The sequence below is a fragment of the Calonectris borealis genome, chromosome 10 (assembly GCF_964195595.1).
Source record: "Calonectris borealis chromosome 10, bCalBor7.hap1.2, whole genome shotgun sequence".
In the NCBI taxonomy this organism is placed as follows: Eukaryota; Metazoa; Chordata; class Aves; order Procellariiformes; family Procellariidae; genus Calonectris; species Calonectris borealis.
Window position 1 is genome coordinate 6,255,584 of NC_134321.1, and position 109,187 is coordinate 6,364,770.

At 46.7% G+C, this 109,187-nt stretch overlaps 1 protein-coding gene across 1 annotated transcript; it reads left to right on the plus strand.

Moving 5' to 3' along the window:
- The first annotated feature begins 21,674 nt into the window (after positions 1 to 21,674).
- Positions 21,675 to 108,744, plus strand: FRMD4B (FERM domain containing 4B). The gene is made up of 23 exons (XM_075158647.1): positions 21,675 to 21,900; positions 43,023 to 43,088; positions 43,849 to 43,943; positions 47,561 to 47,653; positions 52,014 to 52,098; positions 64,074 to 64,130; positions 65,126 to 65,148; positions 79,151 to 79,234; positions 80,443 to 80,508; positions 81,576 to 81,633; positions 82,562 to 82,648; positions 92,193 to 92,269; positions 93,379 to 93,517; positions 94,022 to 94,163; positions 94,989 to 95,122; positions 95,212 to 95,331; positions 96,609 to 96,837; positions 100,192 to 100,248; positions 101,591 to 101,738; positions 102,922 to 103,047; positions 104,215 to 105,020; positions 105,610 to 105,742; positions 107,152 to 108,744. Exons 1-23 carry the CDS (start codon positions 21,739 to 21,741, stop codon positions 107,270 to 107,272), a joined length of 3,108 nt encoding a protein of 1,035 aa, XP_075014748.1. The 5' UTR covers positions 21,675 to 21,738; the 3' UTR covers positions 107,273 to 108,744.
- The last annotated feature ends 443 nt before the right edge of the window (positions 108,745 to 109,187 follow it).

A 109,187-nucleotide genomic window follows, 5' to 3' on the forward strand; every position in this document is an offset into this window, starting at 1 on the left:
GTCCATTTTCATTTTTGCTTGTCATCTTCTAGATCGTACTATATGGAATGGTTCATACTAAAAGAAAATAAACATCAATAGGTGCTGGGGGGAATAGATGCTTTTCCAGGCTGAGTTCAATTGCAGCTGTGTAGGACAACACTCTTGCAAAGCGTGGCTCAGAAATGTGATTAAGGGCGCAGAGATTGCTCAGACCAGTAATTACAGAAGCCATGTCCATTTATACCTCCTAGCTGCTGCTTAAACCCATAGCCCAAGCTGGTACATGGCCTTTCCCAAAGGAAAAGGGAAAAGAATAAGCTTGTGAGCTGTAGCTAAAGCAAACAGATAAGAGGCTTTGAAAACAGAAGGGACTGGTTTGAATCAAATCCTGGAAGGGGGAGTGAAAGGAATTGGGGGCTCGTATGCAAGGGGGATGACTCACTGCTGTTGTCATCAAGGTCTCCTCTTACAAGATTAGTGATTATTGCCCAAGAACATGATAATTTATCAGGATCCAAATTGAAGACAGAAGTTTCCAGCTGGAGATTCCTTAGCTAAGGCGCAGGGTGCTGGGTGGTGTCATCTCAGTTCTCCAGCAAGGTCCTTCTGCCACTTGAGCCAGGGCTCTGGCAGAGCGAGCCCTCAGCATGCTGTCAGGGTCCTGCAGGCTGTCAGGGGCTGAAGGCTTGCCAGCCCTGCTTGTCAGAAAATTATAAGCACCAGGAACCCCATGGGATTGCATTGGGATTAATTTGGCTGATGCAGAGATGGAGAAGAGAAACTGTTGCAGTCTTTTGGAGAGCAGAGCATCTCTGTTCCTAAAATTCCTGATGCTATGGGAAACTACATTTGGAGGGTGCTGCCAGCTGAACCTCTGCACTCCTGTGTCAAAGTCTTTTCCTTCCTTTTGCCCCAGTAATTGTGAGTTCGGGTGCCTGGTACCCTGCTACTGCAAACTGGCCCATCTATAGGGGGTGTATATGCATGTGTGTCGGAGAGGGACCCTACTGACATCTTTGCACAATCCCTAGTCCTGCAGCAGGCCCCTGCTTTCTCTGAAGTGCAGCATGGCTTTTAGGCACAGCTTGTCTTTGCTGAGTCCAAATCTTGGTTTTGTGGTGAGCTTTTTTTAACTGTAACAGAGCAGAGCAATGCTTTGTTTAGAAGGGGGCTTCTTGATAGAAAAATACGTGAAAGCGGGGGCAACGGGGAGACAGTGGCAAGTGAGAAGATCACTTGAAGTCACCTGAAATCACTCGAATCCAGTTTTCTTTCCTTGTCCGGAGCTGGGAGTGCTGCTGCAGCCTTCTGCTCTGTGTCTGCCGAGCCTGGGTCTGTTCCAGCACTCACCCAGATAACCTCGCAGCTTGCATGGAAAGTAACAGCTCATAAATACAAGGCTGCATCTCTGGGCAGGAGGTTTCCCAGGGCAGCCGTTCTGGCTCTCCACATTAAATCTTCCTGTGCTGGAAAGAGATAAGTGTTTGAAAATGCATGGCCGCAGGACCCTGAGCTGCTCCTGCCGAGCCGCTGTTTGCAGTGTGCAAGGCTGGGGTGTGCCTTTCCCTTGCCTTAATTTTTAGGACAGAGGTTGCTTTACATAATTTGTTCACTGCTGATGTGGCTGGTGTTAGCAGGACCTTTTGTGGCCCCTTCCTGGCTGGTGGGTGACAACTGATGGAGACTGAGGCTTCAGGCCCCTTGTTTCCTTCCTGCATGATGAGACAAGAAGAGCTCTGAGCAGCTTGAGCGCAGCAGCTGCCCTTGCGTGCCCACCCCTGATGTGGGATTTGTCATGGGGACATTGCCCCAAGGAGGGGTCTCTTCGAACCCTGCGCTTTCTGCTGGGTGCACGGAGGATGTTTCTCTTTCTCCATGTGATGTGGTCCCTTCTCAGAAATGGCACTGTCACCTGTGCCAGTTTTCTTGTCTGTTGTGAAATGAAAACCTCTCCTCTTACTGGGGTCCCAGCATGTCCCTGTGGGCTGTTTTGTGTAGCTGGGAGTGAGACCAGCTGAGGTCTCCCACCCTGGGATGAGCTGGGAGCAGCTGGGATGTGGCATCTTCCAAGGGTGTCGAGTGAGTCTGGACATGCGTGAGCTCTTGTCACTGTGCTGTAGATCCCCCTCTTCTCCCCAGCTGATGCAGGATGCTCATCCTGAGCAGATGTAACTTCAGTACTTCCCCCCCCCTTGTTTTTCTTAAAAAACAAAACCCAAACCAGCAAAAAACAACCCTAACTCTGGATGTTTCATGTAACACAAAAAGCAACCTCACCATTGTTGCACATATGTTCTGTGCCTAGTTAGAAAACATCATTTGGAGAATATAATGCTACATGACAAATACAGCAGAGTCACAGCTCTGCAGGAACATGGGTTTTTCCTCTCCTGAGGTAATGTGGCAAAGACTTCAAATTGTGCCATGTATCAAAACAGCCTCTTCAGAAATCGTGCTCAGCAACTTGAGCCAAGATCCTTGCTGCCTTGCAGGGCGCTGCAGATAAATGTTGTTGCAAGATTGGGCTCTTACTACAATCTCAACCCTTTAATTAAAATACCGTGGAACAAAAAGGGGGAATTAGTTAAAAATAACAACTCTCGGAAGCCCAGCTTGTGTTTTTATTAGACTTGTCCTCGCTTTCTCCGCTGCTCTTGATAAGAAGGGTATTCTCCCTCTGGGATGGAGTGAATAAACTGGGATGAAATTCATTTGTTTGGGCATTATGTGTTAATTAATTTCTAACACTAATCTCTTCCCCATACACTGTTTCTTTTTTCTTCTGTTTTTTAGATTGTAGAATACAGTCCTGTTCCAAGGAGGGGACGGGCAGGTTTTGCTGGGTAACAAAAGGGGGAAGGTTGTGTTGTCCTCGCGACCCCAGGGCTATGGAGGTTTTGCCTAGCCTTGTGCAGCAGTTCATTTCTGGGGAGTCAGGAGGCTTCCAGAAAGCCCATCCAGAACGTGTAAAACTTAAATTCACCTGAAACGTTGACTTGGCCCCCAACTGTTGTGTTGCAGCCTCTTGGTGGTGTGATTCCCCTGGCAGCAAGGAGAAGGGGTGCTCCCGTGTGGCACTGGCGCTGCTGGGAGGGACTTTGGCTCCCCAGTGGGCTGCAGGTGCTGGGGTCCTGCCCATGGTCCTGTACTGGGCATGAAAGCACTAGGGTCACTGCCATATAATGTTTTTAGTGGGGGAAAAAAAAACCCACATAGGCTTTCTATAAAACTCTCTTTTTAGAATAAACTGAAATAATCTTCAAGCCTCAGGACAATATGGGCTGGTTTTCCTTTTGCACCCAGGCTTTCCTAGACTTCCGATGGAATAAATTTTGGTTTTAAGTGGTCTCTTTAAACTGATGGGAAGTTTGCCATTCAAGCAGGGGAAGACATGGACTCTTTCTCTGATCTTTCAGTGATGTAATGGTTGTTTTTTTCTTTTCTTAGTCCTTTCTCTTGCTCAGCAGTTATTCTTGCCTGCTACTGCATCCTGCTTGCTTAGCTTTGTCCATTCTTTCAAAATCAATATGCGCTGCTGAATTACTGGAGTTGGAGAATAAAATTAAAAAAAAAACCCATCCAAGGCTTTGGCATGTGAGTATTGCTTATAAAATGATAAGATGGTCTTGAATTCAAACTGGCTTGCTTTTTCATTTCTAATCTATATGTAAGTGTCTATATGAGTGAAAATCCCCATTTAAGGAGATGTAAAATAATAAGAGGCAACCCTGGAAAAGGGCTAATTTTTCATTCTGTCCAAGTACCTAAGCTGGTGTCTCGAGCAGTGACTTCATGTGCTGCCCTGCAAACTCTTTCCCAAGGTGTGATTGCCCTGGGCTCACTTTCCAGTAACAGAGTAAAGCGTGACCTCTGTCCTGTCGTCTTGCTATGATTTCAGGTGAATTAAGGGACAGACTGGAAAAAGTGTATGCAACGAGTTCCAGCTTGCCAACATGCTTGTAAAATACCAAAGCAGGAAAACATCAATTACATAGTGGCTGTGGACTGTGGAAAGGGCTAATTTCTCACAGGGAATTTCTTGGATACGACGTTTCACTCCTTAAATGCGAAGAGACATTTGGGATCTGACTTAGGTCCAGGTGTAGAATTTGGACCATGGTGGCCTCGAAGAGCTGAGAGCAGCTTGTAAAATAAGGAGGAAAATCATTCTCTTCTTAAAAATCAATGTTCTTTTTTGTGGTGTATTTCAAATTATGTTCCTTTCTAGTCTGAGAGCAATTTTCTTCTATTAATATCAGTTTGTGAACACTTCAGCTATAATGGAACTGAACTTGCTCAGTTAAAACATGAAGCAGAACTGATTGAAGGGGTAGCACTGCCAAGAAGGGCTGGGGTTGTCCATGGAGCTGTGTTGGGTTCAAGCCCTTGCAAAACCATCTGTTGGCCTTGGAGGGACTGATCCAGTGTGGAAAGACTCCAAATGACTCCAGTAAGCTTTGGGTCAGGTTGCTGGTCCCTCACATAAATAACAAGCTATCAGAAAAGGATCCATTGGAAATATTTGATCTGATTAACTATTGATATAAGCAAATCAGTCCCACTGGAGGTTATTTAAAGCCTGGTGAGAACTTACACTATCTACCTTAAATCCCTAGTCCAATGGTATTTCCTAATAGGATAATACATTGTTGCCATACAAAGGCAATTACACCCTGGTAAGAATTTACCAAGAGAATAAATATTTAAAATACAGAGTAAATCTCCCAGCAATGGGGTTAGATCTCACTCTTTCTGGCTGGCATGAAGGAGCAGGTGAGGTCGTGTGTATTCCCATGCGAGAGGACGACTTTTCTGGGGAGAGGGAGATGTGGTTGTTGGTGCTGCTGGTTCATTGATATATGCCTGGCATAGGCTAGAAAACAAAACTATGGCCTGTTTTTTTTAAGTTTGGGTTTTTTTTCCTAAGAGTCCAAACCTGTGTCTGAGCCATACCATGTGCATAATATAGGGTTAATAAGTCTTTTTACTTGTCCCTTGCCACACCATCACTTGTGCAAATTCAGTTGTGCTGTTTATACGTTTATATCGGATATACGTTTATATTGGACCCTCCAAGGCTGTGCCAGGCGAGGCTCTCTGCTTGCGGAGGTTTGGGGTGGTGGAGCCGTGGGCCGGCTGCCCTCTAGTGAGCTGCTGCCCGCAATAAATCACCGCAGGAGCCGAGAGCGTGGCTCTCCCGCTGCAGCCTCTCAAAACTTGTGATCAGTGTAATCCTTTTAATCTCAAATCGATGATGCTCCATCTTGCTGGTAGGAATCTGATTGCTGACTAATTGCTGTGTGTTAAGCAGAGGGAGGGTTAAACTTTGCACATCTGAAGAGTATCACGGCTGCGGGAGGTGTGAAGGAGTGGTATCAAACCTCTGCATTTCCACTGACAGTGGGGCTGTTTCTGCCCCTGCCCTATGCTTTTTTGGTGAGAACAGCAACGTTGCTGGGGACCGATCCTTTGAAGGAACCGCTGGCTCAGGTGAACAGCGAATTTCTGCACCGGATTTCTGTCTGTATAGTAAAATCGTAGGGTGGCTTTTAACAGCTGCAGGAGTGAATCGATGGGCTCGGGCAGTGTGTGCCCTGTGTCCAGGCTGCTGTGCCCGGTGGTGAGAGCCCTCGCTGAGGCTGTGCCCTGTCCTCCCCCCAGCCACGCTGCCCTGCAGGACCGGCTGCCGACACCAAAGTGTGCTGACATCCCTCTGTGCCAACCACGGTGTTCGAGCACTGGGAAAGGTTTCGCTTTGTTTCCATAGAGGAAAGGTGGGCTTTTTTATCCTGTATTTCTCTGGCTGTTTGTATATTGTGGTGGTCTTGGTGGGTATGTGTGTGGGGAGGGCTGAAACTGGTGCAAGTCCTGTCTGACAGCTACCATCACCATCGTGATCACTAGGATTCAAAATACAATTATTAAGACGTAGTTGGCAACACTGAAATCCCTGGGGGGCTGCCCAGGCACTTGGAGAGTTCCTCCAGGCTTGGGGCTTACACATGAGGGTCACCAAAACTATAAGCAGTGTGTGCTGCAGCCTGCTGAGGAGAAAAGCCAGAGAGAGGAGACCTCAGCCGTGTTGGATGGTTTTGGTGCTAGATCTGCCCTCTCCGAAGAGTAGGTGTGTGGGTGCAGGAGGGGCATCGTAGCAAAATTCACCTGGGAGGTGAATTGGATGGATTCCCCGCATGAGAGCGGGCTTGAAACAGGCACCAGTGCCCTGGGCTGTTGAAAGACCGGTCCTGCAGCAGCAAAGTGCTGCTGCTTTGAGGAGCTGCTTGTCGGGGATACCCAGGGGGGTAGGATTGGGTAAGCGGGGTTAGAAGAGCTTAGTCAGGATGTGTTTGTTTAAAGGATCTGCTTCAGCCTGACTCCTGTAATTAGGTAACGTGTATATTTCTGTTCCTTGGAAACACTTCATTCATTAATCTAATGGAGGGAAGGATTATGCAGAGATGAACTTAAAAGATGTTAAGCAAGGTTGGGTTTGCATCTGGAATGAACCGAGGCATGCAGCAGTCATAGCTGGTAGAAAGGGGAGTGCCAGAAACATTATCAAGGAGCCACGCCGCAGTTCAATCTGTGCACCAGTGTCTTGGCAATATACCTGGTTTCATCTGTAGACCAAGCCTACTATTAGGCTTGGGCAGGGAGGTTGTTCTGTGTGACTGTGGGTAGAAATTTGGAAAAATGTAACAGTTTGGGATGCGTAAGACTTTTGTAAGGGAAAATAGATACTCTTTGCTGTAGCATCCCAGCAACGGAACTGGATAAAAGGAAGAGTGAAATGATGAAAAGGATGAAATGCATATGTGGCAAAGGCAGGAGATTGCACCAGAACTACAGGTATGAATTGATAGAGGCTTCTCTTAGCAAAGCAGTCCAATAGCATGCCAGAGGTGCACCTACACGGAGATGTTTCAGGATGTTTCAAATTCTGAATGTTGCATTCAAGCCGAGCGTTCTGGATGCTGTAGGGAAGCCAGTGGCTCCTTTGGGGGTGCTGATTTTACGTGCACCCTCCAGGGATGCACAGTGAAGTGGGTGAATCTCTCCCCGAATAGCAACAGTTCTCTACTAGAAGGCAGTGGTAGCTGAAATGCAGCAAAGCACCGACACTAGCAGGGTTGCAATGATGAAGAATGAGACATCTAATATCTCAATTTCGCTCTAGGAAGCCATTTTATCAGGGGAAATGAGGAAAAGTGACCTGAGGTCTGAGCTCCTTGAGCTGACCTGAAGAGCTGAAGCCTGAGCATGTTTTGGACAGCTGAGGGGGAGTCCTGCAGCCATGGACAGGCTGGCTCCTCCTGCGCTCCTGGTGCTGAACGCAGCCCGGTTAACTCAGCCCGGATCAGCCTTTCCCTTGGCACAGTGCTGGCTCAGAGCCGCGGCAGCCAGTTGCTGTGTGTTTTGGTGCATTTGCGTGGTGCATCCCATATGCAACAAAACAGCTACTGAAAACTGCAACCTGGGAATGGAGATATTTAAGGCATAAAAAAGGTATCACAGGCTGTATTTCTATATCAGATGAACCTTCCTTGAAACATTCATGGATCCTCTCCTTTCCTTCCGTGGGAAATTAAGACATGTGGGCTAGTCATTTGTGAAGTCATGCTGGTTGTCTTGATTCCTTATGGCCTGTGTGATAGATGAGGCAGGAGGGGAGAGAAATGAAACAAAGACTCTCCATTCCTGATTCTGAACAGTAAAACTAGGCTGTGGAAGAAGAGGTGCGCATATGTGAAACAAAATCTGGGTGAAGGAAGAGCTTGTTTTGTTACAACTTTGGCATTGAAGTTCTAACTCTTGTTTTGTTCTCTTTTCAGTTGTCAAATATCCCCTTTGAAAATGGTTAAGTGAAAGTCTTAAATCCTATGAAACCACTTTTTTTTTTTCTTTCCAAGCTGGGGCAGGAGCAAACACATGACTTAAACACCTCCTGTGCCGAGCTGGCCTTCAGCATAGGCAGCAACAGGCTGAACCAGTTTGCTCATTGCTTTCGTCTCCTGACAGGCGCTCTCTTGTCCCGGGCGCCCTGGGAGGTGCTTGGCCTCTTCTCCCCGCACTGCAGGAATTCCCCTGCCTCCAGCCACCAGCTCGGGTGCCGCGGTGTGTGGCCAGCAGCCTTCGACCGGTGGCAGCCCCACGGAGGAGGCTTTGCAGAAGACCCAAGCTGAGGTTGGGGGAGTGAGCGGCGCATCCGGATACAGAGTTAAGGAGAGGTTTTTATGGCGTGTGGCAGAGCATAAGGTGTGCAAGCAGCTTTCACCTCCAGAAGGTACCTGTCTCCTGAGTCTCAGGTGAGAAAAACTTGTTGTTTGAGTTGCTTGAGCCTGGAGACTGTTACTGCCTCTTGAGTTGGGGTTGTGTGTTCCTGCTGTTGGTGGAGGTGCTCCTGGGAGCTCTGATCAGAAGTGACTGAGCATGAAGGGTATTTGAAAGCTTCTCCTAAGCTTACTTTGTGTGGGTGTTGCCAGTGGCAGACCCGCTCCTGGTGCGGTTCCTGATGCCGGGCTGGCTGGTGGGTCAGGCATTCATTTGGACACAATGCCTACCATGGGTGTCGAGGGGACCAAGGCTTAACCACGCGGGGATGCTGCCCTGCCTTGGGCCGGGTGCTGGAGCCTGTACAGAGAACCTCACAGGCTGAAAGCGTTTGCTACCGCAGCAGGAGCCAGTGCTGTTCCAGGCTGTGTGGACTTTGCTGTCCTTGCTGAGCACAGAGCCTCCACAGCTGCTCTGCAGGCAGAAGAGCAGGAATTTGGGGCAACTCAAGGGGTGTGGGTTTTGCTCCGTTGCCTGCCAGGTCTGTCCTTTAGCAATAGCTCTGTACCCAGCCAAGGGAGCCACAGGATGGGGCAGCCCATCCTCTGCTGAGCCCTTGCAGGGCTCTGCATCCCACACACCCATCACTGGGCCTGCACACCCACCAAAAGCCCCTTGGGGACGGTCGCCTTCAGGATCTGCTCTATACTGAGCTCCCTGGTGCTTTGGCTACTATTTGAGGTCTGTTTGAAATAGATAGATGCAAGAAGTTGAAAGCTCTCAGATTAATGGCTGAGACTTTCATGTGTACTTGTGTACAAGTCCCTTAAATTTCATGTTGGCTGCTTTTCTCCTTCCACTTCATCTATCATAATGGAAAAACTTGCAGCAACCCTCGGAATATTTAGAAATGAAATTGCTGATATAAATGTACTCTGGCATAAGGCACAATCAGCTGGAAAATGTGCTTTCTCTCACAGTATTCTAAGGATGCGTAGCATCATCAAGAGCTATTCACTAGAGCTGGCACTGTGAGCATATCCCATATGTCAGAAAACAAATACCCCTTTTGGTAGGGTATATCCCAAATGTGCAATGGGCAGGTGACAAATCCCTTTTTCTGGTGCCAGACGTTCTGCCCATCAGCTCAGCCGTACCTCGAAAGGGATATGTGAGTAAATCCCTGCTATGGTAGCTGGCAGCAAGCATATTGAGAAACAGATGGTGCTGTGCTACAATTTTACCTGCTGTAAGACCAATGCATAATTTAGCAATACAGAAACATGAATTGTATTCCAGTGGTTGCTGCGTTCTTGTGGGGGTTTTTATTTGATTTAACGATCAGCAGGAGGAAGGATATTATATGTAACTTTTTTTTACTCCCAGAGGACTTGGAAATGTACCATCCACTAGATTTGTTTTTGAATCCCTGAATTTTTTTCCTTTGCCATTTCTGTGCGAATTCTAGGAATGAGTTGTGTGCTGTGATGTGTTGCTGAGGGAGCTTGCTGCCTCTCTGTGGAAGGGGCAGATGTCCCTGTGTCCTGCCAAGGCCAGTTAGTGATGGGGAGGGGTGGGAAGGACAGGGCTGCGTAGGGGAGGGACAGTCCCCTCTATCTGTGCCCCTAATGAGAGATGTTCTCTCTCTACAGGCAGTCTATGGTACACTGGAGCCCCTTTCAGCCTACAGCTGTGCTTTCTCTACCCCCCAAGACCCTAGTCCCGAAGTTTTTCCCACCCTAAAGCTACTGCCTGTCTCCTGACAGTTCCTCCAATCCTTTTTCCCCACGGTGGCCCAAATATCCTTGTTTGCTTCCCTGAAAGATGAAAAATACATTTAGGATGTAGGAGGCAAGAGGCATGCAGCGGCTTCAGCTTTGGTGGATGCTGAAGACGGGACAGGACCTGATATCCCATAGTGCGCAGTGTCCCGTACGGAGGGGGGCAGGTGCGTGTAAGGAGAAGGATGTTTGGCCCCTCTCTTCCTTGTGTGGCTTTTCAAGACTTGAGAAACAAGTATATCGGACAAGAGGTAATGAAACTGGGTGTAGTAGGGCCCAGTCAGCAGTAGCTGGAAGTCTTCCTTCTTCCTGATGTAGTACTGGAAGAAGAGAAGGACTGGGTGCTCTGGTTTCCCTGGGCTTGATGTCCCCCTTCCCTTTCCCTTCCAACCTCGTGCGCAGGATGGGAGCAGGGCTCCTGGGAAGCATCCTCCAGGAGCAGCCGGGCGGGATGGCGCGACCTGCTGAAGCAGGCAGGCAAAGGGCTTTTTGTGCTACAGTTTTGCCCATTAACCTGAATGAGAATAGCAGCTATTTTTTTTTCTAAATGTCAATTTGATCCTCTGACCTCAGAAAGGGCCTAATATGAGCACTCCAGCTCTGTTTCCAAGCATCCTCTTCCTGCTCCAGATGGCTTCCTTTCCCTGGCTAACCTCACACCGTGTCCTCTCCAAGGAGGATGGGAAAAATGCATTATAATTTTGCAGTCTTGGCAAATGAGGAATCACGCCCATGAAAACAAATACCTGTTAATTAGGACCATGAAAAGCTGATTGAATCACAGCTCTGATAATGGCAAGGGCAGTTTTCAAGCCTGCTTTATATCCCAAAGGAGGGGGGGGGAAGAAATGAGAATTTTTCTTTTAGAAAGCCATTTCAGCCACTCCTATTCATCTATTTAAAAGTCTCTGCCAACAGGTACTGCTCAGTTACTGCATTGTTTCCATTTGAAGTACAGGGGGAGACTGAAGTTATTGCCTAGGATAATTGTTAACAAATGCTGAATTCTCATTTGTGCCCATTATAGCAGGAATAACTTTTTTAAGCATATGAATGGTCTCGGATTGACCCCCATTGGGGAGTTTATGTTGTTGCAGGACGGCCAGAACAGAGATGAGGAAACTGTGGGGAGCCTGGCTGGGGCAAAGCCCTGCTCCCACTGTGTCTACTCGGCTTCCCTCTCTGCCAAGGTGACTAGGGAAAGTTTAAAGGGGTTAAACAGAACAAAACACTGGATCCAAACTGTATTTAAAAGCTTTTTTTTTTGCTGAAGATGAGTTTTTTAAGTCTGTGCTATCAACAGTCCTTTGGTAAAGTCCATTCCCCCTTTCTGCCATCACCTCTACCCTCTTATTCTCCCCAGTTAGTTACAAACCAAGTGGCTCTGCTTGGTTTAGTGGTGGGCTGGGGTAACCCACCCCCCTGCACCCATGTCATCACCCTCTGCATACACCGGGATAAGGGGTTGCACAGCTTTACCTGATGGATTCGGCCACAGCTGTGGTGGCAGATGTGCTGGCAAGCGGGGAGCTGGGACGGGTGAGACCGCTGGTGCTGTGCCACGCACGTGTCTGGTGGGGGACGGTAAGAAAGGGGGGAGATGTGGGGAAACCTCGCCTGGCAGCAGGGACAAGGCTCTGTGTCCAACACCTGCACCCTGCTTTCTGAAGGGGTGAGGTCCTGCTTTCCTCCTGCCTTCAACAGCCTGACTCAGCAGCTGGGGCCGCAGACACTGCGGCCATCCCACCATCTCCACCCCCTCGCCTTTCCCTCCCCGCTTCCTTTCTCATTGTTTGTGTTTCTGAGTTTCCTAATGTCGCTGCTCCCGCCCTAGGGGCATCTGATAAAGCCTCAGGCCTTTCTCTTGGTGCTTTTGTCAAAAAGGGAGGGAAAATTGGAGTGGCACTCCTTGCCTTTGTTCTTGGAGGGGCTCTGCTCAGCTTGAACATGCAAAATACGTGTTGTCTTAACTTGGCCTGTCTGTCTTGGCGAGAGGAACTTCGAATTTCTGAAGTATCAGTGCAGATTTCTTCTTCAAATACTGAAAGCTTCAGGGCAAATGCAAGGGTGGTAACTGGGGGAGGACTGACCTGTGTGGTGGCTCCAGAAGGCACATCGTGAAGTACAAGGCAGAGTTATGGTTAAGGCTTTCTATGCCAATATATCTTGTGGGCCTCAGCTATGTTGGTGATTGATTCCTGACCCGTCCGTGTTCCTGTATTCCTGAGGTTGGGTAGGGAAAAAACCTATTTCAAAAAAATTTTTTAAATTTTAATGACGTAAATAATTTTGCATGGCTTGAGTAGCTAATGATTGCAAAACGCCTGCTGAGGCCGAAGAGAGAACTGAGCAATGGCAGGAGGAGCGGTGGCAATGAAGAGTCACCATTGGGGGTCGGTACGTTGGTGGGGCAGCGTGTGGAGCTCTCGTGGCATGCCCGGCCTCGCTGCGAGCCTTTTGAGGGCAGTTGGAGTCTTTCCATTGATTTCAATGGGCTTTGGATCAAACCCATGGCATGCTGCTTGTTTATTTTGGAGGCCTTTTGAGGATAAAAGCACCCTTTCAGGGCTGCTCTTTTTCCTTCTCCTTTGGTTCGGTTGTTCCTTGTGCCCCGTGGCCTCATGCCGTTGGATGCGCTTTCTGAATGGCAGCAGCTTGTGTGCTTTGGAAAGCTTGCTTCAGTCCTGCTCGTAGCGACGTTTAGTGCCCTGTATAGGCGATGTGGTCCCCCCGTGGGGAAATGCCAATGCCTTGACTTGTTTCCTTTTCCATGGTCAAATACCCAGCACCAAGGCTCACCTTCAAGAAATGCTTACACCAGAGCTCATCTGCTCTAACAACAAAACATACTGATTTGCCTCCTTTCGAATTCTAGATGGTTATTCCCCATTTATTTGTCCAGAGCTGGCAAATGTGCTCTGTACAAGTACTTTGTTAGTAAAATGAGGCACTAATTGCTGTAGCAAGAGATGATACATTGTGAAATTATGGTTTTTTGCTTCCTAGCTTGAGAAGCACAGTTGTAGCAGGCCTGCGTTCTAGAAAACATCACTCCATAGCATCGAGAGTGCTGGCAATTTATTATATAGATTTACCGTACCAATTTCTTTTTGCCTCTTCTATTTACCGGTGCTGTCTCTTTCCACTGCGTTGTGATTCTCTCTCTGCAAAAATTGGCTGGGAAGATGCACTGCTCTGCCTCGAAAGGCTCTGAACTGAACTCACCCATGGCAGGTAGAATGAGACCTGTTGACTTCAGGCTGTGTTGGATCAAATTTGAAATAAAAATGGCATGAGGACTGTTCTCTTACTGGAGTATGCCAGAGCTGTGGGGCAGGATGCTGGTGGTCTGGCTGGGGGGGGACGAGGTGAGTACTGTGGTCCTGGGAGAGCATCAGCTGCCTGTGCCACGCTGCTGCCCTCATCCCTGCTCACCTCTGCCAGCCGGTGATGATGGGAATGGGGCTTGTTTACTTTAAATACAGATTTTGAAAAATTTGTATCGGTGCTTTGGTGTGCCAAACACTGAACGGACACAGAAATGAATCCTGCTCTGCTGGGTTTATGCTCTGAAACTGGGGCTAGGGAGGAGTAGCACAAAGGCGTCCAAGATGGTCTCTTTGTTCATGTTTAATAGGATGTAGTAATCTAAACTGTCATTTGAGCATGTGTGCAGGGAAGGACAAGTCCTTTCCTGGGTGTACACCTTTCCTGGGCTAGGCATGACCCATAAAGTCTAATCAAGGGCAGAGCATTGCTCTGAGTCATGATTTTTCTGGAGGCTACAGCATCCTGGGTTACTCATCCTGAGAGAATGAATGCACTGAGGATATAATTATAATAGTTAGACATCATTTATTCTCACTCTTTAAAAGATTCTTGTCAGGAGACTGATAGGTTTGGGTTGTTATTTCTGTCTTCGTGGCCATATATATCATGCAAAATGCTGAAACTTTACTATCTCATTTATGCTGCCTCTTACAGCGTTGTAGATCTCTGCCCAGTATTTAGGTTATTTAGTAATTCTACCCCATTTGCCATAGATTAACGAGGCTATAAAATAATCATAAAGCTGGGGCAGCCCTGGATTTTCACGCTCCTCACGTATTTATATCTACCATGAAATACTTCATCCAAAAGTAATTACCTGACTTCTTCAGGCTCCCTTTAATACTCCCTGCCAGCTCAAAACGCTGGAGACGCTGCCCTATTTTCGTCTGCAACAGTGGCAGGGCGATGCTGGCATCCATCGTGGACGGGTGCCCGAGGGAAGGCGACCAGGTTTGGTACCTGTTGGGGAGTGTGGTGCCCATCCGAATGACCGGTCGGCAGAGCTGGGGAAGAAACCCTCCTGCTGCTGCCGGGGCTGTGGGAGGCACAGGACAAACCGGTGGGGCTGGACGCATCGCCCTGCCTGGCAGTCCAGTCCCTTGGTCCTCCCGACTTTGAACCTGCTACTGCTCTGATAAGACCCTGAAGCATTTCGTGGCTCCGGTAAGGTAAGGGATGGAAAAAGTGATATCCATTACTAAAACACAAACCAGAGAGGTGTGTGGCGTTGCTCTGAGCTGCTGGGAAGCTGCTGAAGCAGGTCTAGGTGGGAGGTGGAGGGGACTGTGCTGTCCCACCTCAATATTTGGGCACGTGAGGTGGAAATTTTGTCAGAATGGTGTGTCAATGCACCAAAGCTATTATAATTTTGTCTTCAAAACTAGGATGCTAAAACTATTTTGTGCACTTTTTTACTCCCCTGCCAGTTTGGAGGAAGTAGAGGTATGAGATCGCCGAGGCTGTAGGCATAGAGGGGAAAAGTGATTTTGTCCCTTCCTATCATTTATTTTGGTGGCATGTGACAGCTGTCTGTCCCTTTGCTCCGCAGGGTCTCAACCCCTCTTCTGCAGAGGCTCCTTGTTTCTTTTCAGGCTCGGGGACCATCTCCATGGGCTGGTTATTGGGAGAGGAGGCATGTGCAGTCTGCATGTGAGCGAGAGCGACCTGCTACAGGGCTAGATATTAGGAAGGCAAAATCAGCAGCTTGGAGACAAATCACTCCTGCCACAATTTCCAAAGGCAGCCGCGACCTCTCCTCTCTCCCATCACTGCCCACGGGTGCCTCCCTCGCAGTGTGAATCATTTCCTCCAGCAGCACTACCACCGCCCTGGTCATGGTGCAGCTCTGGGCGAAGCCCTCTCTGGGAAAGGCAGGGGTGGTATCACTTTCTCTGCAGCCCCACAGCCCTAAGGATGCCCCAGGTTTCCACCCTGTGCTCGTTTGCTCTCTCGTTTCCTCCAGATGTGACTTGTGAGTAGCACTGAGTGCAGGGTGATTTCCTGTGTCACCAGAGGTGACTCTCCTCTCCTGATGAAGCTTTCCTTGAGAAGGAAGCCCTTCCCACAAATAACAGAAGAGGAGGATGGATCTCCAGGTTCTTGCCTCATCCTGGAGCATTGTCACATTAATCCCATGGCCCTGCCAACCCACTGTACTGTGTCCCTGGGCAGGTCTCCCCCGGAGAGCTGCAGGCAGCAGTGCTGGTGAGTGGGTAGATGACAGCCTTCCTGCGGGTCCCCAGCCTGCTCGGCTTGCCATCACCTGCATCGCTGAGCAAGGGCAGTTTGTCCGAAAGCATTCGCAGAACTCCATATGTGTGATGGAAACAAATCGTCTTTCAGATGGAAATCAAATTTCTTCTCATGTTTTTTTCATTCTTCTTTCCCCAGAAGTCTGGGGTGGTGTTTCCCCTTATTACATATCTTCTCTGTGCAAACTGACTTTACGGGGCTATAGGCTTCTACCGACTTAGAAATGTGTGTGTATAAAAATTGAAATACAGTTTGTATATAGGTATGTGTTAAATAGTGACATGCATTAGAAGTTGTGCTCACTGCTACCAAATTGCATGCAGACTTCTTGAACTACATCCTCACCTGATTATGTGTGTATGGATGTGTGAGGTTTCACTGAAGTCAGTGGAGTTGAGCCAAATTATACCCCTGATGCACTGGCCATAAAGTACTGGTGGAGCTAGATTTGTGTTATAAAAACTGGGTGACATGTTCTGATGGCGATAGCGTGGTAGCAAAAGATGATAAACCCTGACTTGTGAAACTGGAGCATGTGCTACTTGTTTTGAACCTGACCTGATTTTGTAGTTCTAGGTATAGCGGGTATGAAAGTTTGGTGTTCAAGGAATCAGACTGCAAGCTGTTTAATAATTTATAAAGTTAAAAGGCAGTGGCACTTCATTTCTGATGTGAAGTGCTAATTAGTTTACCATGGGATACAGACTGCAGGAAATTCGTGTTTCTGGCACAGAGGCTGTTCATCTTTAAAAATATGTTTATTTGTCAAGGCATTATGTTTATATCATTAGTGTAGAGCTATATATGTACAGCCCGAGCTCTGAGAGGAGGGAAAAAGGCAGCACCTCATTTAGAAGTATGTAAGGCTGCTGTTAAATGAGCTTAGTAGAGGCTGTGCCTCATCCAGAGAGGAGAGTGCTAAGGTGCCAAAGCCTGCCTCCGCAGCTATGGGTCATTTTGGGTGTAGTTGTGGCTTTCAGCTACATCAGCCACTTGATTTGGGGCAGTTCAGTGGGCAAAAGCTGGGAATTGAAATTCCTGGGGCTGGGGGGGTGTGTGTGTCAAAATATCTACACTGGATGCTGTTATTAGCCTTAAAGGAGAGTGGTATGGCCCTTTCATGCAGATCTCATTTGCTTTCTAAATTAAGGTTTGGTAAAATGAATGGTGGTAGATAAATCTTTGTGGAACTGTAGACTTATTTCTGAGAGGTCCTCAAAATTCATGCTAATATAAAGGTTTAAAGTAGGTTAGTTAGGAATATTTTGTGGTTTTTTTTTCCTAATAGACTCAAAGAACCAAATTGGTTTGCAAACACCTTTTACCAGAAGTTGAATCTTGCTTCAAAAGCTCTTGACCAGGGCAAGTTGGATTACAGACTTATCCTATGCACTGGTGCTGCTTTTTAAGCATCATATGTACTGAGAGGTTGCAACATCAAAGAGAACCCTCTCTTTGGGTTCCAATGACTGTATTTCACTTTATCTTTATTAAGTTGGTAATTAAGGGCCAGAGAATAGCAAAAATGATTTTTGAAAAGTCACTTCATCTTTATTTGGGGTTAATTGTATTAATGCTCACAGCTTGACAGGCTTGTTTCATGACACGAATTTAAAAAAAAAAAGTGCTAGGGATATGCAGCTTCAGCATTGTTTGAGAAAATCCTAATTCCCAAGTAATCCTGTTGTTCATGCTCATGAAAACTCCTATAAATCAGCACCTTTGGGCATTTTTAAAATGTATTCTTAAAAGCAGTATAATCATGTGCTGTTGGCTTGTAACTGGAGCAAAATGGGAAAATTTTGATGAAAATCTGCACACAGATTTGTGCAGAAAAGAGAAACATGCCTGAGTGTAGCAGGATGAGGTGGGATTGCAGCTGGTTTCTGGTGGGAATTCAGTGGACAATGTGGTACCACAGCCCTTTGGGCCCTGGCATGGACCTCGGTGATGCTTATCATTGCCCTGGGACCAGCCCAGGGTAACAGGGCTTGAGGGTTTGAACCCCTGGAGTTAAGGTAACAGCAGATTTCAAAATAGTGATGTGTGCTGTGAAACAAACTGTTTCTTATAACCTTGTGAGGGCTGTCTTGGTGGGGGTTTTTGTCTTCGCTGAACTTTACTGCTTGCTCTAGAGAATATTATGAATATTGGTTGCAATCATGTGTAGTCAATATATGAGGACACATAATGGATTAAAGTGTGTTTTAAAGCACCGGTTAGGACAGACATCTGCTAGCCCATATATTAGGCATTTTGTGCATCTCCACAATAACTCATTCTTTACTGTTTAAGGTTCAGAGACCAAAAAAGACCAAAGCTTTAATTTCATTACCTGCCACTAGGGACTTTGTGTGTGTCCTTTTTCCTATATGTCTAATCAAAAGTCATAGGTAGGGGCAATACTGCTTTGTAGATATAAGGGAAGATTGATGCTCTTGTCCCGTGGTCTCACAGGTAGATGAATTTTCTATTCATGTGAACTTCATATCAGCTACTTTGAAAAGAAAAGCAGCAATTCAGCTAAGCCTTGTTCCATTCATTTTGGCACAGAAGATAACATGCAAGGAAGCCTGAGAAACCACTTGGGATCATCTTTTCCTATTATGTTGGTAGCAAACCTTTGTTCTCTTTTAATACTCATTATTCTGGAACTACGATCAATAACGCAAGGAAAACCATGAATCTGCCATGCATCAAGTTTTCTGTCTTCTTTTTAAGTGATGTTCTCCTTAGATTCCTGTTGTGTAAGCTATTCCTTACAAGAAATGAATGCCTTGTTCACATAACTGTACATCAAATAGATTTGCAGTAGCTGTTTCTTGTGTTCCCTTGAAAGTGGTACATATATCTACAAAGACCTGTCCTGAGATTTCTATCTTCCCAACCTTTCTCATAGGATAGAGATCTGGATACTACAGCCTTTGGAAACCACCTGGGTATCCTACTGGCTTTCCCTTGCTGAATTTTCTGTGATCTCTGTTCTGAATCTAAGGAGCCTGGATATTACTTAGGTACTTCAAATTAACCCACTTGCAATCAGGTTCTGAAAGTGGAAGTCAACAAAAGACTAAGATTGATTTGAATGGGTAATTCAACAGCTGCATATTAAAACACCAAAATTATTCTAAATTGCATTTAGCTCTTTGCATCATAAACTTTCTTTGCTCTTTTTTGTTCTGTGGGTATTCAACGCTATGCCCCAGGTTCAAGGGACAGTGCACCATGGTGTGATTACTGCCTCATGTACTTGAGTCAACTGGGAAGGTGAAGTACAGATGGCACTTGCTTCATGCTTCATATTTCTTTTATCAGCTGCTTTGTCTGCAGAAGGGATGATGAGATGCGTGTGAAGCTTTTATTCATGAGACTGGAGTTAAAGTCCATGTACCCTAAGTAAGGGTGGGGAAAAGGTTTCTTGCCTTGCTCTAGCCTACACGTGGAGGTATAACATTATAAAAGCATAAAGCCTGCACAAGGTAATGGAAATATTGATGGGTAAAGTGGTTGGGAGCATTGATGTAGGTGGGCCTGAGTACATATGGCTTTGCCTTCTGAAATGGAGCCATCCGAGGCCATCACTCAAGCACACAGCAATTTGTGAAGCATAAAGAGTAACTGTGCAAAACATGTAAGTTCAATTTAAAGATACCATGGACCATAGACCAACTTAAAAAAAAAAAATCGCTTGTGCTATGTTAAAGGAGAAAATCCTCATCCTTAATTTTTCTGTCTAGATGATAGGGAAAACAAAAAGGCACTGAAGACAGCAGGCAGAGAGCAGAAGCATTTAAACTTTTCATAGTAGGCTGGTTGATTTTCCTGGCTCAGGGACAGGGCTGTTCCCTGCACTGTTTCTTTAACTACAAAGCTCCTTTTCTTTTCTTTTAGAAGTGGAACTTGAAAATTGGATTTTCTTTTTTTAATCTCTGTGTTTAAATTCGGATATGACTTGACCATAATGCACAAACGCCGGTGGAGATTTTCCTGGCTGGTTCCTCTCCGAAACAGTGTTATCTGAGGGAATGGCAATTACCCACTGCCGAGCCTGGCACTGGCTTAGGTTATTGGAATAACTCTCTGTAGATATTTGTCACTGCTCCCTCCTGGTGGAAAACAAACTTTTTCCATTTTGTACATTCGTGTTGATGTTAGTCCTCTAAACACAGAACAGTGATGATGGGCAACATTGGAGGAGGAGGTGGAGGAAGAAGTTCTTGTGGCCACGGGCTCTAAGACAGCATTCAAAGGAGTGATAACTCTTGGGGTGGGTATATGGATGCTGGATTTCAATTGTAAAGCCCGAGTCTTTACTTGTCTCTTGTTACAAGAAGCTGTTATATCTCTCTGCACTGGCTCAGTTTGTAATAGCTTCTAATGTTTGAAATACAGTTGGTGTTTTCCCCATGTGAAAGCAAGGCTCGGAGAGATTTAAACTCCCTGGCAGCAGCATAGCCAATAGATAGCAGCACCAAGAGGAGCAGAGTCACTCTTGCTTCATCGTGTGTCAGAGGAAAAAGTGTGATGCTTGGAGACACGCAGGTCCAAAGCCTGTCTAAAACAGGCAGTCGTCTGTCCACAGAATTACATCACCCACAACCACGACACGGGAGCTGACTGCGTGAGCGTAGGCTCTTGCAATATGAAGAAGGTTGATTAATATGGAATTAAATAAGTTTGAACACTTGCACTGTGGTATGAGCATGCAGGGTGTCTTCCTCCTGTGAAGAGCATTTGGGACAGGTCTGCTGCAACTCTGGTGTAGAGGCTGTTTGCAGACAGTGCCCTTGGGGAAGCAGGACCAGCAACACTGTGGGATTTAGCTCTCCCGTGCAGCCTTTATGCAAGCTGTTCCTGCCCCCTGCTCATTCGTTTCATTGCAGAGATTACTTTTACAGAGAGGTTGCTCTTGCTGATTGTTTTAGCCAAAAATCTGCTGTTTGAGGAGTTTTTTAGCAAGGTGTGGAGGGTGGCATGTGAGGCCCCCTGCAGCTTTTGTCCCAAAAAGGTTGGGAAATGCCAAATCCTCTGAGGGGTCTTAAAAAGATTAATTGCCCTTTGACTTCCACCCTCCCTTAGCTTTTAATAGGAAAGAGTTCACAAATGAAATGTGCAGCTTGCTGGCATTAACAGTTTAATCCCCAGAAGGGCAGGGTGCTGCTTAATTTTATACTAACTATTGAGGCAAGGCTGGATTCTCTTGTGGGCTATTATTTCAGTGTTGATTTGCTGTGGGCTGTTTGTGAAGAGCTCAGCTAGCAGGAGCAGCTTTGTTTTTCTCATGCAGCAAGTGCTGCATTAATGGAGTTACCTTAGTTTAAGAGTAGAGCAAAATTGTCTCTTTAGCAGATGTTGAGTGTTTAATCAGTACGATGCAACAAGCAAGTGGGAGGTGTGGAGCAGAGAGATGGCTCTGTGCTGTGGGCATCTGCTGTGATCCGAGCTGGAAGAGAAGTTAGTGCATCTATTTCTGCAGGAGCTATTCTGATCTTTTTTCTTCCACTTGCTGGCTCCCAACGGTGCTTTTTTCAAATAAGATTTCTAGTGTATAATTTGAGCACGGGATCACCCGGGAAAAAACGATGACAGCTTTGTTCCCTGTATGGCAGATAATGAGGTGTCGGAGGCAGATAGCGCTGGGTGTTAGGCGGGAGCTGTGTGTGAAGCTCCTGCCCAGCTTTCTGACGTGCGGCGGCGATGAACGCTGCCGAGCGGTTTCCTTCTTTTCCTGCAGCGTCTAAATGGGGTTGTTGTCAGGGCATATGGCAAAAGGGTTAAAATTTAATTAGAAAACATCGTGGTAGCTACTGGAGCTTAACAGAGATTTATATAAGCTGCTAAGAAGGACAAGGCTGCTGTGTGAGCTGCTGGTCGGGCTGAGCTACTGCAGCCGCTGGCTCGGCTTCAGGCGCCGGCGGCCGCGGCATGCCTGGGAATCTGCCCAGGAAGCGCCGTGAAAGAGGAGTTTGTTTTAAGGCTTGACCCTGGCTCTGTGCAACACCCCTGCCCTCCGCCCGCCGTATAAAGGCGGGCTGCCGGCATGCCAGGCGTCTGAACGAGGGAGCGAGAGCCAGCGGGAGCCAGCCGGGACGGGGAGTTTGTTTTGCCGGCGGAGCAGCTCATGGCTTCGGTGTTCATGTGCGGGGTGGAGGATCTGCTGTTCAGCGGGAGCCGCTTCGTCTGGACGGTGACGGTGGCAGCGCTGAGGAGGTGGTATGCCGCCCGGCTGCGGGCTTGCCGGCAAGCCCTGCGAGCGTGGTGTGGCCTCCGGGATGTCTACCAGGTAAAAACCCCCTAGTAATCATTCCAGGTTTTCTTAAAAAGCATCGTGCCACCTGATGGACATGTGCTCGCTCGCCTGTCTGATTCCTCAGTGCGCACACCCCGGGTGAGGCGGCTGGGATGGGATGAGGTGAAGAGCATCGTCTCGCAGCCCCGGTGTGAAGATACCCGGCAGGTTTATAATCTGAGAGTCTGCGCTGATGTCCAGTAGTGCTTTCCAACAGCCAGCGCTGCGTGTCTGCCTTAAATTCAGGGTTTGGGGGAGATATTTGCTATGTTAAATGTGTTTTGTCAGCCAGTTTACCTGAAACTGTTTCGGCAGCCGACTGCCCGCTGTATCGCAGCCCCTCGGGAGCCCCTTATGCTGCTGTCACCATCCCCGCACTCGCGATCCGGGAGACGTGGCTCAGCTCTCAGCCTGCACTGCCATCGGGCACTCAGAGCACGATGCTGCCATGGAAGAGACTGGCTGTAGTTTTTCCTGCTGTTTGTTTGTGTCTGTGTTGCTGAATAGTGGCAGATGGTAATGTGATACACTTTGCATTGCAAAGGGATTGCTATTTGGGGGGGCTGCAATCAGTCCTGAAACAACTATTGGGAGGCTCCCCTTCCTGTAGGCAAAAAATACAGCGCTGTACTTGCAGTTACTCTGGTATCCACTTGCAGTTAGGGTGGTGTCAGTCTTTTTGGAGTCTGTTTTTGCTGGTGGTTATTTATTTTTGTGTGTCTATTTATTTTTGTCTCGTGTAAACTTGCGATGTGTGCCTGGTCACAGTGTCAGTGTGTGTGTTTGCTAGATTATGTTGAATATTTCAAAGCTGCTTCCCCCCTCTCCCTGGTGTGTTGCAATACAGAGAGCAACACATAGCAAACAGCTCTCCAGAACCATCAGGATGTAACTTCCATGGGAAAGTCATGCTAAAAGGACTATTTAATCCCAAAGGGATCTGTTGTTATTTAGCTTTAAGGTATGCCCAGGAGTGGGAGAAGAGCTTTATGGTGATAGATGTGCTTCCAAGTGCTCGAATGCATCTTGGCATCTTGTACAGATGATGGATGTAAACACTTCGTGATATATGCAACATGTGTGTCACTTGAGGAATACGGATTCTGTAGTTAGGGAATGCAGGAGTATAGGCATCATTGCTCCCCATCTGCCAACCTTTACTGACCTGAAGAAATGTGGGATGCAGCCCTGGCACCCTTCTTTCTCCATAAATAAAATCCAGCTACACCCGTAGCGTGTGGGTGTTATTTTTGGAGTCTGTTCACGTAAAGAGTGTGGAGCTCGGACGGCCTTCGCTCCCTGCTGCGTCCCCATGGAGGCAAACACCATCCCTCCAGGGCTGGAATAATGGCTCAGTAAGGACCAGCTCTGACAACAGCTGTATTCAGCCTGTTCAGCTGTGATTCTCCGATGGTTGGCTTGAAGTGAAAAGAGATTTTTTTTTTTTTTTTTCCAAAAAATAAAAGTGTGACTGTACCTCTGTCGAAACTTACTGTGTCCTAGTGGCTGCTGGTGGATTAATCTGTTGTCTTTATGAAAAGCATCAGACTTGTGCCTGTGTCCTGAAGTGGGGATGTGAAAATGGGTAAACCGAGGAGGGGGTCCTTGTGTCATCCTTCCAGGCAGCCCATGAGCTGGGGGGTGGCCGGGGGGTGCCCCTTCCCCGCTCCCCTCTGCCTGCAGCTTGTCACAGCACGAGGAGAGCACAGCCAGACTGCTGGGGACGTGCAGTGACCTGTGCCCTGTGTTCACGGCACCGAGGGTCGGACTGTGCTTTATCATCCCTGCGAGATGAAACTGGGCAGAAACAAGACGACTCACGTTTTAGTGTCAGGAATTTCCTAGTGGTAATTTGGGGTGTATTAGAGAGATGGCTGAAAGAGTGCCCTGCGGCTCTTCCTTGGGTTGTGTAACACATTGCTTTTTGTGCTGAGGGCTTGGCTCTTTGCTGTTAAAACCACTGGCAGCATCCCGGCTGAGTCCAGTGGGTACAGGACTGAGCACACCGCATTGAATGTCACTGGTCTGTTTGGATGTCAGAGCCCTGAAAGAGGTTGAATCAAATATTATTTTTCTTTTCCTTCCTACCAGGGATGCTACTTGTCTTAACTTTTTGCTAGAATAAATCCTGTAGTTAGTGCAGCCGCATGAAAGCACGCTTTTGCCTTGTGTTCTTACTCATATTGGCACGTGTACAGGTGCTTAACAAAGTCCTTTCCCACCTTGGCTTCATCAAGAATGTTCGTATTTCTGCAACTCCTTCACATTCAGATTCCAGGTGTGAAAAATACCACGGGTTATATATGAAGGCTCTTTTGACTAAACTTACGCTTTTGCCCTCTCTAAGGGCTCCCTGGGCTGTGCATGGTGTAACAGATCAGGAAACAAGTCAGAACTTTTTCACTGAGCTATGTGCAAGGGACGTGCAGGGAAGGGTGAGGTGCCAGGCACTTGTGCTGCTGGTCAGCCCTGGAGGCTTTGGTTTGTTTTGATCCATATTTGGGGTTTACGTTTTGTGGGTTAGTAGCTATTTTCAGGTGAGTTGGACACTGCTAGCAGGTCTCTTTTTATAATTATCAGTACATTATTGTGGTGAAAGGAAAGCCAGAAGGATTTCTTTTCCCTGGGCTGGTAACTTTTGGGGATTTTTTTTTTTGTTTGTTTGTTTTTTTTAATAAAATGCTTGCTAGCCTCAGGGGAGACCTGAGCTTGACTCCCAACATAGAGAAGCCACGAATACCTTCATGCTCCTACACCAGGCTCTCACCTGTGCCTTCTGAAGTTGGCAGGTGCCGAGGTTGTCACGCGGGCAGAGCCGTCTGGCCAGGGGGGGCTGAAATCCTCTCTGCCAGCATAAAGCCTTTACCTGCCTTAGCAGCTTTAAGTAGGGAAAAAAAACCAAAACCCAAGAACAAACCAGCCTTTGTCAGTCACCTTCTCCTTAGCCTTCTTGTTTCTAGCATGTGTGTGTGGGAAGCACTTTCCAAGGTCTTACCGGCTGTTGTTTCGCCTGGTCACCGGTGCAGGGACTTCAGCCCCAGCCCAGCAAGTCAAGCTCAGGCGCTTCCCCAAGCTGGCTTCTGCTCCAGGGTGGTTGCCATCATCTGTCTCATCTGCCAAAGGAGAAGGGATGTCCTGTTTGCCCAGGCCTATTCATCTGGAGGAGTTTGTGAGCCAGTGCTGACGGGGTGTCCTGTTTTGCTCTGAAATAACCTCTGAACCCATGCGCGGGGAGGAGGGTTGTACAGTATGTGAATTTATCCTCTCTGTGAGCGCTTGGGTTGTATGCCAGGGAACATTGTCTTGGCTGTGGCAGAGAGCATCTGAAAGCCTGTCCTAGAAAAACCAGAGACTTGCAGAGACAGCTGATGGAAGAGCTGGCACAAATCTTCCTAACTGCAGCAAGGCAATACGACCCTAATAGGGGGGCTATTAGGGCTTGGAAAAAATCCTGGGTGAGAATTCGGCATAGAAGCCTTCATCTGAGGGTACCTATTTCCTATGAGAGTAAGGAGTGAGGGCTGTATTTTGTTGTGGAGGTCTGGTGCGTAGTACTCTGGCCTGCCGGCGGGGCTTTGGGGGTCTTCCCAGAGCCCCCCTGATGCCTGCAACGGGACAGTGTGGCACTTCTGGGTGTCCTGATACTACTTCCAAAATAAAGCTTTTGGCAGGGCTCTCCACATGCTGGTTTTATAGACCACCTGCCTTAGATTTAATTATAGAGCAGTAAAACAGAAAGTGAAATTTTTATATAAATGAGGTTAATAAGCAGCAGCAAAGCCAAAAACTTTCAGGATCAGTGTCTATCCTGTGTTTAGTTACTTTTGTTACCACTGGCCTGACTTTCACTGGGATGTCAACACTATCATATTCTGGTGCGCATCTTCCCCTGAGGTATAAATACCAATTTTTTCCTATAAATCCCATGGCACAGTCATTCCTCATTGGCCCCGATGCTTTAAGCATGAAAGAAACATTGCATCAAAGCCTATTTAATAATGCAACTTATTTTATAAATTAAAAACTGGTCAAGTGAATGCTTTAGTGTCAGGGTTAAAATGTATGTCAGTCAGTCTGCTTGATGCAAAGTGGAAAAGAGAAACCAGGCAAACTGTCCCCAAACTCCCTGCAGAATACAATGACGCATTGTGATTAGTATCTGCTGGACATGAAACTGGGTATGGGAGCATCTCTGCAATTAAGCTGTTCAGTTACATCGGTAATTTGGCTAACAATCTCTGGTGTAGAAGTAAATTGAATTCATGTGACATTTTGGACAAAGTGCTTTTTAACCTCTGAAAGGTCACTTCCTTTGTGTGAAGTGAAAAAAAAATTTGCTGATGAAGCACAATAAATAAGCTTTGTACATGTGTCCGTCCCATACGTACCTGGGGTGGAGGAGTGAGAGAGGAAGCAGTTGGCTTCTGTTTCCTATGGTGCTAACGTAGTTGGTTTGGATAGTGAGGACCACATTTCCTCTGCTACCACACCTTAGCTTTTCATTATAAAAAATGCTGACAACAAATTGGGCATCCTTTTTTTTCCTTCTCTTTTTCACAGTGATGAAAAGTGGTGCTGGAGCAGTGAGGGTGAGCATGAAAGGGGAACGCTGTGGGGTCAGGACAGAGCTTTCCTTCCTCTGCACCAGACAGACCCCAGGAGCGATGCTCAGAGGATGCATCTCAGGCATCCTTATGGGTCAGGGCTTTCCAAAGGGAGCTTGAAGATCTTTTTAGAGGATGCTGAATTTGTGCCCCTTCAAAGATTTAAACTTGGGCACTGGGAATTACCGGTTGCTCTGGAAAAGCTTTGCTCTGACTGCTTTCATCCAGCTGTTTTTGTTCTTGAAGGGATCTGATGTAATGCTGTGACACTGCTCGTACATCACCTGCAGAGCTCTGGCTCTGCTTGAAACCCCTGCTACGTCCGAACATGGCACGGGGAGGCTTCCCTGCGGCTGGGGCTTCATGGGAGCCTCTTGCAGAGCTGAGAACAGGACCGGCTCCGGGCACTGCCTCCTGACAGCTTAGAGTTAAACTTGGCTTTACACACTTCCAACAGCAGCTTTCCAAAGCTCTCTGCCAGACATATTTCCATTTGAGCTCATGATATAGCGTTTTCTGTTTGAGAGAGTTTATTCAAACAAAAATATGATTTTTGTACTACTCCTCCCTCTTCCCTAGCAGACAAACTTCACAACCAGACTGTGAACTTCATCTCATTTCCTTCAGGGTGTCACAGTGCCAGTTTCAAACAGTGCCTTCTATTCACTACCCGCTTTGGCCTGTATAAATATTTTTTTTCAATCTGACGCAGTTCACAAAATATGTTAGATTTCAAATGTCGCTGGCGCCACTCTTCACAACCAGGCTCCTGCACAAAGGTATCGCTGCGTGAACTTCCCTGGATAAATCTCCGTTTCGGTCTTGTGCGGAGAGGCTGGCCAGCTTGCTCTGACTGGACAAGAGGCTTATGAAAAGGCAAATTAAGTGTTTCAGGCACATGCTGGTTTTTCCATACTTCATTTTTTTGTCCTTCTGAGTGGTTAGCTTTCTGTCACTCCTTTTGCTAGCGCTGTCACTGCAGTTCTTGGCAATCTTGGATGGACTGTCCATGTGCTTAAAATAACACTGCGCTATCTTTGTCTCCTCATTTTCTAAAAATCAGGCTGCCCTTGTACAGTCTGCATTGCTCTTAAAACCTGAGTCATAATTAGTGATTAGTAATTCTACTAATCTTCTGTACAGATGGAGACCAGTTCATTCTCAGAGACTGCAAAGAGGATAAAGCTATCAGTGCTGGAATATATTAGCTTAAATACCCTCCCCCACACAAATACACATGTACACTTTCCTCGCTAATTGGTCTGTCATTCATTTAAACATGCATCAACTCTGTGTGTTGGGGAAGGAGAGGTGGGGAGAATAAGGGTCATCAAAATGCTGAGAATAGCCTGAATGTGCTGCTCTTTAGCCATTAAAAGCCATCACTGACTATCCAAGCAACATTAGATTTAAGACTGTGATGTTTCCGTGGTTGGTTTTCCAGCTAATGTAGAATAGGTGCTGTCCCAGTGATGGGTGTCCCGGTGTTCATCTTCCTGCTCACCATCGGGTGCAAATGTGTGGTGCCAGCAGAGCTGGGAGTGGTGATGGAGAAGTTACTGCATACAGCACTTATATCGCATGGCCACTGCTAATTATGTGTTATTTTCTGAGCACCCTGGTTTCACCTTTCGTTGGGTCAGTGGTTTCTAGGTAGGGTGATGTGGGCTGGGCAGAGGGCGTGTGGTGTGGAGAAGGACATGCTTGGTGGAATCTCATGCAGGCAGATTGCTGGTTTGTGTATGGGAGAGGAAGGCAAAGGACTGGAGGATGAGAGTGGAAGAGCAGGAGAGGGCAGCGCAAGAATTACATAGCATGAAAAGTACAGGTGCTGCAAGGAAGGAAAGAGGGGAGAGACCAGGGAATAAAAAAAAGGTCATTCTGACCCCATTCAGGTGTATGGCAAAACCCCCAATACTCCAAACTGAGTGCAAACTTTCAAGAAAGTGTGAGAAAACAAACAGGTAGGGAAAAAAAAAAGCAGCAGGAGTGCAATCAGAGAGGAAAACTGAGGTTGTAGATAGACAGGAAAAAAAATCGGAGGGGAGTAATCTCCCCAGAAAGGTGGCTGCCCTGGGCAAAGAGGTCTCATGCTGAGTATAGAGTTGTTTGGCTGACGCTGGACTGGACACGTCTGGTTGCCACAGTTGTTTTGGGAGAGCAAGTATGTTGGTGTGGATGAAGCCCTTCGGGAATCTGGTTGGGCAGGTGCACTTAGCAGGCGTGCAAGTTGGTGTTTGCTAAGCCGTAGCGAAAGTGGGAGTAATTCCTCTCTAATATCAAGCGCGTTGCATCTGCTCACCTCCTTCAGAGAGGCTGGGGTGTGCTGCACTGTAGGGTTACGTACCCTTTGGCGTGGAGTTGCAGTGCTGCCATCCCCAAACCCCAGCTCGGAGCTCTTCTGGTGGCCTCTGAATTGCAGAGACTTTCCCCTTGCTCGACTCTTGCCGCTCTAACAGCTTCCCACTGCTGGAACCTCTTACAGGTATGCTGTATTTCTTTTAAACTCTAATTTTTCTTCTTGTTTAGAAAAAATGATCTGTGGCCCAGAGTAGAGCTGAAGTACACAGCCCAGATCTGTATTTGTTTGGAAGCCCCGGATCCTCCGAGGAGCTGTGCTCTTCCCCTCCTCCAGCTATTCCTCTCCCTGTGGTTATCCCAGCAGGGCAGGAGTTGGCACCACCCAGGTAACCTTCACGTCATTTCTCTAAGGAAAAATGACTCACTGTCTATTTTCCATCTTATTTTGGGGCTTCGGATTCTGTGTTTTGGAGACAGACAAACTTTGTTACTCTGAAATACTCTCCCCAAACTGTCTCAGCTGCCACCCCTTAGGTCGCTGGTGCAGTCTGGACCAGCTGGCTGGACCTGACCTGGCATCCTCCTGCCTGATGTGGGGCCAGCTCATGTTTTTTTCATGAAATCTGTGATACTGAGCATTGTGTGGAGAGCTTTTGTAGTCTGATGACTATATGAATATTAGCTTTTACAAAGTAACTTTGGGGGGGGGGGGGGAATATCTCTTTGTCTGCAGTTATTTAAAAGGTGGATATTTGATCAAAGCTAGTTCCTCTGCATTAAACAAGGAGGGTGAGACACCTCTGGCACCTCACTGCATCCCAGGTGTCTGGGGTAGCCGGGGTGAGTTGCCCTCTGGAGGTGTCTGGATCGCTGGTGATTTACGGAGGCAGCCCCAGTGCCTGGCCCAGGCGAGCGGAGCGGGGCTGCCTCGTGCTGTTTGATGGTGTGGACCAGGCAGCCCTGCTTCTCTTCCCAGCAGCGTCAGTAAGGCTCTGGGTTTACGCTGCGCTCTGCAGCTTAAAGGAGCCTGTTGTTGGCCTCAGACGCTTGGTACACGGAGCCTCCCGTTTGGGGGAGTTTAGCAGGACCAAGAGGGCTCAGTACCTCTAAGAAGTGGGAGCTGCGTGTCTCTGATCGGGTGTTGCTTTCAAAAGTTTGACCCTGAGGTTCTTCCTTCCCATTCTGATAAAAGCAAGCTAGTTTGTTCCAGGTGTTGAACTTAATTTTTCTATTAAAATAGAGATCCCTGGATTATAAAAAATGGGGTGGAAAAGTCTTTGTAGTTTGTCCTCTCCGTGCATAGTCACTGCTCAGTTGTGGGGAGCATAAATAACCGAAGGAGAGCATCCAGCTGAAGGGAAGACGTTGTTCTTGCTCCCAGGTGAGGTTGCCTTGGTGTGTGTCCAGAGCTCCTACCTGCTCTGGTAGCATTTTGTGGTGTTCCTCCTGGCCTGTATCTTCCAGCCCGTGTTGGATGCTGTGGTCCTGGGCTGTGTTGTTCCCTTGCCATCAGTCTTCCTACCATAATTTATGCGACCAGAGGATGTGAGTCAGTGGTGTGATTTAAAAGCTTGGGTACCCGTACTCATGTCACATAAAAGGAAACTAATAATGCTGAGCTGCGTTTGTGAAGGAGGAACAGGCTTGTGTGTTAGATTTTGAAGTAACTGTGTGTGTAAATTTGAGATCTTGTGCCTCTTGTGTACCTGCCTGGAGGTCAGGTTGGAGCTCTGGAAGTTACAGCTTCCTGGATTTGGGTGCACAGTTCTTTGGTTTTCTGTTCTGTTTTTCTGTTTTCAGTGAAAGCAGTGTTATGTAGTCATCTGACATTTCTTTTGGAGGAGAACTCAGGTTTTGTGCCTTTGTGTGATACCTGTGCTCTCCCTGACACAGTTAGCGTTGCTCTGTCAAAGCCCAGAGGTGTGTGAAGCCTTGTAGGTTGATGCGCCAAAAAGGAAGAAATCAGGGAGATTAAGTATAACTTGGCGTTTTGCACACAGAAAACAGTCCTGCAAAGGGAGCAGTGGAACAGCAGGTAGGTGATTCACTCCTGCACCTCTACCAGCAGCAAACTGCACTCCTGGAGACCAGCCCTGACCTCAGAACAAATTCAGATTGACAGCTAAGGGTATAAACTGTCTGCGCTCCCAGTTCCCTCGCCGATGTGCAGTAGCCCACATCAGGGGCAGCGAACCAACACGTGCTTTGGAAAGGAGCTGGGGAAATCCCGTGAAACACTGTACCTGGGGGTACCTGTCACAGCAAGGGACTATGGAGACGTGAGTGTATGAACGAGGGCAGGCATGCCGAGAAGACAAGCTCTGGTTATCTTTGTTTGCCCCTATACCTTCCGATGGGTAGATGAGCCTCCCTGCTGCCCAGGGGTCGAAAGCGGAGGCGGCTTGAAGTTTTAGCGCTGTGCCAAGTTCTAGCATAAAGGTCCCTTCTGTCTCCTGGGTGGGGATGTGCAGGAGGAAGAGCCGGAGGGGCGATGGCAGCTCCCAACAAGCACGGAGCTGTTGGCGTGGGGGTCCTCGGCCGGCTGCCGCGGCGCAGGGGGGCCGGCAGGGACCCGTGTTCCCACAGCAAAGTGTCTCGCTGCCCCGGGGCTGGCACCCTGTGCTATGCCTTCGGTCAGTAACTGCTGGTTTTTTACTTGGTTTCAGTTCATAATAAAGGGGTTAATATTACAAAGGAAACAAAAATAATTGTAATGCTTTCCCAGCTCGCCTCCATTTTTAACAATCACGTTTCAACCTCTTGTGTCCCCTGACTCACGCTGGAAGGGCTTTTGTTTCTGAATCTGTAATCAAAGCAGCAAATGCGAAGGTCACTTCCTTGAGACTATATGGCAACGGAAGAAGTCTGGGATCGTGTCTCCCTTCTTCCCCCAGCTTGAATGTACCGAAAACATGAAGGCTTAATACATGCACGCCGTTGAGTGCTTCTTGGGTTTCTTCAGTCCTTTTAAACCAGCAGGGCGTGTGGCTTGGAGGTAAGAGGCTGTATTTTAATTTCTGATGCTTAGCAGCAACAGATAAGGTTGTTTAGTGCTGTTACATTGTGCCCCAACTTAAACATCATGCAGACCTCGGAGCTGTGAGTGCAGGAGAGCAGGCAGCCAGAAAGCAGCAAAGTGACTTTGCTTTGGGGTACTTCAGTCGTGCAGGCTGAAACCTTTTGGCTTCCTCTTTTCTTTGCCCTGAAAGATCAGTCCGTAAAAATTTCTTTGCATCTTTTGCACTCTGTTGTTGAGATAAGGGGCTGTTTGTTTACTCCCAGTGTTTACAGCTGCTTTTTCCTGCCTTTGTTGTAAGTGCTGCCTTGGCTGCATTAGGAAAGTGCTAAATCCAAGCTTGATTCTAGTAACTTTGCTGCAGCTGGAGAGCAGGTCTGTAATTTCTGATTATAGAGAAAACCCATTTTCAGAGATTACCCTTATAGGCTGCTCTGAGATACGATTTAAACCAAACAAAGCACAGATTCATAAGTCCCGAGAAAAGGCGGTCACTGCCTGGTACAGTAGCTCCTTTCAGCATGTAACTATTAAATGTCTCATCAGTAAGGTCCCCACCCCTCTCCTGCCCCCCAAAAAAAACCTCATGGAGAGGTTGGCACTAGAGATGCAGCCCTGCACATGGAGCTCGTTAACGGCTGTTGAGAAAGAGCCTTTGATCCAAAGAGCTTGTTTTGCTTTAAAAGTGGAGTGTGGAGCAGTCCAAATCCGTCAAACCCTCCGAGTGCCTGGCAAGGTGCTGGCGGCTGGGCAGGCTGGCTCCTCGCCGCAGAAACGCTGCTCAGCACCCGGTGCAGCCAATACCCACTATTTTGACTTCTTCCAAAGAGCTTAAGATTTAAGGCTTTGCTTGTTTTATTTGCTTGCTCTTTGCATTTTTTTCAAGAGTTACAGAAGTTAAAGGCAATTCAGATGGACTTGTGATATAGCCCTTTTTTTTTTAATTATTTTTCATGTATGTCTGTTCAAGGCTGGCATCTGCATTTCCCGAGGGGGCTGCTGCCGAGCATGAGAGTGGCTGGAAAAGTCTAGGGGGAGCATGGGGAAAGGATGGGGGATGAGCCAGGGGCAAGGACTCTGATGGGGTAGGGGTGGGGAAGAGATGCAAGACGCCCTTGGAGGATGTGGTGCTGCCTGGAGAGGATGGCAGATAGTTGGTCAAGGCTTGCTCTGCCTATGTCTCCTGCCTCAGGTGCCTCAAAAACCCAATGCAGGGGTGAGCAGGGAGGTGGTGGAGAAGAAAGAAGTGCGGTGGAGGGGACGGAGGAGCAGCCTGTGAGAAGCATCAAAGAGACGGGGAGAGCTTCAGGGCTGGGGAGAGGCAAAGAGGCATCAAGGGCAGGGTGCGGGTCTCTGGGGATGGAAAACTCCTTGCTAAGGGGATTTTTTTTAGTCTTCTGTAACTGTTCCTGCAACAGGGAAAGCTGAGTTTCTGTTTCAAGTGGGACAGGGGATGGCTTCTAGGGTGGTGTAAAACACAGGAAAAGTTACCAGAAGCTCTGCACAGAATATCTCCTGAGATTGGTGTTGTAGAGAATTAAGCAAAGAAGCAGGAGCTTAACTGATCTCCAACCTTCTGGTTGAGGAGCGAAGGCCAGAACAGGTTGCAGGAGGGCAGGCGTCTGGTCCTGCCCCATGGTGGGTACCGCTCGCTCAAGGGCAGAGGATGCTGTGCCTCCACGCAGTGCCCTTTCTGGGGCCGACACCGCATTGGCTCCGTTGGGTAGGGTCAGAAAAGCTCTCTGGTCCCACAGGATCTTTTTTTCCCCTGAGTTCCCAGGAGATTGTACTGGAACAAAACATCACCGCGGGCTCATGCGTGGTAATGACCCGACTGCAGTGCCTCAGTGCTGTTGGTGATAAGCATGTTTCCACCAGACGCTAATTTATTAGCTGTGTTCTGCCAAGGAAAGCAGATGTTGGATTAAGTATTTTGTTGACTTGATATTTGTGGCAGATTTGCACTGATTGTTTCCTATTAATTTTCCTGATTTTTAGGATTAGCTGTAGAGTTGCCTGTCTGTTCTTTTCTTGCTGTTATTTTAAATACATTGCAAAGTGATAGGAATGGTAACATCAGCACCTGTGGAATGACGTGACCTGTTTGAGAAACATTTCAGTTTTGACTGAGATACCCTTAATATAAGGAGAATACTGATGCAACAAGGGGGCTGTTTCTTCAAGAAGATGGCTAACCTCTCCCCCTCTGTCAGGGGGACTCAGCATCTACTGATAACACCGCCGGCAAGATCCTTCGGCAGTGTCAGGAGAGGTGAGATGCTGTCTGGATGCCACTCGTCAGCTGAAAAGTGTGGGGCCAGCGGAGCCAGCAAAGGCTCTTCTGCAGCAGTACATCCCTCTGCCTCGCGCTTGTAGCACGCTTGTCCACGCTCTGGTGCGCAGGTTGTGGATGGGTGAACACCCCCTGCACCCACACGTGGTAGGGAGCAGCAGCGAGTGCGTGAAACCACCATCGGTAGCATCAGGAAAGGCAGCCACACTGCAAAATTTCCTTGTGGGGAGGAGTTAGTTTTTTACATTGCATGCTCCTGGTAGAGACCAAAAAGCAGCAACTCTCCTCTTTATATTTTGCTCTTGGCAATGGGCTTTATCTCCTGGCTGGGATACTGTATTTATCATTTTGAGGAAGACTGAATTCATTTGTTCCCTGGGTTTTCATTTATCACAGTTCTTTGGTTTTGTGGGTTTTTTTTATTTTTATTGCAGTGTGCTCATCATTATTTCTGAGCATTGTATTTGAGCATTTAGGGAGAGGAGGATGAGATTTAGAGCCCCACGACCTGCTCCAGTGAGTGGGATCTTTCTAATGACCACAAGAGGCTGTGCCTGTTGTCCTGTACAAATCAGCAAACCATCAATAAGCCAGTTAGTCCCTTAGATTTGCCATCCCCTGCAATGAGAAATAGTAGAATAAATGGGAAAAAGGAGAATCGTATGGAAAGTGTGTTGGCACTTGGCCCTGAAAAGCCACAGTGCCTGCAGTGAAGGAGAGCACTTGGGCTGTTGCTTTGCCAGATTTTTTTTACTGGCTCAGCTGGTGGGGCTTACATGAAAGTCAGTTGATGCTCTGCAGGAGCCAGTTTTTTCATCGTATCTTCAGTTCATGTGGCTATTTTAGGAAGGTGCTATGCAACCCAGAGAGCCTCTCAGCCCCCAGTTCCAGGCAGTGTGTTTCATCTCTAACTCTGCCAAACTTCAGCAGAGCCAACATTTCCATGGAAAGCATCATCAAAGGGGCATTTGTACCAGCTTGCGCTTAAATAAGTTTTCTCCAGCCTGTTTCATCTTAAAACATTATTTCTATGCATGTCGTATTCAGTCTGGTCTTCAAGCGGGAGAAGAAGCAAGGGAAGTCCCTTGCTGGCTGCTCCTGAGACAAGAAGCACAGGGACACCCTGAGGTCGGGAATGGCTCTCTACAGTCCCTGCGATTGCTGTGGGTAAATACCCCATGAGTGTTGGGACGGGAGCGTGCAGAGCCAGGGTGGGCTCTGCAGCCCTTGGGCAGGATGGGGGTGGCACTTGGAGTCACCCTGGTGAGGTGAGATAGGTCCAACAAGGCGGCTTGCCACAGCACGAAGGGTGAGAGACGTAGCCTGCCGCTTCAGTGCATCGCTGGCTATTTAACATTAAGCAGATACTGGCTTCTGTTAAGGTTAATAGCAAGATAACAAATGATTTTAAGGCAAAATCCTGGCCCTATTAAAGTTAACAGCAAAATTCATTGACTACATTGGAGCCAGGACTTCAGCTAAAGGTTTCTTTTTGACTTGAAGGTTAGGAAGGAGAGGCAGTAGGTCTGGAGACGTGGTCTGCTGCCTGAAAAGCTGGTGGAAGCTTTGCTGTCGCCTTTGAAGGGATCACATCAAGTTTATCGTGTCTGTGTGAGCCAGGCTGCGGTGCCGCAGCAGGGAACCCACCGGCTGCCCAGGCTGGCGTGTGCAGAGATCGGGGGGAAGCGTGAGTTTTCAGACCCAGAGCCAACCTTTGTTTAGCAGGAGGTATTGGTGAGTCCAGGAGACTTCATCGAGGGGAGGGCGACCAGGCAGAGGAGGCATCACCTGCGGGCTCTTGCACTGCACCCCTTGCTGGCAAAGGAGGTGATGGAGAGGCGCACAGTGGGATGGGGTGCGGCAGTGGGATGGGGGTGCATTGCCCTTCCCCAGATCTACACCCCTGTGAGGGTGGAGTGCTTCCAACCCTCCATCCATCCCTGTGCCCCTCGAGTGCCTCCCACCACAGGCACCTACGCTGGGTCAGGGAGGACCCGCAGGCTGCAAACCGGCTGACAAGAAGCGTGCATCAAGGCGTTTTTGGAGACCTATGCGGATCCTTTAAAAAGTTTCCATAGAAATGCTGGTATAAAACCAAACTCCTGTTTGTTATTTTTCTGCTTATTCCTTAAAGCTTTGAGCGACTCTGAGTGTTGGAACATGATGAGGCTTTGCTCTCCCAACAGACACACCAGGAAACTCTGAGGTCATTTCAAGCATTATAACTTTTTCCCTTTTCCCCCCAGCTGCATGCAGGCCCCTTCCTTCCAGAAGGACTGGCAAAGGCTTTTATTTTCCTGAGATGTGCCTAGTTAGGGCAGCTCCGTATTGCAATACGTTCTTGCATCTTATTTCATATTTTTATCAAGCCGTGCACGTTTACGGGCCAGACGTAAGCTGGCCAGTTGTATCAAAGTCAGTGAAGCAATGCTGATCTAAGGCAGCTGAGGATCTGATCCTAAATGCCTTCAGGACTGAAGGAAAAAAAAAACAAAACACTTAAATGCCGCAGAAAATCTGAGGTCAGTGTAGGGGCTTCAATATTAAGCTTTGAAATCTCTTACAGGCTTATGAGTTACAGAAGAGGGGTTGAGAAAAAAACATTACAGGAAATTACTGGTGATGCTTTATAGCTGGTTAACTGCAGCTCAGGTAGGGATTTTGAGATGAAATTCTCTTTTAAGTGCAAGGCTGGTTCTCTGGGCTCCTACACCTGCAAAGCAGCGCTGCTGCCTCTGAGTCACCGGTCACAGGACGGCAGGATTTTGCCCCCCCCCCCCCATGCCACAGGCTTTGTGGAGGCCGGGCCGGTGTGGCAAAGGGACAGCATTTCCTAACTGACCATGTGCATCTTGTACACGAGTGGGAATATTGCTCTTTTGCTTTTTGTTATCCATGTGATTTTCTTCAGTGCTCTGACTGCTTGAGCCACTGTGATGTGCCTGTTTCAGGAATAAATGATCCCGTTTTTACAATCCATGTTCTAATGACGCACCGCAGCCCAATTTCTTGCTTTTAAAACTGCAGGTTTAAGGCTTTGTGTGCTGGTCATTTATTTAGCAAAAATGGTTCCCCTTTCTCTCTCATCACTAGATGCATCAGTGCAGTTTTTTTCTTCCTGTAAAATACCTCCCGGAGCTTACTCACCTGCCAGTGAAGTTTGATTTCACATGGTTACCCTGCAAGGAGCTTATGGAAATAACATGCACAGCTCTGTGCAGCTGGGACTGAATCCCTGGTGTCACACTCGGGTGTTTTCCAGGCAGAGCCCCTGCGGGTGCTCAGTAACACCCGTGCCTGAGCAAAAGGGTTTATCTTGAGAGGAAGGGAAGAGGGTTGCTATTTCCAAAAGATTTCTTGTGGCTCGTGGAGTTTGGGGTGTTAAAGATGCAAAGCCTCGCTGGGTGGGGGGTGGTTTTAAAGCTTAGGGCAATGTGTATTTACGTGGATGCAGGACCCTGGCGCAGCCATCCTGTCACAGGTACCCATCGCTGCAACGCGGTCCTGCCAGAAGTGCGTGCATGTGGGCTGCTGAAGCCCAAATCACGGCACATCCCAAATGAGAGCAGCTGGGATACATGCACAGACCTCTGAGCATTTTGATGGTAGAAACAGTTCCCAATTTTGTCTCAATTATGTGGAGCTTATGTATAATCCTCTCTTCTTCGGCCACAGAGTTGTTAGGATTTGGGGTTTTTTTTTGGCTTTCCCTAGTAGTGAAGACTCCAGACCTTCTTAAAACAAAAAAGGCTTAAAAATAGAAGTCAGCTATGCCAAGCGATGTCTCTGTAACTTGCCCAGTTCTGGGAGGTGAAATCTGGTCTGGAGGGAGTGCAATACATTCGGGTTTGCTTCTGGCCCGAACCCTTCATGATTTCCCATTCCTAAGCTACGCTTCAGGAGATATGTTATTCTGTCAGCTTTTTTTGGCTTAAGTTTTTTTTTGAGGTTTCCTGTTTACACCCTGTCTAATTACTTTTTTCTTTTTCTTTTTTTTTCCTAACTGGATGACACACATGGATATCTAAAAATATTGCATGTAACAACCAGCTTCGAATAGGGAGGATGTTTCTGCTAAAAAGAAATAGCATAAATATCCTGCATATGTATTTTTTCCCGAATAAACATTCAGGCTCAGGATATCACAGGGAATTGGTTTAAGTAGCTAAGAAGTAGTTTTTTTTCTCTCTGCCTTGTTGTTTTTTTCTTTTTAAAGGACTGATGTTTAGGAAAATCTGCCTCCATTATTTTAGGTGAAGAATTTGTCTTAATTTTTGTGTCGCAAGCAAGAGGGAGGAAAAAATTGGGGCGGGGGGTTCCAGCTATATGAAACCTTTCTGAACATGTTAACCTGCTATATAGAATCACAGTCTCATCCTATGCTTTAATTTCCACATATGGAGATTCTAAGAATTGTGTGTTTCTTCTCCTTCATCTGCCTTTTTTACTGAAGATCTGGGTAAATCACGTTCTTGCTGAAAGCCCGCCGCCAGTACCTGCCTGTAAGTTAGGAGGGCTGCAATATTTTGATATTACTGCACTTCTGCATCGGACAGTGTTTGTCTCCTTTACATTCCTCTCCATTTTTGAGTTTTTATTGCTTACTTCTGTGTAGAGCATATGAGTGACTTTGGGAAACAATAAGAATCCAACATCCCAGTATATCTTAGTATGGTTTTGCCAAAAATGGGGCTGTGCATTACATTGCTCTGCTAATTTCCTGTTGGGAATGAGATGAGGAACAGGGATACTTCATGAATGTTATGCTGCTCCTTCTTTTACTGGATAATAGCTTAAATATTAGCAGGCTTTTAAAAATAACTGCTAAAAAGACCAACTTGGGGGCATGTTGCAAAAATATAAGAAAATTGTTCATTTGTACAGACAATGCAAAATCAATGAGAATAAGCTGAAAACATAGATGTGTGTATATATATCTCAAGACTGCTCACGCCACCTCTTAACTGAGCCAGACATCTGTGCTCATCTCGTGATGTATTGGTCCAACTACACAGAAAATCAATTATATTGTTCAGATTAGCAAGACGAACTGAATTAAAGATGAAAATGTATTCTCTGACGAGGAGCCCAGCACCTCGAGAGCTGGGGAGTCAAACACAGGTCCCTTCCCAGAGCCCAAGGAAACAGGCCTGCCAGCGGATGTGCTGCGGGGAAATAAATCACGCCGGTGTCATTGGGGGAGTTAAAAACGAGTCCTTTGCTGCTTTGTCTTCAAGAGCTCAGGGTGTCCGGTCGCTGAGCTGGAGGCACTCTTCCACAGCCAAAATCCTTTATATATTATATGATACTATGGTGGTGAAGTCCTCTTTTTGAAGCTCCCCAGCTTTTCTTCAGGCAAGAGGAGAGGACCAGACCATTGATACCTGGTGACCGTGCTGGAGCATGTGGCATTGCTGTGCCGCAGTCGTGTTGCACCTCTGCGTCACTGTGCTGGGACGATATGGGGCTGGTGGAAGGTGACTGATGCTCCAAAGCTTGTGAGGTGGTCTTGTGGCTGCAATAGCCTCTGAAGCTTTCGGTTCTGCACCCTGTACAAACGAGGCTTGCAAAATGTGAGTACCGTCTTGTATACAGGAGCCCTGTCTGCAGAGGGGGGCAGCTCCATGTGAGGAGAGAGTTGTCTCCTGGAGATGACCTCTCTGGTGGGCGACATTCCTGACACAGGATGGGCTAGTAATTGGGAGTGATTTGCCTCTGATTGTGTTTGTAAGTATGGAGTAAGCCAAGTGAAGTGCTCTCTGCCCCATCAGGAATGGGGTGGGGATACTTGGAGTGAGCTCCTGCACAGCTGCAGAAACCAGGGTGCTGGTTGCTGAAGCCTTGGGTCTGCAAGAGGGAGGGTAAGGGCTGATGTTTGGACTGTCCTAGTTATCACCGCTTTGTTTAGGGATTGGAGCCTGCAAATGCAAAGCTGGTAGTCACCCTGGCAGACTTGTGTTCCTCGACTGGGCTGTGGTGCCACGCAGTGAGTATCCATGTTGTGCCTCCCAGCCCAAGTGGAGAAGGCATCTTTGGAGGGATGTGGCCCTCAGGTGTGCGTGCATGGGCTGGGGGGGCAGAGGGGTGCAAGCAGCAAATGGAAGGGGCTCCAGAGCCCTCTTCTTCCTTGAGCTACAACCAGCAGCAGGCATTTCATGGTCCTGTCATGTCCCACCATGCGACAGAGCGTTCCTGGGGTGACACAAGCCCATCGCCACATAGAGATCTGCGGATACAGGCGGGAGCCGACAGGTTTGTCACAGTAATGGCATTTTGTGGTGCTTTATCGCCGAGCACCCTGGCATCTTCTGCAACTTCTTGATTGAGCTTTCGCGTACTCTGGGAAGCAGCTGTATGATTTCTTCTGAGATGAGATTCTTTGGAGACTCGGGTACTAAATGTTATCTGTATTTATATCTGTAAATCAGACTTTTAAGCTGTGTCCTTACGTCTTCTCATCAATAAAATCAGGGATATTTATATCTTGCCTATCTTCAGGGGTGTTATGAGGTTTAATTACTTCACTTTCAAGGTGCTTTGCAATTACCTTAGATAGCTGAATAGAAGCACAGATTATGGTTGGTATTTCTTTCATGTTTTAATCTTCCTGGCAACCTTCCTTTCTCCTCAGTACAAAGCTTTGTGGATGTGTTTGCTATAATAGAAACCTTTTTTACTTAACAATGGACAACCAAGGCAATTAAAACAGTCAGAAGTGATTAATGTGATTTCACTGGGTGAAAGCTAAAGCAGCTAGCAATTAAATAATGGCAACCCTTGTGCTATCTCAGAGCAACAGATGGGGAATGATTTAAAAACACTATTGGATCAGACACTTCGCAACAGGGGCAGATTGGTAACAGTATGTCAGAGCCAGAAATATTCACCACCTTGAAGGGTGTGCTGATGAAATGATTAATTGATGGTAACATGTGACTTATTTATGAGCGCGCGATGGCAGACCTTCAGCTCTCAGGAACAAATGGACCCATGATCAGATCGTAATGGATTTAAGGCTCCAGGCGGCATGCTCGGTGAGCGGATAAATCGCAGGAAGCGTGCTGGAAGCTGGAATCGGGACGCTGGAGCTTTGCTTCCAAAACCTTGAAGGATAAAGCGCTGGAAGTGGTACCCTGCTGGGAGCATGGGCCTGGGGCTAGTGCAGCTCTGGGCTGATGCCTCCTTGGGGTGCAGTTCCGTGGGGTGAGCCCGTGGTTTGCACAGGGGGCATCGCTGCCGTCTCTGTGACGGTGCAGTCTCCACTCTGCACCCCTGCGTGCATAGCAAGTCACTCTTCATCTGGCGCTTCTCTACAGATTCACGTTCACAGCAGTAGGAGAAATGAAAAGGAATGGGTTTCTTCCAGCTAGACTCACTCTGCAAATGGTCCTTTTACCAGTATTGGTGTTTTGATGAGCGATGTGATGATACATGTTTAGTTTGTGCCGTAAGTTGCCAGCGCTGGTGCCACAGATGCCGTAGCCCTGTTTTCCTGGACAGAGTTGTGCCCGCAGGTGCTCATCTCTGACCTGTTTGCAGAGCTCCTCAGGAGGGGGCTCTGTCCTGGGTTTTGGTCAAAATGAGCTCAATTAGTTGAAACAATAAAGCTTTGTTAATTTGGCTTCTTACGGCTGACTGGTCACAGAAGAGGCTATGTCTCGGCAGCCCTCGCTGTGCGAACAGTCGCGTGTTGAAACGGGGGGAGGCGGGAGAGCTCTTCATTTATACTGCAATCAGGTATAAATTGTATTTATTTTTAAGTCTGCTAGGTTTGGATGTGTGGCAGCCCAGGGCGGGAGGTGATGTGGGGATGCTGGTGGCAGTAGAGCTCAGCCCTGTCCTTGGCCCCATCCCTGCGGAGCCAGAGGGATGTGAAAGAAGAAACCGTTGTGTGTTGCTGTTTAATCCCTCCGGGAGCCCCTAGCTAAGCAAACCACCCTCGGCCTCTGCTCAGAGCTCAGAATTTATAGTCTGCGAGAAGCTTGTGCTGTCAGGAAAATGAGTTACTCTGAGGCTGGGAGAATAAATATAAAAGCTAGGTTTCCTTCACCAACTCTCGCCCAGAGAGCGCTGTGAAGCTGGTCCTCGCCGAAGCCATCGAGGGGCCCAGAATTAGAATGGATTTTAAATAATGTAAAAGCTTTCGTGGAAATGTATTAGATTTCAAAGGGCAGATATTAAAAGGGCCTAATGTGCAGCTATTTCTGAATTGCTGTCCTCTTAAAAAGAGAAAGACATATTGTTTGCAAGAGAGAAATGCGACACGAAATAAGTGGTCCAGATATAACGTCAGAGGTTGCAAAGCATCTTCTTAATCATTCACTTCAAGCACTTGTCTTGGTGTGTGCAACCACCTATGTAAGAATCCTATGGAGGCAATGACTTATAATGCTTGTGAAAAGTTATCCAAGGGAGAGCATTAATGTGCTGGTAGAGACTTCCATCTTAGAGACCAGGTCCTCTGTCAAGGGACCAAATTTAGGCTGACCCATCTGCAGGGAGGGTTGGATAGATGGGGATTTCATGGGTCCCTGGTCAGCTCTGCTTCTCACCGGAGCAAAAGGCCATTGCTGCTGCTTGTGGCTGTGGTTACTAGCCACGCTGGTTCATCCTCAGATTAAATTCTTGCAACATTTATGTTGTCTTTATCTGATCCTGAGTGCTGCTAAGCACCCTTAATTTCAGCTTGAAGTTGATGGGAGCTGAGAGTGCTGAGGTAGCTCCCCAGACCAAGTCCTTGGAGAAGGACGCTCAGCTCCGGTACGGAGTCGATTCCCTTATCGGTGCAGATTAAAGGCTTGCTATGTGCTGTCCTTGCCCCCAAGCCGCACATGGGCCTGAGCAAGCCAGGGAAGCCGCGGATCCTGCCCTTCTTCACGGTGCTGTGTTGCTGTCTTTGCAGATGACAGAGGGCCGGCACTGCCAGGTGCATCTCCTCGATGACAGGAACTTGGAGCTGCTGGTTCAGGTACAGACTCCTCTCTTCTGGGCACCAGTAGCACGGTGCCAGATTTCCCCGCTTGTTTTCTTTAGTGGAGCTATTGGGGACTGATGGATAAGTGATGTTTGAAGAAAAGTTGTATCTCTTACTAGAGCAATTTGTAGAAGTGGAAGTAACGGGCGTGCTTTCGGGCACGCACGCCCCTCCTCAGACCTGAATTAGCAGGAGGGTTTCCCTTGGATGTTGGTGCACAGTGGGCGAAATATCTGCTATCAGTTCTGCATTCAGTTTTTCATCTGCTTTCATCAAAATTCATAAAGTATATTAAACGCACCCCTCGTGGTGGTGTTTTTTTGTAATACAGAAGGGAAGAAAAAGCTGTATTTTTGGGGATGTGTTTTATTCCCATAATAGAACCCAAAGCACGAGATCCTCCAGTACACAATATTTTCTTAATTGAAAAATCCCTCCTGCTGTAAGTGCAGGAAAGCCTGAGCTGCTGCCTTTCTCCCCCAGAAAGAGGAAAGCAGCGGTCGGTCTGCGCACTTGAGCTTGATGTCGTGGGTTAAGTACATAATTGCCTCTCCGTGCTCCCCATGTCCCGCGGCTCCACGGAGACACTGTATCCGACTGGCCCGAGTCTGATGGAGCCACTTCTGTGTTGAGTTTTATAACAGGGTTTTAACTTAGCTATGTGTACTTAAATGTCAGTATTTGCAGAGAAAAATTTTATTATATATGTAAAGCCTGACTGAAATGAATTAAATTATTTTTATTCTTTCAATAGCCCAAACTTTTGTCTCGGGAGTTACTGGATCTGGTGGCCTCACACTTCAACCTGAAAGAAAAGGAGTATTTTGGGATAACGTTTATAGATGATACGTAAGTATGGTCATTTATTTTAAACAGCTGCGTGATTATTGCAAGTGAAACCTATCTCTGACACCGTGGCCGCTCAGTGTGATGGAAAAATGACTTTTTGTTTTGAAGAAGAAAGATTTTCCTACCTTGTGTTTGTGCTGCTTGGCTGAAGAAAAAGGGAAGGCATAAAACAGAAAATATTTGGAAAATATCTTCTGGGCACAAACCGGAGAATACTTGTAAAATACCTTCCTGACACTTTCACTTTTCATGTTTGTCTCACAAGGTGAAAAAATTGATTCAGCAATAATCTCTCATGTGAACACCCTCAGCTTTCCTACTCTGCCCTTTTAGTAACAACAAAAAGGTTTTGCATTTATTTGCAAAATGAATTGTTCCTGTTGCTTTGCACTTTAATCTCAAATGTATTATTGAGTCTTTTAAACCCAAACTTCCCTAGCAGCAGTGAAATATGAGCTTAGTCCTTCCCATAAACAACTTTCCTCTAGCTTCCCTATTACTTTTAGGTATCCAAGCTATTCTGCAGACTACCTAAAAGAGCTGCAAAGGCAGAACATGCTCAAAAAGCACAACCCTGCCTCCCCGGCAGCTGGACTACTGCAAGCGCGTGGCAATGTTGGGTGTAGTTCATCATCGCTGCTGATGCGAGTGGGGCAGCTCAGGCAGCCGCTGCCCATCCCCTGCCACCCTCTGCCGGCGGCTGCCGCCGGGCTGGGTGAGATGCTATGGCCAGGCTCCGGAGCGCCGCGGGAGATCTGCTTCTGTGGCGTTAAGCCAGAGTCAGCTGGGTTAACTGGAATCTCAGCTGGTGTTTAGACTCATCTGTCAGCATTGCACTGAAATGCTTCCCCATGTCTGCTGGGTGCAGGACCGATACCCGCAGGCAGGTCTCTGCTCCCCAGGGCCAGCGTCTCCAGAAGAGTTACCTTCAACTCCCCAAAAAAGCTGGAGCAGAGCTCCTTAGGGCAGTGGGGGAATGGAGTTGTGCACTAATACAGCCCCTAAATAAACCTCTTCTTGTCTAATGGGAATAATATTAGTCCCAGCTGCTCTCCGTTGCTGCTTCTTAGGGTGTCCTGGATGGAAGCCTTCACCTACAAATCACGTCGGAGACGTGTTTGGGGCCACCCTGCCAAGGCAGTTCCCATCTGCAGGTGCAGGACTGGCCCTGGGGAAAGGGCTGGTGTTTATGGAGCTCGTAGGAGCAGCTTGCTCTGGGCCCTGACCGCAGTAGTGTGTTATTTTTACCAGCCACTCTCATCTTGGGCTCTCCCTGAAATATATTTGCCACATACTTATCCTTTCAAGTGTTGGAGAATACTTTCTTCCAGCTCTTCTGTAAATCCCTTGAGAATGCTGTTTGCACTTATTTTTTCCCCCAGAAAAGCTGCCATGAAATTATGGAAGCAGAATCATAGACCTTAAAGATCATCTAGTTCCAACCTCCCTGCCATGGGTAGGGACACCTTCCACTAGACCAGGTTGCTCAAAGCCCCATCCAACCTGGCCTTGAACTTCCAGGGACGGGGCATCCACAATTTCTCTGGGCGACCTGTTCCACGGCCTCACCACCCCCATAGTGAAGAATTTCTTCCTTATATCTAATCTAAATCTACCCTCTTTCAGTTTAAAGCCATTGCCCCTTGTCCTATCACTACAGGTCCTTGCAAAAAGTCCCTCTCCATCTTTCTTGTAGTCCCCCTTCAGGTACTGGAAGGCTGCTATAAGGCCTCCCCAGAGCCTTTATATGTGAAGAGCCTTGATATGCAGCTTAACAGCTTCATCTGCCAGTTCCCTGAGGTCCCACAGATGCATCTTGTCAGGGCCCATGGACTTGTGCACTTTCAGGTTCCTTAGATGGTCTCAAACCTGATCTTCTCCCCTCCTTGTTTGTGAGAACGAGGTCCAGCATTAGCACCTGTCCTCGTTGGCTCCTCTATCACTTGGAGAAGGAAGTTATCATCAATGCATTTCAGGAACCTCCCAGACTGCTTATGCCCTACTGTGTTGTCCCTCCAACAGATATCAGGGTGGTTGAAGTCCCCCATAAGGACCAGGGCTTGTGAACGTGAGGCTGCTCCTATCTGTCTATAGAGGGCCTCATCTGCTCGGTCTTCCTGGTTGGGTGGCCTGTAGCACACCCCCACTATAATGTCACCTGTCCCTGCCCTCCCTTTAGTCCTGACCCATAAGCTCTTGGTTGGCTCTTCATCCATCCCCACGCGGAGCTCCATGCACTCCAGCTGGTCATTGACGTACAGGGCGACACCCCCTCCTCGTCCTCCCTGCCTGTCCTTCCTAAAGAGCCTGTGTCCTTCCATCCCACCACATCTTTGTGATGCCAATAAGATCATAGCCCTGCAGGCGTGCACACGTCTCTAACTCCTCTTGTTTATGCCCTATGCTATGTGCGTTTGCATAGAGGCATTTAAGTTGGGCCCCCAATGAAGCTATCTTACTGGCTGAAGTGGCTGGAGTTCCTTTGTGCTGGTCTTCAGGTGTTCTCCTGCTGACCTGTGATCCTCCTCCAGGCTCTGGGCATCTCTTGCTGGCCCTGGCATCAAAGTGGTAGGAGTGGGATGGATTGAGGTTCCCCTCTCCCGGCAACTTTAGTTTAAAGCCTTCTTCACCAGCTTGGCAAGCCTATGACAGAAGATGCTCTTCCCCTTCTCTGACAGATGGATCCCCTCAGCTCCTAGCAGACCAGGTTTCTCAAAGCCAGTCCCATAGTCTAAGTAGTTGAACCCCTGGCTGGAGGTTCTTCTGGAGGTTTTTGGTTGCTGGTGCTCCCTCATCGTGAGCTTTAAAGTGCTGCCAGGGGAATACCTAAAAGCTGTTGGCTTCCCCAGAAACACCAGTGGGACTCCAGAGGCTGCCTTGGGTGTACAGTGCTGGGCTGGGTGCTTGGAGGGAGCCTGTGGCCTCTGGAGGGCACCCATGCCCCAGCCTTTTGGGGCAGCCACAGGTTTCTGTGCTCCCCCTTGGCCCCAGGGTCCTCAGGGAGGTTATTAGCGTTTTGGTGGTGTTTTTGGTTTCTTTCTGGCTTCCTTCCAATTTCAATCCGGGCAGCCACTGCAGAGAGGACTGTGTTTTATACAGCTGCCTCATTAAATGAGCGTGCCTGCGGTAAACGCCTCTGCTCCGAAATGGGGTTTTATGTCACACTGGGACTGGGGATGGTGCAGAACAGAAGTAGCAGAGCTGTGCGGTCCCCATGCAGCAGGAGGGATCAGACCCACTTCTGCTGTAGGCAAACGTCCAGTCTCTGCTACAGATCAGATCCCCCCACCAGCTATGAGAAGTCAAAGGAAGCGTCTCTGTCTATAGCAAAGGAGGGTATTTCAATAATATTTAGTTTTTCTGGGTGCCACACTATGACTTTTGTGCTGCAGCTGAAAATACAACTGCAAAGAGCGTTCTCTAACATCCAAAACTGAATTACATCAAAACCTGAAAGTGAGGAAAAAAGGAAAGAATTGGATTAAATGTTTGCCTGCCTCAGAGCTGAATCTCGCACTTTTTAAAGTAACACTTGGAGTAAGCATGAGCACTGAAAAGACCCTGTTTCTGTATTTCCCATCCCAGTTTTTAACCGCCTCCCCAACCTGTTTCCGCAGAGGTCAGAGTGTCTGGCTGCAGCTGGATCACCGAGTCCTGGACCATGACTTGCCCAAGAAACCAGGCCCGGCAACTTTGTACTTTGCTGTTAGGTGAGTAATTGTTTCCACAAAGAAAACATTACCACTTGGGTTTATTTATCACCAGGGGTTTTTGTTTAAAAGAACTGATTACTGATTTGTAAAGGAAATAAATGTCAAAGCGATATATTATTTTTAGAAGGAGATTAGGTCCTGGATAAGTGCTGCTCTCTTTTGTATTTAACTATGGAATAAAGTGGGTTGGAACCTGCTACTTTTTAAACTGTTACTAGGACATTGTTCCTAGGTTTTTTGTTTAAAACCCCGTATTTTAAATATCTGCTTTGCTTGACTTGTCTCTATCTCTAATGGCGCTAAATTTTAATACGCTTTTGTTTAAACGATTGTATTTACTTTTTCTTTTCTTATGTTTGCTTAAGGGTTGCCTGTACTTGAAAGGCATTGCTGATGGCTTCTTTGCTCACACAGCTTAAGCCAGTCCCCAGGAGAGAATAAAATCCCTGGCAAAGTGATGATTTTGGCCAATGTAATTGCATTACTTTAGGGCTTTTGCTGGCAAAGCTCTGCTGGTTAAGCGCCTGAAAAAAACCACGTCCTACGAGACAGAGCTGTGCTGGCAGAAAAGACCAAGCATCATATTCTTAATATTGTTGGAGTTTTTGTTTTCCTTACAGTCTATGAGGAAAATGAGAGCAGACTGACCTCACTCGCTTTTCATATCTCAGTAAATTTATGCCTTGTGTGCTTAATTATTTGAGGCACTTCCAAGGCAGAACCTCTTGTGTAGTCGGGTCGGTTGGCACCGTCGCCTCGCCACGTCCTCCGCACCCTGGTCATTGAGGGAACAGTTCAAACAAGCGGCACTTTGTTTTTGCTGAATATGTGCTTATTTGTGATGGAGTTCAGAGCTTCTCTTCCCTTTCCCGCTTTTAACACAAAGAAAAAAAAATCCATTTTAAAAGGGATGATGGGCTCTTCAATATATTCACTGTGTTTGAGAATCTGGGAGGCTAAAATCTATGACTGCCCAAGGAAGGTGTGAAGGCAATCGTATGACCTGAGCGTTTCTTTGGTTAGGATTAATGCTGTGGGCTCGTGATGTTCATTTTGGCCCTCTGTGTTGCAAGATGGTCCTCTACAAGCCAGGGTGTGCAGAGACCGGGGCAAGAGTTTGTGTGAGGAGTGGGCTTGGAAAGATCAACTTCTACAAACTAATTTTAAGCCTGACTACTCCAGGGTCATGAGATCCAAAACAAGCAATTAAGAGCCAAGGAGGTGGGCAGTAAGTGAGAAGCAGAGCAGAAATAATTAGCAATATAGAAACTGTCTTATCTGTAGAAAATAGATATTCCAGCAGAAAAGCCACTTCAAAACCTGCAGCTCTCTACTTTGTTACAACTTTTTGGATAAGTAAGCGACTCCAGGCCTTTGCTCCATGGCATCTGCCTTGGGTGGTTAGTTCAGACACTTATCTCGTGTGAACACATTTGCCTTGTCAGAGCCTATTCCTTAATTAAACTCCCATGAGGGCAGCCGAAATACGCAGTTGCAGCTGTGCGCGCCTGTGGCTTGAAGGGAAAAGCGTAGTCGGGCGTGGGGCAAGCGGCGTGGAGGGGATGGGCAGAGAGCCCCCGTGCCTGGCCCTCCTTCCCCGGGGCTGGACGGTCTCCAGCTGCGCATGGCGTGACAGCGGTGGGTGCTGCTGCAGGGGCAGGGTGTCCCGTGGGCTGGGCGAGCCCTCCTGCGCGGGCCATGCCTTCTGCGTGTTTGAAATAAGTTCAACCACAAATAGAATAAATACTGCTTCAGTGTCGCTTTCGTTTGAGGTGCAAGTGTAACGAGGCGGGGCACTGAGCTGCTGTTTTCATAACAAGGGGCAAATGTGCAACAGCATCCGTTCTCAGTATCTTTCAGCACTGCACTGGACACTTTCCAGTAGCAATACTGGAATTGGGGGGATCCCAATTATGACCCTCCTTTTGTTCATAACTCCTTGGCCCTGAGCTTTTGCTGTTCAGTAATGAAACACATGATAATCGTTTCAGATTTTAATTCTTCAGCTGGCATAAACTCAGTCCAGTCACGTAAGTTTTCGTATGGTACATGCAGCTGGTGAAAGGCTCTATAATGCAGATTTAGGACTTATAAAAGTGTCATTCTAGTTTCAAGGATGCTGAGAGCATTGGAAATAAAAGCAGAACATAGACTTTATGGTGTTCCCAAACATGCCTGTCATCCCCCGAACATCCTTATCTCTGTGGTCTAGTGTACCCCATCTGTATTGTGGTGATAAGAGTGTACAGCTTGTACCACGGAAGAAATAAAGCACGCAGACCTGGCTGGGGCAGGGGGCAACGCCTCCCTGGTGCCCTCTTCCTAAATCCATGGATCCCACAGTCTCCTGCTCTGTACCAGCAGCTACTGGGAGCTACCTCTCTTCAGAGCCAGGGGTACTATCCTGCTTGTGAGGATAAGTCAGCCATGTGTGACTCTTCGTTGAAAAAAACTGCAAGTGCAAATGAGGAAAATCACCTTTTTGGTGCAGCGGAGGGAGGAAGGCTTTAGCAGGCTGGGGAAGGTCCATGCCGTGAAGGGCCGGTCTGGCAGCAGGTTGGGAAAGGACAAAGAGTGAGGCTCCTGCCCTCTGATGCTCTGCGTTTCTGGAGAGAAACACTGAAGTGTATTTAAAGTGAAGTTTAGCAAAGCTGTTGAAAAAAATTATATCGGGTGCGATCAAGAAAAGGTGGAAATACCTGTGGCTCCTATAGTTCTCGGTGAAAGGTGAGTCATAGAAATGTAAAATAGACTTTCAAATGTCTGGGGCAGGCTGCTGGGCTTGGGTCTGCCCCTTGGACAGGCTGCATGCCTGTAAAATGGGTAAATTATTTCCTTATCCTGCAGAGGCGTTCTGGGGAGTGCTTTAATTTGATGGAACATGCTGTAGGAATGCGAAATATTAAAACAATTACTATTTAATGTATTCCTTGTCTCAAGTCACAGCATAAATACTGCATACGTTCCTAACAAGTGCAGCAGGTGCTAGCTTTGCTGCTTCCTACCACGTGCTCTGTGCTGCTGCTGTGGACTTCTTCCAATGTTTTGTAAATCATCTACACCAAGAGATCAATGGCTGGAGCTTGGGGCTGTGAGGAGCCTTAGGAGCGCCGTGGGACTGCGGGAGGGATTGGCCTGGTTCTGATAAACACAGTGGGCTACGTGCCCTGTGTTGGCCATCCAACCCTCCTGCTATCAAAGGCGAGACATTGAGAAGCCCTGGCGTGGTCTGCACTGCTGGGGCAGAGGTGGTGGTGGCCCAAGTCTTTGCTTGAAAAGTCTTGGCTGGAAAAAAAAGTGTACCTTCTGTCTAGCATCGGGTGGGAGAGTCTGGACCCAACGCATTCATCCTCCCCAAGGAGCTGAAGCACAGGTATCCTGCATTCAGATCCAGCTAAAGGAGGATTGACAGGACCACGTTCACACAAATTTGTCTCTCTTTAAACTGACTTTGCAGTTCCGTGCTCCTCAAATTATAAATGTGTTTTCTCCGGACCGTTTGATGCATCTCAGAGCTGTTTGGTTTGATGCCCCGAGTGAGTCAGAGAAGCGCACAGACGGGTTGTGTGCGATTTTTGCAGAGTGCCAGTGGCATACGTGGTGTTTGGTGCAGCTCTATAACAAACTGGCACCTATCTGCTAACCTTGGCTGGGCCAGAGTAACCAGTAATGGGATTGCTTTTGTTGGTGCGTGCCTCAGTGATGCACCCATGGCCCTGGGAAGAGGAAGCCAGGGACAGACGGGGAGGAAGGCAGCGAGCACTGTGCAGAGTGGTGCCTGTAAGGCTGAGCCAGCTGCAGCCCTTCCATGTAAACCCCTGGTTTTGGGGCTCCCATTGTCATTAGGATGGATGTGCCCGATGGGACGGAGCTGACCCCAAAGCATTCCTCATGTGGTTTTTTGCTTGTCCCTGTTTGCTTGGAGCAAAGTTAATGGTTCTCAGCCCGTAGCTGCGCTCTCCTCCCGGAGGAAAGATGGTCCTGCATGGCTGCCAGCCCTCTCTTCCACAGCGTCTGGCCGGCTTCCTGACCTGCAATGTGCGTCTGGAGTTACCTTTTCACTTCTGTGTTTTTATCTGCGTAGGAGCGATGGGCTTTGCTGCTTTCACGTTCGACAGGGTTGGGATGAAAAGTCATCAGATATCTACAATCTATTGAACAAGGAGTTTGTCGTTCCCTGTCGGCCCATGATTTTCTGCTTGTTCCCTCCTAATAGGCAGGAAATTAAGTGCAGTAGCTCATAGTTCCTCTGTACCATTTTATTGCTAGAGAACAAAACATTGAGGAAATAAAATGATTTGGGAGGAAGATGAAACCTATTCAAGAAAGTAACTGTTTGGGTTTTTTTAATTTTCAGGTTCTACATTGAAAGTATTTCCTTTCTCAAGGACAAAACTACGGTTGAGCTGTTCTTTCTGAATGCCAAGTCCTGTGTGCACCAGGTAAGCCACAGTGTTCCTTTGGAGCTCCTTGTTGTGCCTCTCCCTTGTATTGCTCCTCTGCCACCTACAGGGTCCTGCAAACTCGCTAGGAGTTGCGTCTAATTTCTAGGTCTTATTGAAGTATTAAAATCTCAGCGTGGTTTCTCTCCTCCTTCACTTAAATGCTGATGCTTCAAGCAAATGGATAAGCATGATGAAGTTTTCCTTGTCCTGTTTTCATGGCCCCGCGGTGTGCTCACTTAAATACTCAAAAGCTTTAAAGTTGTTTGAAATCTGGGTTGTAACTTTGCAGGTAGGCTCTGTCTCAGTGGTGTATCCTATATGTCACATAGTAAATGCTCAAGGCAAGCATCTCTTTACTGATCTCAAGTCAAACTTGTCTCAAGAACAAAAGCCCTGTGAGGAAGGTCCTATGTTGTGAACTTCGTTCCTAGTTCCCTCATTTCCTGCCTTAATTCAGTGAAGTAGTAAAGTAATAAAACCTATAAAGTAGTAATCAAAAGTAGTTATTGAAATACTTCTCATATTTACTCTCTGGTTAAGAAGCTTCCACTGTTTTCTTAAAATGTTTGAATTGGTAGAACATATTTTTAAAAGTTACTTCATGATATGGTAGCCAAAATCTTAAAAAATAAGGTTGATCTGCTGCAGATGCACCTTGGTCTGAAAAAAGGGTGGCGTGGCAGCCACCTTGGGCATGCCCCTGATAACCAGCGGTGCGGTAGCAGCTGCAGTTCGAGGAACTTGACTCTAGCAATGCCTGATGTTTCTGGGATTGTCCAGTTAATGTTAAACTCAGATATCTGGCTTTTTTTTTAGCTTGTTCGTTCAATCAATCTAAAAGGGTCACTCGGTTCTTATAACCTTTTCTTGGAAAATAATCCTCTATCATTAGCTGGTGGAGCTTGATGTAGCTGGCCAAAGTTTTCACCTTTAATATGCTTCATATTTTAGAGGATTCTTATTCAGTATCCAGTCTTCGTTATTTTATGGTGGGATCAGAAACCTGAGGTGATTAATGGCAGAGTTGTGACAGGAATTGCTTTCTGGAGGAGTGGAGGAAATTGGGGCCTTTTTACAAAATGCTAAAGTTTTAAAGATGCTTGAAGAACTTGGGGCCTCACTGGTTAAGATTAATAAAAAGCAAATCTCCATTTGGCCTATCTGCCATTTTAAATGAAGCGTCTTGGCAACTTGTAGTCATCCTTTTAGGGAAAACTGGAGCACTTCAAACAGAAAGCGCAAATAATTTTGGAATTGGAAAATGGGTCTGGTTTTAGGATGGAATGTGAAAAATGCCACTGTTATTGAAACAAATGCTGTCAACATCAAAACATTTGGTGCAAGTATATGTGTTTATGTATATGCATAAAGCATAAAAGAAAGCAAAGGAAGAGAGAAGTGTAAAAAACCTTCCCTCACTGATCATAGACATGCATGTCATCAAACTAATAAGGAGTCACTTCTGGCCTGGATAAATATTATTCAAGCAGCATAACCTCATACTACTGAAATGAAGTGCTGATAGCACGTGAAGCGCTGACGATGCACGGAGTGCTGCAATAGGCAGGCTGTGCATCCTCCAGTTCAGTTCAGGGCTTCGGGAGCTGGGAGAGGTTTGAATGAAGGCTGGTTCGTATTTTCCCCCCACGGCTTGCAAGGTGTGTGCTCTAATTGGTAGCAACCCAAAGTTGCTTCCCTGTTCCTGCAAGCAAAACTGCCAGAAGCAGAGAAGGCTTTCTGTCATGTCCAGTTTCTGTGGGCAGTGGAGGGACAAGGAACATCGCGTCCTCCTGAGAGAAGGATCTCTGCGGGCAGCGCCAAGCGACTCGGCACGTAACGAAAGCCGAGAGCCCCGGCTCTGCCTGCAGCACTTCGTGTTGGGTGGCTTCGCAGCCTGGCTTCAGTAGAAGCCTGCAGCAACTTCAACACAAGCCAGTTTATTTACTTTCGAGATACGTTTGGTCCAGTGGCTTTTAACCTTCAAATTAGGTCTTTTAAAAATATTTTATCCTACTTGGTAAACTTATGGTCAGTCTCCAAGTTTCAAGTAGTGCATGAAGTGCACACGGGACAAATTCTCGTATTTAAGCCCACGGGATGTCGGCAAGAGGACGCAGCAAGGCACCTCGGATGCACTCGCACACTGTGTGTGCTCCCGTGGTGCTGCCGGGCCCCGTTGTGCTGCGGGGAAGGAGGTGCCGGGTGCGGGACGGGCGGTGTTGGTTCCCCAATACAAGCAGATCCCCGGCTCCGGTGAAGCAAATGACTGATGCTCGCTGATGACAGTGAGGAATGTTCCCTGGCATTTCTCAGTTGTTAATCCAGCTCCGGAAGGTTAGACCTGGCTCAGCTTAGCTTTTCTCTTTTTTTTCCTCCTTTCCTTGCTGCATGAGTGAGGAAACCCCAGTATCTTAAAAAGCAGCAACCTACGCCCAGCCCGTGTGCTCTGGGGTGCTCCTCAATGCACGAGGTGTGCTGGAGGATGCCCTACCGGGGCTGTATCCGAACCTGGATCTTTGCAAGAAGCTTCTGCTCTGTGTGGGCCAGGAATGTGGCTCAGAGGATAAATGCTGCGATGCTGGGGTGTGAGAAGACCTGCATGGATAAGATTGCTTAAAAGCCAGTCGTGTTTTTTGCTTTCACAAAGCTGTTTCCAAAGTTTTCACAGTAGCTTGTTCCCCACAGGGGACACAGTGGGTGGAAGAGCCCAGATCCAGGGTGGTGCAGAGGCTTGAAGGAGTTTGTGTCTCTTAGACATTCTGTGAAGCGCTGGCATGTGTTGACAGCACAGCAGTGTGTAGGTACCCGTGCTTCTGTGGCTTGCGTGCTTTAAAGGCAAATGATGCTTTAAAGGAAAATTACGGTTTCCTGAGCAGAGGGTGAGAGGGTGATGTTGCCCTGTGTGCGAGATGGTGCACGTCAGGGCTCCTGCCAGTGTGTAGGACGCACCACGAGAGCCACCCGAAGGCTTGGGCAAACACAGCCGGTGCGTTGGCGAAGCTTCATGCCAATCCTCTGGAGGGGATTTATCCATGGCTTACGAGGTTTGAAGGCTGCATCATAAACGTATTTACGGTATTCTTCGAGAGATCTGTGGGCAATCCTGTGTGTGAAATCCTGTAAGTGGCTGTATCTAACCATAGAGAACGGTGTATCTCTAACGAAGTCCAGCATCTCCTGAGCCTAGGCTGGAGCTGCTGAGCAGTGTGTGTTGGCCGTCTTGCCCCAGATGACTCTAGAGAGGTTTTGCTCCCAGCTGAATAAAAATTCAGAATAAAGAATATAGTATATTAAATATATTAATAATTATATAAATATTACAAAGTATAATAATTTTTTTAAAAAAGGGAAAAAACCTGCATAAAATTTCTGAAAACAGAGAAGGCCAGCTTGGTGCTCTGTAGTACACAGCCACGCTTCTCTTTCTCACCTTTCAACTCCACATTCCTTCCTGCAAATCTCTCTGTTCATTTCTGCAAATCTGGTGCCACTTTTCCCTGCCAAGGGCTGGAGGAGTTTGGGGCTTGTGCATTTTGCAATTTCTGTAGACGTTTTGGCAGGGGAGAGGCAAGATAGACAATAAAATCTCTGCTGCCAAAAATGTATTTCTTTCTACTTGTCACCCACTCCCCCACCTCCGTGCTCTTCTATACAGTCAAAGCTCCTTTGGGCCTCTGGGACCTTTGCTGCCACATCCCAGGTTTGTGCATCCTCTACTGCCTTGCCCTCAGCCCCTGCGAGCAGCTGGGGACCCAGTGGGTCCCCAAGGGGGACCTTTGCCTAAAGCACAAGATGGTTGAGACCTTATTTTTTTCTTTTGCAAATCACGTTTTAGCAGCGTTACAGTTCTGCACCCAGAGCAAAGAATCGCTGTGCACTGAGCGCGAGGCGTCCGTGGCTGCTCCTTTCCACTGCACCCCCATCTTAACCCACCACCGCACCATCTTCCTTCTGAACGGTGTAACGTAACACTGCTTTACGCGCCTGGAGAATAAACCTCCTCTGCGGGATTTGCCAACACCACCCATTCAGCATTTGCTGGCCTTGCCCTCCCCGTGTCTCCTGGCATATGAACCAAATACAACATTTGCTCTTCCACTCCTAAGAGCGCCTGGTGTTTCCTCACCGCTGGTGCGTGCATAAGCCTTGGCCTCCAGCCGATATAACAAATGCTGCCAGCACTCTCGCCCTACCATCCTTTCATGTTGAGCTGCCCATTTTTTTTCCCCTGCTCTGATGCTGCAGTCCCAAGGCCCTCTCAGTCCTGTGTGGTCCAGCCAGCTGCCTGGCTCCTGCTCTCCAGCATCCGTGCTCTTTGGGCTGGAGCTTGGAGAAGCTGCATCCGCTGCCAGGACCAGCTTGGGCCACGGAGCAGGAGGTGGGAGCTGGTAAAACTTAGATCTCCAGGTCTATGGAAGGGCCTCCCGGCGTCTTGTTTATCTATGTGTATTTTGGGAGAATGCAATGGCTGGAAGGGTGTTTTGTGTACGTCTGGGCTCTGTTTTCCTACATGCCTCTTTTTCAAGACTTTGAGAACTGCTACCTGAAAACCTTTAGTGGTGACAACTTCAATTTAAGAGCTTTGTCTCCTGTCACTGGTTGTAAAAAGCTGGATTTAGATTTATAGCAATCTCTGAAATCTACTGTACAGCTGGAATTTAAAATAGCGAAAGCCTAGCACTTAGTTTGAGGTGAAATGGGTATCGCAGCATTGTGTTTGCACGGGGATAGGGGAGCTTTGTAACATGTTCAGTGTGTTATTGCACAGCCCATGACCATAGCTGGGATACTTTTAAGGAGGTGGGTCAGAACTGGTCACGCACATGTTGGTGATAAATTTGGAAAGATAAATTAGTCTTTTCTTTCAAAACAGCCAAGTTTGAAAAAATAACACCCTACTTGGCTAGCGAAGCACTGTCAAGTTTATTATGCATTAAAACTAACCTCCATATAGCTCTGCAGCCATACGGTTGACTCTTTGCCAGTCCTTAAAATACGTTCTGTAAACTAAAATCTTGGTCAAGTTGGCTGTGTTCCCCTTTCCCTCTCTATATTTGGGTGTCGGGGGGTTATTTATTTAATTTCCCATTTTTTTTTCAAGGACTTGCAAGAATTGCTTTAAAAAAAAAGAAAAAGAGAAAAGTTAAAGGAAATGGAAGTTTTCAGAAGAGTCTGTAACCGTGATAGCTTCATGAACAGCAATGCTTGTGAGCACTTGGCAGCCTGAAGATCAGTGCTTACCAAGAAGAGTTGTTGAAACAGACCCCTGGTGTGAGCATAAAGTCTGGCTGGCTTCCAGCTCATGGAGAGCGAAGTGGTCATATATCAGAGAGCTCTCGAAAGTTTTATAACAGATATTTCCTAATTCTCCCCCGTCTCTAGAGAGAGGGGAGCATTTCCATACAGCCTCGTAACACAGTGTAGTCTGATCCTAGCCAAGGCTATTAAAATACGTCCTGTCCATTGCCTGTATTTGCTGTTCTGCTCCCAAAGATGGCACTTGTAAAGCCCAGGATGAGGATCAGCAGGACCAGTTGGCCTTCTGCACTTCAGGACTGTTATCGTCCATGGCTGCTGGCAACCACCTCCGTGGCCCAAACCCCCCAGCAGCATGTCAGCAGATGAGAAGGATGGAGCATGGTTAAAGTTGTGAACAAAACGTGACAGGAGGAGGAGGAGGCAGGACCCCTATGCTGATGTAAGCTGGCAGATCTCCATAGGGCCCCCCTACTCGTTACCCCAGGAGACCTCACATGGGGCTGTGCTGGTGGCTTGGGGAGGGGCTTGGCCATGGTGTGGGTATAGTCAAGGGACTCAACACAGCACCTTTGAGAGCAGTTGAGGTTGGTCCAAAATTGCCTGCTGTAAAGGGTGATGGTGCTCCCGGGACCTGTTCAGGCTCTTGCCAGGGGAGGTGTAGGTTGCATCCCAGCTGGGCTGATCCATTGCATAGAAGGCTCAGCTGGTCTGTAGCCAGTTTCATACCTTGCATCTCATGACGTAGTCGTCACCTCCTGGATCTAACTACCGGTGTTAATTGTGATGAAGAGTTTTGCACCTTTGATCTCCTGGCCACAGGGTGAAGATGCTGTGACAGCTCAGCCACTTCTGTTGTTGGTGTGTGTTGGGTATCTCACCATGGTGCTGCGGTAGGAAAGCGAAAGGCTGTGATTATATGTTAAGCCTAATGACACTTACTGTATATCCTGGCTTGCAAACAGGGAAGTCTTTATGTCCTTCCCCCATTCTCTGCTTTTACTCTTATATTAATGCAAAAAAACCAGCACTAAATGTGCTCCTGTTGCACCGAACTGCGTAGACAAGTCTCAGAGTAGCTGCTGCTGTCCCTGGAGTTTCACCTAAGTGCTGGCTGAAGCACAAGATGCAAGCAAGGGAAATGGATGAGGGTGGCTGGCAGCAAAAAAAGGGTGTAACAGAGAAACCTGAAGCTTTTGCTCACCACGAGGCACTACCAGCTCTTTTTTTGGCTGGGTTGGCCTAAGCTGCTGAGGTGGGAAGCGGCAGGTCCTGCCAGGAGAGAGCTGTGGTGGCCGCTGCACGTGCACTGAGCTGTGTTTGGTCTCAGGACATGGTCTCTCTCACATGTGGGTAGGAAGGGCTGTGGGGCTTAATGGATGAAATTAGAGATATCATGGACCATGTAAATGCGGTGAAGCAGCTGTGAGGCCTCCTGAGCCATCCAGGCTGCGCTCCCCATGGGGTAAATGCAGCATGAGTGCAAATCTGAAGTGCCCTTCTGAGGAGGGTCAGAAGGACTAACCTTTAATTTGCTCCTATAAGGGCTCGTATTCTGCATCTCCTGCTGGCTTAGAGCTTTGCTTTCCCTCCCTAATGTGCTGGAGGCGGATGCTTGCTTTGCTGTGCTTTTTCTCAGCCTGGCATTTCTGTCTTTGGGAAATTAGTCCCAGTTGAGATGCTCAGCAAAGTTTGGAGTTTCCAGTGCAGGATGGGGATGGGGTGTCTGGTGCATCGCAGGGCATCGTGAACAGCAGGTGACACCACCGGGATTGAGATCTAGGTGTGAATGCCGGTAATCAGGACGGGTGCTCTAAAGTTGGAGGATTATTCGTTTGCTGCCATTGTTTGTCTCCTTGGTGTAATTACCCAGTGCAGCCGCACCGACAGAGCGAGTTGTTGAATTTGCCTGACCTAGTTACTGCTGCGCTGCTCAACTTGTGTCGTGTAACAGGTTGTGGCCAACAACCCCTCCCAGGAGCTCGGGCCGCCTTGCTGCAGCCTCTGCTCCCAAAGAAGCCTTAAATGCTGAAAAGCTGCTAAGCTTTCTGCACTGCAGGGACCTGCCTTTGCATCGTCTGGCTGTCAGGACACATTGCGGGGATACGGGATCCCTTGGGGGAAATCACGGCGGTGCTGGGTAAGGGCACGGGCGCTGGCATGGCTTTCTTCACTTGTGCTGCGTCCACACCCAGCTAATTGCCTCCCTCGGTTTGAACACCTTCTTGTAGGCATTTGGGTCTTTCCTTTCCCTCTGTCTAATTGCAGCCTTCTTTCTCTCAGCTTGTTTTAATCACCTTTCAGTAATCATGGGTAATTATACTCAATATTGTGGCTGTCTTGAGGCTATTCAATCATAGCGTGTGTGTATTTGGGGGCGTCTTTGGTTAATATAAATTTTTTAAGGGGTTGGTTTGAGGGAAGAGGTTTGTTAGCATCTCAGTTCTCAAATCTCCATGTGAAATGTTTTTGCTGTCAGTCTTTAACCTCTGGAGGTTGTGTGTGCTTTGAAGAAACCGTATCAGTTTTCATTTCTTGTTCTGGGTCTGAAGAGTTAAACATGACAGTTCCTGTGTTGCTTATTTTTTGTAATCTGCTTTAATCTGTGTTTACAGTCTAAAGATTTGCTTAGCACAGTCAATGCTCATCTGACTGTCTTCATTCTTGATCTGTGTTTTCATCAGGATTTCAGACTTGTACCTCTGTGACAGTAAATTCTAGTGTTGTTGCTGTGTCTAATGATGGTTCACTGCTCTATTCATGACCAAGCCTTGTGATTTTTATCACATTGGTAAGTCTATGTCTGTGCAGCAAAAGACTTGAGCCTCCTATCTGAATCGGGGGCTAAATTCTGCCCATGGGCACTGAAGGCAGGAGTTGGTCTTTACTAGCTGCTGAGATAGTGACCTATTCCTGCTCTACAGCAATTGCCGCCCGGTTTGGACATCTGCTACAACCTTTTATTATTCTGATGTTTGTCAGTATGACAAAAGCCACCACCTGAATCCGCTGGACCAAATGCAGTGTTTAGATAAGCCTGTGGCCTTTTGGAGAGCCGCACGAGGGGCTGAATCGGTCTCGCTGGTTAAAATGATTGGTCCCTGTGCAAACTCTAATTGAAAAATACCAGTTTCATACTCTCCCTGGAGCTGCACCCGCTAGTCTGTTTAAACTTATTTACATCTCAAATGTAGGAGATTCAGATTCCATTATCTGAATTACATCCATCTACTTAACCTCGCGCTAGTGACCTTGTTCTCACTTGGGGATAAATCTAGGAAAACCTTCCATCTTCATCTTCAACACGCGGCCGTGAGAGCACTCGCTGCCCTGGCTCCCAGGGCCCCCGCCTGCTCGCTGAGGTCTCTGCTTAAATCACCCTGGCAATTGCAGGCACTGAAAATGAATCTTCTTACAGACATTTTTCCCCATCTATTTTTGAAATCTGACCTTGCTGTTAAAGCGATGCTAAAACAGTGACCCCCGTCCGCCAGCCTCGGGGACAGAAGGATGGTTCAAAATATTGCCTGAGTGAGTGGGAAGAGTCGCGGTCCTGCACTCCTGAGTGACAGGTATCGCTAGATGGGTTTCTGTCAATCCAAGGTCTGTCCAAACTCCTTGACAGCCCAGGGCTGGATTACATTATAGCAATGGCCAGTTGGGGAACCAGATGGCAAATAATGTTATATTATGATGGAAAATAATTCTAGGCTCAGAGGGAACTCTCCAAGAGACTGTCACTTGTATAGCATTCGTCTGTTAGATAAAGGCTGAGCTGGGCTTTGGGATCCCTTGTTTCAAATCCTCGCTCTGCTACTTAGCTACTGCTGACCTCAGGGCAGTCCCTTTGCCTCCCTGTGTCTCTTTTCTTCTTTGATTTTTAGCCCCTTTAAAGGGTAGGGGTTCTCCTGATTTCTCTTTGGGTGGTGGTTTTTTTTTTTTTGGTGCGGAACCTCCCTCAGAGTGGCCCCAATCTCCTGCCACTGTTATTGTATGGTGATATGTGATAATTAAGGCTGGTCCACCCTGTTCCAAGGTTTGCAGCAGCTGGAGAGCTGTGGTGGCAGCCCTGCACCTGGGGTGTCCTGTTCGTCCCCTTTGCTCTGGTCAAGACACCTTCAGTGTCTTGTTTGAGGGAGGTCAGGTTAGGGGGAGACCTTCTTACCTCTTCGCTCCTCAACACAGCTTCTGAGCAAACGTGTTTGAAACTGAGGACATTGGCACAGCAAAACCCTCGTCATGAAAGCAAAGACTGAAACTTCATCACCTGAAGAAGGCAGTCCCCCTTCAGCCTGTTTGGTCTCCTAAAACCCTAAATGGTTTGTGGGATCACTTTTTACATTTGTGGCAATGCCGTAGCAGCCTAGTAAAGTGACCAGAGTTTCTTAACGCTTGTATTTAGGACCAAGTAAATAAACACAGAAAAGCAGCCTCGTAATTACTGTTGCTAATTAGTTAATGATTGTGAGGTGCTTTGAAGATGAAAAGTGAAGAGGTGCTTGGTTATTAAGTCCCAAACACCCCTGTAATGCCAGCAGCAGCTATTGCTATGGGTCAGCAGAGACTCACTGCTGCAGTAGCTCACCGAGTGTTCTTGGAGCCAGCAACAAAGAGAAGAGGGCCTTTGATCTGAGAATTGCATTTGGGTAGTTAAATCTCCCTGAGTTTCTTGTACGCTTAAGAGGTGATGAGCTGCATGTAGCTGATTCCGCCTTGGGGCAGGGAGATGGTCTTGCTGATGAGCTTTTAAGGTCCCTTCTGGCCCTGTTTTCCCTGATTTTGTGGTCCAGGGGCAGTTTTGCTGAACTAGAGCCCGTTTTTCCTGCTGAGCAGAGGTTCCCTGCGATGGCATTTTCTCATGTCTGGGTTCCCTGCCTGCCGGTGCAGCGGAGCGCGGTGCTGGGATGACCTGATCTCTCGTAATCCTCCCACTGCCGCAGTTGGCCTCAGAGGCTGTTTGAGCAAATGCAATTTAAGCTAAAAAAAGGCAGCTTGGATGTGCATGACAAAGACTAACCAGATACAGACCTGGAAGTAACAAACTGCCTTAAAATTGCACCTATGTGAAGAGTTTCTGGGCTGCAATCCTTGCCTTTTCTCTTAAGCATAAGCATGAAAGAGATCTGAAGGAAGGATGAACTTGAAGCTATTTTTTTTTTTCCTCCTAATTTGTGATGCGCCCCTCCTCTTCTAATAAAATATGTCTGGGAATGCTTTGGAGGCTACTTCTGCATAGCTGTTGCCACACCTGTTGGGAAGGGGAAATTCCTCTTGGTCTGCTGTTGTGGAGCAGCCTGGGGGAGCGCTGCTGCTGGAATGTTTTATTGACAAAGCTGGCAAAAAAACTTCCTTTCCATGAAAATTGAATTATTTGTTTGTTCGCTTTTGAATTTAGTCTCTGTGGGCCAGACCTGCAGCTGTGGTAAATTAGTCAGCTCCAGATGTGCTCTATATATTTCAAGATGTCATTTCCCTGTATCTGTATGTAATTCTGTAGATCTTCCTGCTACCCTGGTTTTGGCACTATTTCAGCTTTCGGTCTGCTTTGTCCCCTCATTCAGCCAACAGATCCTGGGGACAGAGGATGTGTTGGGATCTCAGTGGCAGGAGACAGGCATCGTGTCCACTACCTTCACTTGCAGAAGGTCAATAAGGAAACAAAAAAAACAACCCCCTGTGTTCTTGGGGTTGTTCATGGGCTCAGTGTTGTCCTTTATACACAGTTTGCAGGGCACAGTAGGTGTAAGGGGTAGCTTTGATAACCGGAGTCCAACTGTATCTCCTTTACTCTTCTAGTGTTACTGCTGGTCCCAGTATAGAACCAAGACAAGGGTTTTTGCTTGTAAGAAACTAACTTTGAAAGATTGCATTTAAGCTTGCAAACAGGAAAAAGAGGATCCTTGTATAGTTTTGATGTTTTGGCATTTATCAGCTGCACGCCTCTGAAGTCACTGAGTGCATAGTGCTGTCAGGAGTGGGGTCAAGACACAGGAGATTCCCAGCGTGGGGATCTATGCAGTTTTTCTGAACATTGCACTACAACTCCAGCGTACTTGCAAGAACTGGAGGCTGTAAGATCCAGACTGTGTGGGGCAAAGGAAACTTAGTTAGCTATCCTTCTGATTAGTAAGTATTACTTATCTAGCATCAGGGGTGTGCGTACCACTATCACAACAAAGAACTGCGGTCCCTGCCCTGAGGAGGTGGCATGTTTCAAGCCATAAAAATACCTCTCGTTCAACCCTGCCTCCCTGCTTCACGGCAAGTTTTTTCCGTGTGTTTTCGCAGTGTTGCGGGATCAGGTCCCTGACGAGGCGTGCAGAGTCAGATGCAATAACGCAAAGCAGCGTCCCGTAAAATGCAATAAAAGATTTGTAAAGAAAACATGCGAGGGCGAGAGCAGGGTTTGGGGGGAGGAGGAAAGGCGCTGCCACGGGGTGTGTGTGTGTGTGTGTGTACGCGCTCACAAAAGGGGGTCGCAGCCAAGGGGACGCGGGGAGGGGACTCCGGCCCCGCCGCCTCCCGCGGGCGGAACTCGCTTTGCTGGAGCGTCGGTCTGGCACCGAGAGCCGGCACCGAGAGCCGGCACCGAGAGCCGGCACCGAGAGCCGGCACCGAGAGCCGGGCGGAGCGGGTCCCGGCGGAGCGGGTCCCGGCGGCGCTGGCGCTGCGAGGCGGGGCGCGCAGGGTTCACGTTCTGCTCTTTCCCTGCACAGGGGCAGATTGAAGTGGAAAGCGAGACCGTCTTCAAGTTGGCAGCCCTGATTTTGCAGGTAAGCGCCTCTTCCTCCTGCGTTTGGTCGGCTTTTTGATACCGGTGACCTGGACTTGTTTTAGCTCGGCTGCATTCTGCCTGTCTGTTTTTGTCCTCTCTAAAGACAAGACCACTCAGCGTTGTTTATAGTCTCTGCAGCTGGGTGTGGGGGGGAAGCTGAAAAACTGGGGAGTTATTTTTCTCATAGGCAAGTGAGAAATACTTATTTGAGGAATTTTAAAGTGAAAGAGGGAAGGAAAGAGGAAAAACTCATCAAGGGAAGTCATTTATTTGGGCAGGTTTCCATCTAATTTATCACTTATTCTAATTTAAATATGTTCTGGAGATCTGGGAAGAAAAGAGTATAATGCTGTAGCTAAATTTGCTGTATTATGCCTGTGAATCTTTCAGAGCATATGTTTTTGATACTTCTGTTATGTTGAAATATATTATGTCAGTTTTTCTTCTCCTTAATCAAGTTTTGTTGTTCTCAGACTTAAACTCTGGTTGTTTACCGCTTTCTATAAAATCAAATTCTACCTTTAAAACATTGCGGTTTTTTCCCTACTGCGTTCTCAGTGACAAAATGCTACAGGAAAGTTGAAGTGGCTTGATCTGCCTGAACTGTTGTTTTCACCTCGAGTGAGCACAATTCCTCTCAACTGCTGACCTGCTTGTAAAGCCAACCTTTAGCTGGATGTGGTCGGCTGGAGAGAGAATTGTATTTCACTTTTCATGCAGTAAAAGTGATATTTGATTTGCAATGTGAAATTCATCCCCATTTTGGAAGCAGTTTTATTTATGGTATAGGTAGATAATCTAAAGCTGGAAGTGCTGGAAGGGCTAAGTTCTGTTCTTGAATACATGCAGGCAGTCTCCATGCTTTGCACTGAGTGTAACTGGGGTCGGGATCTGGCCACGGAGCTGTGGGAGTGGGGAAGTGAACAATGCTGGGAAAATCGAGGACTTTTGAAGAGATCATGTTTTAATTCTGTCACTGTTTTTCAATTGTAGGAAGCTAAAGGGGACTATTCCAGGTAATAACATTTTCCTTTCTAATACTAGTGTGCTTGATGGATGTGTTTTGCTGTGTTGGCATTGTATTGCAAACAATCAAAAATGGGGGTAAAGTCCAAGTGCGAGCAGTGACTGAAGAAAGTGAAATGCGCTGCTGGGCTGGATAAAATCTGAGTCTGCAGGGTGAGTAATGCCTTTTGTGAGCAGGCTCTGAGTCAAAACGGTTTTTCAGGCCATCCCGCTTTGCTCCCCTCCCCGAACGCGGGTGCCAAAGTGGGATGGGGAGAAAGCTCCCACTCTTTCCTACCAGAAAGCCTGTATTTGCGCTGCGGCTTGGGTCCATCTGGGTGACCTTGCCTGCGACCCTGCCCGTATACAGTGGCAGCACGTGCGGAGAGACGCGGAGCCCGTCAGCTGCCGGCGCCGGAGATCAATGAGCTGCTTTCTTCTGCAGCTGCCCCGCAGGGTCTCCCCCTTCCCGCACTTGACCCGACAGTTGTGTTGTAGCTGGTGTGCGACCCGGTTGCTGGGCTTTAGCTGTCTGAAGCTGCGTCGTCAGACTGGGCTTGTCCTTGGAAATGGCTTTTTACCATGCACTGGCTATGATAACTGGCCTCGGGGGGCTGCGGGGAGGAGGTGGGGTCACACTCGGACCTGTTAGAGCCGAGGAAAAGACCTTCAATTAGAAACAGCTCACTAAGCAAATAGAAATTCAGAAGGTTGGCTTTGGTCACGTTAATATTTTACTACTTGCTGCATTTCCATATGGAAGAGAGGTGTGTTTACGCTTTAGCTACAATGGCTTTCAAGAACCATGCTTTGAAAATGCTCAGGAAAGAGCTATCTGCTCAAATACAGGGAGTGAGTCCTGTCTGACTGCCAGAGCCTGCAGCAGTGACGTACTCCGCTTTTCCTTCAGTGCGCAGTTGTCAAGTAAGTACCAGTGCTGCTGCCCAAGACCCCTTCTTCTCCAAATGCCAGTCCCTTCTCCACTGAAGGATGTGCTCTGTGAAGTCCATCACAACCTTCTCCTTTTTGTTGGTATGCTCTCACGTCTGCAGGGAGGAAAAGATGTCCTTGTGACTAAGATCAACTGGATGGGCTGGCTGGACAGACAATTTCTGTTCCTATTCATGCCGTAGACCTGCTTTGTGACCCGCAGTATATTCCTTATAGCAGCAGCGTGCTGCTTTTTTCTCTGGAAAGACTGCTCATCTTGCCTGATCTTACAGGGACACCCTAAGCTTAACTCAGTTTAGGCACAGATAACCAGAGAACCGCCGTTCACTTGACAAGAAGTAACTTGTTAAGCTGTAGCAACTGGTGGCACGTGCTCTCAATTCTCAAGAAAAGGGGTTAAGGTTAAAAACTACCTTTGTGGTGAAAACCTGCCTTATGTAGTTTGAACTTAACGCTGACTCCTTATCATTTGCCATAAATAGGTTTCTAAGTATTGCTTCATATGCCCAAGAACTGCGTCCGTGGTTATTTTCCATGCCTCTGCGGACACGTTGCAAGGAGTGGATTGCCCGTGGTTACCTTCAAAAGTATTTAAAGCAAATTGGAGGGAAGAATACTGTGCTACAAGACTGATTTCCCAAGTGCAGCTCTTCCCCTAACAGTTGCATGAAAATAGCTGCAGCAATTGTTTCCTCTATTAAACAAAACATATGTTACTCCTCCATAGCAAATGAGCACGGCCAGCTGTCCCAGGCCCAGCGAGCGCACCAGAAGTGAAGGAATTTCATTTTACATATCACAAGTGGTCGTTTGGACCACCGCTGATAAAGCAGTAGCTTAATTACCAGCGTATCTTAACCAAGATACTGTGGGACTGGTCTCCCCTGCCAAACTCGCCCGTGATACAAAGAATACGTCCTTGGAGCGGTGCTGTTTGTGCAGGGTGGATGCCTCCGTTTGCAGTGTCTTGGGTTTGGCATGTTCGATGTTCACTGTCGTTTGGCAATTCCACTTTGAATCACTTTCTGGAATGTGGCTCTTGCACCATTTATGCGTACATGAGAACACACGGGTTAATTTTTTAATATAGGATTAGTGCTGAGTGAACACGGCTAAATACAGGAATTGCCTAAAGTGGTAGAGATTAGCTTTCTGGAAGTGAAAAATGGGCCAGTCCAGACAACGCTGGTAATCTCTGCCCGGCTGATTTTTCACACATTCCAAAGGGACCTTTTCCGTGGGGACATGTCCTGCGATGGGGTCACTGTGCAGCATTCCCGCTGACTTCAGCTGGGAGCAGGCAGATCAGTACCAGCGTCCAAACGCTTCAAACTCCTGTGGCTCTGCAGTAACCCCTTTCCCAATCCGCTGCTCAAATTCTCAGATAACGTCTTGATGGCAGAGAGCAGCAATCTCCCGAGAAACACCCTCCCTTACCCCGTGCTGAGTGGGTGAGCACATTCTTTTGAAATCTGTTTATTTTCAGTGAGCAAACCTGACGTGCGGGCACTTGGAGAAAGTAAAAACTTCTGATTTCTTCACCACAAAGGTCACTCTGGAGGGGCTTTGCAGTCTGGTAGCACTGACTGCGTGAAAGTATCAGGGTCTTTGGGGTTTGGCCCTTGCAGGTGGTTTCCAATAGGACCCCGGGGTCCTGGGCTGGGCTGTTAGGACAAGGGTATGTGCCTTATCGTTCGGAGAGAGGCTTTATGTAAGATAAACCACCCAAGTCCCACTTTGAGAGGACCCTAGCTTTTAAGACATCTTGATAAAACTTAAGTACGTGCTTCAAAATTGCACACGCAGCATATCCATTGCATATGTGCCTGTTCTGGATGGCTCTGGTTTCTCAAAGGCAGTCTAAAATGACTGCGGGCCGCAGGAGGAATGATTAACGAAGATGACAGCGGACCACGATCGGTGTAGCTCACCGCACACCCAGTTCCTTTTCCTGTTTACTGAACTGGTGATCCCAGCCAAGATAATTACCCCCTGTGTGTGATGAAGAGCAGGTCGCAGGGATGCTCGGTGAGCCGTTCCTCCCCTCCTTACGCAGGACAGTGTTGGGGCTGCCACGGGCAGAGCGGTTCCTCCCGGGAGTCCTGCAGCTGGGATGTTCCCAGCAAGTCTGGGATGTTGCAAGTCCGTGGCTCTTGGCCTTCCTGTGCAACAACTGGGCACGTTTTGCTCATGTTCGCTTTTCGTGACTCATCTATGGCTTCCAGTTGACTGCTTCTCTGTTTAAACTGAATTCCTATCAGTTTTTCTCCAGCTTCTGTAACAAGAACCTAAAGCAAAGTATTAGTCATTAATAGTAGTTTTGAAACCCTGTGTTACTTAATTGCACTCCTCCACTCTTATACTTGCAAATGAAACAGAAAAAGCTGCAAGCCTGGTTTTACAAAATCTTGTTTTTTAAACTCTATGCAACGGTTTTAAAAAGAGAATTTGATTCAAGTTGCAGCCTCTGGCATGGTTCAATTTTTTGGGGAAAAAAGTCCACATTCTATTTATTTTAGAAATTTTATTTAAATTTTAAAGAAAGCTAATGTCTTGGCAGGCAAGCAAAATAATAGATCCTACTGGTAATAGTCATTGTGTAAATATGCAACCTATAAAGTCTTGCCTCCTTGGGAAATAAATGATTTAGCTGTTTTTACTTTACAGACTAAGCATCTGCCCTCAAAAATGCTGTGCAATAGTATTAGTTTTCTTTGTAGCTTCATGAAAGAGACAGTTTGTAACTGAGGTGTCCTAAATGCTGTCCTTCTAGCATTAGAAAAACATTTATTAAAATCATATTAGCTGCCAGGACTATATAAGGAAAGTAACTTTTAAAAAAAGTTTATTTTCTGACTGATAATCTTGGATCATATCTTCCTCAGTAACTTTCCAGGACTGAACCCAGCCATGCTCCCTGAAATTTAATTAAATTGCTGGAGGGGGGGCTTCCACTTTCTTTAAATAGCTGACGCATTCGATTTTGATTCTGGCCTGTGGGCTGCAAAGATAACTCCCGACTGGTATAACATAACACAGACAAAATAATGAATTCCTGATAGCTGACATATATGAGGCACCAGGGTTTATCATTACAGGGGTGATAAATGCAGTTTGCAAAAGGAAAAAAGGTTTGGGTGAGAGATATCCCTGCAAACTGTGGCTATGGAGTAATTGGTTCAGAAACTCCCGAATTTACAAACTTTACTGGAAAAAAAAAATAATTGCTTGGTCTAGGTGCAGAAAACTGCTATTAACAACTGCTATTAACTCCTAATTAAGAGTGAGTGCTCACTATTAGATTTTTGGGTAACATTTGCTTGGGAAGATGACTATTTTGCCAGACAAATTGGAAAATCTCTTGGTAGAAAAGAATGTGGAAACAATAATGTGGGCAGTGCTAGAAAATAGCTGCTTAGAAGAAGTTAGTAATTGTCTGATAGCAAAGCACCTGTTCACTGTGCTGCTTACCCCATGATTAAGGTAGCTTCAGAAATGGGACACACCTGAGATTTGTTGGAAGCAGCTTGTCCAGCCTGTTTTTGGAAATCTCACCAGGTTCATATGACCAAAACTCCAGGTGTGGGATCAGAGCAGAAACGCAAATTTGGACCAAATCTCCCAGTTTTTGCTACTCACCTCTCTGGTTTGCATCCTGGAGAGGTGTCAGAGGGCTCAAGGTGGATCCATGTGGCATGGATGGAGCCCATCTCATAGGTGCCAGCCACTAATGGGTGTTCAGGCTGTGCGGCCAGGCTAGAGCTGGCCTAAAGAAAGCCCTGAAATGGGTACAGTGTGGGTACAGCACAAACCCTTTTGCTCCACAGACCTGTTCCTCTTGGGCTGTTGGGGAAGGAGACCTGTTGTGAACCGTTCACTGGAAGCTCTTTTCCAGGGCCATTGGGATTGGGGGTGGGTTACAAGGGGACATCCGTGCTGGTCTCATGCGGAGGCCAAGGACCTGAGCACAGTCTGGATGCCTCTTTCAGCCCCTGAGGATTTCCTTCCACGTGTATCAGTGGGTGATACAAAAGAAGTGGTGGGTCACCATAGGATTCATTCTCCGGGCATGCATCTGGTGCCTGTCATAGGCAGCACTGTGGTTTAGTTTTTGTTTTTCTTTTCCATGCAAGTGCACTTTTTAAATGCCCATGCACTGATATTTGCAGAGGCTTTTTCTAGCGTGACCCACTGCTCCCCCTGAGCTGCGTCTGCCTTGCTGTAAATCAGTGCTCAGCACTGGCGCTGCGGTTGTGCTCCTTGTGCTCCACGGCTGCTTGTTTGCCAAGTGAGTCGTGTATTTTGCCTTTCAGCTGCGACTCTGCACACTTTTTCTTTAAATACCTTGCTAGGCACTTGCTCGTGAACCATTAACTCTGTCTCAGTCAAACTCTGTTGTGTGCTTTCCTGAGCTCACGCTTTTGCAATAAAGAACTAATTTGAAACAAGATGAGCAAAGTTTTATTAACTTAGAACCTATTTGCTGAGGGGTTTGATTATTTATTTCGCTTTATTTGGGAACATCTAATGAACCAAAGTAGTAAATAAGCAAGTTTAGGGAAAGTCGTGTTTGATATATATTTCATACAATGATAATGATTCCCCTACTTGACAGGTATCAGATACTCACTTTCCCAAAGAGCTCTCTGCTTAATTGAATTTTATACCCTCTTCAAAGAAAGCTGGTCGAAAACTGCAGTGATTTTTCTCTAGCAGTGTGCAAGTCTCACTTTTCTTGATGAGTCGCTGCAGTTGGTTTTTGGGGTTATACACCCCAGCGTACCATGAGGAACGGGTAGCTGAGAGAAGGCAGCGTGCGGAGGGGAGCCGGGTAGGGAGCCCCTGAACTCCATCTCCCGGAGCACTTAGGCAGCAGTTCTGAGATGAAAATGTTGTTCTCTCCTGATGTTTTATTTTTCAATAAAAAGTGGAAATTCACTGTGTAAAGCAATGCAATTACAAAAAAAAAAAAACGTAGTTAAGACCCCAATTTTCTGCTAGACTTTTAACAGCAAGAGGTTTTTTCTGCTGGTGCTACTTGTAGATTCATACAGTTCAGGGCAGACCAAAGCATATGTAGTCTCTGCAGTGATGTCGTTTTAATGGTTTTTTACAATTTCCTATTTTAAAGCAGTTCTGTAAGGCCTCTCAAGGAATTCGTATAGTATGCTTATTATGCAGCAGATGAATTAGGCTGAATTAGATGGAAGCACTGTGGGTGAAATGAGCAAAAAGGATTAGATGAAGAGGAAAAAAAAAAGATGTTTTCAGTAATTTAATAATCTGATCTCATGGGATTTACTACTTGTTTATGGCAGTGTAATTTTTAATATTTACACATAATTATGGCAGTTTGGTAAGGAACACGTGTGTTTAGATTTCATATGCATGATGTTCGTAGAGTTTTCTGAGGGCTGGCAAAGGGGTGGTTGTGTTTTGTCCTCTTTAATTGTTCCTCCACAGTCCTTTCTTTTCTTTGTTTTTCTTTTCCTTTAAGGCAATTTTAACTCAGAGAGGCAGTGCTATAGTGGGTACAACCCAGCCACCTAGGGAGGGCTTTTGTGTGTGCTCTGTATCCAAAGCAGATGAGAGACAAGACAATCATGGTGCCAGAAAATTCATCATCCCCCCCAAGTTGTCTCCTATGCAGGGGATGAATCGGAGACATTGCTGTCGTAGCTGTTAGGCTTGGAGTAGCATCATGGCATAGCCTTAGGTAAAAGATGCTCTCCTGCTTGTCCCTAGAGATTCCCTCAAGTACAGGTTTAGCATTAAAACACATTGCCTTTTCCTGTTGTAAAATTGAATTTTATGGCTTTTGTGTTATAATGTATTCACCACCCTTCTGTTGAATATCTGAAAATTATCGGGTCTACAGAGAGTTTCTCCAGTATTGCACCACTAGCTGTGAGCAGGAGTTTGGGCTCTGGTCTGACTCTGAACAAAGTCCTTGCTTTAAAAAAGCAAAAATAAATCTCTCTTGCTTTTCCTTCCCGTGGTGGTTGGGTTCTATCATGTGCAGTGTATTCTGTGCTTTGAGGAAATGGAACGACAGCTTTTCAGCCTCAGCTTTTTTGCTTTTGCAGATTTGTCGGGTCTTTACCGTTATTTGGATACTTTATTTTTCTTGTGGTTCCATGTATCTCTGTATCAGCACATAGGGCTGTGATAACAAGCTTTAAACTTTGCTGCTGTACTCAGACATGCTAAAAACCCACAACTAATATGGCTAAGCTGACTTTTGTGTGAACAGGAAGAAAGCGTGAATGTTAGAAATAACAGTCTGTTGTTGCGAGGAAGGGTTTGGGATCCTTCAAGCGTTGTATCAACTGTGAATAGTCATCTTTTGCTCTGCGGTAAATCCCCAGGTAAAGCAGAGCGGTTCTGCTTCCCGTCTGGTCTGATAGAGGAGCACTGCGAACGCGTGCTGTCGGTGTGGCTGAGCAGCTCTGTAACATGGATGTACTGTACCAGATCCCTGGGACTGTGAGCCATCACCAATAGTAGGTGTGGTGTTCAAGGACCAAAGGGTTTTATCTTAATAATATTCATATTTCACATCAAGAGCTGTAAAAGAAGACCTGAGAATTTAGGGCATGTTCAGGTTGCAGATGTTCTCTAGCCATGGAGAACTGCTTCCTCGGCATCCCGTTCCTCATCTGCAAAGTGGAAATACGAACGGTGCCTCATCTGCCAAGGTGGCTGTGGGCGCAGCTCATGTTCTCATTTGTCTGGTCCCCATGTCCACAGTTAGAGAGGTGCATGCATATAGCTGAGATGAAAAATGTTGCTTTTTCCTTGGTGCTCTTGGTCCATCTTCTAAAAGCCAACAAGTAGGGTCACCAAACCCCTGTGAGATCAGTAGGTGCTGCCGCTGCTCTTTGTGAGAGTCAGGTAGGGCTCAGGAAGCAGAGAAATTAGCCGAAAGGAGCAGGGCTAGAGCTGGAGGTCAGGCACGGGGGTCCAAGGCTGTGGTCCAGCCGGTGCTAAATGTGGGGAAGGATTGCCCAGCCCCAGCTGCACTTTGGTGCAGGTCCCCCTCGAGCTGTGAAACTAAAGCTGTTGTTGCAGCACAGCGTGGGAATCCACAGCGTGGCCGCAGCATAGATGTACAACAAGCCTGGTGTTGAAAAAGCCATCTGCACTGCTTATCATGTTCCTTTTCACGTACTGAGTTTGGAAGGCTCTTAGAAATGCTCCTTCAAATACCTTTCTGAGCAGGCGGTTCCTATCTAGTATTCAAGTGGCAGACTTTGCAGCCCTGCCCCAGGCAAAGCTCCCTGCTGGCTCAGGGGTTAAGGTTGGGTTCTGGCTGTCCTGTGCCGATGGGAGCCCCTTGTTCATGGCCTTTCCGGATCCCTGGTCTTCCTTCAACAGAAAAATAACTTTCTTGAGTGTGCCAGCAGACCATAAACTGAAAGGTTGGGAAATAATGGGAAGCGTCTGGCATTTGTCACAGAAGAGGATTTGCCAGAGAGCACATTTCAAAATCCTGCTGCCAAGATCCTGCTGCTCTGACATACTCGAAAGCTGCTAAATCCATCGGCTCTCCCCGTACCTTCCCTGCTCCGTCTTCCTTCCCCCCCTTTTTTTCTCTTGCACTTTTAACCCTGCTCGTTTTTTTCCCCTCCGTTGCCTTGCTGCTTCCTCCTCACACCTGTGGTACGTCGAAAGGCAGACCAACCTCCATGGGAGCACGAGGTTGCCATGCTCTGCCCTTCCATTTATTTTAAAACAAAACAAAAGCCTACAGTGAGGGCACCTGTCGCTGAAGCAGTGCAGCTGCAATGTGATGGTCCGTGTTGCCAGCTCTCATCTGTGACCATAGGGAACAGGAGCACCTTGGAGACCTTGGTGATACTACCCTAAGTCTGGGCGCTTTAGGACCAGGCTGGGGTCTGGGCAGCAACATGGGATGTTCTTGTACTGTTATAGCATTGCTTGTAATTGCACAGCAAAGGAATTCAGTGGTTATTCTCAAGAAATAGGACCATAACTAACACCATCCGTAACCTGACCAGCCCTCTGAAAACTTAGATTGTCAAGCTTTCAAGTATCTAGTCTAGTTGTGTGCTGTTTCTATGTATTTATTTTGCTAGCTCTAAATATCTTGAACAGAATAAGAAGAAAAATCCTAACAAAGTTTTTGAAGCATCTTCACAATGCAGGGTAATATTGTATCGTCCTTTAGCTGTGAAGCTCCACTTTTCCTTGTATCTCACATGCGATTCTCAGAAGTGTGTGCTGATTTTTAGGTGTCCGTGAAATAACTTTTAGGTTAACTTGAGAGGTTGGTTGATATTTTCTAAAAACACGGCCACTCTAAATTCTACCTGTGGTGTGCCTAAAATTCATTTCAAGAATTAACCAAATATAAAACAGTGACATTCAGAAAGACCCAGGAGTTGACTTATTCTAATGATCACTTAGCAACACAAGAGTAAGTATTTATGCAAGGTCAAGAGGCTTCGAGAATAGAGGAAAAACACTATACAATGCACTTTCCACAGTGATAAATTCCTACCTTATGAAGTGTTATCAACACGATTCAGCAGAGGCAGGCACACCTGCCATCGCTTTAGTCAGTTAAAAGTTGTCTGAAGTCCTATGCTTGTCAAGTTGTTAATATTTACAAAGACGATGTGGGCTGATAAGCTTTTATATTGTAGTCCAGTATATTGCTTTTGCTGCTCTGGGTGTGTCTATTGCTCTTCATGTTTTATGCTAATCTCATTAACCACATCTTAGTACATCTAAGCTCTTACCTGCGTTAGCAACAGGCATAAGCTGTTTTTGTCAGTGGGTGCAGGGAAAAGCCTGGGCAGCCATTGACAAATGGTCCCAATTAGCACAGTTCTGTAAACCTTTGCCTAACAGGGAGTGTTGTATCACTTGATTATAAGCTGTGAAGATGCACCTTCTGGGAGCATAAATACGTAAGTCTTTTTTAATTTTCAGTAATGTGCTTTAGGCAGACTATTCTGTCATGATAGTCTGGCTTGGATCCTTCCCAGATTTCTGGTGGGGTTTTAGCAAGATGCCCAAAATTTCACTGTAACACCAGCAGGTTGTAGGAAGCACGTGGGATTGGTTTGCTGCTAGATATAGTAGTTTGAATGTGGGAACTCCTATTCATAGTACGGTACGTGGTTAAATATTGCTATTGGTTATTTTAGAGACAAACTGCCCTTCCATCTGCGTAGAGCTGGCACTGATGAGCAGGGCGTGCTGCTGGGGACAGCATCTTGCCCAACGTTAGTTCATGTTGGACAGAAAATTAAATATGGACAGTGCCAAGAATGCAAGCTGAGGTTCGGCGTGAGGAGGGTCTGATGTAGATTTTCATTTACATTGCCCAGATCAACTCAAGTTCTGCTCGATATCTGTCAGACAGAAAACTCCGATTTAGAGGGTGGAATAGGAAGGAAAGGGTCCGTCTTCTGGTTTTCTTTAATTCTCCATAGTGGAAAAATACTTGAGACGAGAGTTTCCTATATTCTCCTCCTGGGGAATAAACAAACCTTTTGCCAAAAAATGTTCAGTCCCGTTGACTCTGGGCGGTTTAAGTTTATGTATTGAAATTATGCCAAGAACCACCAGTCAAGAAGCCCCCTCCGTAGCAGAGGTCAGATTAAATGCAAGTGGGCCTCTCCGTCCCGACAGCCGAGTCCTCCTCCTGCCCTGATGAGAACAGACCGTGGACACGCCAGATACAACACTGGTGTGTTTGGCTGGTAGATAGCGTAGACGGTTGGACATCTGGAGCCAGGGCTGTCTGCCCTGTGATTTCTGTATCGCCTTGTGATCATTGTGAAACCAAGCAGGAACAGGTAATAATTCAAACTGTCGCTCCCGCTATCTGGAGTTGTCACCTCTGGGGAACGGCTGGGTCTCGGAGGGCTTGGGAAAGTGATCCTGAAGGTCAAGGGGAGACGTGCTTGGGCTCCTCGGTGCAGATGAAGTGATAATGAACTCTGTGGAAGGAGGGGGAGGACCATTTGAGGCTTTTATTATCCCTGAAGCCGTGAATCATCCCAAATGCTAATCCTCGGGCACACAGTCAGCAGATCTGGGCTGCCGCGTGCCAGCCTGCGCTGTCTGAAGGCATCCAGCGTGCAAGGAGCTGTGCCCTGTTTCTCCCAGGTCTTTTACATTTTTCTAGGATTGTTTCATGCTTTACCTTACAATTACGCAGGAAAAAATAAAATCATGTGGCTTGTCAGAGACTTTCAGGCCTTGTAAGTCCATTTTGATGGACTCCCTCCAGCTGCAGATGGACAGGCCGGTGTGTCTGAACCTCAGGGTGTGAGGTTGGGTCCCTTCGGGAAGGCAAGTCCCAAGGGCCAACTTTGCCTCGTAAAAGAAGTGTATTCTCTCCTATTGTGAGAAGTTGGATAGGTTTGTAGATTGGCAGAACAACAGAGAAAGTTCAGCTCTGCTGTAAGTAGTCACAGCTCTGTGGGCTCTGCCTGCTAACGAACTGCACCAGGGCCCATGGTTCTGGGTCAGTGCTGGAGGGACATGCCCTGTGTCATGGCACAGATGTGATTGCAGCCTTTTGGTCACTATATGTCCCAGCTCAGAACCCACAAACCTTGGTGGGGAGGTGGGTGTGCTGGGTGGCTGGTGCTCGGTTTAAATTCGGTGGTAGACATTTTCATATTGATGAGCTGCTACTCATCACTCAAGCTTAACTAGTGCCCTCATTTGGCATTTGATGGGAATAAAGTAGCTACTCAACCAGATTCAGAGGCGAGGAGCCCAAAAACCAAATGGGAAGGCGAGTAGTCACACTGGAGGCCACGGATTGTGCAAAAGACGGCATTTCGGAGCATGGTAGGGTGCAGCTGCCAGGATTCGTGGCATTTCTGCAGAGTCTCACTGACGGTGAGGCTACTGGCCCTGCGGTAGTTGGCGAAGGAGAGCTTGGGACCTCTCCACCCGGCTGCGGTGGTGACAGCGGGGGGATCACCTGTCCCCCCTGCCCGGCTGCCTCTGCCGGAGCTCAGCTCTCGCTTCCCGGCATCGGCCTCGTTAGTGCTTCAGCCCTCGCTTGGGCGTTTTGTTGTTTGCTGGCAAAGAGGTTTCTAAATAGGGGTTTAGAGACCAACCATTAAACCTCTGATTATGAATATTGTGGGTTGAGAATCTGTATTTAGAGGAACAGCCCTTTTGTTTGGTAAAAATGAGCTGTTTTGTTATTGCTTCCTTCCAAAACCTCTCCTACTTCACTGTATTTCCCTGCCAACCCTGACTGCTACAGCAGCCACTGCAGTTATTAGTCAGGCTTAAAAATAGGATTTTTTTATTTTAATAATTAACTAAGGGTCTTCTCCAACCTAAATGATTCTATGATTATCCTGTGAGTCTATGATTGAAGTTGGAAGGTGCCTCAGGAGGTCATCTGGCCGGACCTCCTGCTCCGAGAGGAGTCAGCTGTGAGATCAGGCCAGGTTGCTCAGGGCTTGGTTTTTTGGTTTGGGTTTTTTTTATTTTTTGCTCTGGTTTCTGAGGCCTCAGGAGGGTGTACTCTGTCTGCATTTTCATGTGTCCCTACAAAACCCTGGTAATCTACCTTCTCGCTGCAAGCAGAGATGTCCTGCAGCCTTTTGATCCCATCAAAAGGGGCTTTTAAGGGGTGAATAAAACCCCCTCGGCTTTTGTGAGCATTGGCTGTATTTGAGTGTTGGGAGGAGAGATCCTGATTTTTCTACCCAGCTGTCCCCATTTGTGGCACTTGGGTGCTGGCCAGCTTGCAAAGAAAAGTGCATATTCCTGGCAGAAGAGCACTGGCCCGGCAAAGCTCAGCAACAACAGCTCCTCGGCGCTAATTGACCTCCTTCTTGGCAACTTCATCAAAGACCTTGAAGAATAAATAGGCTGTTGATTGAACTGTTTCCTTGTCCCCAGAGGTGGTCCCTCTTAGTTCAGGGTTGAGGCACATTGTCAGGGTTGGGGAAGAAGCTTGCAGAGCGATTAGCCTGTGCTCGAGGAACAAAAAGCTTTAATTTACTGCACCTTCCGTGTGACATCTGCCATGTGAGACGGAAACGTGGTGGGGGTTTGCTGCCTCCTCCATCTGCAGAGGTTGATCCTCAGTGCCCACGGAGCAGATTTCTGTGCTCTGGTCCAATCTACTGATTTTGAGGGAAGAGGGGGAATGTAGTTCATATGAGATCTCTAATAGTGGAATCTGATGGAAGCAGAGGTCGGGAGCAGGAGAACACCTTCAAGGAAAGCCTGGATGCAGAAGTCAAGGCGGATGCTGATGGACGTGACTGATGCATTCTTTACGTAGAAAAGTCATGTTCGTGCTTGTTGGTGCTGCTGCGAAGGCACGCAGAAATCCTGCAGAAATGAGGCGTGCAAGTTTCAGCTGATTAATTAATGGAGCATATAAGGAGAAAATATTAACCATTTTACTGATGCCTGTAAATAGGTTTTTAAATATTCTGCTGGGGTTTTTTGTGACAAATTGCATTCACATACTTCAACCCCCTTTATTTCGTTCCAGGCTGGGCCTGGAGTCCAAAGTATTTGAACTTTCTGTAGAATCAGCAGTCCAGGAAAATGACTTTCAGTGAAAATATTCCAAAGTATACGAACTGAAACCCTTTGTTTTGATTCAGATCAGTGTTAAACTCTGAGATTTGACAAATACCATGCTGCTTCATGACATTTATTGTCTAGAGGTAGGATTTTAGCTAAAGATAGAGCAAAAATTAGCATTACAAGCCTTGCTTTTGGGCAGAGGGTTTTCTTCTGCAGCTGTTTCAGGGCTCATTCTCCACTCAGCAAATAGAGTGAGTGTGTGCAAAGTAAATATTGATACGGTGCTCCCGCCACAGTGACCTGAGAATCACGTGTCTGTATAATGAGTTACCACATGAGTCTGCATGAAACCATATACATCACTGTCATGTGAGAGGGCCTATAAAGTTACGTTGCTATGACAGCCTGATACGGGGCAATGCACCACGTTCTTGGGTAGCAAATACAGCCTTTTCCTCTGCTGCTTCTATGATTCACTAGCAGTGACTCTGTGCTATTTTTGTTTTTTAGTGATGAAAACACTAGAAAAGACTTGAAGACACTGCCTGTCTTTCCTACCAAGACACTGCAGGAGCATCCATCACTCGCTTACTGGTGAGCTATTTAATTTAAAATGTAAATCATTGCTATGAATGGTAATGACAAGATCACTTTTAAACAGTTTTGTAAACTTGTAAAAGTTTTCAGCCTGTATGATATAGGACTTGGAGTTAATTGCTCATGTTCAAGCATTTCCAGTTTTTAGGAGGTTATAAATTGTGCAAGATCCGATGCAAATCCCTCATTGAAAGTTTCCTCACATTAAATTGCTGGATCAGAAACTGCTGGATCAGAATACATGGGGACCATGCATTAGAAAGAGCTGAAATCTGAACTCCAGCCAAGCCTGGGTTTGCAAAGAGCACTTTGCTCTTCAACTGTCACACAGTAGAGCTTCTGTGGTGGGTTGACTTTGGCTGGCTGCCAGATGCCCACCCAGCTGCTCTCCTCAACAGGACAAGGGGACAAAATAAGCTAGAAAAGCTGGAAACAGAAAGGCAGGTCCAATTTTGTGGCTTGAATCTGCTGTAAAGGAACACAGCATTTGGGATGAATCAACGATATTGTTTCCTTGGAATTGTTGCCCTTTGTGCAAGTTTCACTCCCTCATTTGTTTCGGTTTTTTAGGCTTGATGTGTAGCTGATGGATTTTCAAGTAAACCAGTACTTGCCTGTGATTTGTTTTTTTTTTTTCCAGAATGAATACTGCTGGGTTTTTCTTTGCTTTCAAGTGTCTGACACTTAAATGCATATTTTATTTCACATTCCGCTAAAATAAAATGTTGAAGTATATAACAGGAAAAATGCAAAAAGGTCATTGCTGACAAATCTATATTTCTTCACCTATGAAATGTCAGGGGACAATACACTGGAAGGAAAACATTTCTGGTTTAACTTCTTCTGCCTTACATATGGAGCATTAACCATCCTTTGAAGTTTTGGTCCTTTAGAATGTGAAAATGAATTTATACAATTAGTACCATTATTCTGCAGCAGCATCTGCAGCAGAGCAGGCTGATCCGAAATGATTCGTTAATTAGTCTGGAACGCGGCATGCGATGGCAGGGATCAGCCGGGCAGCTCCACGCTGCTTAATGAAGGGTGGGAAAGAAATCAGTAAGAAACAGAATGTAAACCAGAGCGAGAAATGTACAGAGGGACACTTCTCTGCATGCTGAGCAGGCGTCTGAATTTCGACAGATGCCGTCACACATGAAGAAAGTCACTGAGCCTCTAAATTGGGTTTTGTGCTTGTTTTGCAGTGAGGACAGAGTAATTGAGCATTACACACAAATTAAAGGTCTGACCAGAGGACAAGCCATTGTTCAGTGAGTATGACACTTGTTAATTTGTGAAGATCATATTTTAACTTATTTTTTCTTCTTTTTTGTTGAGAAGTGGCAATGCAGGCTGTTTTAGTCATTATTGCTTGCAAACTTTGCCATTTGTATCTGTCAGATTCTTTTTTATTGAGTTATATTTCAAAGTTAAATTATTTGAAGTTTCAGATTTCACAGGCTTCCAGTTAAGGCTGTGTGTCCTCATTCAGATACCTCAAATATAAAAGAATTTACTTTATTGGAAGACTCTTCTCCATACCCTGCTTGCTATCAATTAGTTTTCACACCAAACTCTTTAAGGATGAGTATTACTTTAGGAGCTGTAAAAAAACCAAATGCATGTTTGTTGAAATGTTCAGAATTTGGCTTTCAAAAGAACCAGGTTTTCCAAGATGCATACAGAGCCCATGGAATTCTGTTTTTTTAATTTACCGTTAATATTACTCTACTTCCTACAAGCAAATGCAATGGGACATGGTACGAACCGAGAAATCTGAGGTGATTGCCATGGTTGCATGTAGACAACTTGCAGTTTTTCTCACATAGCTCGGTGCCTGCAACTCTGTCTCAATAATTCAGGGGCTTCTTTCAATAGGAACAAGGGAAAAAATTGTCTGTTCAGTAGTTGTCTGAATTGTCTCATGAAACAGTCGTACAACTGCATAAACACTTTTATTTGGAGCCTATCCATTGTAACCAAAGCACCATAATGGAATAATTATAGGCAGGTCTTTACCACCAACGTTTCCAAAAGGCTCATGTTCAGTTCAGAATTTTTTACTTCAGTTCTCTGACCTTCAGTTCTCTCTGATAAGAGATTGAATGTTTTGTTGTACAATAGATTTTCCATTTGCTTTAGCTGGGCCAAAATATCCCATCTTTCCCCGAGCCAGGATGCTAAGTTTTTTCTGAAAACATGGGCCTTCAATTATTAAGACCTTCAAAATATGCAAATGATAAATAACATGTCCTGAATGTATGTGTGAAAAAAATATGTTAATAGATATTATTCCCTCCAGAGAAAATCATCTGATAGGCTATAAATCTGTCTACAGGTACATGAAAGTGGTAGAAGCTTTGCCAACATATGGAGTTCATTACTATGGAGTAAAGGTTAGTAAATGCCCATAGATAATGTGATTGCTTAGCTTATTACATGGGATTACATTCCTATAGGAGTAGTTTGATGATTCGGTACTCTTCTATCAGAATTAACCCCCCCATTTTTCAACCTCTATAATTTTTCCCCTTCAATATTCTTTAAAAATTGTTTCCAGAGAGCAGCAAAGCATTATGTGCTACAGAAGACAGAAAGGAATCTTTGTAAAACCTTCTGTAATCCTATCAGGAGCTAAATTCATATCAGCATAATTAAACTGGATATCACTTCTAGATCCAAAGCAGTTAATAGTTTCCCCAGAGACATTTCTAATCAAGATTAGAAAAAAAAAAATACAATGTAGAAAAGACTACTTCTGAGTGGCAGGTGATTAGTGGGTGCATACTCGGAGCGGGGAAATGCTGAGAAATATTTTTGGAGAGTGATGGAAATACACCATTTATTCCCATTTGTAGAGCAGAGCCTGGGCAGAAGAGCTCAGCAGAGATGATGTCTCCTTACTTTTGAGTCACGGCCGTGACTGTGGTACCTAAGAAGCTGATGTTTTGCGCTGTTCTCTCCTCCTGCGGCTGTCCATGCCTGAATTTAGTGGATGCAGTCACTGGCCACAGTTTTTTCTGTCCCGTATCCTCCCCCCCCTCACAGCCACTCCTGCAACGAGTGACACCCCCTGTTTCCGCAGCACCGTCGCTTTTTTGTCCACTTTGCACAACCACCGTGTAGTTTCTTGCCTCTGCCTGGGAAGGCAGGGGGAGAAAGTTTCGACGCTCACCCCAGCAATCCACTTCACATCGGTTTGTTTGCAAAAAATGTCCTTGTGCCGTACCTACTCGTACTTGTCACAGAATGAAACGGGCTGTATTCTTGGAATTGCTTAATTCTTAAGTAGCTCTTGGTTCATGTAGCCGTCCATTTTTTCAGGATAAACAAGGAATCCCGTGGTGGCTTGGAATAAGTTACAAAGGAATAGGCCAGTACGACTTACAAGACAAAGTTAAGCCCAGAAAAGTAAGTTTTTTGCGTCTGATTTTTTTTGGGGGGAGGTGGGTGGTGTTGCATGTCAGAATATGCTTTTTTAAGCTGTTGCTTATTAGACTAGTGAGCAAAAGACAAGGGGTTGGAGGGAGAAGGAGAATTCTGCTGGCACCAAGGCAGTAAAACTCTCCCTCTCACATAGATAGGGGAATCTCCCTTTGGGAGCTTTGGCTCGTGTCTTGTCTTGAGTTTGGTGGTCTCAGGACAGTCTGGACAGGAATTTTGGCAGCCTCTAGGATTAACTACAGAAGTACAAAGCGATTGGGTTTCTGGAAGTCCCGAGCTAAAGGCCTTGTACTCAAGCAGTGTTTTCACTTGGCTTTCGTAGGTGTTTTTCGTGTGTGAAGTGATAAAAGGCTCCACTGATATCCTTGAAATACGAGGGGAACTGCGTGAAACCGCAGGCCTGTTTAGGCAACGAATTGTAAGGGGGGGTTCGAGAGTAAATGCCAAATACTGGAGGTCGTTCTTCTCTTTTGCCACCCCTGTGCTCCCCAGCGAGTCTCCAGCAGAGTGAACTCTGCCAACAACCTCCCCTGTTGTTTAAACAGGGCAGAGGGTCCCGTACCGCACTGCTGGCTCCCGCAAAGCCCCCGTCAGCCAGCCCTAACAGGCTCTTCTGCCGGCAGCCTTGGAAAACCCATCATGCAGCCCAAGCACACGATGCGTTGGGAGCTTGCCCAGTCCTGTAGCCGCGTACGTCTCTCTGCGACGGGACGGAGCCCTGACAGGCTTTGAAGAGTTATTTAACCCGCTTGGCTGGGGGGAAGAGCCAGCGCTGCACGTGCAGGGGCCGCGCTGTTGGGTCGGGGGTGTGTGGTTTCTTTCTGGTCATGTCTTTGTTGGAACGTCGAAGCCGTGAGGAGGTGGAGACCTGGGGTTTTGCTGTTCCCCTTCCCCGGGAATGATCTGGGCAGGAGCTCACATGAAGTGAGCGCTTCCTGCCAGGGAATTTTATATTTGCAAAATGATATTGTTTAGTGTATTTGTGCCAAAAAACACAGTTTAACAAAACTTCCTTGTTAAGAGTAATTCCCCTTCAAGCTCCCAACTTGATCTTCTCTTTTTCCAGAGCAGGCTATGACTTGGTTTCTTTTGGTGTATTTATAAACCTGTGTGTCCAAGGTTGAACTCATATGTTCTTCCTTCGCTTTGTTTAGTAAAGCACGTAGTTTCATCCCTGGTCTCTCTTACCATGCCTGTTCTAAATGACAGTGACACAAGAGGAACAGTAGAAAATCAAGTCAATGTTACTGCAGCCATTGATCGTCAAAGGAGAGCATCAGGGAGCTCCTCTTGCTCTTGAGCACTTCCCTGTTTTTAGGCAACATCTATAAGATTTTCTGGTCAGGTCAAACATGGATCATTCTCTAGCCAAGACGTCCAGCTGTGACCAGCAACACTCTCCAAGAAAATGCAGCCTGCCTGGCTAGAAGCATTGCTTCGCCAAGCAGTTTTTATGCTTGTGGGATTTCAGTTTACAACATCAACCAGGCAGATTAAGAAAATTTTTTGAGGTCAGCAGGGCCCAGATACCAAGTCACACCCTGCTACAGTTAGTTACGAGGCACTGCCTTTGAATGCAGCAGGAGTTGTGTTTAAGTAAAATAAAGTAAAAACCAAAGGTCACCTCTGTAGTGGAAGTGTTACAATGGAAATTATAACAGTTGTCTGATTTACTGTAATTATAATCATACAACAGAGGATAGAGATTAAAAAGAAGGGTGGGGGAGAGGAGCCTACATGCAGAGGGAAGCTTTAATGCCAATAAGCTGATTGAAAAAGTGGGGATGGATACGGCTGTAGTATCCTTATGGATTTGTGTCTGGTGTTAGTAGGACGGGACAAAAATGACTTAAGCCCCAGCTTGTCCCGAGTCATGACTACTTTTAACATGTGGCTAAATATGCGAAGTTTCTTTATAAAAAAAGGTGTTTCAGGGCTTGAAATACAAAGTGCACTTCTGATGGGATCCATGGAAGTAATTGCAATCGGATCGCTTTCGGGGAGGCAGGGCAGAAGCAGACACTGGGTCTATGGAGGCACCCACGTCCAGACTTGGTTTTAGAATTAAAAGATTAAGACACTGCTGTTTATGTCAGTGTAGCTATAGCCTTGCTGCCTGTGATGCAGCAGGCAGAAGTTTCCTTTTAATCAGTATTGTTGTTTGTTCATATTTATGAATATATCAGAATATATTTCAGAGAGAGAAGAGTCTGTATAGCTTGCCTGAATCTCCGAGGAATCAGCAAGCACAGTTGTTTCGAAGCAGCAGGCAAGGGGGGAGTAGGCGTGTAAACTATGCCTGTCTTTTGGAGCAGAGGTGCTAGTTCTGCTGGATTTAGCAGAATTTTCTTGCTTTGCTTTTTGGGATGGAGCCAAACTCACAACTGCCATGTGCTGGTGTTATCCTGGTGTTTATACTGTGGATCAAAAGTGCTATTGTGTTTACCCCTAACCATCTGGGAAAGAGCATCCTTATTGTGCTCCACTTCTCCAGTTAGTGATGTTTAAATATACATGCAGCTGATTAACTCAATAAAAGGGAAAGGCTGAGTCCAAGTCTAATGAAGACCAAGCTGGCCTCTCCTAATTTTAAAGATACAACTGATCTCTGGGTGTGCAAACCTTTCCGGCTGCAGTGGGAAAGCTCCTGAGTTTCAGGTGGGAGGCTTTGAACAGGAGTTGGTGCCTGTGCTCCAGCTGAATTGACACCAGGCAGTTTTATGCTGCTTCCCATGTCTTGTGCAATGTTAGTGGCTGCCATCAGACATAGATGCATTTGTTTAATGTGTTCATCACAGGCATCTGGTAAGAGCTAAGTCCATATTCAGAATGGAGAAAAAGAAAAAAACATATAAAACAAATTAACTGCAGCCATTAATGCAGTGTCAATTAATTCCCAACAAATATAACCATCCTCCTCAAAAAGTGAAATCTTTTGGCTTTATCCGAGTAGGTCTTTAGGCAAAGAGACCTAAATATGAGCCTTGGAGCACAGTGGTTATCCCAAGATTTTGTTGTTGGATCAACACTATTGCGTGAAGTCCAAGGTTGAGAACTCTTCACAGGAAACAACTTGCAAGACAGACCTGGATGAAGCAATCTCCAGATCCGTATTGCCCAGCCCTGCCGACGCTTGCGCATGTACTGTCAATCATCCGTGAGGGGAACGTGTGTTGTTGGGGAGGACGGTGTGTAACTCGGGGCTGGACCAGGAGAACCTGCCGTGTCTGTCTGTCTGCGTAAAGCTGGCTGGGGAGGTTTGAGTCCAGCTATTAATATTTTGCTGGTTGACCTGAGATGGTTTGGAGAAAGGAGTTTTGTTGCTGTAAGTCACTCCTGAAAGCTTGTATTTCTTCGGAAGCGGTTTCTAGCGAAGTAAGCCCATGTTTTACCCCTCGCCCGGGACTGCGAGCTGATGGGAGCCAAGGGGAGCACTTAGCTCCAGCGCTGTAATAGGCTGAAAATGGAGAATTATTTTTTTGTCTCATTTATGAAAATTGTCTTTTTCTTCACAGATAAAAGCAGCGGCTCCACACTGGCTGGAGGTTACACTGAGCTCAGTTGATTATAATCCTGAAGTCTCACAGGGCATAAAAAGACTGGGTTTGGCAACCCTTTTTCAGATTTCAGCTCAGACCTGGGATTAACTCTGCAGTCCTGCTGCTTTGCAAACATATTCTCCCTTCAGCTGCAGTTAATACCGAGAGATGCCTCCTGCTTGGAGAAATGCCTCCTGCTTGCTGTGGGGTGGCGTGCCAAGATCCTGTCCCCAATCTCCTCTGAATCAATTAGGAAAAGCATAAAACAGGTCCCAGGACTTTGTATGCTGTTTCAAAACAGAATAGATCTCCCTTTTATCTCCACCCCCATTCTTCTCACTGGTGAGATAAACAATGCCTCATCTTGTTTATGGAGTGTGTATTATGGTACGAGTTGAGTTTATTCTGCGTTCAGCCAATACGTGGTGATCCTCTGAGGGATAGGAATTTGAGAAGGCAGCTTGCTGGCTTTTTGACGTGTTCTCCCACTTCATTGTGTTTCTGTGGGCGACTCCCTGGTGGTAAAGGAACTATAATATCTGAAGAGAACAACTAATCTTGCTATGGTATTGTTTCAAATCTACAAGAATTTTGATTCTGCTGCTGGCTGTCTTGAATACGTTATGTTCTCAGAAGTGTTTTTATTAGAGTATACTAGTTTTGAAATGGGTAATATTTATGATATTTTTCTTTTAATTCAACATATATTAAGAGCTGATGCTGAAGGTTTTCCCTTGCAGAACATTTACTTGATGTAAATTTGCTGTCCTGCTTTGCTGAATGGTTCAGAACACAACAGCATTCGTACAGGCTTCTCAGCAGGCGGATCTAATTAGGCGGAGATTTCTTTTATGGTGTTTATTTCTCACCAAATAGAAGGCATTGATTTAGACATAAGATACTAAGCTCACATAATTATTTAAAAAAACACAGAGCTGTTATGAGACTGCTCTGAAATTCAGTTCCTTCCAAGTAGGTTGCTTGAGTGTCACCTGCCCCAAAACACACATGTTTTGGGACAGTTTGGTGCCGAGACATCTCTCATTCTTATTAATGCCAATGCTATTGAGAACTGGGCAAGGATGGATCATAATGTATTAGTAAAAAATGTGATTGAAGAGGTTTTTGGAGGACTGGCTTAATATGTAAGAGATGAAGGATTACCTCCAGGTAAGCTCTGCCAATTACACTGGCACAGGTGGGAGCCGTCTGCCTCCTTCTCTCAGAAGTTGCTGCAGGTGGGGCAGTTTGGCTCTCCTGCCATCTCCTCAGATGCCTCCCTCCGTGGCCAGGCATAGCAATTTAAAAGAAAAAGATTTCAGTTGAAGGTAGCATGCCAGACAGCAAACTGCAGTGGAGGGGCTGAAACGCAGCCCTTCTTCCAGCGTTGCCGGCAGGGTGGTAATTTCCTTCATCGGGGTGGGGTGCATTCCTGTGGGCAGAAATCTTTTATGTTTCCTTAGTCTGAATTGCCAGATTTGTCTGGAGATTGCCGTTCCCAGCCAGTTCCTGGGATGCTGGTTGCCGAACCTCCTTACAGGCACCGCACGTACCACGAGGTGCTTTGAAAGTGCTTCCCGAGGGAAAGGCTGCTGCAAACGCTGCAGCATGGTTTGCACTTCCACGCTGGCCTTACCCAATGATCCCTTGGATGGAAATTCAGAGATCTGGGTAATTTAGCTCTTGGTCAGAATTTGCCGTCAACCTTGGAAACAGCCCGTGCTGTGCCCGGGGCTGGTGCAGCAGTGCTTGGCCACAAGACCCCCGCAGCCAGCTTCTCACCACGTTTTCCCCTCCCTGCAAAAAAAAAAAAAAAAAGAATTTAAAAATCTTTTTAAAAAAAAATGCATCAGGCTGATAGGGATATTAAGCAAAGGGCCCCCAAGCAGCTCTCTTGCACGTCTCTCAAGGTGGGGGCTCTGCCAGCTCCTGCCTGTGATCCTGATGGGACTGTTTTTCCAAGCCAGTGAGCTCCTGCTGTCAGGCCCAGACAAACTTGCATTTTATTCAAAACTGCATGCCAGATCAGCCAGGTAAAAAACTAGCTGCTTATTTTATTAAGGTGTCTCACTACTTAAGCAGTCTGTGTCTGCTTTGTGTCTTGTTAGACTACAATTACAGCTCTTTTTGTATGGGATAGCGGGTTAGGGGGGTGATATCTTTTTGTTCAGTCTTCTGTAGTATTTTGAAGAGGATCACAGTAGAAATGCAGGAATCTTAAACTCACGGGCTGGCAAAAGCAGCAGCTGGGTGGTAGGGGTGCACAGAGGTGCTGGGTGATGAGGTGTGATCACAGAGCTACGCACCTCTGCCTTCTCCAAAAAGACCCAGAAAACAAACCTTGACCAGGCCAAATTCTGCCTGTAGAGTCGGGCAGGCAGCCCCTGCTGTGCTCGATGGGAGTTTTCAGGAGTCTTTAAGGATCTGGCAATCTAAATGGATGGGAAGGCTATTAAGAAAATATTAATTAGCTCAGGTGGACCTAATCATCTGGTTAAAGGGAACATACATTGCAAAACTTCCACAAAAACATTTTAATTATTCCTAATTGTTCTTCCAGCCCTCAAAAACCAGTTTCAGATTTCCAGATTTTTTTTTTTTTTTACAACTCTTTTGTCTTTTAATATGCATGTAGTTTAGGTAAGATTGAAATTAGGAATGATTTAGAAACATGCCCATACAGAGTTATGGAGTATTTGAAGGGAGCACGAAAACTCTGGTGCAGTGACAGTTTCCTGAATATTGCCTTTTGACCGCAATTTAGAAAAATTTTATTTGAAGGAGTTTATAGAATTTCATTTGATTTACTCTGGTTTATTCTTTATTACTTTTTTTCCCCCTTGTTTGTATTGAGGCCTTTTTTCCTCTTGTCTTCATGAATCCAGACATGTTAGGCAGAAACTTGTTAATACATTTATTCATGATTATTTTTAAGTGCACCTATATAAATATTATTAGTCCACAACTGATTCTGAAGCTACTCATGTAATCATTGGTCTTTTTTTTTAAGGACCTGACTGCAGGAGGGTTTCTCAGAGGCGTTGATTGCTAAGGAGCTTATATTGTTCTTAAGTGAGATAGCTTGAGGACAGGGTGCTTTGCAGACCATAACAGCAAAAATGTGTGCAGAATTTCAAACACCAAACAGGGCTTCCCCATCTCTCCTGCCGCGGAGCAGCAGAGGGGGCAGCTGGGGTTATCCCAGTCCTGCGTGTCTTTGGGCAAGGAGGCAAATGTCTTTGTGCTGAATGTACCCGGCTGCAAATGCTTCGGGTGCCTGTCAGCTCCTTTTTGGAGGGCTGGGATGGATGTCGCAGGGTGGGGAGGAAATGGGGCAAAGCGCTACCCACATCCTGAGGCAATTCCATGCAGGTTTCCTTACAAATGCAAAGGCTGCTTTTTTTTTTTTTGACAGATGATCAGGGATGCATCTCACCCGGGGCTGCCGTTGGATTTGCACGGACAGCTCCTCGTGGAAGGGTCCACCCAGACCCTTGGAGTGCTGGTGTGTCCCTCTGCCTGGGCAGGAGGCTGCTCGGGGTGGTGGGGCAGCTGCATTTTGTCCCCCTGCCAAATATGACCCTCTGCTGCCCCTAGGACGGGTGACCCCTTCTTCCTCAGCCCTCGGGAATGCCGAGCGCGTCCGGAGGGGAAAAACCCAGAGGAAGTGATAAAGGGGCCGGGGTGTCATCACCCGCAACCGATAAGGAGGCAGCAAGGCGGTTTTTTTCCCAGAGGTCACGTTTGAAGCACGCCCATGGTTTTTACGAGCGTGGGAGCGGGGCGGCCGGGAACGCGGCGCGATGCTTCTGGTCGAACCTGTTGCCTCTCGGGCGTGAGTCAATGCCGGCGGGGCCGGGGCTCGGCCTCCGCGGGGGCCCGGGCAGCCTCCCGCAGCCCCCCTCGCCACGCGTGCTCCCGCCTCAGCCCCCCGCCAGGCCTCGGGGCGCGCAGGAGGGGTGCAGCCCCTCGGTGGAACCCCTCTTCTGTTCTCTCCTCGGTTGGGTTTTCCCGTTCTCTGAGGGAAAGGGTGGGTCGGGGAGGCGTCGCTGCCGGGAGAGGCGGTGATGTCAGGCGTGTGTCAGCAGTGGGAGGCGAAGCCGGCGAAAGCGGAGCGGGACCGACGGGCCGCCGGCGGCGGGGAGGGATGGCACGGCGGCCGGCTCTCGCTCTGCTCTTCTCATGTCGCCCTTGACGCTTTCCGGAGGGGCCGGTGGTGCCGGGGAGAAGGGGCCGGTGCTGCGGGGAGGTGAGTGCGGGGAGGGGAGCGCGCCCGGCGGGCTGCACAGGGGGAGGGAGGCGGCCGAGCTGCCGGGGTCGTGTGGGGGATCCCTGCGTGCTGGAGCACCCGTGGGTGCTATTGCTCAACGTCCTGAGATACTGCATGAGCTGTTTTCTTTTTAATTGTTTTTAAAAATGTATGTATTTAGAAGTTCAGTGCCAAGTTACAAAGAGGGCACTTCTGAAAGTAGTGTGATTGGACGGGGTGCCTTTAATACAAAGATAAACTTACTTTAGCAGGAGAGTAAAACTTCCACAATCTTTTCGAAAGTGACTTATTAGTGTAAGTAAATGACATTTCCCCTTTGCTTCATTTTTCATATAGCAGGATCTAATACTAAATTGTAATATTAGAAAGGAAAGTTTTAACTGAACAAGGGGAAAGGTCACTGCAAGAGCCAGAGTTTTCCCCACAAACACATGCACTGGGTTACGTTTCATTTACAATCCGTGTTAAGAATGTTTTAAATGAAGCATGGCGTAATACGTGATTTTTTTACAAAGCTTGAAGTTCTTCCGCAGTCGAAGCGCGGCGTGTCGGGTTTTGGCGGAGGTCAGCGGGAATGTCTCGTGTCCTGGGGACTTCTGCTGCAGCCTTGAAGGCTTTTGAAAAACTCCCATGGGGAAGGAGGGGGTGACTGTAATGGCCCAGGTGCCTCGGCTGGATCACTGATGTTGCAAGCTGAGCTCTCCCTACTTAACGCTGGCCCTGCCTGCCCAGCCTGGGTGGAAGTTCCTCAAGTTCCTCCCCGTGGGCTCTAGCTCCGGGAAGTAGCTGGCTGTAAACTACAGCGTGTGCTGCTGCACTTGTGCACCCTGTCATCTTCAGGTGACGGTCTTGGGGACATCTGTACGGGTCTCCATGTGCACCCACGCACCCGGGCACTGCTGGAGAAGGGGGCAGGAGGTGGTGCTGCAGAAACCAGCACCGTGGGGCCGGGGAACAACTCAGCCAAAGCAGGGCTGAGAAGATGCAACCCTTGATGGATCATCCCCAGAGGGTGGCTAATGCTGGTGCAAAGGGAGGGCGGATTCGTATGAAATTCTGATCCCACGGGTGCAGCTGCCAAGCCCTGGTTGACTTTGATCTCTTCTCCCAGCTGGCACTTTGCAGGAAATCTGTGGTTTCCTTGCAGAAGTATGCGTTGTGGAGTGGCTTCCTCCGGTAGCTGCTCTTTCTCTGTACGTGTTGTACCCCTGCTCCAAAATGTCATGCTGAATGTCTCACCCAATGTCTTCAGAAAAGAAAGGTCTTGGTTTTCCCTGAGCTGCTGCCATTCCCTGGGGATGTTCTGACTGAGGGAAGAGACCACAGGTGTCTATGCAATTACTTTGTATAGAGATTTTTGCATTTAATCAGAGAGGAAAGGACTTTAGCTGCTCTCCCCAGATCTCTGTGAACTTCTAGCAGTGAAATTAAATGTGCTATTGATGGAAACAGATGTTGTCACAGGCAAAAACCTCAATCTGCAATGCATTGTCTGTAAGAGTGTGAAATTACTCGAGGGGTATCCTATATATTTATATTTATGTGCTTATTTTAATTGATGTTATGAATGTTGTTGCTGAGTCCATGCCATAGCTGAAGATGCACAGGAATTGTAATTTACTGAAATTGTATAACCCTGGGGGGAGAAGACTGGTGATTCCTGGAGTGACAGTGCTCTGCTTCTCTCTGCCAATTCTCCTAGCTATTTCAATGGAAACAGCTGGAAAATCTCTATTTCCGTGAAAAGAAATTTGCTGTGGAAGTACACGATCCCCGCAGGTAAGGCTGGAGGAGGTAGTTGCAGGGCGGGATGAATCTTTACCCCGACTGGGGATTCATCATCTCGTGTTAACAAATGGGGATGGGAGGTGCCTCTGAGTTCAACACAGACCTGAGTTTACTCTGGGCTTTGCAATACTGAGCCTGATCCTGCGTTTGGCAGGACAGACCAGGGCTGGATCCGGTCTGTGGGTGATGGACAAGGAGTGCTGTGATGTTGCAGAGGGAAGGTTACAGCCCTAGTGAGCAACCTGGAGCAACTGTTGATGTGCTCTGGGTGTCCTTCTCTCTAATTGCCTATGTGGTCTGCCGAGGGAGTTCTTGGAGCAGAAGGAGGACTATTTGGCCAAATCTGCTCACTTTACAAAACCCTTCCCCGGGAGGCCGCTGTAACGTGCCTGTGCAGCAAGAGACCCGGGAATGCAGCCAGCAGGGCCTGGATGTGACTTTCTTGCTCACCTTCTGACCTCCCCTGCCTTGGCAGCGATGCTCCCCCCTCTGAGCTTGAGCCTTTAGGGGCCCGAAGGAGCACTGCCGGTTAGGGTGGGAGCTCACCCGCAGGCTGCTTTCTTGTGCCTTTCCCCTCAAGATCCCTCCCAAGAAGAAAGAGCCTTTGCCCAGGGTGAATTTCTGACTCCACCTTCCTTTCTGCTTCTCCTGCTGCCATCCTTTCTACCTCTGGCACAGAACCGCTGTGCCTCTCAGCTGGGCCAGGAGGAGCAGCGAGATGCTCTGCTGATCCCCCCAGGTCTGCATCCTGCCCCATCTCTCCTTTCAGGGTCCCATGGCAGCCTGCTCTCCCTTTCTAGGTTTATAGCGTACCCAACCGTTGGTCTCAGCAGCACAATTGCGCTGCTGAACTAAAGGCACGGCAGTTGCTGCAGCTCTGTTGCGAAACTCAACCGGGAGGGACTTCAGCTTTAACTTTGTGAAATGAAGGGAAGGTTATGAGGGAGGAAAGGCAGCAGTACCGGGTGGTGGGGAGAAGGAAATCTGAGTTTTCACATCTCTAAAATAAAGGCTGAGCCTTGCCTGCTTGAGAGAGGGGCATTTGGGACTTTAAACCTCAAAGACCTGCCTTGAAATTGCGTTTCTTTTCACCTCTTCAGAATTTCAGTGTCAAGAAGAACCTTTGGTCAGAGTGGACTGGTAGTGCAAACCTGGTATGCAAACACTTCCCTGATCAAGTCCATCTGGGTGATGGCAATCAGTCAACACCAGTTTTACTTGGACAGAAAGCAAAGCAAAGTAAGTTGTAGGGCATGAGTTTCAACACCTTTCCTGTATATCCTTCAGTGTGTTGTTGTTCCACGGATAAACTAGTCTCCAGAGGAGAAAATACAAATTGGTTTTGTCAACTTTTTGAGCAGGCTATTAGCGACAGTATTGTAATTCGATCCATTTTAGCCTGCCTGCAATTAAGGGCTATGGAAGTGTAATCATAGAAGAGGGAATTCTCACTTCTCAGTGTTTAATCTGCTTTTTCTTTTGTCTCCTTGTGTTCATTTTGAACATGGTGCAAACAGCAAAGAGATTTTTAGTTGTGAGATGGTTCAGGCTTTGGGGGCAGAGGGGAAGAGGAATGCCAGCACATCCCTGTGCACTGCGAGCTCCTGCGTAATGCTGCTGCTTTAGCCCTTAATTTTGTGGGAGATGAGGTGTGAAACATCATCTTCTGTGACCCTGTGTTCTGAAAGTAATTAGAGGTAACATGATGAGGCTGGATTATTTTTTTTTTCCAAACACCTTCAGGCAAAAATTCCTTCAGCCAGAAGTTTGGATGATATTGCCATGGATCTGACAGAGATGGGAACACCAAAAGTTTCAAAGCTAGTGACTTTGGAGGCAAAGAACCAGCTTATTATGGCCAGCAATGGCAGTTTGATCTCATCAGGTAATACTTACGTAAATGCAAGGTAGTGAAGTACAGTGGGGCTTGTGTATGTTAAAAGGGAAAACGAGGCTAGCTGACTATAAATATAGTGACATATGTGAATGCATGTACTAGTTATGTATCTGAAACAGTAACATCAAGAGTATAATCTGCTGTTTCCCCCCCGCCCGGTAACTAAATAAGAAAATAAAAATATGCTAGATGGAAAAACACCCATATACTGTTCGTACATGAATAATTTGGTATCAGTTTACCAGTCAGTCAGTCCTTGAATGTGTCATCAAAGTCCGAGGGAAATTGATCCAGGCTAACTTTAAGCACTTGTATTAGGAATTGAATTGCCTTGAGCTTCCTCAAAAATGAGGAGAGAAGTTAAATGCTGCCAAATAAAGCTCAACTCTGGAGTGGACTTTAGATCTCTCCCTTGATTGTGGAGGAGGGGGAAAAGGGGGAAGGTAAAAGCCTGGCTACCACACGTAGGTGCCTCTAGGTGAAGCCCAAGTGAGGAGCCTCAGTCTGTCTTAAATGCAAAGTCAAAGCTAAAATATCAAGCGTATCGTAGCTATCCCTAATGCATTGATTTATATTCTGGGTGGTGAGTTTTTGGGGTGTATACTTGATCATGCAAGTATATACATTGGGGGTTTGAAAAAGTGCGGATTTCCTAAAAGCCTGCTTGCTGGATGACACAAGAGCTGGACGTTGCACTTTGAATAATGTGTTGTTTTGCTGAGCTGGACTGCTTTGGGGAGATCTCCGCTTACCTGACCAGAAAAGAATGACTTTTACCTGCAAATCCTCTGATACAGAGAGTGTATTTTTCAGGCTCTCAGGATTCAGAGGTCAGTGAAGAACAAAAGAAGGAGAAAATTATGGAACTAAAGAAGAAAGAGAAACTCCTTCAGGAAAAACTGCTTCAGAAAGTTGAGGAGCTGAAGAAAATCTGCCTGCGCGAGGCGGTGAGAACTGCACCTTACGCTGGGGTCAGGGTGGGCAAGAGCCCTTCTCTTCCTGCAGACCTTCACATGGAGCCTTCTCTGTTCCCCAGGAGCTCACGGGCAAGATGCCCAAGGAGTATCCTCTGAGTGCTGGAGAAGAACCTCCCCAGGTCAGGAGACGTGTTGGCACGGCGTTCAAGCTAGATGACAACCTGCTCCCGAGTGAAGAGGTGAGCAGTGAGCACTTTGTTTTCACAGCAAAGGTGGGGTGGCCAGACCGGTGACCAAAGCCACTTGTAAATAATCCAGCTCTTCCCTGATTGTTTAAGAGGAGGCAGCTGGGACAGTTGCTTGCATAGGCTGGGAAATTTAGACAGGTACTGCCCTTACTTCAGCCATGCTCCCTTTGAAATGTCCAGGAAGTTGGCCGTTTCAAAAGGCCTTAAAATCCCCTGACCTGAACCCCTGATATGGCCACACTGCTTGAATTTTAATGGACATTTTGCTGCTAATTAGAGAAGAGCAGGTGCATAAAGCCATTTGGCAACCCATGACTATGAGCTTTTCTCGAGCATTGATTTATGTCGGGTTGACATTGTGTTTGAACCCAGAACGTGGCAGGGGTGTGCACTGTCCCCCTTGCAAAATCATCTGTCCGTGAACATAGCTGTGTGACAGGTGACAGCAGGAGGAGATTTATCTCTGGCTTAATGCAAGTTCCACCTAAGTAAAAGCTCTGTATATTGCTCAAGAAGCTAATATGACTTTGCTGGCAGAGACTGACTCAGGAGATACGGTAATTCAGATATATGCAGTTTCTGGACACGTACCGTTCCCCCTCATTCCTTGTGTGATTTGTTAACAAGCTGTATCATCCAAACAGTAAGTAGGTGTTGGGCACTCTGCATCTGTCTTTCACCAAAAACTCGCTGCCCTGGCTTACAGTGCTGGTGTAGTCCATGTCTGCACAAACTGATGCTATTGAAACAAAATCCTACTGACCAGATTTAATAATGTGTTGCTTAGCTGCTCTGCAGCACCTTTCATCTGAGCCTCTCAAAGTTGTTTACAAACAATTAATTAAAGCCTCCGACTCCCTGTTACATAGGTATGGTGATTTCAATTTCCATTTTTGTTTTCTCTAAAGCAGAGGGATATTTTTAAACAGATGTTTTCAGGCTTGGACTTGGAGCAGGAGGTTTAACAGCCTGCAGGCTGGCTTGTAGAACAGAAAGGTCTAAACCTGAATTTAGGAGTCTATTTTACGTCACCCAGGCTTGAGAACTTTGGACCTTTCTCAAGAGATCTCATAATCTTACACTTGTCAGAGAAATAAGATGTAAGGATTTCATATGCTTAGATTGTTTTGTGTATAAACTTCGGTATTTCTGTGTTCTGTGCTCAAGATTTCGCTTCATTACCACAAAAAGAGATCATCTATCCAATAACCTTTGTTGATAATTTCTACCCAGAGTACAAGCAAATAACTCATCTCACAAATTTGCAGGATCCCGCTTTGCAGGACTTGGAGAGCAATTTTATCATACAGCAAAAGCTGGTGGAAGCTGCAAAGAAACTTGCCAGTGAGCCAGACCTCTGCAAAAATGTGAAGAAGAAAAGAAAGCAAGAGTATGCTGATGCTGTAAAAAAGCTGCAAGAGATAGAGAATTCCATAAATGAATATAGAATCAAGTGTGGCAAAAAACCAACCCAGAAATCAACTCTTACTCTACCAGGTAGGCAAGAGAATTCCCCGTGTTCTGATGAAAACAGGGGGGGGGAAAAAGTAATTTGGCTCACTTACAGGTTTTGTTTACATCTCCTCTATATGATTTTTATCTTCTCCAAGGCAGTTAAGTAAGAAAAATAGAGATGCAATTGCTGCATCTGATACGATAAGTGCACTGCTTATAGGCTGAGGGCAGAATAAGCTGCGGTTTTAGGAACAAGTGCAGACGCGTTCCAGCACCAGGTACAGACCGAAGGTGCTGTACATAGAAAGGCTGGCAGGAGCATCTCGGCCGAAACTGGTGTGGTGTCTGAATTCATCGTGCATTGAGTGCGGTTCCATGTCTAAGCTGCCACGTGCAAGACCTCTCTCCCTTCCTTTCCACAAATGCTTCAGTTCTAGCAAAAATAGAGCATGTGAGTTTTTCTACAGGATCAAGGAAATAAGGATCAAAGACTTTGTTTCTTGATTAAAAATTACTGATTTCCAGGAAGACATAAATGAAGTTCAAGAGTTTGTGAATGCAAATAGTGGCAAACAGATTTTTGACTAAATGCATTTGCTGTTGATGAGCACAGTGAAAGCGGATACCCTTGCCCTCTCCATTCTGAAAGTGTGATTTTTCCGAAGGAAGGTGAGATTCTTGCTGCTTCATAGGATAAAGCATGGATGCTTAGAATCATAGAATCATTAAGGTTGGAAAAGACCTCCAAGATCGAGTCCAACCATCAACTCAACACCACCATGCCTTGCTAATATCCAAGCCAGTTGAAGGAGTTTGGGAGTAGTAAAAGCTCTTAGGTATTGCAGGTTCTTCTAGTTTCTATAGTGAGTAACAGTTTTAGGACACGTTTTACTTCTCCCCTCCATGGAAAACATATATGGATAATTGTTAATGTTTAATTGATTTCTTTTTTCCCCTTTGTCCCAGAGGAAATGCTTTTTTGTGAGGTTAGTGGGGTTTTTCCTGGGAATTGCAAGGTGGGAAAGAAAATGGAAGATTTTTCTGCTTTTTATATTGATAACCCTCTTACTGACCCTTGAGACGAGACCTCTTGCCAATATGTATTTTCCTTGGAGGAGATCCTTCTCCTGTGCACTGCCAGGTTTCTGCTGGGGAAACCTTCACCATGTCCCATTCCTGTTGAGAGCTTGGTTTGGATTCTTACCCAGTACAAACCACAGCAGCACTGGGCTATCCATCATCCCAAAGTGCTTATTCTGAAAGGTTGATGATCGCTATTTAATGTGGCCCAGCTAGTTCCTGATTGACAGAGATGAGGAAAACATCTGTTTTTCCAGTCTCTTGCTCACCAATCTGGATACTAATTGTGGGAGGTCCTGTATTACCTGGGACACGTGATGTGTAGCAACGACCAGGAAGCTACTGAAGACCAGTGAGCAGCGAGAGCCCCATGAGGCAGCATCCGTGCGCCGTCACTGTTGTTTGTTGCAGGCAGTTTTTTGTCCTGTTGTGCAAACAAGCAACTTAGGAGTTGGTCCTTATACATTTAGCCCATCGTTTTGCAACATTTGATACATGACATCCTTGTTTGCTGTCTGGGAAGGTGGACACGGCCAGAAGGGACTAGACTGTGTCTCAGAGGGTCTCCCTGCAGGTAGAGACTGCAAGACAGCAAATACTTAGCCAGCAATAAGTTAGCTGCATTCCCTTCCAGTTCCCGACTCTTGCACTGCAGTGTGTATTTATTTACCTGAGGCAGAACTGTCATCTCCTTCAATAACTGATTTTATGTGTAACCTTTTCACCATCGCTGACGGTACTCTTGGGCCCGAGGTACAGGGTTTCAGAAGGCTGAGCAGTGACGAGTCACTTGCGTCTGTGAATTTGGGGAATGACTCATTGGAAATAATGTATTAAATAGTAACATTGATTTATTGACTCAAACCATAGCTATTTTCATCCCAGCCCCCAAGGGATGGGAGCTGAAGGACATACTGGACTGTCTCCTGCTCCCCATGTTCCACTCTCCCTTTCCTTTGCTTCCTCTGTAGCCCAGAGTTTCTTCTACTTTTGCAGAGAATTGCACAGATTTAGGATTTAAATTCAGAGCTCCCCCATATGTCAGCATTGCAGACCCCACATGAATCCAGTAGCGTAGCTTTAGACTGGGGTTTTTTTTCATAGGTAGGTTTTTTTCCTCCTTGCACTGGGCCCAGTTCCATATTTCACCACCACATGGTCAAATTCACGTGAATAAGCTCCCCTGAAGCTTTTTCTCAGTGTCGAGTTGCAAGCAGAGCTGCAACCCGTCCTTGGTGGTCTGACAAGTCCCCTCAGGGCAGGGGCCAGCCCTGATGTTTTGCTGTTCTTGAAAAGCTGCTCTATTTACCGAATTCTTGTAACCAGACCTTTCCTCGCAGCAAAGTGCGACAGCAAGGGAGCAACGTACTTTGCATATGCTCATGATGAGTGATGGAGGAAGCAGGTGTCATACACAAAGTGGCTGCCACCGTCTTCTTTTGTTGCTTCCTATCCCTCTTGCATGGAGGTTCATGTAGACTTTTTTACCCCACCAGCACTGTGTCTTGCCAGAAACGGCCTAGGAACAGATTTTTCTATGGGTTAATTATCTGTTGTGCTGCTTTTTATCGCCAGCCTAATTTCTCTGCCGCTGCTGGTCTGTTCTAAACCTTACCAAGGACAGGCTGTTTCTGAGTGAGTGGCAGTGTGCAATATCAAGGTGAGAGGACAGGCAGGTGCAGTAAAACGTTTTGAATAAATAACAAAATTTATTCAAAAATTATTAAAAGAAACAGAAAAAGATTGCAATGTCCATACAACAGTTATTGCTCTCTGTGTTGTTGGAATTTGCAATAACTTGATTGAAATCAGTGGAATTATTCTGGATTGATATTAGTTTAATTGAAACAGAATTTGTATGCTGATAAAACATTCAAAAGTGAATGCCAGATTTCAAAAGGCATTTCGTACCTACCTGGTGGGATTTCAGGTGTACCTAGAGGAGAGTAGATGCTAGCAGCCAAGATCTACATGTCTGTGTAGGCTTCTGACTCCTATTGAAGCACCAAAACACCCTGTGAGATCTGTTGGAAGTTGAGTGGAAAACACCTTCGTAAATCTTGGCCTGAGTCCCACTGCAGTTGGAAAAAATCTCCTTTGATAATTAGTTAGGTAGCTTGCTGATCTGCAGTGAGCACAACTAGGTCACGATATACTCCAAAGCAGGGCTGTCTTCAGGCTGTTGAGAGCTAAAGCATACAGATTGTGGTGTTACAAGTAGCAGCCATCTCTGAAGCTGTAGAAAATAAACTGTATGTGATATTTGGAAATTAATGTTGGGTCTCCTATGCTTAAAGTACTTGTTTTCATTCACAGATGATATAATTCCATCTGAGAGCAGCTCCCTGTCCGATACAACCACCTATGATGATGGTATGTTGCTTATCCTTTCCTTCCTATGAAGTGTGCCCCTTCGGAGACATTCCTTTGACTTCATGTCCTTTAGCCTACTACTTTGGTGGCTTTCGATGACAAATTACTTTATAATGGAGGAAAAAAGAGCTTAATCAGGAATGTCTTTCCTCAAATGGGTTAGTTATTGAAAGTTTCCGCTCTGTAAGCTGATCTGAGTTGTTTTTAGAGAAGGTGATTGGTTTTAACACGACCAACCTGCGAGCTGAAGGCTTTGAATTTCAAATAAATACTTCATCCCTAGGACCTGGGCAGAGGCGGATGAGGGCTGGAGGAGTTATGAGCTGGGAGGATTTGCCCAGCCCTTCTGTCCTCACAGCTACTATAAAACTTACAAAAAAAGTAGAATAGTCACAGATATTAACGATCTGTTTACGTTGATCTGTTACGTAGTGAGCTTGCATCTTGCATGGGTATGGTGTTTGCTCAGCTTACTCATTTCACACACACACCCACAGACACACACATTCACGCCCTGTTCCACAAGGTGGAAAGGACTTGGCTTGCCTCTCCCTTAAACTGGATAATCATCATTTGGGGACAAACATTATCTAAATTATTACTCACTTTTCAGTTAGGGCCTGATTCTGATCTTACTTTGTCCCAGTTTTAGGCTTGTACAACCCATCTGGTGCTTTAAAATGGAGTTACACCTGATTCCTGCTTGTACAAGTAGAAGTAGAGCCAGGGCTTTGGCTTCTGAAAGTGTTCTCTGTGATGCTCCTCCTGCATTTATATGTGTTAGTTGGAGTTTCCTCTTGGCTCTGGTGGGACCTGGGTTGTGCCTTAAGCAAAGTGAGAACAAGGATCAAACCAGTGTCTTCCCAATTGCCTTCAGCCAAATGTGTCTGTCGGTTGTCTTTGCTCATTCAGTTGCTTTTGAAGTCAGTCCCTTTTAGGTTGTATTTCAAAACTAATTCTTAAAATGTCGTTTACAAGTAAAGAGCTGGAAGGTGAGGGAGAGGAACTGGCCTCCGCGGAGGCTGAGCTTGCCTGCTCGGCTCTGGGAGGGATTGTGCTGCAAACAGGTGTTTTCCCAAGGAAGTTCCACTTTGTGATCTGGCGCAGCCCCGAGCTGTGTGTAATCTCCGTAGCAGTCGGTGCTGCCGAGATCTGTATGAGCCTTCCCGGTGTCCTGTCTGCGTGGAGGAGAGCTTGGTGCAGGCAGGAGAGCCTTTCTAGGTTCACAGCTTCTGTCCTTTTCTCTGTAGTGCAAAGTGTTTCTGCTTAGGGCCCATGGATTTGTATATAGGGCAAAAATATCGAGGATTTTGTTAATAAGATACATATTGCTTTCCAACAGTCAATGAATCGCTTCCTGTGCCAGCACAGAGACCCAGCTCTGCGCAGCTTTCTCCAAGGCTTCCTCCACCAAAGTCCCTCGGGGTGGAGAGAATTCATCTCAGAAAGTCATCCATAAACGAGCAGCTCTTGGAAACCAGACACTCCAGGTAGGGCACATCTCGCTGCCGCTGTGCTCTCCGCCTTGCTGGCGTGAGCTCTGTCTTGCCCCTGCCAAGACTCGTGTTACTACGGGTACTCCAGCGGAGCCTGCTGCCTCCACAGTCCTCTGCGATTACAGGATTTGGTGATGGGAGCTAAATTTCCTGTTCAGTTACAAAAGTGTGTATAAGCAGTTGTCACGGTCTCTGAAATTGTGGGGTAGTGTAGTCTTTGTGAAGAGGTTCGAGACGGGTGGGAAATTTAATAGCAAGGGCTGTATTTAAGGAATTACTCGTGCCCACCAGTGCTGTCACCCTTTATCTCCGTTTCTGTGGTTTGTTTTCAGTATTAATTAAACAACTTGTAGTTTTCCCGATGACTGTGCTTAATGGCTTCAGATAACACCAAACCATACCCATCCCTCCTGATGGTATCAGTAGTTCAGGTACATTATCAAAGCATACAGAATTCGCATAAGTCCTGACAGGCAATTCTCCATTAAGAGCGGAGTTACTGGGATTCAACCAGCTACCATCATTAGTGCCAGCGTCAGTGACTGGCTGAGGTTCCTGTACGTATCCGTGGGGTTTGGGCACTTTCTGAGCTAGAAGAACAGTTCCATGGAGTGCATCGATAGCAGTAGCTCTGCTGGATCATGTTATGTGGGTCTGATCTGGTGCTAGTTGTTCTCAGTGTAAGGATTCCCACTGATCTTGATATTTCTTGGACGGTCTTGTGTGAGCAGGCTGTTGAAGTCATGCTTAAAAATGTTTTAAAGCTTTGGGCAATGTCATGTCTTTGCATTTTTCTCGTCTGTCCCTCAAGATAAGCAGAACATTCCTCCACATGAAGTTCAGAAGTTGAATTATAGCCATATGTAACCATTTAGCTGTGACGTGCTTCATTTTAAAACCCGATTCCTTTGCTTCTCTGTTACCTGCTCTGTCTCTTCTGCTTCATACTTCCGTCTTTTGGCAGCAGCTTTTCCCACCTGTGAGGACCTCCCTTGAAGAGGGGGTGGAATTCTTCCTGTTAAACAATTCTGTTCTTTATACGGAGAAGCACATCCAGTTATGCCCTTACCTGTTTTTTCTGCCCTTCGTTTTGTTTCCTCAAGACTTAAGGTGCATGTATTGTGTGCTGCGACTTGCATGGCGTTTAACCTAACTGGGGTGGTCTCCTTCATTACAGGGACCCGCTTTCGACTCACAGCAGTCCTTACCGAACCCTGGACCGGCCGCCCCAGCCCCATGGGGGGAGAAGCATGCCTACAACCCCCGTGCTCACACGCAATGCCTACAGTAGCAGCCACTTACAGTAAGGGGGCTTTGTTTTAAGTGCGATGTCCATCTTAGGCAGCAGAAGAATAAAAGCAAATGGTGTTAAGAGGGCTAAGGGTTCTTTGCTGTGCAGCTTTCCCGACAGCAGGGTCAGGCTCTCAAAATGTCTTTTCTGGATATCGGAGGCACAAGGTTAATATTAGCCACCACTTTCTGGCACAGTCCTGCACCAGTTTTGTGACATGCGAGTCAGGGTGTTTATGTGAGCGCGAACCCTGTCTGGGCAAATAGCAGCACACACAAACGGGTGTCTGCAAAATTAGGAGTGAGATGGAAGCTGGCACACAAATATTGCCTATCTGATCATGAAAGACTATAGGAGAAGGGTCATTTCCAGATAGGCACCTATAGGGAGTTTTAACAAGTAACGTTGGTTCAAAAAGTTACTGTAAAATACTTTTAAGATAGCCAGAATTTATTTTACAGTTCCTTTGTAGCCTCGTTTTCTAACAAAGTGAGGCTTATGAAACTGTATTGTCTGTCAGCTAGTGGTCTCCCCACAAAAACTTGTCCACGAGCTGACAGATGTCTGCTGTGGATTATGTTTCTACAAGCCTCCTGAAAAAGTAAGTGGCCAGATAGAGGAGAGAGATCCCAATTAGTGCCCTTTCTGTGGGAAGAGAGCTGCAATGTGAGCTCACCTATGTTATTAGACAGCTGAGAATCCGTGCTGGGGAAGGAGAGGTGCAATAAATCTTATTTTATCAAGAGCTCATGGTTTATTTGGCTGGGGTGATGCAGCCTTGAGAGACAGAGTCATAGGAAACCCGTCTTCCTAATGTTCTGCTCCTAGCTCGGTTACTGGTGTAGACTTTACCTACTTAAAAACTAAGAGCGCCCTCCTGTAAATCGTTACAAAATGTGAGTTTGTGAGTCTTGCTGCACGTATCCCTGTCACAGATTAACCCTGCTCACCATGATAGGTTTTTATAGGAGAGATCTCCTAATGTTGCAGCAAATCTAAAATTCAGCCAAGCTGAATTTCTTGCAATGCAGATGTTCTATGTGGAAGATAAGACTGGGTTTGTATTGTGCTTTGACCGGGGAGGCAGCATGCCTGACTTGCCCGTGCGTGCTCTCTCCAGCTCTGTGTGTATGTTTGCGTGTGACTGCCTTTAACCAACCTACATCTGTGTTGTTTCAGGCCAGATGTTTCCCCGCACCATTGCCGGCAGCGCAGCGGAAGTCTGGAATCCCAAACCCACCTGCTGTCCGAGACTCCTGCTGAAAAGGCAGCCTTCACCCTCTCAAAGTCCCAGCGAAGCAGCAGCACGGAGATCCTCGATGACGGATCATCCTACACTAGCCAGTCAAGTGCAGAATATTACTGCGTGACACCTACTCCCAATCCATATTATACTACTCAGACGCTCGACAACAGGACGAGGGGTCGAAGACGGTCAAAGAAACAAAACATTTCCGCTGCAAATTCAGGAAGTATGCCAAATCTTGCCCAGAAGGATGTCCGCAACGGTGTCTACCACAAAAGCCAGGAGCAGCCTTCCTCTAGTTACTATATTTCTGGATATTCCCCATACACCGAATCTGACGTTTATTACAATGGAGGATATGTTTATGAGAGTGATACGGAGGGACAGTACAGTGTCAATCCTTCCTATCGCTCATCGGCACATTACGGATATGACCGTTACAGGGAATTCAGGTCTTACCATGAGGATGAAGTGGACAGAGTACCGCACAACCCGTATGCAACCCTAAGGCTTCCTAGGAAGCAAGTTGCTAAAACGGAGCATATAACCAAAAACATTCACAAGGCCTTAGTAGCAGAGCATCTCCGTGGTTGGTACCAGCGTGCCTCCAGTCAAAAGGAACAGGGTCATAGCCTGCAGGCAGGCTTTGAGTCTGACAGAGGATCTCAAAGGAGTTTGGGCTTTGCCGGTCTGCAGGTGCCGTGCTCTCCTAGCAGTCGGGTGTCGTCTTTCTCTTTGGGTAATGTCTGATTTTTTCTATGCCGAGTGTTTTTCTAAGTCCCTGCTGTGCATCAAATTCTGCCCCCTCCGCTGCCTCGATGAAGTCAGCAGAGTAGAAGCAAGGCTAGAGCTCTGTCCTGAAAGGTAGCTGAGGAACTGCATAAGATCTTTCTTCCATGCTTGGGAAGAAAGACTTGCTTGTTGCCTTCTCCTGTGGGTAAAACTGCCTTTTACTCTTTATAAGCGCAGTAGTCCAAAGAAGCACAAAGAGCCATATGGGTTTCAAACATGCGTCTTTACCAGCTAGAAGCAATGTGCAAAACTTCATGCCATGTAAATGCAGTTGCCGTGATGGCTTCCAAAATACAGTACAATGAGCATCACTGGATGGGTCAGAAAGTCTTTTTAAAGAGATTCCCTAGCTCCAAAATACCACCTGCACAGTGCTTTCCTTCCTGCAGGGCTTGTAAATCATGTTTTGTGTTTGCATTGTCTGCTTGTGTGTTCTGCAGAAACCCATAGAGGTTGCTAATGAGAATTGTCTCATTTGTCTCAGCTGATTTAGCTGGAGAAAGGTCTAATTTGCTGTAATTTTTCTTTAATTCCAGCATCTTCTGCAAACACTGCTGGGAACTGGCGAAACCCCCTTGCACTGGGACTTTCAGACTATGATACGTTGTCTCATTCCTCTTATGCCAGCTGTTATGGGAATGTTTATGGCAACCTTCCTTTGCAGAGCAGGTGAGTAGAGTATATCAAGATTTTCTGCCCTTCCTCCTGCATTTCACAGGCTATTAAAACTTCTGAGAAAATCAGCTTCATTTCAAAGGGCCAGGATGAAGAGTAATTATAAAATCGACTTTGTGAGAGCAAGTCTTCTCTGTGTGGAGTGGATCGGCTGTACCACCGATATTCAAGGAAGGGGGAAGCAGTGGTAGTGAAGGACGAATTCATTTGTTGCACAGCCTTTTTCCTCGGGCTGATGCTGGACCGTCGAAGATCTTGCACTCCCCCGTAGCTGCGATGCTCGGAGCAGTGTTGTGGGCAGAGCAGCGGCTGAGCCCTGTCCCTCTCACCCCCTGTGACAGGAGGTCTCTCCTGCACCCCATCCGCAGTCCGGCAGGACACAGTCCTGTCGTGTTTCTGAAGCTGTAGTGCCCGTGCTGATAAACTTTTGGAAGAACGAGGAAAGGAAACACCTCTCCAACCTCGTGTCTGAGTGCTGGCGTTCAAAGGCAATACCGCATCTGCCAAACGCATCTGGCTTGGCAGAGCTTAGCCCAGGCACCAGGCAGGACGTGCTGCTGCTCGTGGGGGCTCTCCCGAGGACTGCGCGGAGCCCAGGGTCTGCTCTGTCCTTGCAGAAATTCCTGCAACTCTCTCACTGCTTCTACTTGGTGTTTTCGGTCTCTTTCCCCGGCTACCGTACGCTGGCTGTTACCAGAGCCCTCCTGTCCAGGGGAATGGCTCTGCCCACACAAATGCCATCACGTTTAAGGACGCTTATGCTAAGCGTAGTCAGCTGTAGTAAGTACCCTAAGTTTGTGCCTCCTGCTTTGTAGGTTGCGCTTGCTGCCAGGCTGACTTGTGTGAAATTACTGAATTTTTAATTTTGTTTGTTTTAGAATAAATGGAAGTGTAAGAAAAGATACAAAAACTTCTGCTAGATCCTTGTTTCTAAGCTAAATGCCATGGGCTTTTTTATTGCAGTGATTTAAAAGATCTCCAGTAACAGTGTTTAAAAATACAGTTTCTACTGAATTTTTAACTTCCTGTAATTGGGCTTTGAAAACTCTGCTTATTTTGGCAGCTTTATCTAAATTAGGTTTATTAGCTATTAATTTTCCATATTCTGAACCACTTGTCTAATCGTTCATCTATTTTCTATTTTAATGTGATTATGGCAAACGAGCAATCAGTATGCCCTACAGTCTTGACAATTTTGAGCAGCTGAGATCCTGTTGCACACAATTTTACTAATTACAGCACGAAAACTGCGTTTGTGTTTGGATCCAAATTACGCTGGGGTGAACTCACAGTAAGCAGCATTACTTCAAGCCCAAGGGAGTTGCGTGAGTTTGAGTAGCACTTGAGGGTCTGGGGAAGACGCTCAGCTCTCGCCGATCCCTGACGCCGTGTCTCTCTTACAGAGCGTATGCAGAGACGAGCCAGCTGGGTGGCGATGATGAGAGCCGGGTGGAAGAAGACTTGCACAGCAACGAGCAGAGGTTATTCTGGCACGAGGATTCAAAGCCCGGGACGCTCGTGTAGACTGCCTGCAGCCCCGCATTCGTAGCCTTGCGTGCCTTGCACAAAATGCTGTGACTCCGAGGCAGATCTCGGGTGGAACTTCCAAACCGAACAAAAAAAGGAAGCAGGCTCTTTTGCTGGGAAAGATTAAATTCAGCATTAAGAGGGACTGTAGCAAACTGACAAAGTCTTACCACGAATGGCGTTTCTTTCTGAATCCAGATAGCCTACATGAGCAAGGGCAAGCCAGTTTAATCTATGACTAGATGCAGCACTTGGTTGAAGTATTTATATTTAGCAAGCACTTTTTTGGAAGATTGGAAGGTGTTGAAGGCAAACCTCAGCGAAAAAAAAAATGTGAAAAGGAGACTCTTATGGAAAAACCAGGAATTCTAGGAGCACAGTTCTGATGTCTGAAAGAAGAAGAAATGAAAATTTATTCTGCCATGGCTTATGATGACCTGGAAGGACTTTCGTAAGCTTATGAAGGATAGATACTGTGTGTGTGAGTGAGGCAAAGAGTGACTTAATCAGTATTGGAATATTACTTGAAGGAAGGCTGGATTTTTTTTTTTATTATAGAGGTTTGAATGAGTTTATGGGGTGTTGTTAAGAGTGTTTGTTAGCACCACAAGCAAGTTCTGGAAAGAAAAGAATTTGCTGACACAATATGTCATGTAAAACTATAGGCGGTTGTGGATTTTGGAAACAGAAGCAGTAAACTTTGAACTCTCTTTTCCATGATAAAGTGTAATTAATAACCTCCCATTTAATGAACTTTCCATGGTACAACTTCACTGTGCGGAGGAGTAGGCAAATTTTCACGGTGGCTGCACAGTGACCCCCGTTCATCGGGTGACGATTACATTTTGCTTTGCCACAGTGAATCGAGGATCCGCAGTGGGGAGCTCCAGTGATCACACGGCGAACAATTCGATTGTAACGGCCAGTATTTTAAGGTGGATGCAAACACAAACAGCCAAGTGGGTGCCTTAAAATGAGGGGCATTAGGATTGTACCGCGAGTCATCTGAACTGCCAGGTGCGTTGCAAAGTCACTAAGTGACAGAACAGCGTTGTTCACGAAACCATTTGTGTAGGAAAAAAGTGCGACTGCAGTCTTGATCTAAGAGGGATAAACCTACCTCACGTCATCCATCTGTAGGAATAAATTGGCATGGGTTATCTTGCGTGATTTCTGACGACTCGCTTGCATACGGTAAAATCTCTCTCGTTTCTCAGCTGTACTGTGCTTCAGGATTCCATAAATGGTGCTGTTTTTTTCTTTTATACAAAGGATTAGTTACTCCTTGTTCATATTGTGAATAGAAAAGTTTCTGATAAACCTTTTTGACGTTTTTTACCAGTATTCCAGAGCATGTAATATATACAGAAGGACACACTTGTTAAGCTGGTACTTAGTCTTTGTATTGTTAGAGTCGCGATTTGGAATTAAACGAACAAAAACAAAATAAAAAATAACTTATTTCCTTGGTTTTGCATATTTGTATAGCCTTCTAGAAATGCAAGAGCTCTTTTTGCTTATTCTTTTATTACTTCTGAATTTTTTAGACCTATTATTTTGTATAGGTCAATAAACTAAAAAGTGTGCTTACCAAAACCACTTCAGCATTCCTCCTATTTCTACTCGAGTGCTTGGAAAAGTGCAGCGTGTGTTACTTCAGGGCTTTAAAGTAAGAAGAGAGTAAATCACCGTGGTCTGATTTCTTTTGGCCTGTGGTGTTAGGTTGGGTGCCGAGGGTCAGTGGCCTTAGCTGCTGTGCAGATCCCCCAACCCGGGGCAGGAGTTGTTGCTGGGGGAAGCATGGCCCGGGGCAGTTCAGACCCTCCCAAAACACGTCTGTAAGTCTGAATTTCTGATGGTCAAGGAGTGGTGGTCAGCGCCTTTGCAGGGGCCTCTCGGGCACAGCTGCCCT

Excerpts from the sequence above, each read along its gene's own strand:
- FRMD4B (XM_075158647.1), top strand. The coding sequence starts at position 21,739 with ATGGCTTCGGTGTTCATGTGCGGGGTGGAGGATCTGCTGTTCAGCGGG. Across the intron at positions 43,089-43,848 it reads ACTTGGAGCTGCTGGTTCAG|CCCAAACTTTTGTCTCGGGA; the intron begins GTACAGACTCCT and ends TTCTTTCAATAG. Across the intron at positions 93,518-94,021 it reads TGGACAGAAAGCAAAGCAAA|GCAAAAATTCCTTCAGCCAG; the intron begins GTAAGTTGTAGG and ends AAACACCTTCAG.